Source organism: Lissotriton vulgaris, chromosome 1_1 (genome assembly GCF_964263255.1).
Source record: "Lissotriton vulgaris chromosome 1_1, aLisVul1.2, whole genome shotgun sequence".
Classification (NCBI taxonomy): Eukaryota; Metazoa; Chordata; class Amphibia; order Caudata; family Salamandridae; genus Lissotriton; species Lissotriton vulgaris.
This window is the reverse complement of record NC_141685.1, coordinates 565900700-566044878: the sequence shown is the minus strand read 5'-3', so window position 1 is coordinate 566044878 and position 144179 is coordinate 565900700.

The following is a 144179-nucleotide window of genomic DNA, read 5'->3' as shown; positions in this document are numbered from 1 at the left end:
CACCCTTTATCAGAAAAGGAGTACCATAAAATTGCTGCCCACTGATCCTCAGGGACCTGCTGTACCATGCAGGCCCTCTCAAGAGCAGTCATCCATTTGTGGATGTCATCCCCTTCCTTGTAGGGGGGCACAATTTTTGTCAGGTTTCTATTATCATAGGCCCTGTCTTTCTCTTTAGGAACTTTGCTGCCACCAGTGGCATCTAAGCCACACAATTTTCTTTCTCTTGCTAAAGCAAGTTTAGCTTGAGCCAAGGCTATCTCTTCCCTCTCTATCTGGAGTTGGACAGCCCTCATCCTGGCCCAATGCTCTTTCCTCTGGGGGGAAGTCATTCCCCTTTGAGATTCTCTTGAGACACTAGAAACATGAGAGTCCCCTGATCGAGATCTCATCCTCCTGTTGCCTGGGAGAATTAAGATATGGGATCTGGGGAGGTGCTGGCCCTCTCCACTCCCATGTAGGTCTAGATTGGCCTGGTTAAGCCTGCCAATCTGTACCTGGGTCACCCTCTGATCCTGATCTTCAGGCTCCTCTATCTCTGAACCTTCCTCTTCCTCTTCCTCTTCCTCTTCTTCTTCTGGAAGATCCTCATTCTCAGGGCAGTTCACCCCCTCACCTGAATCTAAGGGAGCCTGACTCACCTTATCTAAGTCATCCTTTTCCAGGATAGCTATCAGGGAAGGAATGGTAGGGCCTCTGCCCTTTTTTAGCCCCCTTGCTGTGCACAAGGCACCCAAGTCTTTGTGGCTAAGGTTGTCATATCTGGAGATTGCCTTGGTAGGGTCAACTGCTACAGGAGCAGAGCCTGAGGCTCCACCTGTATCAGACATGACTGCTAGTGAGGTGTAAGTGGTGCACTTACCTACACTAAGTGTTTTCCTACTGTACCTTGCTAGTGAGTTGTAGTCAGGGTGTGCTAATCCCTTTAATCTACAACTACTAAGTTTGTAGAACTTAATATGCCAAGCTTTTGATTGTATATGTACCTAAGGTACTTGGTGTGATCTTTCAATTTGATATAAAGATTGCAATGGTTAAACAAACAGCAAGCTCAAATCCGCACCGCTGCGCACCAATGTGAGAAGTTGGCCTGATATGTGGTGTTTCCAATTCTGGAACCACCTTGTATCAGTCCAGACAATCCCTTATGGTGTCTGGTTGTAAGTCAAACTTGTAGACAAGCTATCCTAGGGGTAGCATGGACTAAGCAGCCTTAAAGGCTTAACTTAAGAGGTCGTGTTAAGCGAGCTGTTTTACCACATACAATCCTGTAATACCAAATGAAAGGACAACACACAAGTATATATTATAAAAATATATGTGTTTATTTCTAAATTAATCCCCAGTACTCTTTACGAGCAAAGGGGCACAAGCGTTAAATCAAAAGCACAGTATAAAATATAAGGTTGCACAATTATGGATGAGGGCTGGTGGCCACTCAAACCATACACTAAAAAAGTGGTATAAGAGATACCAATCGAACAGTGGTTAGGCCTAGGGCCTAGAGAATCGCTGGGAGCAGTCAGGACTAGCAATGCTGAAGTCGGGAGAAGCCCGCGGGATTCGGGTGCAGCACGTAAAGTGCGGCTTGCACCAATGCAATGTCAATGGTGCATAAAAGTTACACAAAGTTAGTTTAAAGATACTTCCGCTGAACCTAGAGGAACAAAACTTAAGACACAGACCCTAGAGGTGTGTACCAGTGTAGGAACACCAGCGTTGCAATGTTACCTCACCCACAGGAAGTGGGTGCACAGGGTCGAAGTGGCGTCGGGTTTTGACACGCAGGCTCTTGGTGCTTGGAGCTGGAGAAGCTGCAGGCGATGGGAAGCAGAAGTGTCCAGTGTGATCCAAGGGTGGATCGAAGTCGAGATGAATCTGAAAGCAGAGGGGACAGAGTCTGGGTCACTCAGCAGTGACCAGGGATTGTAGATAGTTCACTGTGGCCTTTCATTTTGACTTTGAAAACAGATTTCAATAAGCTTAGCAGACTCAAAGCACTATTGTTTCAACAAGAAGTGGCTCTCACATCAGCTCGTGAGACCTTAAAATTGCAGGTGGCAAGAACCGCAAGATCCACTCGCTACTAAACACAAATCTCCCACTGCATTTTGGAGAATTGATACTGAGGGCCTTGCACACTTTTTAAACTTCTGGACTACGGACTTGTTACATCCTTTCAGATTATTTTTGGTGTTATCCCAGCTTTTATTCTTTAAAGTTTTTCCAGCGTCTTCGTAGGGTTTCCCCTGGTGTTCTTGCTGGTTTGCGGAGTGCTGGTTCTTCTTCTACTGCTACGTAATTGCTGCCCATTCTCTAGTCCAGCCCCACCGAGACCAATTGCGTCTGTACCCTGAACGGATGTACCCACATTTTGGTTTGGTGCCATTGGCAGGTCTTAGTATCAGATATAGGCTAACCTTCTGCTACACCTACTTCACCTGCATGCAACCTGTGTTCTACTTCCTCTGGTGTGGTTTCAAATGGGCCCTGGATGTCTGCCTCTCCAATACATCACACGCTGCCCTGGATTGTGGATAGATGATGGGTCAGTTGATGGCTCAAGGACAGGACTGTTCAGTGGTTAGTTGCTTGGTGCATGATCCAACATTTGGGGCAACGGCAGGCTTCGGTACCTGTGCTCGTGCACAGCGCCTCTTGCATCAGAGTTTCATCGAATTTCACGCAGGTTGCCCAGCAATGCTCATGGCTGCATCTGGATATGAGGAGCATGTCTGTTCATTCGACTTGCTTAATTGGATGGTTTACCTCTTTACTGTGGAAGGTTCCAAGGGCCCAATGGAGCTGAAGGCGTTTCACTGTGCACATGATATTTTTCATTCTGAGGAACCACTGTAGATGTTCTTTGGGAAACACAGTGAATGCGATTCATATTTTCTACTCTTTTTACTCTGCTTTGCGCAATATATATATCCAGGAGTTGGATCTTTGATCACTATTTGGCTTATAAACAACTCGCTTCGCCTCTGCTTACCTTGGATTTCTGTTCACCTTGGAGCTACAGACCTGGCCAAGGGAAGGGTGTCAAGAGGCCACTTAGGGCATTGTTGTTTCCACTAAGTTAGCATGAGCTCTGCAGACATTGCACAGCTTTGTGCACATTACTACAGAGATTTATTTTTGCAATGACTGTGCACTTTTCACATGAGAACAGTCTGCTGTGTGCATTCTCTGTTGTTCCCGGTATTTGGTCTGAACATTGTGAGCAAGCTCAATAAACAATTCCCCTTGTTATTCTGTTCTGGGCATGTCTTAGCACCTAGACAAAACATATCTATGCAGCTGGTATTTGGGACAACGTACTTTGGTCTTACGGGGATACCCGAATAGGTAACACATACTTGAAGAGGGACCTTTCTATGGAGAAGGGCAAAACAGCACCTATGATCTACCATCTATAGGTTAAGGTATGGGGTCTGCTGACAAAGCACAGAGATCTTCTGATATATAATAATACCTTTTCTTAGCAAAGGGAGGGAGGTTAGGCTCTTAAGTATTTTCTCTATTGTCTTCTCCTGATGACATTTCCCTTCATTATATATGGACTAGCTGCTATGCTGACTGTATTTGTACTATGCATTTTCCTGCTTGTTGTGGCACGTTTACTGTATAATAGTACACGTTAGTTAACATAATTAATTTAAGCTGTTTCGTGTCTTTGTCAGATCTTATGGTGGACAAGTACAAGAGTGCGAGTGTAAGGGTGTGTCTTGTTACCGCGATTCCTGATATCTCTAGGGGTGTTGTGTTCTGGGGTGTCTAATAACTTGTTTCTCATGAGTGAGTAGGATAGCCGCTTGTAGCGCAACCACGCGAAGTTACCCTCACGGTCGTACACGGGCGCGGCCATCTTGTTTGCGTGACGTATTTCCGTTTCCGGGTGCTATGTGTAATCTCGCAAAGTGTGCGGCTCGCTAGTACAAGTTCGCGTGTGATCGCAAGGGAAATCTCGTGTGAACTTACCCACGCGGTCATGAACGGGCGCGGCCATCTTGTTTCTCATTCATTGCTATGGTTCTGGGGATGCTTTCTGTATCCTCTGTCAATCTCTGCCATCCTTTGCTTGTTTGAAGTTTTTTTAAATCTAGTTTACTTATTAAATGTGAGAAGTTGGCCTGATATGTGGTGTTTCCAATTCCGGAACCACCTTGTATCAGTCCAAACAATCCCTTATGGTGTCTGGTTGTAAGTCAACCTTGTAGACAAGCTATCCTAGGGGTAGCATGGACTAAGCAGCCTTAAAGGCTTAACTTAAGAGGTCGTGTTAAGCAAAATGTTTTACCACATACAATCCTGTAATACCAAATGAAAGGACACCAGACAAGTATATATTATAAAAATATATGTGTTTATTTCTAAATTAATCCCCAGTACTCTTTATGAGCAAAGGGGCACAAGCGTTAAATCAAAAGCACAGTATAACATATAAAGTTGCACAATTATGGATGAGGGCGGGTGGCCACTCAAACCATATACTAAAAAAGTGGTATAAGAGATACCAATCGAACAGTGGTTAGGCCTAGGGCCTAGAGAATCGCTGGGCGCAGTCAGGACTAGCAATGCTGAAGTCGGGAGAAGCCCGCGGGATTCGGGTGCAGCACGTAAAGTGCGGCTTGCACCAGTGCAATGTCAATGGTGCGTAAAAGTTACACAAAGTTAGTTTAAAGATACTTCCGCTGAACCTAGAGGAAAAAAAATTAAGACACAGACCCTAGAGGTGTGTACCAGTGTAGGAACACCGGCGTTGCAATGTTACCTCACCCACAGGAAGTGGGTGCGCAGGGTCAAACTGGCGTCGGGTTTTGACACGCAGGCTCTTGGTGCTTGGAGCTGGAGAAGCTGCAGGCGATGGGAAGCAGAAGTGTACGGTGTGATCCAAGGGTGGATCGAAGTCGAGATGAATCTGAAAGCAGAGGGGACAGAGTCTGGGTCACTCAGCAGTGACCAGGGTGGAACCAGGACGGAACCAGGCAATGTCAGGCGCAATCAGATGGTTGTCAAGAGGCTTCTCTCCGCTGTCACGTGGGCTCTGGGGCATCTGCGATGTCCAGGAGCAGGTCTCGATCTGTCCCACGCAGGTTCTCGCCGTCAGCACCGTCGGCTTCAAGATTGCAGCAAACAGCACTTGGCAAAAGCAATACATGCGGAACCGGGGGATTGCTTCTCACTCGGACCAGGAGGGTCAGAGTCGGGGGCTCCTTTTCACAGGAGCTGGTGCCGATCTGGAGCAACCAGAAAAGCAAGTCGTTTTCAAGTTTTCGTCGGCACAGGGGCCACAAGCCAGCTGGCAAGTGACCGGGCCAACGCGTCAAGCCAACACAAGCAGAAGGGCCCCACGCAGCACTCGTCGAGTGTGGAGGGGGTAGCTTTGGTGCAAGTGTAGCTCAGGGTTGGGGCTTCTCAAACCCCGGTGTACAGCTTCGAGGGTCACTCGTTGGCTGCACGGTCAGCATCTCATGGCCTTTTCAAGATGGCGTGCCCCACGCTTCCGGTCGCCTCCACGGGTCTCAGCTCTGCAGGGACTGTGGATTGGGCTCCGCGAAGGCAGGCAAGCTTGATCTCGTCAATCTCTGTTGCTCGAGTTCCAGCGGGAACTGCAACAAAGCAAGGGTCAAGGGCTGGATGGTGCCTGTTTGCACAGGGTGGTCACTCCTTGACCACAAGGGAGATTCTTCAGTCTTCTACGTTGAGTAGGATGTCGAAGGGTCCAGAATTCGTTTCTTATGTTTCTTCAGGATGATCTGAGTTGCATTGGCACTGCTCCCACTCTTATTCGAATCTGGTGGGCTGGACATCCTTCTAGGTCCCCTCCTATGGGTGGGACCCAGGAAGGGGGTGGTTACACCCCTTTCCTTTGATCCAGGCCGCGCTGGGACTGGGGCTGGTGTGCCCCAGAACTGGTTTGGCCGGATTATGCAAGGGGCAGCCTTGTGCTCCCCAGGCAGTGTCTGGTTTCTTTGAAACCTCCCTGCTACAATCCACTATCTCCTGTCTGGGGTGGTTTGACACCGCCCTGCGACAGGAAACCCTTTGTCCAGGCCACCATTTGCTGAGTTTCGGTCAGCAGCAGGAGGCCAGACCCGTGTCTGTGTCAGAGGCATCCATTTTGTGGATCTGAGGCTCATTTTAAATCAACCGCGTTTCAGTAAAGTAACATGTCTTCTCCCTCTAGAAGGGTGGAATGCTACCCCCGTCGCCAGAACTGGCGAGGGGGTAGTATTCCAATTCGTATGACACCTTACACGACATGTTTTGATAAAGCCAAACCAAAGTTGCTATATAACCGCGATGATTATAAGGCACTTAGGAGTATATGGTATGGCATTATCCCTGATCAGCTTAGAGAGTTGTCCCCGACAGCTGCAGACAGGCTCAGCTCATGCCAGAGCTCCATCTCACATAAAACCACACACTCTGCCTCCAGGATTGATAAGGCCTTCCATAGGAGTGACTCACAGGTTTATATGTGTCCAGATATAGGTTTAGATATAGGTATACTATATCTAAGCAAGGGGTGATTACAACCACTTGCCCCAGCTGAGTGATCAGCCAGTTGTGTCAATTTAAGAACCAGCCAGGGGTGGCAAAAGCTATGCTTCAGCCCCTGGTAGGCCTTGGTTGCACCTATGCCCTGAGCACCTATAGTGCATGGTACAGGGGCTGACAAGGAGTCCATTTCCAATTGTGGTATGTACCTATAGCACATGTATTACAAATTTAGAGAGAGAACAGCAGGCTGGGGGTCTGATTAGCAGGCCCACAGCCTCAGTAAGTCGAAAACCAGTGAAGCAAAAAGCAAAAATTGGGGTGACCATAGGATAGCAGACCCTACTCTCCTACACAACCCCCCCAAACGCAGGGACATTAAACTTAACCTTGAACAGATAAGTCTTCATGTTCTAAGTGGAAGTACCTGGAGAGACCATCTGCATTACCATGGTCAGTCCCTGGGCGGTGCTCCACTGTAAAGTCCATCCCCTGTAGGGAAATGGACCACCTGAGCAGTTTGGGATTTTCACCCTTCATCTGATTTAGCCACAAGAGGGGCTTACGGTCTGTCTGAATTAGGAAGTGAGTACCAAACAAGTATGGCCTCAACTTCTTCAGGGCCCAAACCACAGCAAAGGCCTCCCTCTCAATAGCTGGCCAACGTTTCTCCCTGGGGGTCAGCCTTCTGCTAATAAAAGCAATGGGCTGGTCTTGACCATCTTGATTAAGTTGTGAAAGCACAGCTACCACCCCCAACTCAGAAGCATCTGTCTGTACAATGAACTGTTTGGAGTAGTCAGGACTCTTCAGGATAGGTGCAGAGCACATGGCCTTCTTCAGGTCATCAAATGCCTTTTGACAGCTAACTGTCCACTGAACCTTTTTGGGCATCTTCTTGGATGTCAACTCATTCAATGGTGTCACAATGGACCCATAGTTCTTTACAAATTTTCTGTAATACCCAGTCAGGCCCAAGAAGGCTCTGACTTGTGTCTGGGTAGTTGGAGGAGCCCAGTCTTGTATGATCTGGATCTTGCTCTCCAGTGGTTGAACCTGACCCCCACCTACTAGGTGGCCCAGGTACACAACCTTGCTCTGCCCTATCTGGCACTTGGTAGCCTTGATAGTCAGGCCTGCCTTTTGCAGGGCCTCCAGAACCTTCTTCAGGTGGATCAGGTGATCCTCCCAGGTGGAGCTAAAGACAGCAATATCATCTAGATATGCTGCGCAAAAGTCATCCAACCCAGCAAGGACTTGATTCACCAACCTTTGGAAGGTGGCAGGTGCATTCTTCAAACCAAAGGGCATTACCACAAATTGATAATGTCCACTAGGGGTAGAGAATGCTGTTTTGGCTTTTGACTCTTCAGCTAGTCTGATTTGCCAGTAGCCAGCTGTCAAATCAAATGTGCTCAGAAACTTGGCAGAAGCCAATTTATCAATGAGCTCATCTGCTCTTGGAATGGGATGTGCATCTGTCCTAGTGACAGCATTGAGACCTCCGTAGTCCACACAAAACCTCATTTCTCTCTTTCCATCTTTGGTATGAGGTTTTGGCACAAGGACCACTGGGCTAGCCCATGGGCTCTCTGATGGCTCAACCACTCCAAGCTCCAACATCTTTTGTACCTCAGCCTTTACACAATCCCTGACATGGTCAGGTTGCCTGTAGATCTTATTCTTCACAGGCAGACTGTCACCAGTGTCCACCTCATGGGTGCACCAATTAGTCTGGCTGGGTGTGAGTGAAAACATATGCCTGTGGGCCTGCAACACCTGTCTGCAGTCCACCTGTTGCTGCTCAGTAAGGCTGCCTGCCAAGGCTACTCCATCAACTGAACCATCATCAGGGTTCTGGGAAAGCAGGTCTGGGAGAGGGTCACTCTCTTCCTCCTGATCCCCATCTGTAGCCATGAGGAGACTCATGTCCTCCCTGTCAACAAATACTTTCAAACGGTTTACATGGAGCACCCTGTGGGGGCTCCTAGGGGTGCCAAAGTCAACCACATAGGTGACTTCTCCCTTTTTCTCAATGATAGGGTAGGGTCCAGTCCATTTGTTCTGGAGTGCTGCTGGGCCCACTGGGTCCAACACCCACACCTTCTGCCCTGGCTGGAACTCAACCAGAACAGCCTTTTGGTAATGCCAAGCTTTCTGTAATTCTTGACTGGCCTCAAGGTTTTTGGATGCTCTCTCCATGTATTCAGCCATCCTGGAGCGGAGACCAAGTACATAGTCCACAATATCTAGCTTAGGCTTTTTGAGAGGTAACTCCCATCCTTCCTTCACCAAACACAATGGACCCCTCACAGGGTGGCCAAACAAAAGTTCAAAAGGGCAGTAGCCAACCCCCTTCTGTGGGACCTCTATGTAAGCAAAGAGCAAGCAGGGTAAAAGGATGTCCCATTTCCGCCTAAGCTTCTCTGGTAAACCTTTTATCATTCCCCTTAGGTTATTGTTGAACCTTTCAACAAGCCCATTGCACTGTGGATGGTAGGGTGTGGTAAACTTATAGCTTACTCCACACTCTTTCCACATTGCTTTTAAGTATCCAGACATAAAGTTGGTACCTCTGTCTGAAAGAACCTCCTTTGGAAAGCCCACTCTTGAGAAAACTGCAATGAGGGCTTTTGCCACCACAGGTGCTGTGGTGGTCCTCAGGGGAATTGCCTCTGGGTACCTGGTGGCATGATCCACTACCATCAGTACAAATCTGTGCCCAGATGCTGTTTGAGGATCCATGGGACCCACAATATCTATTCCAACTCTTTCAAAGGGTACCCCCACCACAGGTAGTGGTATCAGGGGGGCCTTTGTTGTGCCACCTGACTTACCACTGGCTTGGCAAGTGACACAGGAGCGACAAAATTCCTTGACATTTTCTGACATGTGAGGCCAGTGAAAGTGTGGAACAAGCCTGTCCCAAGTCTTATTCTGGCCTAACTGTCCTGCAAGGGGAATATCATGGGCCAAGGTGAGAAGGAAACTCCTAAACTTCAAAGGTATAACCAACCTCCTGGTGGCACCAGGCTTGGGGTCTATAGCCTCTGAATAAAGGAGTCCTTCATCCCAATAAACTTTATGGGCACCTTGAGCATTCCATGCAGCCTCAGCAGCAGCTTGCTGTCTGAGGGGTTCAAGTGAAGGGCAAGCTAAATGGGCCTGCCCCAGGTCTGCCCTTGAGGGTCCCCCTGTCCCCAGAAACTCAACCTGGTCAGGTTCAAGCTCCTCAGAGACAGTCTCCTCTTGGACTGCAGAATCAGTTTCCTGTGAAACTTGTTCCTCAACCTGGGGCAAGTGGTAAGGCACAGCCTTGACCCTCTTGCTCCTTCTCTTGGGTTGTGGTTGGTCTAATGTTTCAAGATCCACCACTGGTTCAGGAAGGCACTTCTTAGCCTGAGACCTTGTCACTGCAAGGACATGAGCTGAAATCCCTAGCATTTCTGCATGAGTCCTGTACTCCACTTCTGACCAAACTGAGCTTTCAAGATCATTGCCTAACAGACAGTCTACTGGGAGGTCTGCACTCACAACAACTTTCTTTAGGCCATTTACCCCTCCCCAGGAGAAGTTCACAACAGCCACACTATGTGAAGTAGTGGAGTTGCTTGCATTGGTCACTAGGTAACTTTCACCTAGTACAATCTGACCAGGGTCCACAAAGTCTGGTGTCACCATAGTGACACTGGCACAAGTGTCCATGTAGGCCTGAGCCAGTTTCTCATTGATTAAGGGAGTCTGCCTATATTTGCCCAGGTTACTGGGGTTTACTGCAGTGGTCAAAGATAAGTCCACATCATATAGGAGAACTGCCTGTGTGGGGATTCTGACTAGGCCAGATTCCACCTCAGTACCCAGGGTTAACCCTACTATCCCCTTAGGTTGTGCACTACCACTGCTGACTGTACTAGGGGGTGCAGTTGCTTTAGGAGCTGCAGTGGCAGGAACTGGATTCTTCTTAGTGCATTCACTGCCCCAGTGTGAAACTGATTTGCAGGTATTACACCAAGGTTTCTTTGGGCCATCATTCTTCTTTTTCTTTTTGTCATTTTGGGAACCACCCTCCTTATTACTAGTTTGGGGGCCTGAAGACTTCTGGTCCTTTTCTTTATCTTTCTGATTCCCACCCTTCTGGTCTGTTTTCTTCTGGTCACCATGGTTCTGGGGTTTCTGCTTAATCCTTGCTCTGACCCATTTGTCTGCCTTCTTTCCCAATTCTTGGGGAGAGGTCAAATCAGAGTCAATAAGGTATTGATGCAACAGCTGGTTCTGACAGTTATTAAGGATCCGCTCTCTCATTATAAGATTGTACAATCCTGTATAGTCTGAGACTTTACTTCCCTGCAGCCAACCCTCCAGAGCCTTAGTGGCACAATCAACAAAATCAGTCCAGTCCTGAGTCTGTGCTTTTTGGGTGTCTCTGAACAACAACCTGTATTGCTCAGTGGTTAGGCCAAACCCTTCAATAAGAGCACTCTTCAGGACAGAGTAGTTTTGGCATCCTCAGGTCTAACTGTGAGGAGCCTATCCCACCCTTTATCAGAAAAGGAGTACCATAAAATTGCTGCCCACTGATCCTCAGGGACCTGCTGTACCATGCAGGCCCTCTCAAGAGCAGTCATCCATTTGTGGATGTCATCCCCTTCCTTGTAGGGGGGCACAATTTTTGTCAGGTTTCTATTATCATAGGCCCTGTCTTTCTCTTTAGGAACTTTGCAGCCACCAGTGGCATCTAAGCCACACAATTTTCTTTCTCTTGCTAAAGCAAGTTTAGCTTGAGCCAAGGCTATCTCTTCCCTCTCTATCTGGAGTTGGACAGCCCTCATCCTGGCCCAATGCTCTTTCCTCTGGGGGGAAGTCATTGCCCTTTGAGATTCTCTTGAGACACTAGAAACATGAGAGTCCCCTGATCGAGATCTCATCCTCCTGTTGCCTGGGAGAATTAAGATATGGGATCTGGGGAGGTGCTGGCCCTCTCCACTCCCATGTAGGTCTAGATTGGCCTGGTTAAGCCTGCCAATCTGTACCTGGGTCACCCTCTGATCCTGATCTTCAGGCTCCTCTATCTCTGAACCTTCCTCTTCCTCTTCCTCCTCCTCTTCTTCTTCTGGAAGATCCTCATTCTCAGGGCAGTTCACCCCCTCACCTGAATCTAAGGGAGCCTGACTCACCTTATCTAAGTCATCCTTTTCCAGGATAGCTATCAGGGAAGGAATGGTAGGGCCTCTGCCCTTTTTTAGCCCCCTTGCTGTGCACAAGGCACCCAAGTCTTTGTGGCTAAGGTTGTCATATCTGGAAGTTGCCTTGGTAGGGTCAACTGCTACAGGAGCAGAGCCTGAGGCTCCACCTGTATCAGACATGACTGCTAGTGAGGTGTAAGTGGTGCACTTACCTACACTAAGTGTTTTCCTACTGTACCTTGCTAGTGAGTTGTAGTCAGGTTGTGCTAATCCCTTTAAACTACAACTACTAAGTTTGTAGAACTTAATATGCTAAGCTTTTGATTGTATATGTACCTAAGGTACTTGGTGTGATCTTTCAATTTGATATAAAGATTGCAATGGTTAAACAAACAGCAAGCTCAAATCCGCACCGCTGCGCACCAATGTGAGAAGTTGGCCTGATATGTGGTGTTTCCAATTCTGGAACCACCTTGTATCAGTCCAGACAATCCCTTATGGTGTCTGGTTGTAAGTCAAACTTGTAGACAAGCTATCCTAGGGGTAGCATGGACTAAGCAGCCTTAAAGGCTTAACTTAAGAGGTCGTGTTAAGCGAGCTGTTTTACCACATACAATCCTGTAATACCAAATGAAAGGACAACACACAAGTATATATTATAAAAATATATGTGTTTATTTCTAAATTAATCCCCAGTACTCTTTACGAGCAAAGGGGCACAAGCGTTAAATCAAAAGCACAGTATAACATATAAGGTTGCACAATTATGGATGAGGGCTGGTGGCCACTCAAACCATATACTAAAAAAGTGGTATAAGAGATACCAATCGAACAGTGGTTAGGCCTAGGGCCTAGAGAATTACTGGGAGCAGTCAGGACTAGCAATGCTGAAGTCGGGAAAAGCCCGCGGGATTCGGGTGCAGCACGTAAAGTGCGGCTTGCACCAATGCAATGTCAATGGTGCATAAAAGTTACACAAAGTTAGTTTAAAGATACTTCCGCTGAACCTAGAGGAACAAAACTTAAGACACAGACCCTAGAGGTGTGTACCAGTGTAGGAACACCAGCGTTGCAATGTTACCTCACCCACAGGAAGTGGGTGCACAGGGTCGAAGTGGCGTCGGGTTTTGACACGCAGGCTCTTGGTGCTTGGAGCTGGAGAAGCTGCAGGCGATGGGAAGCAGAAGTGTCCAGTGTGATACAAGGGTGGATCGAAGTCGAGATAAATCTGAAAGCAGAGGGGACAGAGTCTGGGTCACTCAGCAGTGACCAGGGTGGAACCAGGACAGAACCAGGCAATGTCGGGCGCAATCAGATGGTTGTCGAGAGGCTTCTCTCCGCTGTCACATGGGTTCTGGGGATTCTGCGACGTCCAGGAGCAGGTCACGATCTGTCCCACGCAGGTTCTCGCCGTCAGCACCGTTGGCTCCAAGATTGCAGCAAACAGCACTTGGCAAAAGCAATCCACGCGGAACCGGGAGATTGCTTCTCACTCACACCAGGAGGGTCAGAGTGGGGGGTTCCTTTTCACAGGAGCTGGTGCAGATCTGGAGCAACCAGAAAAGCAAGTCGTTTTCAAGTTTTCGTCGGCACAGGGGCCACAAGCCAGCTGGCAAGTGACCGGGCCAACGCGTCGAGCCAACACAAGCAGAAGGGCCCTACGCAGCACTCGTCAAGTGTGGAGGGGGTAGCTTTGGTGCAAGTGTAGCTCAGGGTTGGGGCTTCTCAAACCCCGGTGTACAGCTTCAAGGGTCACTCGTAGGCTGCACGGTCAGCGTCTCGTCGCCTTTTCAAGATGGCGTGCCCCACACTTCCGGTCGCCTCCACGGGTCTCAGCTCTGCAGGGACTGTGAATCCGGCTGAGGGAAGGCAGGCAAGCTTGATCTCGTCGATCTCTGTCGCTCGAGTTCCGGCAGGAACTGCAACAAAGCAAGGGTCGAGGGCTGGATGGTGCCTGTTTGCACAGGGTGGTCACTCCTTGACCACAAGGGAGATTCTTCAGTCTTCTACGTTGAGTAGGATGTCGAAGGGTCCAGAATTCGTTTCTTATGTTTCTTCAGGATGATCTGAGTTGCATTGGCACTGCTCCCACTCTTATTCGAATCTGGTGGGCTGGACATCCTGCTAGGTCCCCTCCTATGGGTGGTACCCAGGAAGGGGGTGGTTACACCCCTTTCCTTTGATCCAGGCCGCGCTGGGACTGGGGCTGGTGTGCCCCAGAACCGGTTTGGCCGGATTATGCAAGGGGCAGCCTTGTGCTCCCCAGGCAGTGTCTGGTTTCTTTGAAACCTCCCTGCTACAATCCACTATCGCCTGTCTGGGGTGGTTTGACACCGCCCTGCGACAGGAAACCCTTTGTCCAGGCCACCATTTGCTGAGTTTCGGTCAGCAGCAGGAGGCCAGACCCGTGTCTGTGTCAGAGGCATCCATTTTGTGGATCTGAGGCTCATTTTAAATCAACCGCGTTTCAGTAAAGTAACATGTCTTCTCCCTCTAGAAGGGTGGAATGCTACCCCCGTCGCCAGAACTGGCGAGGGGGTAGTATTCCAATTCGTATGACACCTTACACGACATGTTTTGATAAAGCCAAACCAAAGATGCTATATAACCGCGATGATTATAAGGCACTTAAGAGTATATGGTATGGCATTATCCCGGATCAGCTTAGGGAGTTGTTCCCGACAGCTGCAGACATGCTCAGCTTATGCCAGAGCTCCATCTCACATAAAACCACGCACTCTGCCTCCAGGATTGATAAGGCCTTCCATAGGAGTGACTCACAGGTTTATATGTGTCCAGATATAGGTTTAGATATAGGTATACTATATCTAAGCAAGGGGTGATTACACCCACTTGCCCCAGCTGAGTGATCAGCCAGTTGTGTCAATTTAAGAACCAGATAGGGGTGGCAAAAGCTATGCTTCAGCCCCTGGTAGGCCTTGGTGGCACCTATGCCCTGAGCACCTATAGTGCATGGTACAGGGGCTGACAAGGAGTCCATTTCCAATTGTGGTATGTACCTATAGCACATGTATTACAAATTTAGGGAGAGAACAGCAGGCTAGGGGTCTGATTAGCAGGCCCACAGCCTCAGTAAGTCGAAAACCAGTGAAGCAAATAGCAAAAATTGGGGTGACCATAGGATAGCAGACCCTACTCTCCTACACTTATTATCTATTTCTCTATTTTTCTAGCTCTATATTTTTGTGTTTTCTGCTACTTTTGGTTAATTTTAAACTACTTTTTTTAAAATCTTTTCCTTTCTTCTTCCCTATTCTATTTCTAATTTATTATTTACCTTCTTTTCTGCCCAGACCATGGTAAAGGGAGCCGGGAAGCAGCCTGAGACGGTGAATAGTCCCGTACCCTGTGCCCGGCTCCCGTGCGGGCGTTTGAGGGGGGAGCAAGTCACAGCCTGGGAGATCTTTAGCGCGGAGGAGGTGGCCGCACTAGTGTTTTATGTCCAGCGCCGCCTCCCCAGGACCATCATGGCAGGCGGCAAGATCGCTAGCAGCTACAGGATCCGGGAGCACCGGAAGCGGTGGGAGAAGGTATGCCGGGCCATCTATCAACACTCTCGGGTCCGGCGCACCTACAACCAGGCCACCCACCGTTGGACGAATCTCCTGGACCGGGAACGCGACTTGGTCGACCTGCTCGGCCTCGAGATCCCCGGGCTTGGTGAGTAGAAGTAGCTATTTCATCACTACTCTGTTTTCTCCTGCTCTGTGTGTTATTATATTGCAAATTTTTGTTTTTTACCAAGAGCAATAATGCTGCCGATTACATTGTAGGTAAATTTAATTATATTGCAAAATCTCCTGGGTTTTACAGGTTCACTGCTCTCCTTCTCAGTAGCGTTGCTACTATGCTTATTTGTTTTCGATTTTGTGTTCATTTCATTGGCCTGGGAAATTATGTATGAGTGTAGTTTAAAGAACTGCGTAATGCTAGATACTAAGGGTCAGATTTTCAATTACCGGCGCATCCCTGCAAAGTAGCAGGGATGCACCAGTAATTGTAGCCACGCCACCACCACCCATGGTGCGCCGTATTTACAATGCGGCGCACCATGGGCCCAAAACGTCACTGAAGCGTTACGCATCCGTGCCGTGAAGGAGGCACATTGCTGGAGTTGCGTCGCAACGATGGTGCAGCTCCAGCAATGCTCTGGGGTGCCCTATCTCCCCAATGCTGCGTCAAGCCGTACGTCTGCTTCAAGCAGTTGCAGGGTTTGAGTCACGCATCATTGTCCTAAAAGTGACTGATTGAAATCTTGTAGATTTCCCTCAGCCACTTTTAGGATGCGTTCCTGCGCAGGATCTCCCATATGCGTCACGTTGTTAATATACGCCGCACCATGGCGCCTCTTTTGTTCTGCTGCTGCGTCAAAAAAGTCACGCAACAATGGAGCACAAGAGCCGCAAGGAGCTTGTAAAATCTGCCCCTACAGAATCAAGTCCAGTCCTTCCTATGTACACCTGGCAAAAAGAAGAAATAATAGTGGTGGATTGATAGTTTGAGTATTTTAATGACTGGTTAATGTAGTAGGAAACTTTTTAGTGTTGTCACTGATCTGCAATCACAAGGGAGTTTGTCTGTCACTCCGCAGGCTGCAGACTGCTGCCTGCCAGTCCTAGGCGAACCTTTTTAGTAGTTTGTTTAGTGAGTTACATAACTTTCCAAGTCGACGGTCCGCAAATCAAGCAATACTAATATCGTAGTAGACCACATGAGATAGGTCAATATATCCTGTGGAATAGTTGTCTATTTGCTATTTCGCCAAAATATTTTGTTATTGTTCTTTTGAAATGTTTGATTTGGTTGACAACAATCATCCATGTTTTCGGGTCTTTCTTTCTTTCATTTTGTACATCAGCTCCCCCCAGGGGCAAGAGGACAGAGGAGGAGGGGTTATCGGCTGCTGCTGCTGTTCAAGGCCAGGATCGGTCAGGCGAGGTCTCCTTTGCTGGCCCCGGTAAATTTTAATTTTAATATGGAGTACCTATTTTTTCCTAGCGTTCCTCATTCGATTTTTTCTAAATTGTCTTTGATCTTCTTGTAGACTGTATCTAAATTCTTATCCTGCCTTTACTATGACTCCCTGTGGTATTACTAGATTATTCTTATTAGTCTGTCTGTGTAGCTGACTAAGATTGCACATTTGGCAAAAGGTGTTAAACTAAACTCCCATTCTAGTCAGCAGTCCTCTGGGATTGTCCATAATGTCTTTTCAAGTCTTCTAAATGTTTATGCTTTGACAATTACAAACAATAAAAAGGTGAATGACCACCAAGAAAGAATAAGATACTACTTTACTTTTGGTTTGGATAGGAGGACAATCCATACTACTACTGTTGCAGGGACAAATCTGCACAAACAGAACTATGGACACTAAATAGTGCATTGTATATAAATTATAATGGGCGCAGGTAGACTTTCCACATACCTCAGTGATATCAGACTTTGAAGAACCCCCAATCTCCTTACTGACTAGATAGTGTGGCAGAGTCATTTAGCTCCCGAATTCATAGATGATTGATCCCCAATGATGATTATCCAACGCAGGACAAGAGTACGGAGTCAGAGTCCAGAAGTGTCAGAGGCACGGACTCATGCTTGCAAATTGCAAAACCTTTTGCTCATTCACTCTTGACCAAAAACCACAGAGTCTATTTAAGTTTTAAAGCTTTATTAAAAGTAAAAATATTTATTAAAATCAAGCTTGTCATAAAACATAAACGGTTGATTAAAAATGGAAAAGTGCTTAGTGATTTATTTAACACATTTATTGTGGGCGAGCCAAGCCCTCACCTGGTTTGAACTTTAATTTTTCTTTTTGGTGCTGAATTGTTGGTCACTCCGTCCTAGTGATGATGATTTGTTCTTAGAAGTGAAGCTTCTGTCTGTTATGAGAAAAATGGTCCGTGTTAAAAAGCAAGCATTCATCAGTTGTGCTAAAAAGTGCAGCAAGACAGCACCCTTCCCTGGAAAAGGGACATTTTTACTTTAGAGTAGACAGTCACAAATTATTAGATTGGTTTCTGTATTCACATTTCTTCATTCCTAGACAAAATACTAGTGAGTGGTGTATGTCTATGACATCTAACATTCTTAAATGTACTTTGTAGGTGGAACATCTGGTGCTGGGCCCAGCACGGAGGTGGAGGAGGAGACTTCTGGGGAGGAGGCGGTACAAGTGCCGGACAAAACTGAGGTGCGGGTTGCCACGGTAGTGGCGGGCAGTGGTAAGCTCTTATATTCCTTACTTATTGAGATTGCAGACTGCATAGTGTGCTCCCCATGAGAAAACATAAGGTTTGTCCAGATGAGAGACATGAAGAAAAATGATTGACATATAGTTTGAATGGATGGATGCCTGGATCATGGTACTATCTGACTCTTAGATAGCATATGTGTATCTAGAGAGAGTAGACGGTCACTGGATGAACTAAGTGTTACTTACAAGAGCATGTAACACCGCACCCGCACGTCCGTCCCAGTGTAGGAAAGGCAAGGAAAAGAAGTTGTAATTTTGTCCGAATACTACCATGAATAGTAGCAGTAGTTTGTATTGCAAGCACAGCATATATCCGGCTATTACGATGGCCACTCAATACCTCTGTTAATAAGTTTAGTAGAACGCGGTCATTCATGTGTGGATGTATCACTGTTCACTCAATAAAAAGCAAAGCACCTAAAGTCATCCCATATGTAAGCAAATGCATACCATGTGCAATGATAGATAATCAGATTATTTATCTTCTTCATTTTCCTTTTCTAGTATTCATTGGCACTGTAGGGTGAAAGTTAAATTAATTAAACAGTAGCCCTTTTAACAGAGTATTCTCAGTGCCACCCGTAATAGAAACGTAAGAACATCACCACCTGCATGTAATGGACTGGTACAGTAACGCAAGTCTGTCTCACTCATCATGGCGGGCGTCTGTTTTTCTCGGGTGCAAGTTGACAGCGCTGGCATTATGCCGGCTTGCAGAAGTTAACATACCAATTTTGCTAAACTAGAGGGAAGAAGAAGAATAAGACTGGTGTACTGTCATAGTCGACTCTAATGGAGTGAGTCCATAGTGCTTGTAGAATTGATTCCTTAAACTCCCACTAATGTTAGAGCAAGGATGAAGAAGTGGGAGGTTAGATAGATACTGGCCACAATAGTTATGTACTGTGCTTGCAAGTTGCTAGTTCTACTGTGACACAACTTTCTGCTGAATCATTTTGTGTTATTCTTAAAGAGCATTGGTTACAGACTATGTCTTTCTTTCTTCATATAGATGCTCCTTCCAAAACAACACGGAAGGAGCTGGCTAAAAGGGCCCGGCAACGGAGGCTGGAGGCCACTGTCGCCGAATATCGGCAGCTGGTGGCCCAGGAGGAGGAGGACACGCAGAGTACGTCAACAACATCCACGGCGACACATGCATCCTCCTGCGCGCTCCCTGGGTCAGCCAGTCAGCACAGCAGGTCTCCAGCGGTACGGAGCCGGAGTACCTCAGCCACCCGCCACCGCCGAGCAGCAAAGAAATCAGCTGCCCCCCACAGCAGTTGCAAAAAAAGGATGCACCGCCTTTCCCGCAGGGTGTCCTACCTCGAGCAGGAGCTCCTCAACACCAAAACCCTGCTCGAGACCCTCCTCAAGGAGCATGCCGACCTGGCCTGAAAAGTCAACAGCAGCCAGCAGTAGGAGGAGACTGTCCCTTGCCCCTTTTTTAAAGACTTCTGGGGGGTGGGAATTGGGAGTTGGGTTTTATACTTTTTTGGATTTAGTTTTCACGGACATTCGTTGGGGTTCGGTAGGGGGGGTGGGTTGGGTCTTGCGGGAAATTATTTATGTTAGGGATATATAAATATACTTTAAACTTTATCTTAGCATACATGTTTTTTACTGCTTTTGAGGCTGGTGGGTGGGGGTTTAACAGTCCTGAAACTTAAGTAGCATCTTGATTCAAGTTGTGTATGTACTAATGGCCCAAATGTTTTCAAAACTAAGTGCCTCTCACAGAGTAATTGAATTCAATAGTCCTAGGACCGTCAGTCTCTCGTCTCTCGTCTCTCCTAATGCTCCATTATACTACCTCCCCCAAACGCTTATCTTACCTGTAATTTGTGTTTGGAAATAGGGCTAGGCACAGGGCTGGCTGCACGCGAAATGGCTATTAAGGTTGGCAATCCTGGGCGGATGAAAAGTCATCATTGCGGTGGTACTTGTGGTGTTGCACAGTGGCAGTTGCAGCATTTGAAATAAAGAAAATGAAACCTTGTTTGTCCTTACCGTAGCATTAGAACGGTATGATAGAGAATATAGCAGGTGGCAGTACACTAGAACAGTGCCACAATGCAGCCTAACAAATGGTAAAGTATTGAAAGTATAACTAGTACTTGCGTTAAATTTCTTTGACATTGGCTACTACTACAAGAAATAGTACTGAAGGTGAAGGACACAGCAGCGTAATAATTTGCCACGTCTAGGAGGAGGATGCTCTTGATGACCAATCAAGTTGATGGCACACATGAAAATCTGCTTTCTATTGCCAATAGTGACTCAGTGTCAAGCTGAGTAAGAATATATCCTTGGATTCCTTCACCAGCCTGTTGCTATGACCTTATCCTCCCCAGCAAGTGTGTGGAGTTATTCCTGTCATTTAGTCACACATCAATCAAAACGACACAGCCCAGGGGAAGAGGGTTAGGGTTTGGAAAATGGATGGGAATGGGGTTTTTTGGGAAAGTTTTGTTGAGAGAAGAAGAAAAAAGCACAGCATAGACAAACAATAATTGAAGATAAACAAATCTTTGGGTACAAAGCTAACCATAAATCTTTTCAGTGACATAAAGGAAGTGCATGCACTACTGCATGCATGGTTACTGAAATGTAAGTAGTACTTTCGACAACCGTGAATGAAAGAATGCGACAGTACAGGGCTGCAGTAATAATTATTCCTTTTCACTTGCCTGTCTCTGCACTCAGAGAAACACTTCTTACATTAAATTAGGTTTAAAAAATAGTAGAAGTAAAACCTATAGAATGGCTGCAGGAATGAATTTAGAAGCAGAGATCAAAGAAATGCAGAGTCACACTCATAGAAGTTCACAGCAATAACATTACTTAAAAGATAATTAGAAAAGAACAGATACTGTATCTGTATGTTGTTGTAGTTGTCCTGTTGAATTTGGTAAGTTGCATGCATCCAACCATTCCTCTTATTAGCGGAACTCCTCCATTCCATCTGACGCTCCGTCCATCAATGTTGGTGACCAGAAGACACCCTGTCCACTGCCTGCCTGGCGGATGCTGAATTGCGGCATGCTAATTTGAAGCCTGACTTCATCCTTTTTTCCCATTGCACAGGCTGAAACCCTGCCTGAAATTATTGATGGAAAAACAGGAAGTGATATTAGAACACCACTGACAAATAAATATAAGGTATGTACGCGGTGTAGTGCAAAAAGTCACACTTTGAGTTTCCTAATAGACAGTACAATATTTTTGAAAGTGCGTACTCTGTCTGAGTCTCCTTTTGAAGGATAAATAAGTATGGGCGAATTAATTTAGCGGATCTTTCCCCTCAAGCTAGGTGTACTGTAAACTGTGTTTTAGAACAAAATTAGACCTTCCCAGCAGTGCTCCTAGACCCTTACTAAACCCAGTCGCAAAAATGTAGAAGACCCCAATCAGATCTCCAAAAACGAGGCCTAGTAGAAAATGGTGACAAAACATACTTTGAAAGTAAAGTAGGCCCAAATCCCCCCTTACCCACCATGGATTGTATTCAAACCACTTGCAAGCAAGCAAAAGTATCCATACCCAGCATCGCTCCAAGACTCGCAAACCCCCCCACAAACAGCCCCCCACCCAAACACATGCAATACAATACTGCTAACCCTAACAAGCCCTAAGTTAAGAATAGTGGCAAACGCTTTCTTTAACTAGGCCAAATCCCCCCTTTCCCACCATGGATTTTCTTCAAACCACTTGCAAACAAAATTACAAATTCCCACGAGTGCTCTAAGACCCCAGAACTCAGTTGCAAAAATCTAGAACACCCCGAAACACATGCAATCCTGCTGCTAGTGCTAACCCTAACGAGCCCTAAGTTAATGTGCCAAAACGCTGTTCAGCGTGGATTTTCTCCAAACCACTTTTATCCGGTATTAGACCTTCCCAGCAATGCCCCAAGACCTGCCAACCCACCCACAAAAAAGCGAAACACCCCCATACAGGCAAAAAGCAAAAATGAAATTCTGTCCAAACGTGCTCTGCAGCTTGGCCCTAACTCCCCTTTTCCACCATGGATTTCCTGAAAAACAAATGCAATCAACATTAGACTGTGCCAGCAGTGCTCCCAGACCCCAACCCCCCCCCCCCACAAACACCCGGAACCCCCCCAAACAGCACCTCAAAGACAAGCAAGTCAGCAAAAACGCAACAATATTTTCACCTCCAATTTTGTCCAAACCACTTTGATCCGGTATTAGACATTCCCAGAAATGGCCCCAGACCCCTGCAGCCACCTTCAAAAAAGCAGAACACCCCCAAACTGGCAAAAAGCAAAAATGGGCCTACTATCTGGAATTCAGTCCAAATACGCTGTGCAGCTAGGCCCTAACTCCCCTTTTCCACCATGGATTTCCTGAAAAACAAATGCAATCAACATTATACTGTGCCAGCCAGAAATGCTCCCAGACCCCAAAACCTACCCACAACAACCTAAAAGCCCACCAAACAGCACCCCAAAGACAGGCAAGTGATCAAAAGCGCAAAATCTTTTTCTGCTCCGATTTTCTCCAAACCATTTTTATCTGGTATTAGACCTTCACAGCAATGGACCCAGACCCGTCAACCCAGGCGGAAACAAGTAGACGACCCCAAACAGCGGAAAAGCAAAACTACAAAAATGGGGACTTTGACATTTTCAGGCAAATTTCCAAAATCACTCCGCGTGCTCTGCAGCTAGGCTCTAACTCCCCTTTGCCACCATGGATTTGCTTCAAACCTCTTGCAATCAAAAGTATCCACCCAGCAGTGCTCCCAGACCCCAAAACCCACCCACAAACACCCGGAACCCTCCCAAACAGCACCCCAAAGACAAGCAAGTCAGCAAAAACGCAAAATAATTTTCACCTCCGATTTTGTCCAAACCACTTTGATCCAGTATTAGACATTCCCAGCAATGGCCCCAGACCCCTGCAGCCACCCGCAAAAAAGCAGAACACCCCCAAACTGGCAAAAAGCAAAAATGGGCCACTACCTGGACTTTAGTCCAAATACGCTGTGCAGCTAGGCCCTAACTCCCCTTTTCCACCATGGATTTCCTGAAAAACAAATGCAATCAACATTAGACTGTGCCAGCAGTGCTCCCAGACCCCAAAACCCACCCACAACAACCTAAAAGCCAGCCAAAGAGCACCCCAAAGACAGGCAAGTGATCAAAAGCGCAAAATCCTTTTCTGCTCCGATTTTCTTCGAACCACTTTTATCCCGTATTATACCTTCCCAGCAATGGCCCCAGACCCGTCAACTCACCCACAAAGAAGTAGAACACCCCCACAAGTGCAGAGTCTTTCTTCATTGGGCGTAATCCAGCCATCTGCTTTGAGGGAAATAGGAGTCTGGAGGAGGAGGATAGAGGAACATGTTCTTGGGAACTTGTGAACCTGAGGAATGCAGACTGCAGCACCTTCAAATCAATAAGCAAATAAGTGAAGACAGTTCTGCTGATGGACTTGTTTTTGTGATTAGGTGATTAAAGTTTTTCATATAGATTTTGCAAAACAAAAAAGACAGACACACAGGAATAAAAGTGAATAAGGACGAAAAAGAAAGTTAGTGAGTCATTGACTCATTTTCAGGGCTCGGTGTCAGGGAAGAAGAGCTCGTCCTCATACTCTGCGAATTCAGGCGGGAGTAGGTCACCTAACAGAGAAGAACTTCCCGCATCTAAGTTGGTGTTGGTGTCCTCCTCGTCTTCTTCCTGCTTGTATTCTCGAATTTTGTAATCTCGTAGTATGAGGTGCTGATTCATCTTGATCATTGTTACCTCTCCACATTTTTGGGCGAGAGGCGGGTCCTTTTGCGAATTACAATGCCACAAGCAGCACTGAATACACGTTCAGAAGACACGCTTGCGAGTGGGCAAGACAATAATTTATAGCCAGGTTGGTGATCTCTGGCCACAATTCTCTTTTCCCATGCCAATACGCCAATGGGTCATCATGAACATAGACCTCTGTTGAGTCATTCAGATAGTCCTGTACCATCGACTCAAGGTTATCCACGGTTCCTCCACTTTGCTTACTTTATGCTGGGACCTTTTGAGAAGCAAACCCAAGCTGAGTTAGCCAATCCTCTTCTTCACACAATGTTACTGTTGTGTCTGGTGCAGATGATACGGTTGCTGGTGTCTTTATCGGCTGAGAGGGAAAATCACTCACTTCTGCCACAGCCACAGATGCAGAAGTGGATTCTTTTGACTCCGGATTGCCTGCTGATGCTGATGTATTGCCTTTTCCTTCAATTTCCTGCCGTTCTCTTTCAAACCTTTTGGCTGCCAAAGCTAGCCAATGTTTGTACTTTGTAACTTCTGCGCCATCAAGAGGAAAGAATACTCTGCCTGTCAGTGCCTTTTTGTACCGTGGATCCAGAATAGTAGCACAAATGTTATGCTGTTCTGTGTGGATCTTTTCAAGACGTTCATCGCAAACTAGGCGCTCTAATAACTTCTCCGCCAACTCTAATGCTTGTTCCTTTTCTTCATCTTTTTGAAATGTAGAACACACCGCCTTCAGTTGGTGCTCTAGTATGCGCACCAATGGGATAGCTTTTCCCAAATTACAGTCCTCCCTGCTGACTGCACGCGTGAAGACCTCAAAAGGATAAAGCATGTCTGTCAGGCTTTGAACTAGCTTCCCTTGCTCCACATGTATCCTCAGGTCCTTCATAGCCTCACCCTGTGTAAAGAAATACTGATCGACTACCGCACACTGCTCAAACAGACGCTCAAGCATGTAGAAGGTTGAGTTCCAATGTATTGCCACCTCCTGGATGAGTGTTTTCACTGGCAGTTTACGTTCATGTTGCAGGCACCTCAGCTGCTTCCGGGCCTTAAAAGAATGGTTAAAATGTGTGCACATTCTTCGGCAGGTGGTCAGTAACTCGCACACTGGACTTTCGTCACTCAAGAATTTTTTAACAACCAGGTTTATACAGTGCGCCAAACACGGCACTCTGAAATAGTTACCCTTATCCATGACCTTAACTACATTGGCGCCATTATCCGTGGAAATATAACCAATCATGCGTTTTCTTGGGGACAGCCATTGTAACACCTTTGTCTTAAACGCATGCAAAATGTTTTCTCCTGTATGACTTTTCTCCATTCCAAACATGGCTAGTGTTGCATGTTTCCGAGCAGCTTTAAAAACATTGTCCGGGTCAACACTTGTCCTTAGCTTTGCTATAACCCCTGAAAAAGGGACCCAGTGTGCAGTGATGCACATGTAATCAACCGCTTGGCAACTGGTCCACATGTTTTTTGTCAGATGTATAATGTGAACAGCACTCTTCTGCAAAGCTGTCCCAATCACCTCCAGCACATCTTCATGTAGTGCTGGGACCGCAACTCTGGCAAAATAGAACCGGCTAGGAACCTTCCATTTAGGGCAGAGCGTTGCCACTAATTCAAGAAAACCAACCCCTTCCACGAAGGAAAAAGGGAGAAGGTCCATCTGAAAACAACATGCTTCTAATGGTGGGCTGGACCATGATTTTACGGGATGATAATGACTTCTTCGACCCAGTTACGCTCGGTGATGATGAACTTTTTTGCATTGGTGTCTCACTCTCTCCCACACTCTTAGTGTGGCTCATATATCTTGCAGGGGGTGTGCTGCTGACAGGGGTACTGTGTGTAAGTGAAGAAATGTTTGACGCTTCTTCCTCCTCGTCATCATCAGATGAAACATCAACGGATACAGTTTGTTGACTTGCAATTCGGACTTCCTTGATCTCCTTTAGGTGCGCATGCCATTTGACAGTGTGCTGTCTCTCAAGATGACCTCTCTGGCCTCCCGTGCCATAGTTGGTACCAAGCTTACCACGACTAACTGCAAGCTTACAAAAGGTACAAATGGCTATGATTTCCCTTGTTGGGCTAACACTAAAGAAGTCCTAAATTGCGGACTTCAAATGTGTGTGGGGGGCGGAGGAGACGATACTGGGAATGCTAATGCCAGATGAAGTGGAGGATGTGTGTTGTCGAACTTTACTACGTTGTGCACTTGCAGCACCACTAATTGAGGAACTGGAGGTCGAGGTGGATGGAGGTCCCTTCTGGTGAGAAAATATGGAAGCGGTAGGTGGTGGTGTACTAGTTAACTGCATTGGTGGTGGTCCCATTGCCACGTCGACAACATCACGCTCAGCAGCATTTCGGGCTAGGGTAAAAATGTGTTTGCTGCATGCCCGCTGAGGCTGGAGTGGCGTGTATGATGACTGCGTCGTCGTAGTGAGAGTCTTCATCAGCAGGAGTATACTCCACTTCTTGTTCAGCGTCATCATCACACTCCATAAGTACGAGACTTTCAGGGAACTTTCTTATACGCTTAGCTACCTTTGTCAGATCATGGTGTGCCTGACTCTCAGACGGCTGTGATGGTTCCCAATTTGCATCCATATCATCAGAAGGAAGGGGGCTTGAAGAAGATGTAGACACTATCCTTGATCTTTTCCTTGCTAGGGATCTGGAAGACAATGAATGATCAGGAGGAGTGGCTTCCTCAAATGATACCTCAGCTTGAATGTCGATTTCCTGATGTGCCCCTACTTCGGGAGGAACAACTATTGTGGGCACTTGTGCCGCTCCATGCACCTCTGCTTGCGCATCTCCTTGCGCTGCCTCTCCTTCCACATGTACTTGGGCTTGTACTTGCACATGTGGTTGTTGTTACGGCTGTGGGGGTCAGATGAGTTACAACAACCTGTGTTGATTGAGGAATGCTACTACTTTCTTGCGATGAGCCAACATCACTGGTCGATGGTGATTGAACAACTAGACTGGCTGCCTCTGCAGCACTCAAGAGCTTGGACTTAAGTTGGCGTGGTGGTGGTGGCACTGAGCCCAAAGGAGTGGGGTGCTGCTTCCAGCTTGGTCCCCAGCAGACCCCGCTGCTGCTGAAGGCGTACTTTTTCTTTCCCTAAAAAATGCGGCGCTCGGCACACCAGTCTTCTTGGTAAGTGGCGCCACTTGCTTCTTCTACTCCTTACTGGCAACTTTCTTGCTAGAGGAGCTACGGGCAACTTTTTTTGGGGCCATCTTCAGATGTCAAAACAGCAGGCCGCAGTTGCACAAGTTGCAGAGTTGTCTGTGGCCACACGTGACGTTGTGCTGCACACACCGCAGCAGGACTTGTTCCTGGCACTGATGAGGAACGATGAGGCTGATGATTCGTATTTCTGCACCTAAAAGCAAACAAAGCCAGAGGAACATCAGTTAAATAAATGTTGCATATGTAGCGCAACAATTAATAGTTTGCAAGTAAGCATTTTTATTATACCCACCCCCCAAAATGGAAAAACCAATAAAATGCACCACTGACAGAGTACCCCTGGGCATAATGGATGAAAGCATGGCAGACTGGGTGCAGGCCTATGGCACAACAAAGCACACTGCCGGGCTTCAAAATGGCCCCTGGACCACCACCACATGGCCAGGCCCTGCCTGTACCAGTCCTCAAAATGGCCCCCACCCACATGAACAGGCCCCATCAACACCCCAAAAAATCGAAAAACACACAATAATCACCACAATCCAATGCCATCCATGCCCTCAATCATGTTCAAATTCAAGACACCCCACAGAAAGACTAGGCCCATGCACCACAGAGTACCCCTGGGCAAAAGGCCCCATCAACACCCCAAAAAATCGAACAACACACAAAGATCACCACAATCCAATGCCATCCATGCCCTCCATGATGTTTACATTAAAGAGACCCCACAGAAAGACTCAGTCCATGCACCACTGAGTACCCCTGGGCAAAAGGACCCAACAACAGCCCAAAAATTGAAAAACACACAAAAATCACCACAATCCAATGCCATCCATGCCCTCAATCGTGTTCAAATTCAAGACACCCCACAGAAAGACTAGGCCCATGCACCACAGAGTACCCCTGGGCAAAAGGCCCCAACAACAGCCAAAAAATCGAAAAACACACAACAATCACCACAATCCAATGCCATCCATGCCCTCCATGATGTTTACATTAAAGAGACCCCACAGAAAGACTCAGTTTATGCACCACTGAGTACCCCTGGGCAAAAGGCCCCAACAACAGCCCAAAAATCGAAAATTCCAGAATTGTAGTTGCAGCAACTGTAATGTCCCAAACAAACTTACTTGTGAAATTTCTAATCCAAAAGTGATCCAAAGAAAGTCAAAAAGGCCTCAAATCCAAATATCCAGCAGCATCCACAAAAAGTAATCCTTCCAGGTCAAGATCCAAATCAAAGTGACCAGGACATGAACAAAGCACTGGGAGGAGCCTGCTGGACAGGAAGAGGAAGTTGGAGACTGTGGGGCACTTTCTTCCTCCCACCCCCCCAAAATGGACTCCTTGCAAAAAAAAGTGCAGGCAAATGTCAATCTGAGGAGTTATTCTGATAAAAATCATCATTTTCAGAACGTTTATGCTGCTTGCTGGCCGATTTCTTGTGCAGAATTGCAAATTTTGCAATTTTGCGAGTGCGAGATTGTTGCTGCACGCCGCATCTACGTGTTCGCAATTGCGAACTCCCACAATGCGTGATCACGGCGTACTCGCGTTGACAAACTCTCGCTGTGCAAGGTGGCAAGCCGCGATGACGTAATCGCGGTCGCCAAACTCCCGCGGGATCCCGCAGCAAGATCCAAAATGGCGCAGCACACGCAAATCATGGAGAAAAACAACTCTGCAAACGCTGAATGACGGTAAGTGAATGCCGCGCACCACAATATTGTATCACCAAGCAAAAAAATCCGCTGCGTGCGAATTTTCGGCAAATTCGCGAGAGTTCGCGGATTGCGAATTTGCCGAAAATCCGCAAATTCCGCGAGCTGAACAGATTTTAGGCCCATGCTTACTCAGTACCTAGAAGCCCTAACTGACTAGCATCAGTGTCACATTAGCTCTTCATCCTATAGCAGAGGAACCAATGATTAGACAACCCAGAACATGTGACTTAGGTTATACTCAGGAATGGTGGGAAGCAAGAACACTCTTTCGTTTGTTATTCTCATACCTGTCCACAACAGGAGTAAAAAGAGACACCGGAAAGGTTAAAATATTTATTTTAACGACGTGCTCTAAGATGCAGTATCTTAGCTAACACAAGCAGACATATGATTAGAAATAATATGATCAGCACTGTTACAATTCCATAAAACACAAAAGGAGAAATCGTATTACAATGATGGTGAAAATAGGTCTTATAGCACCTAGGATATCCCCCTCCCTAGCTAGGAACTATGTCTTATAAAATATAGAAGGTCTCTCAGGCTTGTGTGGGGGACCCCATACCTCTAAGATCAGCAAGAGTGAATCACATCAGGATCTGCAAAAGCTCTCTGTCTCTCTGGAAACGGAATTCTTCCAAGTGCCTGAAATCATGTCTACAGGCAATATTAAAGGCGCCAGAATCTCCTTTGGCTGCAGCTGCATGTATGTTATGTCTAAAACGTGAGCCGATCAGCCAGAACAACAGCTACCTTGTTATAACCTTGGAGGATTTAGCACTCACTGTACAGACTAGGGTCACGATCTAAGTCCAGGGATGCCAAAAACAGGCCATTCTCATGTGAAGTAATTCACGCTGCCTAACTTACAACAACAGCTATATGCAGTGCGTTGTGCAAAAATCCGCAAAAGGTAAAATGTTGTTTAAACTTCTAATAAGCCAATGCTAACATAGCAATGTGTGCAACAAAGCCAAGCCCTCACTAAAATGTGTAATTCTTCCTCAGCATACTGGAATCTGCTGACACCAAACATATCATTATAACACTAACCGGTATCAAATTCAACTGCATTGAATGGACTTTGTCCACACAGCCAGAACAAATATCATCTGCCATGATCCACAGCACCTCAATCAGACCAACTACACAGCTTTTCCCTTTAATCAATTCAAAACCTGCCAATCAAGGAGAACGAAAACCACAGAAGTAATATATTTGCTCATTCAAGTATTTCCTTTCAACACTGAATGACACCCTAGTTGTCATGGCAGCTTCACATGCCTGTAACAAAATTCAGTTCCCAACTCTCTGACATCATAAACACCTTACAGATCAAAGCTGAAACACAATCCCTCCCCAACCCCCATTCCTCTAAAGTCAGACAGTAAATGCTGGTAAACACCAAAACTCACAGATAGCAGAAGCACAGTCTAGAAGCAAGAGAAGCACAGGCATCTAACGCAGAAATTCGAAGACCTTACTATACTATATAACATAGGAAGCTCATTAGAAGACAAGGCTACCTTCTGCAATAGGCTAATCAGTGAAACTTCAAATAAAACAAGGGACTCTTTAAAACAAGTAAGCACTTTGAGAATTCCACTTCTGACACATACCTCATACATTGGAAAAATGCACCAATCTTAAAGAGATGATAGACAAAGTCAGAGAACACATCGGACTATGCAAGAATTTATATATTTTCCTGTCTGATATCACAAAATAAAAAAGCAAAACCACCTGACAACAAAGTGGAGACACTAACCCTTTCTTTATTGAAGACCTCTTGTCTCGCACATCATATAGAGATAACATCATCCTAACATCAACAGTGAAGTGCTCTAGGACACAGCTTTCAGATCATTCAGGAACATTAATGCATTCCTCAACCCAGGTGCCTTCCCTAACTTCCCAAGACTGAGCAAATCCTACCACTGCAGAAGAAACAAAACCTAGACATTTGCAACTCTGCAAATTACAGTCCCGCCACCTATCTCGTCTTCCAGAGCAAGATCATCAAAATGGCTTAGTTCTTGAATGTATGAGACAAATTAAAAATGATCTCCTCTATGACTACATTTCCGAATTCAGATCTCGTTAAGCAATGAGAAAATCACCACTCAAGTGGTCAACTATGTGTTCATAATGATTGATATTTATGGTTTCCAATTCATTCAATTGAAATTCTCAGCAGCTTTTGACACAGGTGACTATTAAACGTTCAAATATGTCCTCTCCTCTAGAATGAGCTTTGATGTTACCACACTACATAGATTTTCATCCTAAATTAACAGATTCCAATATCTCTGAAACCAAGTCATTGACCTGCGTGGTCTAAAGCTTCTTGTCTGCTATATTCTTCAAGGTCTACTTGAAAACCTCTTGAAGGAGTCCTAACTGGCAAAGATGTCAAGCTTTCTTCATTTGTAGATGACACCAATGTTATTACTTCTCTTTTAATGTGGGTATGTAAATTTTTTATTGTATTGTGATAATGACTGCCCCACCCTAGGAGGTGTAAGAATTCGAGCTCTATTGTGTGCTGACAATGCCCTCTTAGTATCTAAAACACCAAAGAGAATTGAAACCCTCTTAGTTAGGTTTAAATTGTTTTGCACCAGCCATGGCCTGGTTATTAACATTAAAAGACCACATTTATGGCAATGCATCCACCTAGGTATTTTAGTGGGGTCATAAGTTTAGGGGCCGAGGATCTTGAGAAAGTCTCAGATTTGGATTATTTGGGAATTTGCCTCTCTAGGAGTATCTTCTAGCCAAGCCGGGTCTCGAAGAGTATGCTCCCATTAATTCAAGGCTGCCACCTTGAAATTTGCTAAAAAAACTTTTTTTCCGTTCTGTATTCCCCCTCCTAGAAATATGGAGAGTTCAAGATGTGGCCGCCGCAGATTATGGGGCGGAATTGTGGTTTCTTTGTAACATCAATGCTTTAGGGGAGGCCGAAAATATATTATTGAGGGTAGCTCTCAAACTTCCCTGAAAGCACCCCACTAGTTTTTAAACTCGATCTGGACATGCAGGCTATTATTCCTGAAGGGAGTCTTAAACCATTTTTATACTGGCTAAGGATTACTGAACTGGAACCCTGTAGTGCTGCTCTTAAAGACATGAAAGATGTTGTGTCACTCCTGTGGCTTAAACATGTGAAAAAGATGTTAGTTTCCCTGGTTTTGTCTAATCTTTGGACAAATCCAACTTCCATTACACCTTTGTCTGTTAAGGTGACGAATAATGTTTTTTAGGAGATGAAAGAGAGGTCTCCGAACAGTCACAAAATCTTAGCTTATTTACAAATAGATTCCTTGGGATAACACCAACTCCCAGTTTTGAGCCCTACATGGTTGAGATAGACCCACCTTTCATTAACCCCATTCGGGCTCATGATGCACGGTGCTTGTGTCGTCATGACCACACCCATTTCTATTATGGTCCAGCACAGCGGGGAAATATCTTAAGCAGCCAAGGTGTTAATGCCCTACACATAAGATTCAGGCTCAGTGTCCCCTCACTCACAACATTCACTACCAAATGCAAGGGCCCCTTTGGGGGTGTTAAACTAAACCTAACCTTTTTGAAACAGGAGGAACATCTTCTGTTCTTTTGCCTAATGTACGCCAGGCAGCATAAACGCTGGATTGTTCTATTAAGTCACACTTAGAGTATTCAAAATATTTGGGTTGCACTGAGAATACTTAAGACAGACATCACACCCTAAATTGTCTTTCCAATTGCAAAATATTTTGAACATTTTTGGCAGGCTCGTTCCAGAATCGTATCTCAGTGACTTGATTGTATTTTTGTTTGATAAGTGTGGTTATGGTTTAAACTTGTCTAATACCATGTATATTAAAACACCCTAACAATGCACTTTACCATTCTGAAATTAAACCCAAAGCACTTTGCTCTAGGGGGCTGGAAGTACATGAATTATGTGTCCCCTACGTGGAGAAATTGTCTTTAATTTGTATTTCTTTAAAATTGTGTGAATGTTTACAATTTGCAAAAAATAGCACTTTTCTTCCCATGCACAAAATGTGGCTTTTATTGAAAGTTTTATTGTTTGTGCATTTTTGTACTTGTTAAGCACTTTTAACTTCCACATTTGTACAAGTTGAATTGTATGAAATATGATTAGTAAAAATGTTTTTATTGTGTGTTATACCGTAAATGTAAATTTGTTGATCATGTTCTTTTTAAGGTCTTTGACCGAACTAAAGTGCTTACATTGAATTGAATTGAATGACACCCAGATTTACCTATAGACCACGTCTGGAAATTACATCACATGACTAAAGAATAGCTTCTTGGTAACTCAAGTTTGTATGTTGACCATCCAATAGAAACACAGGCTGGGCTGGCTTCGAGTTATGAACCTTCTCAGCTTCATCCCATGACTTGTAAATGGCACCAAATTTCAAGGATTACACATTGAAACAACCTGCAGCTTTAGAATACAGAAAGCAAAATAAATACAAGCTGCTAATATTGGCTTATACCCAATTGGCATATTTAATTTACTTATATGCCCTAATAAAGGGGTGCTGTATGTACCCAGGGCCTGTAAATTAAATGCTACTAGTGGCCCTTTAAACAGGCCTCAGGCCTGCCATTGCAAAGCTTGTGTGTGCAGTTTAAACTGCCAGTGTGACCTGGCAACATTAATCTTTTGTGAGGCCCAAACCTTCCTTTTTAATACATATAAATCACCCCTAGGGTAGGCCCTAGACAGCCCAGAGGGCAGGGTGCAATGTATTTAAAAAGTAGGACATGTACTTCTAAGTTTTACATGTCCTGGAAGTGAAAAACTCTCAAAGTAGTTTTTCAGTAATGCAAGGCCTAGCTCACTCATAGGATGACACAGATGCCAACTAATGAGGGGCAGGCCGCCCAGAATGCGGATGAGAAAATTATCAAGGGTCTTGCTGATCGGGCTATTGCCGCCACAAATGACTGCCCATTAGGGGGCGCAGACTTTCAGTGATGACCAGGGAGTCAAAAGGGTTTGCACAATCTGTTTTGCACAAAAATGGGCTCTTTAAAAACTTGAACTCTAATCAAGATCATAACAACTACTGGCATACAGAGTCCTTGCAGGTCCCAACTGACTGTATTCCTTACGTGATTGTGTTAGAAAATATTCCCACAATTGCCTGTGGGACAGAGGAGGACACATAGGCTCCTAAATGCAAGTTAGCTCATTAGCTACATTTTAAATATGTCCATCAGAAGGATTTGCACAATCAAATTATTTTCACCCATAGAAGCGGGTGGATTGGCTGGTCAAACAAAACATTGGACGGCGATTGCATGGCTAGAGACACAAAACTTGGAAATACTCTCCTCCATTTTTTTAAATTACTTGACAAAACATCAGAAGGGCATATGGGCCCTTACTCTAGGGCAGGGGTCTCCAAACCGGTCCTGGAGGGCCGGATCCATGCCAGATTTTTTAAAATAACTACATGTATCTCAATGAGGATATCACAAAAATCTGGCATGGATCCGGCCCTCCAGGACCGGTTTGGAGACCCCTGCTCTAGGGTTTTTCTACAGGCCTGTCTTCCCACCACCAATCAATCATGCCTCTGAACAGAGAGGCAATACCATGCACATTGCTATGCATGACCATTCTAATGGAATCTGCTATTCGAGAGGGGAGCTGCTTGCACTCAGGCCGGTCCCGGCCTGCCCTCCACGATCCGCTATGAACTTAGCCAAACCTTGCCATACTTGTCAGTTAATTTTTTCCGACACACTGGCCAATACTCCCACTTTTCAGCGAGAGGAGAAGCCAGCTAACGCGATCATTAGGGCAGGCTTAATCAATGCACCGTGCCTTATTAAACACATTTTTTTATTACAGAGACTTGGGCGGATGAAGCCTCGGATATTGATCTGTCATTAGCAATTCCAGACGGTTACTCAATTATCAGAGCAGAAAGGAAGGTGAAGCGAGGGGGCGGGCTGGCCATTTTAAAAGGGGTGAGCTAAGAACTAAGGGTACTAACCAGAGTAGCAGCCCAGATTGCGAGATTTTAGATTTTCAGATAAATATCTCCAATAATGATACCTTCAGAGGCCTTTTAATTTATAGACCCCCGAAGGCCAAGACCCCTCTGACTCAAATTTTGAGCCCTTTCTTAGAAAATAGCGTGAGGAACGATGACTTTACAATCCTAGGTGACTTTAATTTACACCTAGAGAACGGTGCAGACCCAAGAGTTATACAGTTGTCAGATTCCCTAATGAATCTAGATATGGAGCAATTAGTGAAGCAAACCACACACAAGGCAGGGCCCACACTTGATGGAATCTTTACGTCCAACAAGTGTTTCCGGACACCTGAGATTCTTCCAGTTCCTTGGTCCGACCACAAGGCAATAATATTTACACTAGAGGTAGGAAAAAACGAGAAGACACCAGCGTTTTGCCGCAATCAGTCCACATACCTTGATTGGTCCAAAGTTGATGTCTCAAAACTAAAAAATCAGCTAAGTCAATCTATCCCAGTCCTGGACAGGGACTGTAATACTGCTACTCACCAAATTTCAAACTGGATACTTTCAGCCACGGAAACAGCAGTCCCTTATAAAAACAAACCATCTAGGAGAAAGACGCCATCCCAACCTTGGTTCTCGCATGTACTAAAAAAACAAAAACAGAACTGCAGAAAGCTTGAGAAAAAATGGAGATCAGCTGACGAACAAGGACCAAAAGACGAATATAAAATCTCTTTAGCCACTTACAAAAAATTTATATTGACCGAGAAAAGCAAATATTTCACGCAAAAAATAGAAGAGGCAAAAAATTCTAGCAAAGAACTTTTTGCTAAAGTTAGAAAATTAACCAGCATAAATACCTCTATGCCCACGGAAATGAGCTCAGACTTCTGTAACATACTGGGTCAGTTCTCGGTAGACAAAGTATATGCAGTTTACGAATCCTTCAGGGGGTCAGAAGCGGTCACACACAAGCAGACTAATGGGTAGATGCATCAACGTTTGCATTTGCGATTCCTTATTTGCGAAAAATAAGGAATCGCAAATAAGGAATCGCAAATGGCAATTCATCATTATTTTCGCAATTTAATTGCGATTCGGTAAAAATCGCAATTTTTACCGAATCGCAAATATTTTGCGAATTCCAAATTGCGATTTCGCAATTCCCATTGATTCCTATGGGCCAAACGGCCCATAGGAATCAATGGGAATTGCGAATTCGCAAATTGGAATTCGCAAAATCTTAATGCATTCCATGGGTGCAGGGGGGGGTCCAAAGCAACCCACCCTGCACCCCTGAAATGTATTTTAAAGTGCATGTTACACACACACATGTCCTAAAGACATGTGTGTCTGTAACATGACAGTGTTTTAAAATGCATCTTTGGGCATTTTGACACATTTTTGCAAATTACCACGAGGTTCAATTTCGTGGTAATTTGCAATCCCTAATTGCGAAATCGCAATTTTAAAAATAATCATGCATTGCTTATAAGGAATCGCAAATTTGCGATTCCTTAAAAGCAATCGCATTTTTGGAATTCGCTAAAAATAGCGATTTTCCAAAAATGCTTGATGCATCCCAGAAACAAATTTAGGAAGTGCAAACGGCCGAATTTTGCGATTCGCACCGTTTACACTTCCTAAAAAGGTTGATTCATCTAGGCATTAATCACAGACACAAGAGGAAAGTTTACCCTGGCCACATGGCCACAGCTTTCACTTTCAGCCCCCGTCGATTGAACAGATCCTCCAGGTGGTTGGATCAACAAAATCTGGCAGTACATCTGATCCCTGCCCGCCGAAGGTGATGCACCTCTTCGATGACCTTCTGAGCGAGCAACTATGCCTACTTTTTGCCAATATAATCAACTCTAATCATTTCCCTACACCCTGGAAAACTGCTTCAGTACTAACTCTTCTCAAAAAATCCAATCTAGATCCCCAAGAACCAGGAAAGCTTCTGAATAGATAGCTGTCTCAATTTCTTACAGAAGCAAATATACTAGATTACTCGCAATTCGGCTTCCGGGAAGGGCACGGAACAGAGACTGCATTATTGATGGCAACCGAGGAGCTTAGGAGTGTTCTGGATGCCGGGGGGAAGGCAGCCTTGATTTTGTTAGATCTATCGGCGGCCTTCAACACGGTAAACCACAACACTCTCCTCGTCCGGCTCATGGAGGCTGGAGTGCACAGGACAGCTCAGGCTCTGCTAGCGTCTTTCCTATCCAACAGGACCTTTACGGTGGAACTGGGAGAAGCCAAATCTAAAGCCTTCAAGTCCCCTTTGTGGGGTGGCCCAGGGGTCGTCACTGAGCCCCACCATTTTCAATCTTTATGTGGCACCCCTGGTGGCTATAATCAGGAATTGTGGATTTCTCCCAGTTTTATACGCAGATGACACTCAAATAGTGGTCTCCATCTCTAACAATACCCGAGAGACAGCAACTAGATTCAAATACTGTATGGAACAGATCACTGGCTGGATGCAGATTAACTACCTCGAGCTAAACGGGGATAAAAGTGAAGTGATGCTGTTGGGCTCTGATTTGCAATCATGGTCCCAGGACTGGTGGCCAGATAATCTAGGTCAATGTCCATCTCCAGTACACAAGGTAAAAAATGTAGGCATACTCCTCGATAACAAACTGTCCTATGAAGCACAAACTAATAAGCTATCATCCTCAATCTGGTTTATCCTGAAGATGATCAGGAAGCTTTTACCCTTCATTCCTCTGACATCCTGCAAAACAGTAGTCACAATGCTGGCTTTATCGAGACTAGATTACGGTAATGCGCTTTATGCGGGGATCCAGACCCAACACCTCGCAAAACTCCAACGCCTACAAAATGCAGCAGCACGGTTGGTGCTAAATATACCCAAACATGAGCCCATAGCCCACGAATAGAGAGCTCTGCATTGGCTACCCATGAAAAACAGAATACAATTTAAATCCTTATGTCTGGCTTATAAAGCCCTCCAAGGGGTAGGCTCACATTTTCTAAAAACCCACCTGGTAAGGTACCCGCCTAATAGGTCCTTGAGATCCAGTAATCTAAAACTGATCCAGGTCCCAAGATAAAACAACTCAGATGGGGAGGGAGAAGCTTCTTGTTGTACGCAGCAAAGGCCTGGAACCTGCTTCCATTTTCAATTAGGAATAACCCATCTCTACTCTCCTTTCGGAAAGAGATAAAAACATGGTTATTCAGCCTGAGCTAGTTGTTCTCATGTTGAGCAGTTTGGTCATGACTCTGATTAGTGCCAAGACGCCCATTGGCATTCGTTGCACTTTACAACTCCACAAATCAAATCAAATCAGTGAGCAATCAATACGACATCATGGAAGAGTTAGAAGTGATCGTTTAACTTCCTTTGCAGGATGTCAATCTGCAGGGTATGTTGATGCTAAATCTCCAACTCTGAGGCCTTCCTGATCACCAGGTGTAGGAAAGCTGCTCCCAGCACAATACCTTGAGCTTACCCATCTCAAACCTAGCCCTAGTCAATGAAGGGATGTAGCAGAGCCGCCTGCAGCCGGTCCTTTTCCAGTACAAATGGTTTTAGCCTTATTTCTTGAAACATTGCATGAGTTCCCTCATAAATTACAAATCCGGGGGCGTGGCTTGGACGGCAATGAGGCATCCTGCCTAAATCCCAAGCTCCGCATCTCCCTGAGGGAAACCATACAAAATAACCGGTCAAGAGGTCCCAGAAAACCGTGAAAACGGCTAGAAACATGTCAGATGGTACTGAGCACTGAACGAGAGGGGTGAGAACACCAACCAACAAAACAGAGGGGTAAGAGGAGTCCCGACTAACAGCCCATCTGCGTCCCTAAGATGGCGACCACCATCCTCATCAAAGCCAGCGAAGCCTGAAAAGTAGCACCTGAAAAGGTATGACAAGCAAGTGAAACCGGCCAATTGCAAGCGGTTCCAACCCCACACAATACAACAGAGACAAACGCACATTTGCGGCGTGGAGGGTACCGAGCCCGGTAGCGATACCGAAACCGATACCATCGTGGGGGCCGCCATCTTGGAATAGGTGGGGCTGCAAGTAAACTGGACCATCTCTCCTTCAGGAAACAACTCATGACCTGGCTGTTCGAGCAGTAGCGACCCCCCCACCCCCCTTAGCGCCTTGAGACCCTTACGGGTGAGTAGCGCGCTATACAAATTTTGTTGATTGATTGATTGACAACTAGAACAGAAAACGGACACATAAAGAAAAGCACGGGGAAGCTGTGGGGAATGAGAATGCTCTGATACAGTGACCGGGACTCCTGTGAGATAGAAACCCCGGGATCGTCATCGAAGGCGGGCGTACAGAGACAGCAAAGCAACCACACGAGGAAGCGGTCCACGTGAAGAAGCGATCCACTCAACAACCCGCAGTCCGCACCCTACTCAAAACAAAGAAATAAACGAAACTAAGCGCAAGGGGGCCGCCATCTTAAAACCACTATTGCCACGTGATGGGGAAACAATAGAGGGCAAACGCTCACCACCGTGAGTGCACATGGGACACAACGATCTGTGCACCAACAGCGGGAACATCCGAAATGAAGCGAAAGCCGGCGGCAATATAAGGGAAGGGTGCTTGCGCAGGAGGTCACCAACGAAACCCCGGATAAAACACAAAGGAAGTCAACAAGGAAAGGTGATACAGACGAGTAACACCAGGACAAACCCGAGCAGAACCACCCTCCTGAGACAACGAACTCAGGGGAAGGGAATACATGGCACAGCTCTAGCCAAGAAGCGATCAGAGAAGAAAGAGACCAAGTACACACACCCGGGAGGAACACAGAAAACGCACACCCAAACCCCAGCAAGTCCAGCCGCTGCTGCCCGTAGAAGACGCCATCAGTAAAAGTAGACAACTACACAAGAACACTGACTAAGGGTGTCCCAGCATGGTAGAGACCCACCACCCTTCAGTAACCTAAGCTACAGCAGCCACGCAAAACCAGCCGACACATGCCCTCACGGTAAATACCAAGAGTGCAAGAGCTATCAACAAGACAGTGGTGAATGTAAGGGCACCAGGGCAAGCCCCCGAAAGGGAAAGTACAAAGAGAAGCAATCTACGGCCCCAGGACCAAGCCAGAAAAAGCAAAAAGAACCATTAACCTCATAACTACAGCCCCCGAACAAATCGCAGCGGAACCCAAAAGGACAAGAGCGACAAACAAAGACCTTCGAAATCTGAATACTGGTCAGAAAGGGGACAGAAGATTCCAACTAATCCAAACAAAAAGAGGCCTCCACACAATGGCAAGTCAACAATCAAAGAAAAACAGAGGAGACTCCCCCGTAAAACAAAGAGCTGATCTTAACGCCACGCTGGACATGATACTGAAAAAGCTAGCTGATGTGCATGACCTTGCCAAAACGACCAAGCAAACGACGGACGCAATCCAACTGGAGCTGGCAGCAGCCAGAGCAGACAATCATGCGGCAAACAACAGAATCACAGCGGTAGAACAGAGTCAGCGACATAGAAAACACGGACCTAAACATGAACAAAATCATTGATGCCTTGGCTAAGTCCACAGCGACGGTGCTAAAACTTACAACGGAGCTGGACGACCGCAACAGAAAGGGCCACATAAGGATCCTCGGGGTCCCTGAAGGGGAAGAAGACAAAGCCGACTCATGTAGGGCCCTCATCGAAGACCTGATCCCCAAATTCACCAATGTCAAACTAGACCAGCCCTTTGAGCCAGACAAGGCATACAGGGTCCCAGCGTTTAGATCAGCAAACAAATCAACACCGCGCCCGATCATATGCAAACCGCTTCGTGCGCACCACACTGAAGCCATCTTCGCGATAGCACAGAGAAACAAGGTAACGCAGTGGAACGGTCACAAAATAATCTTCACTCAAGATTATTTGAAAAGAACAGTAGACATAAGAAAAGGCTTCCTTGCCCAGCAAGAAAAACTAAAGAAAGAAAACATCACATTCTCATTGGTGGGACCAACCAGATTCAGAATAACAACAAGGGGAGAGCTCTAAACTTTGAGGAACCCAACGAACTGTACAGATACCTGCAAGACCTGATACATCAAGAAATGGAAACCCCAGGATCGAGCAAAAGAAGGGTATCACCTGAGCCAAGATTGGAGGATGCCGACGTCCGTAACAAAGAAAGGAAATAGGAACTGCAACATAGACAATCAACCATATCTACCTCAGAAGAACTACAAGTCCCAGAACTGTGCCATTACAACAAAGCTATCTTGACCAGTGCCTTCATATCCTTTGCACATAAAAAGAGTCTACCCAGCTGTCCACCTAGTCTAGTGGAACAGAGGGTAACATTGTAGTCTAATAGTTGTTCCTTTAATGGCCAACTCTGCTTAAAAGCTAAGACAACCAGCACGTACAGCGAAGACAAACTAACTTTGGGATAAAGGCTGGTCACACTCTCAGGGAGGCGGATCAGGGGATCTTGCCGTCGCACGCTCAACATACAAATTGTAGGGAGGGTGGGCGGGAGCGGGGGAGAAGGGGGGAGCTGGGAGGGGGGATGGGGGTGTTTGTCTTGTTCGTCTTTATTGTTGTCCAGTTAGTCCCGTTTGCCCAGTATGTCCATCAGAGAAAGCCTATGTATCTCGGCTACTCTACAACACCACTGCACTTTTTTCCTTTTCCTTTTCCTTCCTGGTGCCTACGCAGCACTGATCTACAAAATCCCAGGTACAAAGTGAGGGAGACCCAGAATGCGACACACCACAGTAGAAAGAGACATCACTATTCAAACACAAGAGGGCGGGATATTAACAACCTACACACACAGACCATTCCATGACGCACAATAACCTCCCCTCCCTAACATCTGACCTCAAGATAGTCTCCATAAACGTCAAGGGTCTCAACCACCCAGTCAAGAGAAAGAAAATCCTAGATTATTTAGCAAAAACTAAAGGTGATATCATACTGCTAAAAGAAACAAGGCTGTCCCTAGAAGACACGGCCAGAAGAAAAGGAAAGTGGATAGGGGCGGTCGCATGCTCACCAGCGACAAGAAAAAAGAAAGGAGTCATAACAATCATAAACAAGAAGGCCAGAATGACAATAACAGGGCAACAGCCAGACACCGAGGGCAGAATTCTAATAACACAACTGAAGAGAGACAGTGAGACAATCCAAATAATTAACCCTTTAAGCACCAAACACAGAACACACACCATACTGGGAGGATGTTGCCAGAAGATTGGAATCGGGTCCAACATGTGACATGACAGTGGTGGCAGGGGACTTCAACCTAGCACTTGACCATACCCTAGACAGACAATCACAGTCACATAGCAAACCCCGTCTTCTCACACCGCTCTGAAAAATATGTGCAATAGGTTCAAACTCAGTGACCCTTGGAGGCTCCAGCACCCAGACATCAGGGACTACACCTTTTATTCCACCCGACACAATTCCTATAGTAGGATTGACTACATACTCTCAGGCTCCCACACCCTCCTAATTAACCACACAGAGATAGCGGCTAGAACAATCTCAGACCACTCCTGCATCAGCTTGCAACTAACAGGCCGACATAACGAACAAATCAAACGCAAATGGAGGTTTAACAACACGTCGTTAGCCAAACAAGAGGACAGAGACAGAATAGAGCAAGCCTCCAACGAATAGGTTCAACACAATGATACGCCTGATATAGACCTAGTAACACTGTGGGACGCCCTAAAAGCCACAGTCACGGGCACCCTAATCAGCATCATGGCTAAGCATAACAAACTGGTGAAAGAGCAGCTAGACCACCTAGAAACAGACATCAAAGGACTAGAGCAAACACATAGTAAGGACACAAGCAACATAACCGCCCTAGTAGAACTGACAAAAAAAGTACGAGTACAACAGAATCCTGAGCAAAAGAGCGGGCCTATGGATCAATAAATACAAACAGATAAACCTATGTGAGGCCAACAAGGCAGGGAAATCCCTCGCAGCAAACCTGAAATACAAACAGAGACAGCACTGCATACCTTCCATCACAGACGTAAACAACATCACACACACGAAACATAAAGAGATCCTGCACACGTTCCGCGAGATTTACCAAAACCTCTATAAGAGTGACACCACACTGGACCAAGAGGTGGTATCCGAGTACTTAAATCGTTTAAACTTACCCAAGATAACTAATGAAGAAGCAGACGCGCTAGGGAGTGCTATGAGTGAGCCAGAAATCGAGATGGCGATTAAATCGCTTAAAGATAACAAAGCCCCAGAACCAAACGGCTACACAGCCTCCTTCTGCAAAACATTTAGATCTCAACTTCTCCCAACCATGAAAAAGGTCTTCAACCACTGCGAAGGGGCGGGTAGAGTTACAGACACTATGGCCGAAGCAAATGTCACAGTCCCCAAGGAGGGTAAAGACCCACTATGCCCGCAAACCTATAGACCAATCTCCCTTATCAACTTAGACTGTAAGATATACGCCAAAGTCATAGCCATGCGACTCAACGCAGTACTACCAAGACTTATAGGGCACACACAAGTAAGATACCTCAAAGCACGCATGTCGCACGACAACACAAGACTCCTATGCCACGTCCTAGAACAATCAGCCTCAAACACCAGACCTGCGGTAGCAATCACCCTAGACGCTGAGAAGGCCTTCAACAGAGTTCCTGGCACTTCCTAGAAAAGTGCCTAAGGTCGTACAACATGGGAGGTGACTTTACACGGAAAGTTATGGCACTATATGCAGACCCAAAGGCGCAAATAGCAATCAACAGGAGTGTTTCAGAACAGTTTAACTTACAGAGAGGGACAAGACAGGGGTGCCCCCTGTCCCCAGCGCTCTTCTTACTAGCTCTCTAACCTCTAATTAGAGACATCTTAGCCAACGAAGGCGTTAGGGGATCAACATAAATGGAACTGTTGCAAAACTAGCCGCATATGCAGACAACATACTCATCATCACAGAAGACCCCATAACATCCATACCAGCCTGCATGGACACCATAGATATATACTCGGCCCTCTCAGGGTACAAGCTCAACAAAGACAAATCTGACTGCATGCCACTTAACATCCACACCTCCAGAGAGGTGGCCAACAAATCAGGCCTCGCATGGCAACCAGGATACATCAAATATCTAGGGATACAATTTGGGAAAACCTCCAGTTCACACTCGAACAAAATGAGAAAATCACCCTTGAAAAGATAAAAAAGCTTCTAGAGGTTTGGTCTCCAACGTTAATACCATGGTGGGGGAGGATAGACACAATTAAGAAGATGATCACCCCATTGATCATCTACCTCACAGGGATGATCCCACTCACATTAACAGACGACTTCCACCACAAAACTGACAAACTAATAAACAAATTCCTCTGGCAAGATAAAAAACCTAGAATAAGTCTAAAAAAACTACGGTTAAACAAGAACCTAGGAGGTCTAAATCTGTCAGATTACAGAACGTTCCAGACTGCGGCTATAGCAAGACAAGGCATATACTGGGTCACACCCAACCCAATCTACACGCCAACGTGGCTCAAAATAGAGAAAGCCATACTTAACAACCGTGACCCATTATCACTTCTCACCACAAACAAACAAGCACAAAAGGCGAGCCTCATACTCAGGAACACCAAACTAGCCCTCCTTAAGGTGGACAGGCTACTAAAACACAATATCAAAAACTCGAAGTGGGAATCTTTATGGGAAAACCCCAGGATAAAATACAGAGGGAAACCCCAAAAAATAGAAATATGGGAAAAATTGGGTCTCTCTATCCCCGCCCAGCTGGAAGAGGGGGGCTCGCCCATTACTTTTAGCACTCTACAATCAAGACATAACCTCCCAAACATAGAACTGTAGAACTACCTCAAACTTAGAACGGCCATGACCAAAGCAAACCTAACCAAGCAAACCCCATCAATATTCTAATACCTGCTAAATCTGAACATTGTAGGCCACCAAATCTCCCACATATACAAACTTCCCTGGCCCAACACGTCCTCACTTAACAACAAAACAACTAAATTCTGGGAGACGAGCCTAGACGAAGCACTAACCGAACAACAAGTCAAAGACCTATGGTCAGCTCCCTCAAAGAATATGGTAACACCGATCCTTGCCCAAACAAAATTGTGGCTGCTACAGAAACTCTACTGGACCCCGGCCCGCCTGGCGTCCATGGGCCTGAAAGAACACGACCGCTGCTGGAACTGCGATTTAGAAAAAGGCGACCTGGCACACCTCATACTCCACTGCACAAAAGTCAAGAGATATTGGAACAAAGTCTTCTCCTTCATACAGAACATCCTACGGTGCACCCTTAAAAAGGAGCTCTCCACCCTCACCACCGCATTCATAACAGCAGATCTATATTTGCAATAAGACAGAGATCTGCTAGATCTCTTACTAACATCGGCAACAAAAATAGTCCTCACCAACTGGAAGGATACCTCCAAGGCAACATTTAAAGGCTCGCTGAACTGGGTGACGTTCTTAAGAGGGGCAGACACCACAACACTTCGTTACACACCAGGGAGGAAACCCAACACGGGACTATAGTCTGCGCTAGACAGATTCTTGAACCCATTCGACCCACCGTGATAGATAGCAACAAACCACTGGTTTTGTGTACATGACTCCCCTAACCAAGCAGGCAGCCCCACACCCCATCTCCCCCCTTACCCTCCCCCCTGCTTTACCTCTCAGTCAACCAATACGCACCACAGAGTAGACTAGAGGACAGGGGCCGACCACAACGCAGAACCCAACTCAACCAGCTGCGTTTGCCAGGCACCCCTCAACGTTTAAAGCCGCAGGATACATGTTCTATGTTACATGTTAAATGTTGTACAATGTCAAATACAGGGAAGCCAAGCCTCTGTAACTCAGGCTATCAATAACATACCTTGTACAGCCAGCGAGCCACGCGTTTCTGTATTGTACTGTATTATATGTTTGTTAAAGAAAACCAATAAAAAATGTAAACAAAAAAAATAAATTACAAATCCTGACTGGGTTAGGTTTATTAGTGCCTTTGAAATTATTTGCTGAATAGAATCATGGATGAAAGAAAGGTTCTATAATGATGGGTACCATACTTATTTCCAGCTAGCTCTGACCTCGAAGGCGGAAAGAGCAAAGGATGGCATTGCTACTTTTTTCTCTGCTCAAATTACTGCATTTCAAGTCTTGGCACTCTATCCTTCTCCTTTTTTTTGATAACTCTTTTATCTTTCTCTTTTGAACTTGATCTTCTGTTGATTATTTTTTAGTATAATATCTTTAACCAGAACTCTGAAGCAATAGACCACTTTGATGGGTTTTTACAATACTTCTTCCAGAAAACAAATCGCATTGTTTTTATAATATGGATCGCTGGTTTTACTATTATCTTCTGTCAACATTTTGGTAATACTGTGTGTGGTTTTACGACTCAAAGAATCATAAGGCTACACATTTTAAAAATACAGTTTATGGTGAGGCATTAAATACTCTTATTATGAAGTATAATTCAATATTTTCTTGCAACATGTTCTATGAGAATTAATGCTCGCATCCCAACCTTCTTGGGCAACCACTCAGGTAGTACTATTGCTTATATTGTGATATCGGCTGAGCTTTCCCACGTATTCTCAGATTTTAAAGTGTCTAATACATGTGCAAGTGATCATTATCATAATACTCTTATTATCACACTGAATTCCTATATCACACCAAAAGGGTAAAAAAAAAGGATGGGATAGCTTAAAATGACTTAAGATTGACCCTGTTGTATGCAATCGCAATATTGTGGTCGAAAATATGGCCTCTATTTTAAACTGCCTTAAGGAGTATATAGGGCCCAACACTATACAAAATGGGTTTAAGAACATTTGCAGATTCATATCAGACAAGTTAACCTCCATCAGGACCCCCAGTGTGTCTCTCCCACACTGATGGTTTAATTCAGCTTGTTCAGCTGCCCATAAACAGTTGACCGCGGCTCTTGAATGTTCCCCCCTCTAATACAGGAGGTTAAGGATGCAAGAAGGTTATATAAAAGCACTTTGAGGGGAAGAAATCTGCCATATGAAATTCAGCATAGGAAGATCTTCTAGTGACGAAGTGGGCTAGGGACAGTACGAAGTTCTGGGAAGTATTAAACGGGCCTTTCTTTTCAGAGGTAGAGGCCCCAAAGTGGAAACCTTAATCCCAGCTGATTCCTGGATCTCCCATTTTCCCCAAATGATCTATTGATTCCCCAATACCCACAAAGTGTACCGAACCCCGTTGGCACTTGGGAAATGATTCTAGCCATTGGGAAACGTGTTCCTGGGAAGGCACATGTCCCGGACAGTGCCTCAGTCGATATTTGTAAATAAAACATAAATCTGTGGGCACCAATACTAACTATTATTTTTTAGGACAGCTATAGTTGTTCCTTTTTTAAAGAGGGAGACAGATGTCTGCTATCCTGTTATAGGCCAATCTCATTATTGGACTCTAGTGTTAAAATTCTCTGTTGTGTACTTTTGTCCCGTTTGGAGAGCTGGGCTGGTAAAAATAACATCTTAACAGAAGTTCAATATGGGTTTAGACATGATATTGGTACTTGTGATCAGTACTTAAACATTTACCTTATAGTAGGTAAATATGTAAGGGCTATAGAGGAGTCACTATATCTGAACCTTGTTAATCTTTCAAGCGCATTTGATTTAGTGAACCACTTTAAGTTATGAGAGCTAATGGACGAAATGGGAGTTAAAAAAGAACTCCTTGTGTTTATATGGCATCTACATCAGGACCTTATGGTTAGGGGCTGTTTTTGCCCCTTGGGGGAATGTTCCCCCATATTAGCTCCACTAGAGGCATTAGACAGGGCTGCATTTTGACACCCTTTCTCTTCCTGCCCTATATAAATGGGATCAATAAACACTTAGTGGATAAAGATAACAACACACCTCGCATGGGCACTCAACCTATACACATCCTATTATATGCAGATGATGCAGTGCTTTTTGCTCGTACAGCAAACGGCCTACAGGACTTATTAGATATATTTTTTAGCTATATGGAAGACCTGGATCTGCAGGTAAACCATTCTAAGTCTCATATTATGACCAGTTGCCACCCAAGCGCTACATCATGGGTAGACACATCTAGAAAATGTTAAATCTTTTCATTATCTGAGAATTCTTTTTAGCTTATTGTTTAATAGGATCCCACAATTAACTTAAGATGCCAACATTTTAGCAGCAACATTGAGGCTACTTTTAAATTTTTACACAGACTAAGACATGAAGTAATCAAAGAGATGTTAAGCCTATAGAAAAGCAAATGCATCTCGGGACGATGAATGAATGAATAAGATACCTTTACTTGATTTGTTAAAATCATAAAAGGGTGGAACATACCACCATGAAATAAACCACATCATACAGGGTGAAACGTGGCACCATGAGGAAAGCAACAATACACAAATGTACGTAATAAAAAAATTAAAACAATGACAATATTAGAAAAGGAGGAATGGCCCTCGAGTAGTGCCTATGAACAGCAATTATAGGAAATTACTTTGACTATACTTCTTATTAGCTGTAATGTAAACATTGGTGTACTCTCTTTTCACTAAAAGTGCTTGTGCTTTTGATCTTTTATGTTTTTCACAAGATATATACGTCTTTGGGCTTTCTGTCAGTTTGGAATGTTCAGAGAGGTATAAAAGAGAAATGAGAATGCAGCACATGTGGGTCTTATACGTTTCCAGACAAAAGTACTTGCTGTAAAAGAAACAAGCATTTACAATGCAATGGTCTCGGCATTATTAAAGGTAGAGCTATTGGCATTGCTCATGACATTTTTTTTTGGGGTGTTTTTTTTAAAAAAATCATAAATAAATGGCATTGTCATTTACATTGCCAATAGCGTAATCGTTAAATAAATGGCATTGTCATTTACATTGCCAATAGCGTAATCCTTAAATAAATGGCATTGTCATCTACAATGCCAATAGCTTAATCGCTCGAAAATGCATGACCTATTGCATTTACACCCACACAGAGAATCTGCACTCTGCATCTGCACTCTGCATCTGCACTCTGAATCTGCACTCTGAATCTGCACTCTGAATCTGCACTCTGCACTCTAAATCTGTACTCTGCACTCTAAATCTGCACTCTGCACTCTGAATCTGCACTCTAAATCTGCACTCTGCACTCTGAATCTGCACTCTAAATATGCATTCTGCACTCTGAATCTGCACTCTAAATCTGCACTCTGCACTCTGAATCTGCACTAAATCTGCACTCTGAATCTGCACTCTAAATCTGCACTCTAAATCTGCACTCTGCACTCTGAATCTGCACTCTAAATCTGCACTCTGCACTCTGAATCTGCACTCTGAATCTGCACTCTAAATCTGCACTCTAAATCTGCACTCTGCCCTCTGAATCTGCCCTCTGAATCTGCCCTCTGAATCTGCACTCAGAATCTGCACTCTAAATCTGCACTCTAAATCTGCACTCTGCATCTGCACTCTGAACTCTGAATCTGCACTCAGGATCTGCACTCTGCACTCTGAATCTGCACTCTGAATCTGCACTCTGAATCTGCACTCTAAATCTGCACTCTAAATCTGCACTCTGCATCTGCACTCTGAACTCTGAATCTGCACTCAGGATCTGCACTCTGCACTCTGAATCTGCACTCTGAATCTGCACTCTGAATCTGCACTCTGCACTCTGAATCTGCAATCTGAATCTGCTCTCTGAATCTGCAGTCTGAATCTGCACTCTGAATCTGCACCCTGAAACTGCACTCTGAAGCTGCACTCTGAATCTGCACTCTACACTCTGAATCTGCACTCTGAATCTGCACTCTGAATCTGCACTCTGCACTCTGCACTCTAAATCTGCACTCTAAATCTGCACTCTGAATCATCTGCACTCTAAATCTGCACTCTGCATCTGCACTCTGCATATGCACTCTGCACTCTGAATCTGCACTCTGAATCTGCACTCTGAATCTGCGCTCTGCACTCTGAATCTGCACTCTGAATCTGCACTCTGCACTCTGAATCTGCACTCTGAATCTGCACTCTGAATCTGCACTCTAAATCTGCACTCTAAATCTGCACTCTGCATCCGCACTCTGCATATGCACTCTGCACTCTGAATCTGCACTCTGAATCTGCACTCTGAATCTGCACTCTGCACTCTGAATCTGCACTCTGAATCTGCACTCTGAATCTGCACTCTGCACTCTGAATCTGCACTCTGAATCTTCACTCTGAATCTGCACTTTGCACTCTGAATCTGCACTCTGAATCTGCACTCTGCACTCTGAATCTGCACTCTGCACTCTGAATCTGCCCTCTGCACTCTGCACTCTGAATCTGAACGCTGCACTCTCAATCTGCACTCTCAATCTGCACTCTCAATCTTAAATCTGCACTCTGAATCTGCACTCTGCACTCTGCACACTGAATCTGCACTCTGCACTCCGCACTCTGAATCTGCACGCTGCACTCTCAATCTGCATGCTGCACTCTCAACCTGCACTCTCAATCTGCACTCTCAATCTCCACTCTCAATCTTGAATCTGCACTCTGAATCTGCACTCTGAATCTGCACTCTGAATCTGCACGCTGAATCTGCACTCTGAATCTGCACTCTGAATCTGCACTCTGCACTCTGAATCTGCACTCTGCACTCCGAATCTGCACTCTGCACTCTGAATCTGCACTCTGCACTCTGAATCTGCACTCTGCACTCTGAATCTGCACTCTGAATCTGCACTCTGAATCTGCATCTGCACTCTGCACTATGAATCTGCAATCTGAATCTGCACTCTGCACTCTGAATCTGCACTCTGCACTCTGAATCTGCACTCTGCACTCTGAATCTGCACTCTGAATTTGTACTCTGCATCTGCACTCTGCATCTGCACTCTGAATATGCACTCTGAATCTGCATCTGCACTCTGCATCTGCACTCTGCACTCTGAACCTGCACTCTGAATCTGCACTCTGCACTCTGAATCTGCACTCTGCACTCTGAATCTGCACTCTGAATCTGCACTCTGAATCTATACTCTGCATCTGCACTCTGCATCTGCACTCTGCATCTGCACTCTGAATCAGAACTCTGAATCTGCACTCTGAATCTGCACTCTGAATCTGCACTCTGAATCTGCATCAAGAGTATATCCGAATAATGAGATCAGAGAAACAGTCAACAGCACAGTTAAAGTGAACAGGAAAGATGCAAGAAGTAGCACTTAACCCGATAGAAGGCATGAGGCAAAGAGGAGTGAGATGCATGAGTGAACTAAATATCCAAGGGCACGAACGTACCTGGCCTTACACGCAATGGAAGGACCTCTCTCCTAAAGACACAAGAAAGGTCCAGCTTGGTGGAATGGGGAGAAACCCTCATAAATATCGGAAAGCCAAACATGGCATACAGGATATACCCCTCCATGAGAAAGGTGTGTGTCTGTCGCAAAAAAATTAAAACAGTTGCTTCGAACTTGTAGGAGTTGCACTATGTACACAAATACAAGAAGGGACAGGGCGGAACCCTACAATAAGGATTTCAAAGGACTAAAGGCTCAGATAGTAGAAGCTAGGGGAAGAAGAAAAAAAAGAAGTCAAGGCAAACCACTGTTTACCTGGTAAAAAGTTATTTATAATGTTTTAAAATGGCGTGTTTGTTAAAAAGCGCTAGTTGTGTAAAAAGCCTTAGCCTGCTTTGCGTGTCACCTCAACCCTGCTAGCCCCCCCCTCCCTGCTGTTCTAGTACACATTGTCACATTGTGCTCCCAGTGGGTGGTGGCCCCAGACTGTCCCTCCCCAACGCTCCTGTGTCTTAACACCCTTTGAGGTCTCACACTCACCCCCTAACCAAACCATTAGCAGTCTTAATTTGAAAGGGGAGGGGGCATAGATTTGCTGCTAGTGTGATAATGAAGGCTGCACCAATTTGCTGTAGACTAAAGTTTTAATTCAGGGTAAACCAGAGTGCAAACTAACTTCGGACTGGTTATCTTTAAAAAAAAACACATACATAGGCATTGTCTCCACTTAAAAGCATGCGTGCACTCACTGAATAGAACTAGTAATGGCCATATCGCTCAGTGTTATCAGAAATTACCACAGAAGACACCAATTGCATGCCTGAAGCAATACGTACTTCGCTCTCCAAACTACGTTTTCGGAACTGATAAGTTGGCTTTGTTCTTCTGTCCGTAAATGACTCTATTGACCATGTGTTTTTTTCCGTTTTGTGTCATTTTTGCAGAGCCGGTGGCCACTAGCCACTGGCTTTTAGATGTTGCAGAATACGTGTATGTCAGTGTTGTTCTATTGCAGGGTTAACTGGCTAAATGATTGCAGAGCCCATCATGCTACCACCGGTATCTAGTCAAGCTACATTTGCCCACTTCTCTCGTGAATCGTTAATTTCATCAGCACACCTGTTAGGGGTGGAACTGATGCCGAGTTACACTTAGATGATGAACAACTCAGCTTCTCCAACTTCAATGCAAGCCCCGTATGCATGTTTACATAGCGCTTCCAAGCACCCGCTGGAATGCAGGACCCCGCTAACGCAACGATACTAAATCAAAACAGAAAATACTAGGAGGCGAGACTTGGTGTAAACATAAAAGTTGGGACAGGGGAGGGAAGGATGAGTGGGTCGGCGGCTCCTTTCTTTCATACAGGAAACAAGGGATTGGTGGAGTGGCCGGGTTACAGAGGCGCGGGCAGGGAGAGTGAGTGTGAAAGGGGGGTTGTGGAGAGGGGGGAGGACGACAGAACAGAAGGGCGCGAGACGGCGAGCAAGGGTAAAGAGAGGAAGAGCGCCCGAAAGTAAGATAGCAGGTGTGAGAGCCATATAAAGAGACCACGATATATATATATATATATATATAAATATATATAAATTGAGAGAGAGAGACTATGATTGTGTGTGGGACGGAAACCTTGCGAAATTCTATTTATAATATATATATAGAGAGAGAGAGCGCACACAGTCGATGAGGGGAAACGAGGGAGATGCAAAAGAGGGGGGAACGCGCGAAATACAGTAGAAAATGGAGATTGAGTGTGACAGGGAACGAGAGGGAGGAGAGAGAGTGAAAGTGCGAGAGTGAGGAGGCAGAAGAATACGAGGGTGGGAATGGAGAAGGATGTGGAGAAATAAAGTGAAGAAATGGAAAAGACAGACGAAACGGAGATAACGAGAGTGTGAGGGGAAAGACTCAATGTGAACCGGTGTGGAACCAGGTGATGCCCCTAGCTATCAAAAGGCAAACCACTTTATGCAAGCGCTACAAGCAAGGGCTAAGCATGAAGCCTGCACCCACACCATTCAAAAGTGTTTTTATTTTATAATGGACCTGTGAGTTTCAGGTGCTTGTCCCTCCTTCGCGCTCCACCTCATCCTTTCCACCAGACCACGATTCGGCGACTGGCCTCGGCTTCACGCCACTTTACCCGCCTCTGCCGTGTTTCACCTCTCGCTTCTACAATCGTGATCCCCACTAGCTCTCTCGGCAGGGGCCTCCTCTAATGTCGCCATACACGACGGGATGGTGATGCTGACAAATCGGACGGGACAAACAGAACACATCGGACGGGACAAACAGCTCACAGGACCCAGGGAAATACAGAAAGCAAACACCAAAAAATCGGACGGGACAAACAGGACACATCGGACAGGACAAACAGCTCACAGGACACAGAGAAACACAGAAAGCAAACACAAAAAAAGAGAGAATGTAAGCTAAAAAAACAATATGGCTTACCTGCCGGTCCTTGCATCATGGAGAAAGCGAGACGATCCTCATGGGAACACAAAACAAATAATGGCGGACACAACGTTCGAAATTTTTCGGATTTGGGGCGTGTTCAGTGTTTTCAGAATGGGCCTGGCCTAAAAGTGGAAAGAAGAACACCGAACACACCTCCAAATCCGAAAAGGACGGAGCATATTCGGAGGGACAGCTCTCTCCTCCAATGGCTGGCCTCCGTTTAGGAAGCCAGCCAATGGGAGAGAGGCAAAAACAGATGCGGGACAAATAGTCCACACTAAGAAACATTAAATCTCGGTACTTCCGTTTCTGCCTTTGGCAAACCGGATATTACCTCGACCTAAAAAGGAAAAGGGAGGACGGGAAACTGCAAAAAGCCTCAATCAAGGTCTATTTTCAGCTAATATATGTCCATCTTTCCCAGATTCTATTTAGCTGAATCCTTCTCCTCTCGGGAGGGGTATATGGCACTGCGCTATGGGGTTACTGTAGCGTGGGGATCCTTCAGCATGTCGAACAATTATTTACCCGTAGACTACTGTCAGCTCCTAGTGGCACTGCCACTTTTATATGCCCAGAGGAATTCGGGTTTTCATATCTTGCTATCATATCAATTGGGCTTGCCCCCTTATTACTTTGGATTAAGAGTTGGGGATACCCGGAGGCGGCCCTTGTTGGAACTTGTATTTCCAATTGCCTGTTTCCTAATAGAGTAGACCAGATTTCTTGGATTTCCTATGTGAGTAAAACCTTTGAGATTCTAGGCCTCCTAGAATTATACAGAAATGTGATCAGACTTACACATGAAGAAGTAGTCAAACAGCGTTAATTAAACCACTGTATGAATAAGAGCGTGTGGAGGGACTAGTGCATGCGTTCAATTGAAAGATACTTGTTAGTATCAACAACAAGGAATTTGGAACCTTACTTAGACTGGATCACGAACCCTACCCATTGTTTTTTATCTTATTCTTTTCAGATTGTGCACTTTGCATTTTAAGTTTGTCTTTCCCCTTCAAGGGCCTTGGAAACATGATTTATATCCTTGTCGTTGTGATAATGTCTCCAATCAAAGCACAAGCCACTTTGTTCTGTTTGGCACTTTGTATTCTGCCCCTCGGTCTGCCTTCTTGGTTCCTATTTTGCGTAAAACAAATTTGAGACAGCATGATGAGGAGTTTGTGTTCTTGTAGTGCGTTGTTTCTATAGAGATTTGTTAGGCAATTTTAAATTTCATAAGAGTGGCTTTTATTATCAGGAAATAGTTTGCATTTTTATGCCTGTGACGTTTTTTTGTGTGCACTGATTATGAAGATTCTGTTTGCTGTCACTAGTTTTTATTCTGATGGCTTTTATATTTTATGTCTCTTTCCATGTACTGTATATTTATGTGCTTGCTTTTATGGCTTTTGCCGAATAAAGACTATATTGATTGACTACCAACATATTGTCAAGTTAAGTAGATGTGGAATTCGAAATAGTAAATCTAAATTTCCTTATGTATGCTTTTCGAAATTGTGGTGTTGATATATTTTACAGGTCAATATTTTTGGCATTAATTTTGTGGTACACAGTCAAGGTGGAGTGTGCAGACGTCGTGTACAAAGAGAAAGCTATGACCGTATTTTTAATTTGTGTGTTCTACGATGTACGTCCTTTGTGCATGTATTGTGGAAAACCCACATTGTTCTAATTTGGACCATTATTATCTGCACGTCCCTTCTCAGGCAGTTACCCTTTGCATTCATTGTTGGGTACTGTATTTAGCTTATACTCTTGCCTTAAAGAAAAAACATATTTCTTTACAACTTTCTGAAGGCTGTGCTTGTTCAATTTTGAAATAGGTGGGCCGACACCTAAGTGCACCTGTCTAAAGTACCCTGGCTGCACATGTAGTAGGTATCGTTAAAACACCAAAGATGAACACATTTTAAGAAGGTATGGTTGGTGACGTGTTTTAAAGAAACTGGGACATTTTCAGTAGCCTTTCATTTATGAGATCCTATTGATCATACAGTCATTTACCTTGGCTGTTTATTGCATGCCAGCAGGTACATTGTGTTGCATGGTGGCTTGCTATTTGTGAAGTGTAGCACATGGTGGCCAGCTCGTGGTGTCAAAGGTGCAAGGTACAGTAATTGATATGTAGGATCTATCTACTGGGATTCCCAAGGCTTTACTAAAAGCTTAGGGCCAGATGTTTGAAACGCGTTTCCAGGTTCGCGAATGGGCCTGTTTGTGAATGGGAAAAAGCCTTTCGGGATGTACCATCCCAAAAGACATTCACAAAATAGCGAATTGCAAAAATTAGGATTCCTTATTTTGCGAATGCAATTCCTTAAATGAAATGCTGGAAGCCAAAAAGATTTGCGACCTGCCTTAAGGAATCGCAAATTACCACCAACTTCAAGTTGGTGGTAATATGTGATTTCCATGAAAAATGCACATTTGTGCATTCATTTTCAAGGTGCCATGTGGCGTTGGCGTGTATGTGCGCCACATGTGCACACTTACCTTTTAGGGGGTGCAACAGGGTGGCCTTTTGGCACCCCTCTCACCCTGGGAATTGCATTCGCAATTTGCGAGTTCCTAGAGGCCCATAGAAATTAATGGGAAGGTATTCCTTAACACCTTGCCTGCGACGCCGATTCTTCCCCGGTGCTGAACATTCCATTCGCGGGTGTGGTCATGACGGAACGGTTCCGTCATGAGCACAGCGCGACCGATGCTCATGACGGAACCGTTCCGTCATGAGCATCGAAGGGGTTAATAGTGAATCCCAATTTGCGATTCGCTATTAAGGAATATGTAGGATTTGCAATTTTGTTTGCAAATCCTACATGCATTGCATATTGCTTTTCTTAAATAGCGAATCAGTAAAATTCGCTATTTAAGATTTGCAAATGCAATTTTTGATACGTCTGGCCCTTACTGTTTTGCCTGCGAGAGACCACAGCACATGCCTAGCACCCAGCAGCATCTCAAGCTTTCAACTAGCTTTTTGTTTTATCTGGGCGTGCGTATAGCCATTCCTTTTGGGTGTGGATCCAACACCTTCCTGTATCATATGTAGTGAAATGCGATTTCTACTGACACATTTCGGGTCCCTTCAGGACCTGAGGGTGGCAATATCAAGACCTCACATGAATATCTTGATGGAGCAACTTAGGGTACCAGTGTGTTGTGGAATCTGCGACCTGCATATCATAAAGGGGATCAGGATTTTTTTAGACTAAGGGCCCGATGTAAGTGTCAAAATACCGGTCGAAAATGGCCGAAAATACCGATTTTTGGCCATTTCCGACCGGTATTTTGACATTGGTATGTAGGGCATTGAAAATCCTACAGATTCGGTAATTTTACCGAATCGGTAATTTTATCGATTTGGTAAAATTACTGATTCTGTAAAATTACAGAATCGGTACATTTTACCGATTCTGTAAATTTACAGATCGGTAAAATTACCGAATCTGTATTTTCCTATGTAGGTATCACTTCTAACAATGCTACAGGGCCTTTAGAATTCGTTATTTACCATGTAATACAATTGCATGGTAAATAACGAATTCTTGTGTACATGCACACCTGTGCATGTACACCTGTGCCATGTGACACATACATGCCCTTAGGGCATGTATGTGTGCCACTTAGCATACAAGCCAGAAACAGGGGTGTAACAGGGTGTCAAAGTGACACCCTGTCCCCCTTGGCAATTCGGTATTTTTACCGATTCGGTAAATACCAAATCAGTATTTGCTATTGAATCCTATGGGCTTCATGGCCCATAGGATTCAATAGCAAATACCGATTTGGTATTTACCGAATTGGTAAATACCAAATCGTAACGATTCGGTAAAAAATATTACACACATCAGATTTACCGATTCTAAAATATCGAATCGGTAAAATTCGGTATTTTAGAATCGATAAATCTAATTTACCTACTTCTAGCCCTTGTTCTGGAAAAGTCATCTGCCAGATTCATGAAGTGAAATTGCGCCAGCAATCGCTGCAAAAATGCAATTGCGGGCGCAATTTACGTAATCGGCATTCAACATCAAAATAGCGAATTCGCTAACACATAATAGAGAATTCGCAATAAAAATCGCAGAATCTGGGTAGGCGACCATTAGCGAAACGGAAAATGCGACAAACCACGGATTCTGCGAAATAAATTGTGAATTCGCTATATAATCGCAATCGGCATTCATAAAAAATCGCTAATAGCGAAAAACCCAAAAATCGCTGTTTGCGCCGCGCAAATTAAGGACAACTCAAAGCAGGTGGTAACCATAAAAGCCATGAAAAAATTCCATTTGAAAAACCGTTGGCTAATCAGCAACAGGTTCAGGCCTGACCAATCACACATAAGGACTTTCAGCATCAGCATTTGGAGTGCCACAATGCCAGGAATGTACATGGTGGTGAGGCGTCGAAGGCTACAGCGAGCAGCACAGAGGGGACGCAGGATCCAGGACAGAATTTTCCTCCAGCGGGTCACCTTGCTGGGCCAAACCAGAGAGCAGATATATGCAAAATATAGGCTGAATGGGGAAATGATAATGCAGCTAATACAGGACCTTGACCCCCTGATGCAGCACCCAACAAGCCGTACCAATGCGGTGCCTACACATGTGCAGGTATTGTGTAGCCTGCACCTCCTGGCCTCCGGGAGTTTCCAGGGGATAGTAGCGGCTGCTGGGGGGATATCACAGCCCACCATGTCACGCTGCCTCCACACTTTCGTTGACGCCATGCTCACCCAGCTACACCGTCATATCAAATTTCCCACCAGCCAACAGGAATTGGACTTGACCAAGCTACAATTCTACAATGTAGCCCATTTTCCACATGTACTCGGATGCATAGACTGTACCCACGTCGCCATCTGCCCACCAGCTGCCACGGAGTATATGTTCCGCAATAGAAAGTCCTACCACTCCCTCAACATACAGATGGTCTGCAATGCTAAGACATACATCACTGACATTGTCGCCCAGTACCCAGGGAGTACCCATGACTTCTTCATATTCCGGCACAGCGGCCTCCACTCACGACTGGTCAGGGGAGAGTTTGGGGAAGGACACCTACTTGGTAAGTGCACTTTTTCGACAATGTCACATTGCTATGAAGTAACTGCGCAGCACAGCCAATCACCATCTGCTCCTCTCATTCAGGTGACAGTGGCTTAGCCCTCCGTGAATACCTCCTGACCCCTTACTTCAACCCTGCCACACCCCAGCAACGGCGTTACAATGCTGCCTACATACGGACAAGGAATTGCATAGAAAGGACATTTGGCCTGCTCAAGAGCAGGTTCCGCATACTGCACAAGACAGGTGGGGCCATGTATTACAGTCCAGCAGTGTGTTGCCGCATTGTGGCTGTCTGCGCAATACTACGTAACATGGCAACCAAGCGCCGGATACATGTCGACATCTCTGGCAGTGAATCTGAAGGGGACGACTGGCCACCTCCACATGTACGTCATGCCCGCGGAGAAGATCCTGCGGAAGGACACAGGCGCCGCAACCACATCACTACAAACTGTTTCTAGTGCACACATACCACTATCACAACACTGCACCCATGCATGACAAATGAAATAATGACATGAGTGTGTATGAAGTTTGACCTTTCTTCTTTAATGTTACATCACAATAAATAGGCCTTCAAGTAACAAATTGTGTGATGGGGAGTGTATTGCTCCATACCTCCCCATGCTGGGGTAGGGGCTTTGCAGGGGTCGACTGAATGGCCTCCCTCATAGTTTTACAGTCCTCAGCGATGTTGACGACGAGACGCCCCAAGTCGTCTCTCCGCATCCTGAGGGACGGTGTTGGCCCTACTGCCTGATGTTGGCCTGCTGCTGCGGCGAGGTGCAGGCAACGGTGGTAAGGAGGCACTGCTATTGGTCGACGCAGCCTCACTTGCGTCTTCACCCCCCTCTGCTTCTTCCTGGCCAGTGGCCTGTCTGCCAAGCACAGCTGCTGTGAGTAGGTCGAGTGACCTGGCCACATCTTGGCAACACTGCACCATTTGGGCCTGCATAGCAAGTGATCGTCGTGCCAGCTGAGATGCGGTGTGGCCAACAACATGATTAGACCTAGTGTAGGCCGATAGGCAGGCCAGTAGTTGGCGGTGGCGTCGACGGGTCATGTCCTGCTGGGATACAAACAGCTGGTTGTTCTGTCTCACAGCTGCTGTCATCTGGGCAATATGTTGTCCGTTTGCCTGCATCTGTACAAGCATTGCTGCCATGTGGCGTGCCTGCGTGCGATGCACCGCCAGCATGCGGCGTTCAATGACCAGGCCTGGGTCCGGTGTATCTAGTGCCCTGCCGGTGCCTGCTGGGCCCTGGCACTGCTGGCGCCTCTGTGTGCTGGTCTGTGACCTGCCAGCAGGTGTGTGCCTCGTCTGCCTCCGAGGCGCTGGTGGTGGAGCCTGTAGCACTGCTGTGGCGGCACGGGGTGGTGGTTGTGTTGGTGGTGGTGGCTGCACTGCAGTGGCTGCAGGGGTGGCCCTGTTGGCACGGGGTGTTGGTGCTGTAGGTGGTGCTGACTGCACTGCAGTGGCTGCAGGGGTGGCCCTGTCGGCACGGGGTGTTGGTGCTGTGTGTGGTGCTGGCTGCACTGCTGGTTCCTGTGATGTGCCAGGTTGTTGGGAGGACTGTCCCTCACCCTCAGTGTCCTCCGGGCTCTCAGCGATGTGTAGCGCATCGCTGTCCGTGCTGGCTTGATCACCTGCACCTGTAATGTGAAAGGGTGCATGATTAATGTGATGTGTCTTGCGCAGGAAATGTTATCACATGCACGCAGCCTTGCTTACCCTGACTGGGTTTTGGTTAGACTTAGCAATGAGTGGTCTGGCACTGTTGGGCTGACTGCGGGCTCATGATTACACTACAAGTACCACAATGCAATGGGGCTTTTTTGGTGAGCTTGGTCTGCATATTTGGGGATGTCATGTTGCTAGTTCAGTACGTAAGGGCATTGTTAGGGGACTGGGTCGCAGTTGCATTGCACTTACCTTGACTTTGTTGTTGGCTGGGTCGAGAGGAGTCCAGCTGAATGACCCCCACGCAGGCTGCTGGCGCTATGGTCTCCTCGATCATGTTCTCCAATGGGGTGTTAGGTATGGCTAATGCATCCCCTCCAACGGTGCCCAGTTGGTCCCCAAGCCTCAAAGCAATCCGCTCCTTGGAACGTCCTCTCAGGTCGTACCAGCGCTTTTTGATGTCATCTATGGAGCGCTGGGTGACACCGACAGAATTGACCTTGACGCGGATGCGCTGCCAGATCCTGCGCTTCTCGGGCTCAGGCACCTTCCGAGAGTCTTTCCCAAACAGCTTGCCATAGTCATTGCACACCCCCTCAATTACATACTCCAATTCTGCTTCAGAAAATTTCATTTTCCTCTTCCTCTCCTGCCCACTGCTCCCTGCTGCATCCTGGGATATCTTTCTAAACTTTCCTTCAGGCTGGGGTGCTGCATGGTCTTGCTTTTGGAGCTCCTCACTTTCCTGTTGCCACTCCCTGGCTCTGTGTTCGGTTTGTGAGTGTGGTGAGCCTACTTCCTGGTTGTGATGTCATCAGTGGGATCGAAATGCAACTTCCCGTTTTTGCGATCTCGCAGTTAGCGAGATCGCAAATTGCGATACCGCTATTTGCGATATCGCAATTTCGGCATGGGAAATTGCCGAAACTGCGATTATTTAGCAATTGCGGCTAGATCGCAATTGCCAATTGCGATCGATTGCAAATCGCAATTTTTCCTCGCATTTTATCATGAATGCCATTTTGCGACTCTCAAATAGCGATACGCTATTTTTCGCTATTTGCTAATCGCAAAATGGTAGCTTCATGAATCTGGCTGTAAGTGTGTTGATAACACTTTGTCAATGCGTCAATGAATTCCACACACTTCTTCTAGATAACCGCTGTATGCAAGACAGTAGAAAGGGAGATTAGTTTGCGAGGTAACTAGCAGATTGTGTTATTTGCTAACTTTCCCCCACTTTGAAGCAAATCAATCACGAATTTCAAAGAGTTCAGAATCATGCTGCACATCTTCTTGTGATGAATTGCTATGATCATATAACACTAACATAACACACCACACAAGAACGAACTTAATTTCCTCTTCACCTGCTTTTACTTAGCTAAATTGGTTGACCCTTACTGCTCATCCAGATTATTAAGACCTGCAAGTCCCAAATTACTTCCTATTCTTATATTTTGCCCCAAAAAAGTGTGGGAAGAATCCTCCAAGTGGAAGGATCATCTATGTGGAACTCACCCCCGTGCACCTCATATTGGGAAAAAAAACGTTCTCAAAGCCAGCAAGTTGGTAAGAACCCACTTAATTAGGCAGACAAATGGTCATCCTGCTACCAAAAGCTTACTGCTGTTGCCTCCTTCTCCATTTCATCGCTGCTTTCTAGACCAAAAAGAACCTGGGTCAATGCATATTTTCAAACTGCATTCCCTCTTCTAAGTCTTCCCACCTTGTATTCAGAATGCAGGCCAGTTCGTTCTAGCTGCATTTTGTCTGCATTGTTTTTCACCTATTGCCACACTTTTGTATCTTACCCAAGAGCTCAGATACTACCACTTGTTCTTGTAGCACTTTAAAAAGCACTAAGTAAAAGAACAAATATATATGGCTCTGCATTTCTTACCTACAATGCAACATTTCTATCCCTGGTTGGGAATGAAGTACGCAATGTAAGGTAGGACATTTCAGCAGTGTTTCCAGAGGTATAAAAAGGCTGGAGAATCTTATGGTCGTGAATGGCCACATGGGTAAATTGGAGCAAGAGTTGACGGCCTTGGTGCTAGTAGTTATAGATAACGCAGGAGTGATCAACAAAGGTGTTGTTGTGTGTGAGGATCATTATGTATGGGTGATGGTGGATGGTAAAACATTTAAACTTTGGTGGAGTCAGTTTGAAAATAAACATTGTTTCTGATGAAAAGCATAAAGGTGTGTGGGATGAAAAGAACGTATTGCTGCCTAATATTGGCATTAGTGCATAGAAGAGACTGCTCTCTTTGCATCGAGGCAGAATAGCAAGAAAGATGTATACATTCAATGCACTACACAGCTCAGGCCCCATCTACCTGAACAGTCACATCTCCTTCCACCAGCTACCCAGAACTCCTACTCACCGCAGGACTCCTACTCACAAATATTGCACACATACACAGAACCAGATCAGGAGGATGAGCGTTCCCGTACATCGCTACTAAAGAATGAAATGACTTCCCTATGCACATCAAAGCCTCCTCTTCTCTTCTTGAATTCCACAAGAAGCTGAAGACCTGGCGTTTCAATTAACCACACTACCATAGGTAGGGCTAGATGAACACACCTGCTCAGCACCAGGATACCCTTGCAGGTGGTTGTGCACTTTACGTAAAATAAACTTATGCTATGTTTTGTTGTGTTGTGTTATGCTATGTGTATTGTAAAGGAGTTTGTTTTCAGAAAATAAAAACTTTAGAGACTGGGTGCATCAAACATGGTGACGGCTCACAAAGGTCATTGCTCTCAATGGAGCCATCACCCCAGACATTCCACACAAGGCAAAGAGATCCCCATTTGCAGGGAGATGATCTCCAAATATGGTGGGTGGTTCCCACCCAGGAGAGCGAGCCAGCTGTGTGCACACTAGGATCTGAATGAGTCCCTCAGTCTAAAAACCAAAGCAGTTCAGTTGTGGACGGTTACCATGCCCCATGGGAACTCTAGAGACAGAGCAACACTGGTCACATTGGTCATGGGCTCAATAGCGGCAAGATATGGAAGTGCTATAATAACGTTTGGTGTCATGTCTTGGCCCTAGAGTGGGCTTGTTCCTTCAGGTTTCTTCTAAGTTTACTCCTTTGTCTATGTATTTGGTAAATAAAGACATTCACATTTCTACACCAGACCTCTAACTAAACATTGATCATTAGCTATTTCATCAAGCCACACTATGCCCAGTTCCTAACCCAAATTCACCTCCTAAAGATAGATGCTCATTGAAGATCCATAAGTGCCAGACATGTGCAAGACTTTCAAATAACCACTGACTGTGTAAATGCATTCTACTTACACGTATCGTCTGTGACTGTATCTTGTGCAGGTATCCTAAGCATATGGCCTGGTACCGGTCTTCTAGGCCAATGATGGACTCCCTGCCTACATAAAGTCTATATATATAAGGAGGATGAAGAAGGATGCAGTATATTGTGGCAGGTGGCACTGGTGCTTATATCCCAGGGTGACCTAGGGCTGTTTCCCGTGTTCTTTCTAATCTCAAGTCATACAAATGCTGTGCGCACTTGCACAGTATGCAAGTGAGGATTCAGGAGCGAGGACAGACCGTTTACATGTTCGAGATGACTGCAAGGACCAGTGCGCCAAGCAGGGAATCTCGCCCCTTTCCACACTCTGCCTCTAGCGAACACTTTTATTACAAAAATAAACGTATACAATTGCATTCCCTTCATTTTATATAGATCACATTTGCAGTGTCGGCCCTGTAAATGTAAAGCCACGTAAAAAGAACCTTATTGTACAGATTGAGGGGGGTGGAATCTGTGCAAACATTTCACCTCCTTGTTAGCGTACTTAGACCCTGACCTGTGACACCTCCGCGGCTGAGGCCTCTGCTAAGCAGAGATAATCAATCAAGATGATCTGTAGACTGGTTAAGGTGATGTGTGCACACACTCCTCGGGGACCGGGTCTAGCCCGCCAAGGTCATTTCATTTGTGGTTTAAACCAAGCCTGAACCCTGGTCACCAGACGTGAAAAGCTAGCGCGTCCGGGCTCGCTGGCTGGTCCCAGGGGGTGCTGTCAAGTCGCAAGTGCCTGCCTCTCATTATAACAAATGCTTCCCACACTTCAGACCCAGAATTGCAATCTTTTGGCATCCTGCGGTACTACACGTTGATAGCACCAGAAAGGCATATTTGCAAAATTAGACTTTTATAACATAATATCCGTTTTGTAGAAATACCATGAAGTTCAACCTCATTTTCACATTCTTTCTAGTTGCGCCGCCTCATCAGATGTTTGAAACATCGGTTTTATCTCGCATTCCTTATGGCTTTTGATAAATGAATTAGTGATAAAGCAAATAATTTTTATTTTATTGCTCTTCAAATAAAATAAACGACATCAAAGTAATTAAAGTTGTAGCTATTGGCTCTCTAATTTACCAATCGATGCACAAAGATGTGCTCTCTGTGAAATGCACAAACATTTCTTGGCATTCACAAGCCGTCAGCGTCGAGAGCTCAGAAGCAGCTGAACTGCCACCATACTGTAAATGACAGAGAATCAATGCATGCAGTCAATGCCAGAGGAACGGCTGACCAAAGGACCAGGCCTTCCTTGTCTCCCTGTCATGTAAATACTGAACACTGTTCCAATAAAAGAATGCTAACGTGAAGGCTGGTCGTCTTGCCAGCATCTGTGAGCCGGGACGGTCCAAACCTGAAGTACAAAGACATTTCGGATTTAGTGGTTCCCACAGAATTCTTAGTTACTGGCACATGTGAGGACATTTAGCAAAATTTAGTCTAGGACCTACTAAAAAATAAAGGTAAGTCCTCGAATGCAAACACATCTTAGTGCACATTCAAAATAATTCACCCCTATAACAAACACACGGCCGACATTCCCCCCTCCCTGGCCATGCAGTGTGCCGAACATGTGGAGCATGTATGTCCACTTGTACAAAACATTACAGTGGGCCGCTGTCCTTTCCTTAAAAAACCAGAACACCGAGTTTCTCACGACTATAGGCATATGCTACATTTTAAAATACAGGTATATTTTGTGCTCTGAACCTAGCACAATCCTGATTATCTGCTGTTCTCCCTGATCATGGTTGTTGCTGCGAGATTTAAACACTATCAAAGGTGAGAGTTGTAGTGTTTCCTACGGACCAGAACAGAGGACACTCATTTTCCTTGATGTTCTCAAACCTCCTTGTCTCTCCAGGTAGTCATGGATAAGCAATTAAGGCCAAGCTCACAGGAGATGGTGTGGGGTAGAGTCTGGATACAGAACAGCTAATTATTACTGTTGCAATACACATTTGAATGTCCAGCCAGGGTTTGAAAAACATACAAAGCACTTTAATATATTGAATTATAGTAAAAATGTAGGTCAGATAATACAATCGCACAAATCAAAACAGACGAAATTGGCAATGCAATACAAGACAGTGATAAACGTTAGGGCTATAGCGCTAAACACTATGCACCATTATAGTCAATAAATGTTTAAAATACTAAAACATTCAAAGTCCAATAAGATATCAGTGCCGTTACAGTAGCAATTGAGTGGAACAAATATATAGCGATTGTGCTCTTTACCCAATAGCAAATGATACACTGAAAAATGGAAAATCTCAATCCTCCTGCCAAAAGTGAGTTCTTTTGTTTTGGGTTTGCAAAACGTACTGTTTGTGATGCTACTGATCACAGACAGTGAAACCAGGCTTAAATTAAGAGAAACACAGTAGAAAACAAAATAGAGAGCAACAGTAACCTGCAGATGGGGAGAGTTTCAGAGTTCGAATGTGGCAGGAAAGGTTGCAATCAAATTAACCTGGTTTCCAGTTTAGGGTTATATAGAGTCAATTAATCAGTCAGCCAAAGAGTAAGTTAATTCGGACCACCTTCCATTACACTATGCCAATCATAAAACATGGGCATATCGAACATTATTACGACTTCATCTCAGTATTTTATCACACCCAAACACAACAAGCATTGGCATAGCCAATAGGTCTCGCCTTTGGAACCTTAAAAATATTTAGTTATGCAGTACAATATCCTTGGTGCAACAACATCAACTGTTGCATGGCTAAACACTTATAAGGTACCAAAGGCGAGACCTATTGGCATGTCATAAAAACAACGCTGAGTACAGACGGAGAAGATTCCTATTGGTCTTGCTTTTCTAATAAGTAGAAAACAAATAGAGCACATTGTGAGGTGGAACAAAGCGCAGAACACAGGTCTGAAGAGGTGGACAGAAGGGTTAGCTGCTTTACTTTAAAAGTAATTAAAAAACCAGCAGACAATGCATAAAATGAAACCAGTTTTGCGCAAAAGTGTTAGAAGCAATGTGTACATTTTTCAGACCACAGGCCTAACTAAAGAACATTCAGCTAAACGAGACTAGATAGCAGAAGTTTACTTGCTCGAAGGCTGGTGCAGTCTGGACAGTACATTTTGGAGCGGAGTAGTGCGAAGAGTGGAAGTAAACATGGGGCGGTGGCCAGCCTAGGATAGTCAAGCAGCAGCTTTGGTCATTGTACAACTCTCATGGACTCCGATGTGCATACAATGCGTGAGAGACTGAAGATGTGGCAAGACTCGCCCCTTGTGCAAACTGCTGTGGGATAAGTCTTTGGCTCGGCATGCTAAACATGTCGTTGTTGAGGCAGTTTTGCCGACCCCTTGTCTGTGATTGAGAATATGTGAGAAGGAGGCAATAAATAGAGCATTTAAAAATGTGTTGCCGCAGCACTGGTGCAGTTGGCTAGATCCACTTTGGTTGGTGCCATCAGGACAAATTAGAAAGTTTTGATGTTTGGTAGTGATGGGCTCAAGCTGGCAATTGCTGCCTGGCAGCAGGTGTGCAATCCTAGCCGGACAAAGTCGTCATGGAGAAAAGTTCTCCTGTGCTGCAGTAAATGGGGGCAAAAACAAAAAACACAAACTAAGGTTTCGTTTCCTTGTCAGAATATGTCATAAGTAGCTGAGCAGTGCAGGATGGAAAGTGAGTGCGTAAATTTCACTTGCCCCGTCTTAGAGCATCAAGCTGCTTTGATCCATGTAGTATAAGTGCAGGTGTTGTAATTCTGCTGCTTGGTTGAGACTATTAGTTTATGATTTACCACGCATGGGGGTGCTTGCATAAGGCTACCAGACTATACACAAGTCACCAACGAAAGCTATAGAATCAGTAACCAGGCAACCAATGAAAAGATGTGGCCATGTAGTTGGTATGTTTAAAGCCCACAGACGAATACAACATGCCTCGCAGCACATGTGCACTGTTTCCAGGCTCAACGTAAAAACCCCTTATGTAAGTATAAACGTGTTTTGGACAACCTGTGCAAAGTTTTGGATGATGCTGACCTTGAGGCCCCGTCCGGCTGCCACACATCAAATAACACTTCTTCTGTGCCCTGGCAGCTGCCGCAGCCCAAGCTACGGCATACAACAGGAGAAGTGGGGGGATGGGGCGGCTTCAAAGGGCCATTTAGCCCAGCGGATGCTGCACCTCTGTGTATGGTTGCCATTCAGAATGTCACTTGCATGGGAGCCATGGGAAACATGACCAACCTACTCAGTGCAACTTCTAAAGTTTGATGTGCTGTCATGGAGCAAAGTAGCAGCATGGTGCGAATCGCACCAGTGTCCCACAAAATACGGGTGCAGCCGCTCCAATGCCAGTAAATGTTAGACATACTAGGCTTGCCTACACAACTACCGTCCGGTATAGTACCGGTCTAACCGCACCACGTACCTCTGTCACGCCCAGCCTGAGCCCAAGAAAGAATCATAGCTCACTCACACACAGCACAAGACCCTACACTTAGCACAGCCGTTCCCTTCACTCCTCCATCCTTCCTATCCAAGACAGCCGCAGCCCAACATGGCCTGCTCACCAAAAAATGCTGTCATAATGGCGATTCTGAAACTCAAATAGTTTCCCTCAGATTGAGCTCCAGCTAAACCCCACTCATGGCAAGCAAGAGAATGCCTCGGACAAAGGTTTAGCGGTCAATCAGCACTTCAGAATTCTCTATGGCACACTAGGATTGCCTAGGGTGGCCTCATATTCTCCAATTGTAGTTCACTTTACACATTAGCATTACCGACCACTCCCAGATACCGCCTATAATTATGTTCGCTGAAAGATTGGTTGTTGTGCGACCCGGAATTGATAAAAGTATGTACAAATGATATCTGTTGAAAGATACAATTTTTGACGACGGACTTCAGGCTGAATTCGTGGACAATCCGCGTAAGTAGCGGACTAGTAGAGCCTTATTACACGTGTTTATGAGTCATAGTTTTTTCCCTCTGCAGCGTAATAATGCTGTAAAGTTCCGGTTGTAGAGGCTGTAGTAACCGTAATTTATGCACTGATCCTGTAGTGCTAGATCTAGTAGCTGACTTCTCTCACGACACCTGAACATCCATATTCACAGTTTACCAGAGGTTCCAACTTTCAAGCACGCGAGTGGTGGGCGCGCGCCACAGCGAGAGATCTGTTTTCAATTATCTTGCCAGTGTCTGGCCACAATAATTGAAATCAGATGTGGCCTGTGCAGGTAACAGCAAGCAATAGGCCGTGGGTGGAGGAAAGGTGGGACATGCACCCACCTTTGCCCAATTGCGTTCTGTATTTCCTAGAAAGACGCATGCAAAGCTCAATAGCCTGGGAGAAAAACATCACCACAGGCACAAGTGTGTGGTGAGCTTTGTGAAGCCCATCACTGAAAGTCTCGCAAGCAGCTCATGCGCGCTGCGTAGGCTTGACCTAAAAACGACCATAAATATGCTAAAATGTGAACGATATTCACCTCCAAATGAGTTAATATTCATAATTTTTCCTTTTAATCATTTGTAAAATGTTCCGACTACCAATATAAGGTACTAGACCTGCCAGTCTTAAGGTGGTCTTCCTTACAACGTTTTTCCTCTTTCCCTCTCATTTTTTGCAAAAATTAGTGTTTATTGGCCATAGAACTATATTGCCAGATTCGCCTTGCAGTAAGGTCGTTGACCTTAATCTATAGTGCTTGCCAAATGCCTCATCCTCTATGGAGGGCTTGTCAGTTAGGCGCCAGTTACCAATATCCTTGTACTCTCCTGGTGCAACCCCTGGGCCCCCAGATGCAGCCTTACCCTCAATCCACTGCTTCTCCGCTTCCATAAGCTTTACTCCTACTTCATTAATCATCCATTTACCCCTTTCTTTGCTCCTCAAGGCTCCTCCACTGATTGTGTTGTGCACTGCCTCACCGTGCCAAATCCCCCTGTATCAGCCAGGATAGCGCAGCCTGTGCTGACTCTGCCACGCTATCTGCGCCAAAACTGCTTCTGTGTCGGGGAAAGATGAGCTGAGCCCCTCTGATGCTATAGAGTGCACTCGCCGGGGAGAACCACTGCAGCTCAGTTTGCATACACATCAGCCCCTGAAAAAAAAACAGCTAAAAGAACTTTGCTGCCCAGAGCGGACACTTAACCAAGAAAGAGACATGTAACACTACCACTCCGTGCAGCTCTGTGATTCCTAGAGATGGAGCTCCCCAATCGCTACGCTAGCTGGCCGCCATGTTCCTCCCACATTAACTGTGCACTAATCTAAGTAGCCTATGTAAAGTCACTAGAATTGGTGCTTGTTCCTGCTGAGGCAACATTAGAAGAATAACACCTTTGATACTGGACACATTTACCAAGGTGCAACATTACCTTACTCTCAGTAGTAACATGTTCCATGTTACACCTCTCAACTGGCAAGTGGGTAGATTGGGTTTTTGGTTGGGGGGGGGGTTAAGACCCTTCTCAAGCATCAGCCACAATCCCTGTCATGATGTTGCAAAGTCATCCTGTGCCCTTGGCAACCCCCAACTTTTTGCTGACTGGAACTGGTGGTAACTGACTGACCCTGAGCCCTGTTTAACCAGGCCCAGGGCCAGTGCCAAACTAAAAGGAACACATTAGAATACAGTTAAGACACCCAATATACAGTAGGGTACACTATGGTGTGGTGGGGTACCCCTGTAATTGGCATGACCTACTCCATAAGCCCTTAGTATGTAATAGGGAAGATTATTGAAACTACCTAGAAGTCTCCAGTATCCTGGGGCATGACAGTTTAGAGGCCAGCAGATTTTCTGCACTAGCATGTGTGCAGTGCTGAAGCCTGAGGTCAGTTTAAAAGCAGCACTTGTGGCCAGGACAGCTTTTAAACCTTAAATTGTGCCCACACTCGACTTTGGGGGTAGGGGCCCTTAAAAATGAAAAACCTACCATGTTTTTGCATATTAGGCACCCTCAGGGTCACCCCTAGGTATCCCAGGGGTGGGGGGGGGGGTCACTTATCTATAAGGAGCACCCTTATAAAATGAGTTTTTATATGCCTGGGTAAAGTGAAATTTTACATTTCACTCCCCACATTGTGTTAAAGAGCTGCTCAAATTCGACTTTGATGCTAGAAGAATTGGGTAAGGATGATCTGCAATATTTCTGAAGATTCAGAATCCCTGACATCTCCCCTAGTTGCACAGGGGGCGGGGATCCTGTAGAAATTAGGGAAACACTTATAAAATATTTTCTTATAAGCCCTGGTGCTAGAAAACTGGCCCAAGTAATTTTCCCCATTGCAAACCCCATGGCCCATAGGTTAACATGGTAGGAAGTTATTGATTAATAAGTTTTGATAGGAGAGGACTAGCTGGACCATTCAAAGGCTTCCCAGAATGGTAGTAGTAAACTCAACAATATTATATTGTTGAATTTCTCCTAAAGTGTACATACAAGAAGTTATAAGACTTTCTTGTTTGTAAGTCCAAATTCAGCCTTTCAGTGGTCTGCCCTGATTGGTCAGAGTTAAGTGAAGTAGCCAGGCTGCTTTGAAGAGTTGATAAGGAACCCCTCGGGTTAATCACTCTGCTGGGAGGGCAGTGTGCTGGTTTATAGGAATGCCAGGCCAGGGGGTGGAGTCGTAAACCATCCTCTTCAAAGGCAGAGGGGAGGCCTGGGTTCCAGTTTCACTCTGACAATATTGACCCAGAGACAGGGCTAGGCTTAAGGAAGGTATGTGCAAATGGTAGGGGGAGAGTCCATGGAAATAAGCCATCCCAGGGGATGTGTTCAGCCAGCTCTTACCTCCTTGCTGGAAAATCAGCCATAATGGATTTGGAAGAGTGATGCACTCTGGGACAAACTAATGCCACACTCTACAGGATGTAGTCATAACTATGAGGAGTTGCCCTGCTCTCATTGGTCAGCAGTGACCTGGTGCTTGACCCAGAGAATTTTGAATACGTATCTAGGAGGGGCACAGCCCTCCAGATCTGCTGCTTGAAACTTACTGAAGCAAGAAGTGCCCTGCTGAAAAGATTTTGCTGTGCAAGGAACTCTAAGGCCTGACCTCTGAAGACTGCACCAAGTGAAACTGCACCCCTGTGTATTACCTTGCTGCCAAAGAACTCAAGAGTTGAAATCCCTGCAATCTACAGGTTAACAGAGCTCACGTGGACAGCCCCACATAGAATTCAAAGCCTGGAGTACCAGTGGATTTGTAGGGGTTTTGTTCAACTCGATTGCGGAATTGAAGTTTCACACTTTCAAGGTTCCTCTTGGAGATTCCAGAACCTTGGATTGTGTGTTGGATACTTTGGGACCCGCAAGCAGAACTCCAGGAAGGTGTTCTAACTGGACCCCGCTTGCTGAAGAAGGCGACCCACCGCAGTGGTGAGAAAATTCTTCAGAACAATTTATGAAGGTGTGTCCCTGACAGAGAAAACAAAATTACTAAAAAGGGCACTGTTGGTTTCTAAGCACTAGAAAGTGACTAATTGTTAAAAATTCATATAGTTGGTTCCCTACAGTGGATTTTTTTCTTTTGGTGTTATTTAATGATAAAAATATTACCTATTTTTATAAATTGATGTGGGATTTTTATTTTGTGTTGCGTCTTAATTATTAACTGAAATGGTGCTTTTAAATGCTTTACATACCTGTTTTTGAAGTTAAGCCTGCCTGCTCGCAGGCACTTTACCAAGGGTTGAGCATGGGAATAATTTTCTAAGACCTATGTTGAGTCCTATCATGTGTTAGTGGCCTTATTGCCAGTGGCAGACCTACATTTGCCCCTACCAATAACCCACTTTCCAACACACGGTGAACCACACAAGTCACTAAATTAGCCTGTGCTTAACCATTGAGTAGCTTGACACAAAAGCTGTCCGGCTCAACCTGTGCCAAGTATTTATGCAGCACACAAACACTAATAAAGTGAAAACACAACACAAAAAAATCCCACACCAATTTCGAAAAACAGAGAACATTTTATTACATAAAATGACAGCAAAGCAAATAAATCCAATCAGTAGATCTGTACTTATGAATGTTTAATGATTTTAGTGAACAGTGGCTCCTAAAAGATAAAAATGCCAACTGCGGACATCTAGATAGTCTAGAATCGAGCAAGTTCGAAAGTTATAGCCGGTCATGATGGAGTGCGGTCAGATACACAGAGTTAAAAGGGCCCCACCTCAGCATGCATTTGGATATGTTTCTGCTTCTGGCTGTTTTGACAGCTTTAGCACAACTACAAGGGTCCAAGACTGAGTGGGCACCACTTGGAGGGTAAGGCTCACTTCAGGAAGAGTACAGTAGCAGGATTCAAGTTAGTGGAGCTTTTGTGTCCCTGTACCTCAGAAAAGGAGGCCTGCCGACTGCCCCTTGGAGTCACTCTAGTAGTCCTGGGATCAAACAGCAAGGCAGTCCTCTGACGGTACAACGCAGGCTTCAAGCAGCAAGGCAGTCCTCTGGTAGCTGCAGGGCAGTCCTCTGAATACAAAGCAGGCCTCAAACAGCAGGGCAGTGCCCTGAAGTACAAGGCAGTCCTTCTGGGGGACCTCCACAGATACAGGAGTGAACTCAAGAGTTTATCTGAGGGTCCAAAATTAATATCGAGGGCCGATCTTAGAAGTGGGAGAAACTTCTATACTCCCCCCCACATCTGGAATGTTCCTTCCTCCTTGCTCTGGCTCCTAGAGGTCAAGGGTGACAAAGGACTGGCACCGAGCTCTTTGCAAGTGTGCTAAGGGAACCCCTTTGAAGTGTATGTGGTGCAGGGAACAGCTCTGCCTCTCTCATTGGGGCAGGATGTCTAATCCTGCCAACATCTAGTCCCACTTTGTCTTACTGGCTAGGAGGAATGCACACACACCAACTGCCACTCTATTCACAGCTGTGACTTAGGATACAGGCTGCAGACACCAAATGGTAAGGACAAGAAAATGCCAAATTTGTCAAAGTGGCATTTTCAAAGTTTACCTTTAAAGAGGATTTTAAATGACAATTCCTTTGAGACCAAACATGACATTTCTACCTGTTCCCAAACCTAAAAGCAATCAGATGTAGCAGTAGAGCTTTCCTGTTTTAAATAAAATATTATACAAATGGGGTTTGCTGCTACAATGCACATTGATAACAGACTCACAAGTAAAATTGAGCATGGTAATGACATTTTCCCTCGTACACTATATTTAGTAGTTGACATTGATGCTATCTGTACAGTTTGTGCAAACCTGCAGAAAAGTTAATTGTGCCAATTCATTCAGTCAACTGGTTGCCCTAGTTTAGGGAAAGGCAAATAGAATGAGGCCAGAGGGTAGAAAGACAAGCAATCCAGGTCCATGAAAAATGAAAAAAGGAGAGCAAATATGAAAAAGGTGAATTTCCCTCAGTAATTCAGTGGTTTTAATCCGATTCTCATTCTTTCCAGGTTTGTCAAAATCATATTTGTTTCCCAAAGAAAAGATTCAAGGGTCTTAATATATCCAGACAAAACACTATTGTGTACATTACTGAGATGTACTGAGATGTAATCAGTGATGTCATAAATGATGTCCTAGAACATGTCTTGAGAGAGGTAATATATGAGGGTATAAGCAGTACATTGCTGGGGTGCAAGTTAAAGTTAGCTATGAAAACTATAACTGGTGAATTTTTGTGTTTGTTTTAGATCAAAACGTTGCATTGTCACTGACATTTTCACCTAACTATAATGTCACTTTAACCTATGTATTTTTCTGTGAACTTCTAGGGGGTTTTTAAAATATAAAATGAAATGTAATAACATTTTATAACTATAATGTCACGTTACCCTTCGCTTTTTTTCAGTGAATTTCAAGTTTGTTTTTAATGTAAAATAATATTTTATCACCATACCTAAAGACTTTACCTCTCTCCACACGGTCTTTGCCCATGCACGGCGGGAGGTTGGCTGTAGCCATTCCCTCAGCCAAGCAAATCCCTGCTGTGAATGGCCTTCACGAGCACACAGCATGGGGTTGACCACGGGCCCTGTATGTAATCATATACCTACTGTCTGCCACCCCTGCTTTGCATTACCGTCAGCCTGCAGTCAGGCCCTGTGATGAACCCACATACAGGCAGCCAACACCTCACTGGGGGTGGGGATTGTGCAGCCCCCTTCACAAGCTACCATTGGCCTTGGGGACTCCATCCCATGGAGCCTCTAGAGGTCCTAGGGACTACATACCCTGAAGCCTTCTCTTTTAATAAAGGTTAGGCACATAACTCTCTCCCCCAAGCAACTATTGGCCCCAGGTGACATTCAAAGGTTTTAAAAAGGCATTTTTTAAAATTGACACTATCACCTAACTATATACATAATGTTTTAAATGAATGTACACCCAATTTGGGATCTTCATAGCAGTTCTGTGAAGATCTGTAGAGGGAGTGCCAAGAAAAAGGGAGAGGTCCAGAAGTGCCATTTCCCATTTTAACTCCCATAGGTTTCTTTGCTCTTCTACACAGAAAAAGCAGCTGAGTGGAATTGAACTAAATTTTGCACAAAGGCAAAAATGTACTCAAGGTTGGTTGAATGGGTTTGGTGTAAATCTGTTCAGTAGTTTTGGAGGAAATAGCAGTAAGGTGCTGGGGTTTATGCATGAGGACGTTAAATTGTGGATTGTTAATTCATGGATCCTCCATGGATTCATGATCCAACAGAGGATTCATGGCTCCATTTAAAATAAATAAATAAAGGCACCCCATTGGACTACTGAGCCTTTTCTCCCTTCATGCATTGAGTATTTGCAAATTCACCTCTGGATTCACTAATCCAGTTCCAGGTTGCAGTGAAAACCATGTTGGGGAAATGCAACCACGTAAAAGAGGGCAAAGTAAACCTACCCTGATCCCTCAGGCCATGTTGGGGGAGCCCAAAGGGACTCCACATGATTTAAAAAAAAAAATAAAAAAATAAAAAAATATGGGATTCATAAATCCTGTGATGGATCTAAAGATCCCAAACCTTCCTTGGGTCCTTCGGGCCCTCCTAGGCCATAGGATTCACAAATTCAGCAAAAGATCCAGGAACACAGGAACATATGAGTATTTAGAGCACTAATACTTTACTTTGCCAATTGTCAAACATGGGAGTTGGTCTCACTCAGCTGGGTGGGATCAGGGCCTGGCCACAGTCCAGGCCTTTGTCAAAGGCAGTGAGTATGACTTCTCAATACTTATACTAATAAATAACAATACCTAGAAATAAAATGTAATTAAATAACAACATAATCAAACCAATTAATGCTTATAAACTCCCAGGACCTGATTTACAAAGGGCCTAAGGACCTCCACACTTGTAGGACTGGCCCCACAGTTGTGGGTGAGTCTCCCCATCAGGGTGGAATCTCCACAATGAGAATTATCATTGCGGAGATTCCTCCCCCTGTGCCTAGACTCCTCTATGACTGTGCAGCCTCCGCCAGGAGTGTGGAGGCCCTTTGTAAGTCAGTTCCACAGTATTTATACTAATAGGTAACAATACCTAAAAGCACAACAACATTAAATACCAACACATACTCAAATAAAAAAGTACCAGATTCATTCTTATCTCTTTAATAGGGCAATTTGAGATGTAATTTCATCTGAGAGATTATTTATGACATTTGTGACACATGAGCATGTCGCTCATTCTCTCCAAATGTAAACTGAGACTACTAAGGTTGAGTGAACCTGGGTGACTTTATTTCATTGTAGATAAAAAGAAGAGATCCCAGACAAATTAGCCTAAACTCATCCTACTTCATTTTCTGAACTTATGGTTATGCTCTTATTATTAGATTCTGGACTTCGGGAGAAATGAAATGAAAGAAAATTTCTCAAGTGAGGTTTTATGGTTCACCAAGATTTCATCTCCTACACATATCCAGAAATAACATGGATCCGCCTTCATCCGAAGAAAAAACTCTGCATATAGTGACAACCGGAGAAAATAAAAAGGAACATGGCAAAAGCCTTTATTGTGGCTTAGTTTATTGATTCTGGACGTATGATCTGTGATCAAGCCCTAAATATACCCAGGCGCTGTTGGATTGTGGAACCTGTGGAATATTTATTGATCAGTCATGTTTGAGCTCCTAGGAACAATGGGCCAGATGCATAAAAGCTTTTAGATGTCTTAAACCCTACGATTCACACCATAGAAGTATTTGCCCCAACTAAAACGTTGTTTTGAATGTACTAAACCTAAAATGTGTTTACAAAAGGATACACATGGTTAACATTGATAAGTTATCAACTCCTATTATATGTGGTAATTTACCACAAAAGGAAAGGGGTCCCCATTGTACCTTGCTCCTTTGAAAATTGGGGTGGCAGCCAGTGGATGACTCTCCTGGACGTTTTTCAAAAATTAAATCCTTTTTGTTTTAAAAACAGCCTGCTTCCCTTTAAGGACACTTTACTGATTTACAAAGAAAGCTTTTATTTTTCAAAAGAACTTACAGGGATTGGGGTCTGCTAATCCTTTCAAGCCACACGCTCTGTGATTATAGCCAGTCAAAGTGGGTTTCGAGTTGCAACCAGCCTAATTCATTAGGCAGGTCAGTCTAAAGCATATTAACATTTTTAATTTTGAGAACTGATCTCTTGATATATTGGTAAGGGAGCACAATGAGTGCATCAGTTGGGCTAGCAGAACAACAACAAAATATCTTCATAGTTTTGCACTGACCATTATAGGTCTCATGATGTTACTGGTCAAATATGAGAGATTTCACAGCAATTGCAAACCTAATCTTCGTTAAGCTTTCCTCTGCGCTTTCTGAGTATTGTGCACACACTAGGGGTTTTGCTATACCAGAGATCTGCCCACTTTCCCCTTACTGTGAACATGACTGTGCCATACTAATTGAACCAGAAGCAGTCACACCATTTGGGCACATCTATTCTTTGTTGGAGAATGTGAAATAGATATTGAAGACCTAATTACAAAATACCTTACACGCTGATTTGATTATGTGTTCTTCACCCTCAGCTGGAGCACCTTTGGTTTTTCTTCTGAAGAAAGATCAAGTTCCTTTATCAACTATAGAAGGTAAAATCAAATCATGATATCGGATCAGTATTCTTTACCTTTCATCAAAGACAATGTAGAATCTGCATGAGGATGACAAATATTCACCCAATTTGATGTACAAGGTGCTTACCAACACCTGTGTATAAAATACAGTGACAAGTTAATAGCAGCTTTCCCTACTCATCATTTCAAGTATCATATAATGCCATTTGGGTGATGGATGCGTGACATTTTTCATTGTTTCATGTATTTAGTTTTTCTGATGTCTTTAATCAGTTTGTACTGATCTATGTGCATGATATTTGTTTTTTCTAAAATGTTTTACAAAACATCAGAAGCATGCACCAGCTACATGAATTCACTTGCAAGCCTGAGAAACATGAATTCGAGAAAGTGGAGAGTGATTATCTTACATGCAGTTAGAATGCATCTGGTTTGTATATGATCCTAAAGAAATATCAGCCATTCTTGAATTGCCTTCTCTCACTACTGTCAAAGAAACTCAAAGAATACTAGGATTTTCAATTTGGTTTTTATCAAGGATTTTGACATTTTAGCTGGTGAGGTTGACCCTGTGTTAATCACCCCAGAGGTAAGGTTTCCTCACATTTCTGTGAGGGAAATTTCTAGAATCTGCAGGGACCCACAAAGTTCCTCCCGCCTAGCATTCTCTTACTTCTCTCGAAAAGGGAATGAGGGTCAGAAATACTATTGAGCCCACTATTGGTTGGGAAATGGCCCAATGCTTGCAGGTTTTCTGCTGCCTGGGAATCAGATTGGGGTATAAACCACAATCTGCCCCCAAGGGTATAGAAAGATTGGTGGGGCCATTTTGAGGAGGGACATCGCTCGATTCCTGTGTGGGCCACCCCTTCATTTTTTCAAATCCTTTTTCTCTGCTAAAATACTTTTGGGTGTGTTATGGGGTGGAGGCAAGTCCCGAAACCAGGGTTGTCCACCCCCCTTCTTTTTTTGAAAATAATATACCAGTGTTCACTGGGCTTTCTGCGCTTGGAGGGGTTTTAAGATTGAGATAAATCCCCCAATCTGCCCTCTGCTGTGGCAGAAAAACTGCAGGGCCTGGTATGGGGTTATTGGGGTATGTGCGCAGTGTGTTGTCTGGCGGGCCATCTCTATCCCCTTTTTGTGTCTTTTAATTATTTTCTCTGGCGTCTAGTGTACTTTCTGCTGTGACAGGTTGTGGAAAGACAGTTAGTGCTGTTTTAGGGTCGATGCATGATGCCGGTGTGGGCTATCTCACCCATCTCTTTTATATCTATTCCTTGGTGTCTAGTGGTGTCTACCACTCTGGGGATAGGTGCATGGGGGTAAACACTCTGATCGTCTCCATGGTGGGGGCAAATATACTATTCCTTTTTATTGTGGGTAGAGGAATTGCCCATGCCTGTGAGGTCTCTCCTTCTCTATGGCGTCTAGAGGGTGGATCCCTGCTAAAACCACTCACTTTCCTCACATTTCTTAAATGAACATTTCTGGAATCTGCCGGGATCTGCAAAGTTCCTACCCCCTAGCGTTCTCTTCTATCGTTAAGGGGGTGAGATTCAGAAAGACTACTGGGCCAAATTGTGGTTGGGGGCATGGCCTGATGCCTGCTGGCTTTCCACTTCTCAGGGGGAGGCCCACTGGCTTACTGTTTCTCACGAGGCGGGTAGATTGGGTTAAGGCAACCAATCTTCACCACGGGCACGGGGTATCGAAAGTCTTCTGAGGACATTATGAGGAGGGGCATCACTCGATTCCTGAGTGGGCTTCCTCTACTTTTCTGTACTATTTTTCCAAGGGGAAAAATTGCTGGGTGGCAGATGGGCTATAATAGGGAGAGGGCATGGCCCGAAGCCTGGCTGGTGCACCCCTTCTTTTAAAAAAAAATAATATACCTGATGTTTACTGGCCTTTCCGCCCCAGGGGTGAAGGTCCCCACTCTATGATGTGTACAGGGTGGATCTCTACTTGGGATCTCAGCCCTTCTGCGATTCTCAAGCATGGATACATTATGGAGAGATACTGTTGGAAAACAAACATTGTCCTCTTTTCAGAGGTACCCCTCCTGCTTGCATCGCGGTTCTGGGGGGCTTGGATATGCTCCCGAGCACCAATCCAAATGAAACTACCTCATGCTAATGGTGCCGACTTGTTTCACTTTCAGTCAATGTGATGTAATGCTGCTTGCCACAATGATTATAAAATAGTCTTGAGCCACAGAGGGAGTTTTACCTTTGTTAAGGTAACAAATCTGTAAAATAAACATACAAATTTGCAGTGCTCTAAATATTTAAAAGAAATACATTGTGTGTAGGGTGTGATTTCCTATTCTACCTTTACTCTAGTGTGAACAAGGAAAAGTACTAAAATAATTAAAAGGGGCTTATATTCACTATTTTAACTCCAATGCTACTTACATTGTGCAAAGTTCAAACATTGAAGTCAAGGTTATATTTGCTATTCGCAATCTAGGCCCAGATCACTGGGGAAAATGCATGTTTTTGAGAGGGTTAGATTTAATATTCTAAGGACAGCCCAGGTTGCATTTGAAGTACCGGGTTTTTAAGAACCCAGTGGTGCCAGGGAGATCACCCAAAGACTTCGAGTCCTTCCTGTTTCAGACTACAGAAACACAGAGTCTTCTAGGTGAAGTCAAAGATCGTATTTATTGGCTGCAGCCAGTAACAGGTATCCTAGAAGCACAACAGCATGTATGTTCTCAGGAGACTGCTCAAAAAAACAAAGCCAGCCTTCTCTTTTTATACAAAATAATATGCTTCCGGCAAACATTCCTTATTTTACAGTTTACCATACACATATTTTCACTACAAAGAAAAAGCAGAGTCATGATGGCAAGCCCACATTTCAGTTTGTCCAGTCCATAATAAATTACCCGGCAAGGCCCAGAACTTTCATCAGATATCGACAGACCCCCAATAAAAACGGGCACCTCCTCCTCGTAAAGCAGGTCATAAAAAAGAAACAGGGACAGGTGTGTGTAAGATTAGGCATGGTTTGTGTGCGATGAACGGTTTATGACATGCTGTGCCTTGATACTAATCTCATTCGGCCACTGGGAAAAGAACTGGTCGAACAGGTTTGGCTTCAGGCAGTGGACTCAGCTCGCCCAGGTCACAGAGGAGTCAGCGAAGGTATACGTGTCCTTCAGATCGAATTTTAGCCTTAGTCATTTGGCTAAGTGAGGGCAATCCCAAAATGGCTGCCGCTCACAAAATGGAACCCGAGGGTTCAGGGCGAAAACTTCGATTTCAGGGTGATTTCGTCACTCGAGCGTGACGAAAATGCTTATGTATAGTATTTAAGTCATTACCGGTCTGCTAGTACCAAAATCGTCATGATACGACGATGTTTATGACACGAGTCCAGAATTTTCAGTACCACACATTGTGGACTGTACATATATTGGGTAGAGCAGATCTACTATTCTAACTCCAGTTCCACTTCCGGTCCACCTTACATTGCAGGAAGTATATATATTCGGGGGCATGTTTACTATTGTAACTTCTTTCCTTATTATATTAGAGAAAGGGCCTACACTAAGTGGAAGGCCATATTTTAATATTCTAACTCCAAACCAACAAACATTCTGGAAAGTGCATATACATTGGAGGAGAAGCAGGTTTACTATTTTCACTCCAGGGCATAATCTTTGGTGACCCTGTATATTTGTGTGGGGGAGGGGGTGGAAAGGGGAGGACTGATTTACTATTCTATCTCCACACCCACTTGCATTGGGAAATTGCATAAATTATGGAAGGGTCAGATTAACTCAACAGCAACACACATTGATTTCTGATTTACTATTGTAACTTCAGTCCAACTGCAATTGATGAAAGTGCATAAATTGGAGAGGGTCATATTTACTATTCTAAATTCAGGTGAAGTAACATAGAAGAAAATGCTTTTTGAAGAAGTTGGGGGTCAAATGTATTATATCAAAATATTCTATCTGCTGCGCCGCTTACAGTTTGAAAAGTGTGTATATTGGGGTGAGAGGGTTACAATACTATTCTAACACCAAGTCCACAAACATTTAGGTAAGACTAGTTTGTCTGGGAGGAAGGAATACATCTCCATATCCTAATGTTAAATGTAATTTTTTTATAAAATAAATATAAGATGCATAAAAACAAATACCTTCTTCTCAAGCATATACAGTTCTTTAGTATAGAATATAAATTTTATTTTTAATTACATTGAAATTCTTTCATTTTCTAAATGACTTAAATGTGCTTAAAAAACTTCAATAGGTAGAGGAATAAATAAAATAAGTAAAATTTAAAAATAAAGTTAAATGACAATTTTGTATCAAATGGAGATATTAATTTAAACGATGTACCCCAATATATTATTAAAATAGAAATCTTGACACTTTAAATCATATACATAAAAAAATACTATCACTATTATTTCTCAAAATGTATCTGAATATAAATCACTAATAAAAATAAAGTAAACAACCAACACCCCATAAAAATGAGAAACAATTTTTTCTTTTTTGTAAAGTAAATGAACCCCACCCCTATTTTTTCACTTATAGAACTGTATTTTCAATGTTTAAATGAACAGGTAAAATCTAAAATGTATTAATATAAGCAGCATGTCTCGTAAAACATCTTCTCACTTAACATGCGATGAAAATAAATGCACAATAAACCACCCAATCCCCCAAAAATAATTTTAAAGTTTTATTTTTAAAAGACATTAAATAATATATTAATTAAAGCAACATTTTGAAATATTTTATCAATATAATAACAGTAGCATGTATACATATTTCTATATATTTTTTCAATTTAATATTACCACCTAATCTAAACAAAAAATCCCCAAACCCATAAAAAGGTAAAATAAATAACAATAATTTAACAAATATTTCAAAACAACATTTAAGATAAACTAAACACATACCATGATGCATTAAAGCACAACTAAATACCAGAATATTTAGTATAACATTTTTTAAACAATCTGTAGTAATCAGGTTCACAAATGTTGATTTTCCAAAGGATCTTCTTTATTAAGTATACATCTTCATAGCTTCATAACCTCCAGTATAATAAAATACCAACAACATTTCTAGAACATAAGCAAACCTACCATTCCAATGACATCACAATGCCTAGGTGCAGTCCTACTTTACAGTGCATTTCCACACTTCTCTCCCGCAGAAAACAAGTAAAGTTACCAGTGCATGAAAATAATATTGAATTGGAAAAAATTGAAATAATAGCATAACCATAACAACACTGAGGCATAAACTAGAAAGGTAAAGGAAACATTAAATAGATTTGACCTGATCCAAATTTCCCACACTCTATTCCCTTCCATCATCCAATTTGGCCACAGAATTCGACACCTTGACCGCTTTTTGTGACTTGGAAAACTAACTTTCACCTTTCATCACATGCCTCGGCTTCTTCACTACCATCCAATCTCCACATTTCAAGTAGACGATTTTCACCCCTTTTCTGTTGTCTTAGTTTGCATTACTATGACCTTGAGGCTCTGGTGTTCTAGCAGACGTATCCTCACGATCAACGCATACCTGGTCTTTCCCAAGCAACCACATAGGAGATTCCTTTAAGAGTAACGAAAGGAGATAACCCCATCACAGAGTGTGGAGTAACTCTATGGGCCCACATAATGTTATGCAATTCTTATTTCCATGCCAATCCATTGGCTAAAGAAAGCTGAATATTATCAATGATAGTGGGGTTGACTCGCTCCACCAATCCATTGGCCTGCGGTCGATAGAGTGAACCTTTTTTTTGCAGTTATAATTAAGATAGGGTGCACCTTTGTCATACCTGATACCCAAATCTGCCAGGAACTCTGAAATGGCTGAAGACACTAGCTGCACACCATTATCCGTAACCAATACCGTGGGTATTCCCTCCTCAAAAAATACTTTCTCCAAGAATTCTATCACGTTTCTCGTTGTGATACTCTCCGTGGTCTAGACCACAAACCACTTGCTGTGATAGTCCATGAGAACCAAAAGAAACCCATCTCTTTGACCCAACTTTTCCACAGGACCTAAGAAATCCACCGCCAATTTCTCTCAAGACCTAATAGGAAGTTCCATATACTCTAATGGTGGTTGTCTGACCACTCTATTCTTGTCGCTGTTCCTACATGCCACAAAATCACTGACTAAAGCCTCTACCTCCTTATCCATGTCAGGCTATCAAAAAGATTGCCTCAACCTCCTTTTTGTCAAACTCCTCCCCAAATGTCCTTCATGCACAATTTTAACTAAGCTCCCTCTCAAGGCTCTGGGAGGAACAATTCAATTACACTTCAAAACCTTGTCCGCTTAAATGCTCAATTCTTCCCTCACAACCAAGTACTTCTTTAAGCCCTCACTCAAAGCAATATTTGGACACCATTCATTGCTTATTAGATTTTTTTAATTCTTGTATTCTCTATCACCAAGTATAGCACTCCTCCACTCTTCTTTACTCAAAGCAAGCTGCCCATCAACAGATGCATTTACCGCCTCTATAGAATCTGTAAATAAAGTATCTTCATCCTCCACCACAGGCATGCGTGGTAGGCAAACAGCAACCACATTTTCTTTTCTTCTAATGAATTCTACCATGAAATTAATGTCCATTACAGTCATTAACCACCTAGAAATATGAGGGGTTACACTACCCTTGAGTCCCTCTAAAAATATGGAGTAAAGGCTTATGGCCAGTCTTAAGCAAAAAGGGCAACCCCCACAAATAATACCTGAAGTGGTTCATACCCCTGAAACAGGCCAATGATTCCTTCTCTATAGCTGAATCTCACCGCTCAGCCCCTTGCAACCGCGGTGACGCAAATCCTATAATTCTCTCCTCACCATCCACCTTTTGATTTTAATTTTAATTTGTTAATTTTTTTTATTCATCATAAGGAGTAAACAAAAAAAACAGAGGAAAAACCGAGCTTCTAAGAAAATCATACTACATTGAACAAATAGAAAATGAGAAATAGTTGGACGGGGAACGAAAAAAGAAAGTATAATATTTTTGCTAGGACGATTACAGTACTATTTTATTTTGAGACAGAACTGCCCCAAGCCCCACTTTGCTGGCATCAGTAGATACAATGGTTTTCCAATTGACATCGAAATATCCCATTATAGGTGCATGCGCAAGTGACCACTTGATGTTATCAAATGCAGTTGTACAGGCTGTCCACCATTCAAACGCTACCCCCTTTTTCAACAAGGCTCTCATAGGCCCCACCGCATCAGAAAAATTGGAGACAAATTTGAAACAAGATTCCACTAGTCCCAAAAAGGATTTCAACTCCTCCTTGTCCCCAGGTTGAGGGGCATTCATTATATTATTCCTTGGTCTTATACCTTTTTCAGATATCTCATGGCTCAAGTAACTCAGTTACTGTCTTCTCAACTGACACTTTTCCCTTTTCAGAGTTACACCATGATCACCAATCCTTTTTAGCACCTCATTCAACAGCATATCATGATCTTCCCTTGACTGCCCCACCATCATACTGTCCTCCTGGAAGCACAAGACGTTTTGCATACCGAAGAAAATATTGTGCATTATCCTCTGAAAGACTGCTGAGGCTGGCGCCAAGCTGAACTGCATCCGACAATAGAAATAAGCGCCCAGGGGGTCACAAATGATATGAGTGATGTGGATTTGGGATGCAAATTTATCTGGTGGTATGCCGCTGACATGTCCAACACACTGAATCTATTCCCCCTCCCATTTCACTCAACATCTCTGCGATATTGGGCAATGGTTTGCTGTCAACCCATATATTTGTATTTAAATTGCGTAGGTCAATGCAAAGGCACATTTTGTTCCTCTCCTTACGAGCAACTACAGTAGGAGAAAGCCATTCGGACGACTCTATTGGTTCAATAATTTTGTCACTCAATAACTTATCCAATTCTAGTTAAAGTTGCTCTCTCATAAGAAGGGGTACAGGTCTCAACCTATGTACAGTAGGAATGACATTTTTCTTTAAGATTTTCTGATGGGTACATTTTTTCAGTAGACCCAACTTTTCTGAAAACACAGGTGGAAATGCCATTAATAACTTCTTACCCCATTCCAGCTCAGTATCAAGTTTAAGCAAGTTGTTCTCATTCACTGGTTCAACACACATTACCTGCTCCACAGCAATGGGGTCCAGAATGACGTTCAATTCTTTTGGTGGTGCCACCCCAAAAGATTTGAACCCTCCTCCGTAATGCATACCCTTCCATGAACACCCTTTTGTTTAAAATGAATATCTATCCACTTCATACCGATGATATTAATCTTCCTACCACCATATCCCACTGCTTTAACATCTGCCAGCAGCAAGTTGTTAAACTAGCCCTTAACATCATCTATTTAGTTGTCCCTTGAAATCAAAGTGAACAGCCTTCCACAAAAGATTCTGATAATTTAGACTTAATTATGGCCACCACCTGTTGACTCTGATCAGCATTGTGGCCATCCTAGATATTCTGCGTTAGCTCCATCTCTGTTACCCGTAACTCCTCAACACGCCCCTTGATCTGCTCCTGTACAATCTTCCAACGATAGACTGCAAAACTCTTAGTCTCCCTCCGCACTGCAGCTTTGAATGTGTCCCACACTATACAGTCAGAAGCGGTCTTTCCATTAATACTTAAAAATTCCACTATCCATTTAGTCATGTGATTATGATAGGATTGGTCCGACAATAATTTTCTTTCAAATGTCCACTGTTTAGGAGCTCTATCCAGGCGCCCACAGGGAAAATCCACTATCAGTGAATTATGGTGAGATATAATTCTTGGGGGAACTTCGACAGAGGTCTCCCCTACCAACTGATCGGACATAAAAGGATAGTTCAAACGGGCCATTTTATTATGGGGGATGGAGTAGTACGTAAAACCATTGTTATCTTTTTTATGCCTGTACCAGACGTCAACCAATCTGTGCTCAGAGACTAAAGTCTGAAGAGCCTTAAAGGATCTAGGTTTCCTACCCCAATACTTTTGATCACTTAGAAGATTGAAGTTACCTGCCAAATGAATATGGAAGTCCCCGCACACAATCATTGGATGCAGCCACACTGCTAATTCAACATTTAAACATTTCATAACTTCTGGATCATCCAAGTTTGAGCCATATATCTTATAGATATAAATAGGTCTATTATTGATAATAATTTCAGCTACTGTCCATCTGCCTACTCTATCCTCTTTCACTCTTTTACAGATTCCGGTTGTAATCTCCCCAGAGCTGGTGATAATGGGATGTGAGGATATCGGGATGGGTGAAAGATCTAGGCACACTGCCGCCTTCCTGTTTGCAGAGATGGCAATGATTCGGTTGTGCATCACATCTCAATGGTTAAGTCCGGAAGCCCCTACATTCTTTAACTGGAGAGCCAGGATGTTGGCAATGTATAATTTGGAGTCTTCTGTTTATCTTTTAAGGGGGAAAAGGAGGCGGGAGATGGCCACCAGAATATGGACCCCGCTTAAGGAGTGGTCTAAGTGATGATGGATGTAAAGGAGCTGGACTAAATGCAGTTTGTGTGGCCGTATTGATTTTTGCCCCATCATGTCTGTTTCATTGTTGGTGTCTTGCCCATCAAGCCTTACAATTGATTTATAAGTGCATATTTTGTTTGTTTATCCTGCATAAGTCTCTGTGTTATCGCTCTTTTGTATTTTCTTTTCTTTTTCTATATTTCTGTATATTGTGCTTGTCATGACGTGTTAACAATCAAATAAAGAATTATTTAAAAAAAAAAAAGAAATCAAAGTGAACAAACTTCCTGTGTCCCGCCCATTTCCTGGCACATTAAAGGAAGCGCGCCGAGTGGACTCACAGCCTACCAGCTCCACAGAAGGACCAGACAGGTCAGACCTGTTCTCAAAAACAGCATCTTAAAATGTTACCTTGTTTTAATCGCGCTGCGCCGCTCACTTTTAATTTCACGGTGCTGCTCTGGTCTGCCTTGGCTTGCCGTTTGGGCAGAGGGCACGCACACCACTTACACCCTTCACTGAACCTCAGAGAAATTGAGGTCATCGCCTCACTCACAGCCTACCAGCTCAACAGAAGGACCAGACAGGTCAGACCTGTTCTCAAAAACAGCATTTTAAAATTGTACCTTGTTTTAATTGCGCCGCGTTGCTCACTTTTGAGCCTCAGAGAAACCGAGGTCAGCGCCCCACTCACCCCTTCATTGCTGCAGTCCCGCCCACTTCCTGGCACATTAAAGGAAGTGTGCTGAGTGGACTCACAGCCTACCAGCTCCACAGAAGGACCAGACAGGTCAGACCTGTTCTCAAAAGCAGCATCTTAAAATTGTACCTTGTTTTAATCGCGCTGCGCCGCTCACTTTTAATTTCGCGGTGCTGCTCTGGTTTGCTGTAGCTTGCCACTTGTGCAGAGGGCACGCACACCACTTTCACCCTTCACTGGGCCTCAGAGAAACTGAGATCAGCGCCCCACTCACCCCCTCGCTGCTGCAGTCACGCCCACTTCCTGGCACATTAAAGGAAGTGCACTGAGCGGATGCACGCAGCGGTGCACCGGCGGCTCGCACGCTGCACAAATTAAAGTACCTATTCCACCACCAGGTCCATGCCCAGGAGAACCAACTCATAATAACTGGACAGGCTTATATTGTAACACCCGCTTACTCCCAAAACATGCTCTCGAAATCTGGTCCTTACTAGATTCTGAAAAAATAGACTTATTTTTTATCACAGAGACCTGGCTCCACGAGGCCTCCCAACCCGATACCTCCTTAGCCCTCCCTCCTGATTATCAGCTGACCAGAGTGGACAGGAAAGGTAAAAAAGGAGGGGGCATAGCAATTGCTTTTTGGGCCAACTTTGATATACATATCATCGACTCCGTTAAAGCATCTTGGGGAGAAATCTGCATTTTTAAAATAAACGGTACTAGGAAAGGAACATGGAGAGGAGCCTTACTCTAGCACCCCCCCGGCAACAAAAATCTTTTTACCAGCCATTTAACTGAGGTAATTGCACCACACGTCCTCGCTGCTGACAACTTTCTCCTTCTGGGAGATTTTAATTACACGCAGAAATACCACTTGACCCCCACTCAGACGATCTTGTCACAAATCTTAACACTCTCAGCCTTGACCAACTGGTAAATGGCCCTACCCATACAGCAGGGCACACCTTAGATCTCCTATTTACTAACTCTCCCCTAGTAAAGGTCGAAAAACCAGTCCCTGTCTTGTGGTCGGACCAACAAGTCCTTAAGTTTCAAATATTGGGTATAGCGGCCCAAACTAATCCATCAATAGAAACACGTCCTAGCAGGCCGTGGAACAATATAAATGTACACTCTTTCTTTACTCGTCTTGCTGTCCTTCCTCCACCCGAACATTAACTCCCAAATGAGGTGCCCAAATCGCTCGAGCAAGCCATCTCATCCACCCTCGACAAAATCGCCCCGGTAAAGCAAACTAAATGCCCACACAAACTATCCACCTGGTTCCCACCTTACCTGAAAAATGACAAACTAGCAGCCAGAAAGGCAGAATGTAAATGGAGACATACATAAAGTACCCCAGACAAGCAGGACTACAAAACAAGACACCGTCACTACATGGACCATATAGCTGCAGCCAAAAATACTTACTTAGGGGACAGAATTAACTGAGCATCCAACTCACAAAAAGAGTTCTATAAGATCCTGAAAGAATTCACCAATCCCCCCTCTTGTCAACCAACTCAGACCTCCTCACAAGAGTGGGTCCACTCTCTCGCAGACCTTTCCATAAATAAAATCAATATAATTCATAGCTTTTTCCCACAACCTGAAGGAACACTCCCTTTAGAAAGGACTCAGAGTTCCTCCAGACCCCATCTCAACCCCCTCAGAGAATTCCACCCCACTAACGAGGAAGAAGTCCTATCAACTCTCGCAAGGATCAAATCTGGCTCCCACGGACCCAGCTTTCGCCCAGATTATATGCAAAATCGGACCAGCCCTTACACCTAGACTGACCAAGCTATTTAATAACCCACTATCCCTGTCCATTGTGCTATCCATCTGGAAAGAGGCCATAGTGAAACCCATCCTAAAAAAAACCAACTCTGATCCCAAAGATCACAATAATTACGGACCCATCTCCCTTCTACCTCTCTTTGGAAAAGTCCTGGAAGCGATAGTAAACAAGCAACTGTCTGAACACCTCGAGAATAACAACCTGCTGGACCCCTCTCAGTCCGGGTTCCTGGCCTTCCATAGCACCAAAATGGTTCTACTGGAGATGGTTGATAACATCAGATCGTCTTTGACTCCAGACAATCCGCCATCCTGGTGCTACTGGACCTGTCTGCAGCCTTCGACACCATCTCCATAGCATCCTCCTGGATTGCCTGTGGGAGTTTGGTGTCGAAGGCACTATGCTGAACTGGTTCAGGAGCCACCTAACCAACCGTAAATCCAAAGTCCAAATAGGAGCCTTCCCCTCCAGTAGCCAGTCTATAGATAAGGATGTTTCCCCAGGTTCCATACTGAGTCCCCCTCTCTTCAACCTGTACCTATCCCCTCTGGCTAAAGTAATCAAAGCATATGGATTTGATACAGTGTTGTATGCTGACAACACCCAACTACTGATCACCCTTGGACCAGATCCCACCTCTACAAAACTCAAATTTAAACAATGTTTGACAGACATTAAGGAATGGATGACTATCAACCACCTCCAACTTAGTGCCGGAAAAACAGAGATCTTACTCTTCGGAAAGGCACAACAACTGTGGACCGACGACTGGTGGCCTACCACATTAGGGCCCAGCCCCTCACCTATAAAAGCAGCACGTAATCTTGGCATGATAATAGACACCAACCTTTCAATGTCTGACCATGTTAATCAGGTAGTACGCACTTGCTATGGACTAATGCGTAGCCTGAGAAAAATCATTAAATGGATACCACTCTCCTCACGAATGCCATAAGCACAGGGATTAATTATCAGCCACCTGGACTACGGCAATGCCTTGTTATCATCCATTAATGAAACACACTTAACAAAACTCCAGGTTCTACAGAACACTGTGGTCAGACTGGTTCTTAAACTCCCCCCCGTTCGCCCTCTGCCCCAAGTCTGAAGTCCCTCCATTGACTCCCCATTTTATAAATGACTCACCTTTAAAATATGTTCTCTGGTACACAACACCCTAAACAGAAAGGGACCCCACTATCTAGCGCAGAAACTAATCACGTACCAACCCTCAAGAACCCTTCGCTCAGCCAGCAAACATCTCCTAACCATACCTAAGACCCGCACCGTCAGATATGGTGGCAGATCATTCTCCAAAATTGCCCCTACGATCTGGAACAAGCTGCCCACAAACCACAGAACAGAAACCAACCGCTTGTATCAGCGCTATGAGACCTAAGGGTGATATATACGCTTAACAAATGTCAAATAAAAATAACAATAGGTCATCGTAAATACTTTTTCCCTCAGTACCTAAATGATGCAGCAATATTTCTTGCCTCCTTACTGGTCCATACTTATCCCCATCTATGGCCAACATATAAGTAAAAATATGTTTTTGCATTGTTTCCACGGTATAAGAGGTTCTCCAGGTGAAAGTAAAAAACTAGGCAGAGCAGCCACTCCTTATTCTGCAATCCCTAAAAAGGGAAAAGTTAAAATAACAGGCTTCCACAATAATAAAAAATAAGAAGCTATAACAATGAATTAAAACAACAATCTAAAATAACTATCCAAAATAATAAATGAAGAAGACTTATGTAGAGTCTTTTTTCATAACAAGCTCAGTTGGATAATGTTTCTAGCAGAGTGCAGAGCTGCAGTCCTATCTCTGTGCAGACTGCTCGTATCCCTTCATGAAGCCGGTGACGCCAGAAGAAGCCAGTGAGAGGAACCTTGGATCAAAGTGAAACAGAAAAGGTATTTTCAAACTAGATAATTGATTGCCATATGGAAGTGCGGACTTGCAACTTGTTTGCCTACATTTGCCATTGTGCGAAGCGAAACGCTAATGATGGTGTAGTAATCACACTTAAAAGCTGTTTAGTTAATCTTTTATTGAAATTCACAGGTAATAAGATGCATGCAGCATAGTAAAAGGGCGACCTCAGAATGAGGCAAAACTTTCAAGATCCCTAAAGATATACCATTCTGATGACATGCAATAATTCTATATTCCAACCCCACAACATTAATAAAGAAACCATGGGCCTCATTTATGAAAAGTGACGCATCGCTGCGTGAAAACAGCGATGCGTCACTTTTCACTGCGCACTCCTTGCGACACCAATGATGCGTCATATTTAATGTATGACGCATCATGTCGCAAGGACTTACAGATACGTCAGTATTTCTGACGCATCTGTAAGCGCAAAAGTGACGAATTGCTGGAGTGCGTCACAAAAGTGACGCAACTCCAGCAATGCGTCCTTTCACATGGGGAAAGCCCCATGTGCAAGGGCTTGCGTCAGTCTTACGCCTGCTGTGAGGCAGGCACAAGATTTTGACGCAACAGCATCCTAAAAGTGACGCAGTGAAATCTCATAGATTTCACTGCGTCACTATTACGAGGCTTTTTGCGGGGGAACGCCCCCTCTGCATACATTATACCTGACGCAGGTATAATGTGGCACAGGGGTTTAAAAAGTGACGCATCTACCTAGATGCGTCACTTTTTAAATATGGCGCGACAAGGCACATTTTGTACGCCGCTGGTGCGTCACAAAAAGTGACGCAACGGCGGCGCAAAACTGACGCAAGGCCTCATAAATAAGGGCCCATGTTACTACACATCCCCTTTCTTTATACAAAACAAACATAGGATAAGAAAAAATATATATATTTAATAACAGACAAACTCCACTAGAGTTTTTGGAGTTTTGATACGTCTGCCAAGTTTACTGGATCTCTCATTAGAACTGGTCTCAACACAAGAGTCAGATTCACCATCAAGAGGTCCAGCGCCATCCAGACGATCTTCATACTCAATTCCAGGTTCACAACAGTCTCAAAAGAATGAAAATCCTTATCCAAGTCTTTCCCCTTTCTAGCAATTGGTAAAGCATCCATCCACCAATAATTGGTACCTTTAATCTTCGTATGACTTTCATTCACAGAAACAGGCCCACTAGAAATAGAAATACGACTCATATGATGAACACTGCCATTATCTAATTCAACAGTGTCACACATGATTTTAGTCACACTTTTAGGTTCAGAAAACCGAGAGTGTTTTTTTCCCACTTTCTTACAACACTTAACTCTGACAAGTTCTCCAACCTTAATGCACACTTCTTTTGTGCCATGCTTGCAAATTCATTTTTGTTCTTAATTTGAGAATTGGCAATACACTCCCTTATCTGATTACAGTCCCATTCATAATTTTTACTTCTGCCCATCCATCCAGGATTAATTCTGCAATACGGGAATCTGCCACGCATCAATCAAAAAGGAGTTTTCCCCACAGTGCCATAAACCATCACCATGTAAGATCAAATCAATTTATCCAGTTCATCTTTCCAATTTTTATTTCCTTTGCTAGCCAATTGTAAAACACCCTTTAATACTCTGTTCACTCTCTCCACAACAGAGTTACCTTTGGGATGATATCATTCTGTAAATCTTTGTTCAATACCAGTAAAATCTATAAATTGTTTCATCATGTCAGACTTAAATTGGACACCATTATCCGTTAAAATTGATGCAGGAAAGCCCTCACTTAAGAGGCACTTTCCCCCAAAAATTATAACAGCTTCAGTGTCTACTTTCTTGACCACTTCCACTTCAATCCACCTAGAAAAAAGGTCAACCAACACCAAAACATATTTTGTGACACCATTTTGCCACAAAATAGGTCCCATAATATCTAAAGCAACCTCTTACCAAGGTAGTTTAGGACAACCAAGAGAAGACATAGGAGGATTGAGTTTTTTTTAGTCTTGTCCACACATTCACAATTAACACAAGAATGAACAAGTCTTACAACTTCCAAATCTACTCTGGGCCACCAGTACAATGCCTTAATATTTCTTTTAGTGCGCAAGACGCCAGGATGTCCTTTATGACCAACAGATACAATCTTATGCCTGATACCTACAGGAGAAATAATTCTTCCACCTCTACGGACAAACTCACCATCCACACTCAATTCATCCCGCACTTCCCAAAAAGCTCATAACTCCGGTTTACACTTGCAGTCACTAGACCAGCCATCTATAATCTTATTTTTCACGGTAAGTAAAATTTCATCTTTTTTATACTCATCTTCCCATTCACTTTTACTCACCCCAGAAGTGTCAGACAACACACTAGCCACGCAAAACTTGCTCCAGGGGACATGGTCAATTTCCTTTAGAGGTAAAGAAAGTATACTAAGACAATCAGCAATCACATTTTTGACCCCTGAAATATATTGTACCTCATACACAAAATCTTGGAGTCTCATTGATAATCTAGCGATTCTTGCCGAGTAATTTGGTCAACGGTTTATGGTCAGAGTGCAAAATAAATTTCTTCCCCCAATGAATTTCATGAAATGTTCCATGGCTCATATGCATGCCAACGTTTCTTGCTCTATTACAGAGTATTTTTCCTCTGTAGGAGACAATGAACATGACTCAAAGGCCACCACAACTTCCTTACCATGCTCTGACATCTGTGATAAAACACCCCCTAATCCAGTTCCACTCGCCTCAGTGGTGACAAATTTATCAGCAAAAGGATCAAATCCTTGTAACCTAGAAGCATTAGAAATGGCCTTTTTGATATCCCTAAAGGACTTTTGACATGCATCACTCCATGAAAAAGTAGCTTTGTTCTTCATTAGTAACCACATTTCATACGTTTTCTGAGTAAAGTGATAAACACATTTTTAATTATATTCGGCTAAACCAAGAAAAGATCTAGGTTCATCTTTTGATTTAGGTGCTGGAGCATTTATAATAGCTTCAACAAATTTGTTCTTAGGCTTGATACCAGTGCCACAAATTTCGTGTCCTAGGTAAGTAACAGACTTTTCCGCAAACTTACACTTACTACCCTCAGCCGCCAAACCATTGTCCCTGAGGATGGGAAGAACCTCCCTGAGAATGGCATCATGATGAGTTTTATTCTTCCCCATCACTAAGATGTCGTCCTGAAAGAACACTACTTCAGGAATATGACCAAAAATGTTTGAAATTAACCTCTGAAAAACTACAGCGGCTGATGCCAACCCAAAAGGCATGCGTTTGAATTTATAACACCCAAAACGTGTGCAAAAAGTAGTCAAATGTCTGCTTTTGGTATCCAACACAATTTGGTGGTAAGCAGCGGAAAGGTCCAATGTGGAGAACCATTTAGCATTTCGTGTTAAAGACAACATTTCATCAATTCTTGGAAGGGGAAATTGATCCACCAGCATATTGTTATTGAGATACCTTAAGTCCACACACAAACAAGCCTTTCCATTGGATTTTCGGGCAACGACCAATGGAGAAACCCATTTGGATGCTCCCACTGGTTTAATAACATTTGACTTTAATAATTTCTCTAGCTCAGACTTCGCTTCATCTCTCACTATGAAAGGAATATTTAGAGCTTTGTGTACCTTAGGGATAGCACCATGCGTTAATAGAATTTGGTGTGTAAAACCTTTAAGTTTGCCCATACCACCCGCAAAAACCTCAGAGAAATCTTGTAGAACTTTCTGGTGTCCTCTCCATCACATGAAACCAAAACATGCTTCTTATTGTTAGGGCCAAGAATTATGTTCAAATTTTTCTGGTCCTTCCACCCTAGAACTGAAGGCACCTCTTTAGCAATATACAACTTTCCAGTAGCATGTCTTTCTTTGAAGCAAAACACCAATGTTCTGTACCCCAAGACATCAATATTTTCTCTCGTAAAACTCTCTGGAGAAATATCATTAGGTTCCAACCATACACCCATACTCCTAATGTAATGCTTTTTCCCAAATGTTTTGAGAAACAATGGTGAATGGAGACCCTGAAAAACACACAAGATAATGGACGGAATGTTGCACAATTGCAAAACATTCACCCCAGTCACAGATCTGGGTTTAATCCATTGTTATTTTGCTCACCAAGCCACCCCAGTTCAGACATGGCCATATGCAAATCAGTCTTGCACCTAGGGCCGGTTTCTGGCTATCAGCCGTCTTCAGCCAGGATAGCTGGACTCCAGTGGCGTAGTGAGCACGGGACCCACGTCTGGGCATACCCTTCCCACATAGGGTGAACAGCAAAACACACAAGATGATGGACAGAATGTTGCACAATGGCAAAACATTCACCCCCAGTCACAGATCTGGGTTTAATCCATAGTTATTTTGCTCACCAAGCCACCCCAGTTCAGACATGGCCATATGCAAATTAGTCTTGACCCTGTGCCTCATGGGAACAGTCCAGCCCGAACTGCCAAGCCATGACTTCCCTGGACCGGAATCAAGCATCCTAGGACCGGTTTCTGGCTATCAGCCGTCTTCAGACAGGATAGCTTGACTCCAGTGGCGTAGTGAGCACGGGATCTACGTCTGGGCATACCCTTCCCACATAGGGTGAACAACAAAACAAACAAGATGATGAACGGAATGTTGCACAATGGCAAAACATTCATCCCCAGTCAAGAGATCTGGGTTAAATCCATCATTCTTTTGCTCACCATACAACCCCAGTTTAGACCTGGCCATATGCGAATCAGTCTAGACCCTGTGCCTCTTGGGAACAGTCCAGCCAGAACTGCAACGCCAGGTCCTCCCTGGACCAGAAACAAGCATCCTATGACCGGTTTCGGGGTTTCACCCCTCTTCTGCTAGGATAGCTTGATTCCAGTGGCACAGTTAAAGATGTCCGTTGGTAAGTTGTAACAGAATAAGGTTACACTTACTTGGATTAAGTTGAAGTAGGTCCAGTTGCAAAACCGTTGCTTCACACGATCTTCAATTACAGCACACGATCGCAGAAAGTGGAATTTCCTCCGAGGATATCACTCGCAAGTTCCTTTTTTTCTAGCGACAAAATCAGTGTAGCCAGAATTGCTTGTAGAAGAGGTTCTTTTCAATGGGTTCTTAGATATCCCATCCTCGTCACCAAAAATAGGTGTAGTAATCACACTTATAAGCTGTTTAGTTAATCTTCTCTTATTGAAGTTCACAGGTAAAAAGGTGCATGCAGCATAGTAGCAGGGGGACCTCAGAATGAGGCAAAACATTCCAGATCCCTAAAGATATAATAATTCTACATTCCAACCCCACAACATTAATAAAGAAACCATATTACTACAGTTGGCTTCAGCGAGGCCTCATAGAGCTTAGCAATGCTGAATGAAAGCGATTACACAACAAGGCTGCTTCTGCGTCAATGCCGGTGCCAACAGAGCTCAAGTTACCCTAGCAAAACACTCGCTTGGAGCACTTGAGCAAGATGGTCTGAAGCGTCAATGCCTGTGTTCATGGGGCTCATGATATCCCAGCAACACATGCGCTCAGTGCGCTCGAGCAAGGTGGTAGTAATTATTACGGTTTTATCCTTCATGACGAGTCAAACATGGACAAAAATGAAAAAAAACGTTGCACAATCCTACTATAACATAAAAACAGAAGGGTACAACTGCTTTATCACAAAGAAATGGAAAGCTTGAACTGTACGTCTTTCCTCACGGGACACAAAGCTGTAATCATGCCACGAAACTGTCAAGTCAAGTCAAGTTAAAATTTGTATAGTGCACTACTCACCCAGAGGGTCTCAAGGCGCTTGAGGGAGGGGGTTCGCTATTTATCAAACAGCCATGTTTTGAGTTGTTTTCTGAAGGAGAGGTGGTTCTGTGTAAGGCGGAGGTGGGTGGGAAGAGATTTCCAGGTTTTGGCTGCTAAGTAGGAGAATGATCTTCCTCCCATGGTGGCTCTTCGGATGCGTGGCATCGCGGCGAGGGCTTGATTGGACGATCATAGATGACGGGTGGGGGTGTAGAAGGTCAGGCGCGTGTTGAGGTAGCTGGGTCCTAGGTCGTAGAGGGCCTTGTGTGCGTGGGTGAGGAGACGGAACTTGATTCTCTTGTTGACGGGGAGCCAGTGAAGGTCTCTCAGGTGACCGGAAATGTGGTTGTGGCGTGGTATGTCTAGGATGAGTCGGGCGGAGGCGTTCTGAATGCGTTCGAGTTTTTTCTGTAATTTGGCTGTGTTTCCGGCGTAGAGGGTGTTTTCGTAGTCCAGTCGGCTTGTGACAAGTGCTTGGGTGACCGTCTTTCTTGTTTCGGTGGGGATCCATCGGAAGATCTTTCGGAGCATGCGTACGATGTTAAAGCAAGATGACGAGACGGCGTTGACTTGTCTGGTCATTGAGAGGGAGGAGTCTAGTATGAAACCTAGGTTGTGAGCATGGTCCGTAGGTTTGGGCGCACTGCCTAGGGCCGGAGGCCACCATGAGTCGTCCCATGCGGAGGGGGATGATCCAAGGATGAGGACTTCCGTCTTGTCTGAATTCAGTTTTAGGCGGCTGTTCTTCATCCACTCAGCTACGTATTTCATCCCTTTGTGTAGGTTGGTTTTGGCTGTGTTTGGGTCTTTGGTGAGGGAGAGGATCAGCTGTGTGTCGTCAGCGTAGGAAATGATGTTAAGGTTGTGCTGGCGTGCGATGGATGCGAGTCACAGCACGTTTTTATAGAAAGCAGACAGAATTACTCCTCGAAGTACTGTCCAACACCATGTAACAGTACTTCTCCAGGGGTGGAGGTTACTCAATAGTCTCTGCCCCCTGCGCAGAGTTGCCAGAGGCTTGTCTCCAAAATCTGTAGCATTCAGGTATGCAAACGTTGATTTCCTCAAGGATCTTCTTCATTAAGTATACATCTTCATATCTTCATAACCTCCGGCATAATAAAATACCAACAACATTTTCTAGAACATAAGCAAACCTATCATTCCAGTGACATCACAATGCCTAGACACAGTTCTACTTTACAGTGCATTCCTACACAATCATTTTGTAAACAAGGACAAAAAAATAAATGCTTACCCTAGAAATTCTGTTTCATGATCATGTGTCACACATTCGAACTACAATTGTATGGTCAAACCTATTTTGGAGCTGGTGCCACATCTACCCTCAACTGAGAATTGTAGCTTCCTCACTTCCCACTGATTCTAAATTTCCAGAGATACTGATCACATTGACTGTCTACAGAAACAAAGACAAGTAGTTTTGGATCTAAGGCATGCCAAGGTTAAGATGAACATTTTTTTGACAAGTCAAGATCAATTTCTTCTTTTGCTCCTGGTACTTTGACTAAGGTTTGGTTATGTTCCTGTTTTTTCCATAAAAGCCTAACCAGGCACATTTTAGAAACAATATTTGGGTCATTCTTCATGACTCATTAGGGTAATTGTATGAATATTGGTTGAGGGGAGTGAAACCCTATTCAAACAGAAACCACAATCTCAGTCAGGGTGAAACACAAGCAAACCCCAAATTAACATGTGCTTAACACTTTGGTAGCTTGGCACACAGCAGTCAGGCTTAACTTAGAGACGATGTGTAAAATATTTATACTGCAATTCAAACAGTCATAAAGTAAAAACACAACAGGAGAAAAATTCCACATCAATTTGAGACCAACACTAACAAATATCCAGTCAGTAGAAGCAAATTGAACATTTTAAGTGGAAATAGTGTCTAGAAGTGCCAACTGTAGTTATCTGGTCACGCCGGACTGGGAAAAAGTCACAAGTTCAGTCTTACTGCAGTACAGTGCAGGTCGGATACAGGGACCAAGTTAGGGCCGCTGAAGAAACTACTTTATATTCTGGGTGAGCTTTTTGGTGGGAGATTACTCATTGAAGATGTGTTGCGCAGTGTCAGATCTGAGGAGCTGCGAGGTGGTGATGTGAAGTCCGGTGTTGTTGTGGAGGATGCCATTGACGACGGGCTTGTGATGTGAAGACTGCTTTGAGGGTGCATCTCACAGCAGCGGTTCCATGGAGACTGTGGGCTGCCCTGCGAGATTCGGTGTTGGGAATGTGTTGCGCAATGGCGACTCAGAAGCAGAGCTGTGAGGAGATGTAATTGGAGTGGCACAGCTTGTGGGTAGGTCTCTTAGAAGACAGAGCTCAGGTGCAGTGTTCAAGATGGTAGGAGCCTTTTCTGTCCCTGAGTTTCTGATCAGGTGCCCAGTCATCTAGCCTCTCGGGTCATTCTGGTGTTCTGGGGCCTAAAATACAGGTCCTTTCATTCAGGCAGCAGTGCATGAGAGTAGAAGTCCTTCTTGTAGAGCAGCACAGTGGTTCCTCTGAGTCTTCCATAGGTCCAGAAGAGTACAGAAGAGTTGAGTCTGAGGGTCTACAATTTATGTCTAACAAAGGGAGCGACTCAGAGCGCATCAAGGTCCAGCATGCATGCTCAAAATAATCTAATAAATGTACATGAGTTATGCAGTTCCTAAAGAAGAATGAGTGTCTATGTGGGTCAACGACTATTGTGTAGGGTATGCAGTGGGCATGAACCTGCAAGAATCAAATGCCCTCACACACCTGGATAGGTGTCATACTTCATCATAGTATGTTTGCTCCTCATCGTGCTGGCGCTGCAATGCCCAACGGGCCGCCTCAATGGGGGCTCTTTGCCAGAGATCTTCTTGTCAGCCGTTTAGTGAAGTGTGGGGGCTTAAAGAGTAGATTAGTGTTGAAGTGTGTGAAAATGTAAAGTTAAAAATAGGGACAGAGGTACTTCTCAGAAAAAACTTTAATTAACTAATTCTCTTACTTATATTACAAATGTGTGGTGCTATCTATTAGACTTTATTTATCTTAGATATCTGTAGGTCAACATGTTTCTAGCTTCCATGTAGCCATAACAATGATCTAGTAGCTATTCATCAGGACCAATATCAACCTAATCTACCTAGTGATTGGTGTTGTAATGTATGGGTTCATATATTTTCTCCCAATCACACATACCTTGGTTTTGGTATTGATTTGTGATTTATTTAGCGATGACCCAATTGGGTAAAAATTCAAGACTCCTCGAGTTGTGCACAATAGCACACCGTTTGCGTGAGTTTGGTTAGGACCGTCTCTCTGAACGACCTACTCTCGTGTGCTGACTTGGAGGTCTACAATTTACACCTGGTTCTGGAGGTTTTCACCCCAGAAGTGCTCGGAATTTCCTGCCTCGCAGTCCTTTGTTCTGCTTGTCTGCGGTCACAAAAAAAGTAGTGTCAAACACTTTGTGAGAGTGCTCAGGCAGAGCCTTTGTAATGTGCATGTGAGGTAGATGACAACTCCTTCCCCTCATCAAGTTAGAGATGGCCCCTCCTGGCAAAAACTCTTTCCCTTTGTCTCACTGTCTGGGTGCAACACACAAAGACGGTTTGTCAGCTACACCTAGTCATGTGACCCAGGGTATAGGTTGCAAGCACCAAATGGATGGGACAAGAAAACTCCAACTTTCTAAAAGTGGTAGTTTCAGAATTGTTATTCACAAATAGAGGGACAAAGGGCTTTAATACATAAGATCCAGCACAGTTGCCCAAATGCAGTATGAAAATTAAAGTTGTGCTGTTCCTGAATGATCTAGAATGTAGCAATATGCAGAGGTCAGTAGGCTACAGAGTCAAAGAGATGGGATTTCATTTCTTTGGAATGTAATGCCCTCACACACCCAGTTGGGTGTCATGCTTCATCATCGGGCTGCTCCTCATCTGGCGCTGCAATGTCTGACGGGCTCCCAATGAGGGGCACTTTGACGGAGATCTTTTTCCAAATAGCCGTTTGGTGCCGTGGGGGTGAGAGATTTAGTGAGTGTAGATGAATAAGTGTTGTGTGATGTAAATGTGCGTTAAAACAGGGTTGGGAGTACTAGCAAAAATAACTTTAATTGCAGGGTCTTCTACCCTGAATAAAATAAAGAGGAAAGGCGCAATGCTAAGTTAATGTCTTAGGTGTGGCGCTCTTCCGTGTGGTTGGTCAACATGTTTCATCGCAATTCTACAAGTCTAGAGGGGATTAGTCAGGACCTAAAGCACAACAATATATATATTAATATGTGATTTTCTCTCCATAATAGGTAGAACCTGTACTACCAGCCATTAGACAGAGTAAGTCATGGTGGCTTAAATCCCAAACATTAATTCATTATTGTTTTCCAGTCCACCTTAGTGTAGATAGTTTTTTAACTTTAGGTCCTGACGAACCACCTTCTAGACTTGTATAATTGCACCGGGACATGTAAAGCGTAAAAGTACATGTCCAACCTTTTCAATAAACTGCACCCTTCACTATGGGATGTTTACGGACTACCCTAAGGGTGATTTATGTATATTAAAAAGCAGGTTTAGGACTGGTAAAATATTTCTTTTCCCAGGTCTAAATGTCAGTTTAAAACTACACACGCAGTCAGCAAAGGCAGTCCTGAGACATGTTTAAAAGCCTACTTACGTGAAGTACACAATCAGTGCTGCAGGCCCTTTAGCAGCATTTAATTTACAGGTCCTGGGAACATATACTGCCGCTGCACTAGGGACTTAAAAGTAAATGAAGTGTTCCAATTGGGTGTTAGACAGTGTTACCATGTTTAAATGAGGTGGCACAAGCACTTTAGCACAGGCTAGTAGTTGTAAAGCAAGCATAGTCCTAAAGTCAGCAAAAACGAAGTCAGCAAAAAAAGTTGGTGGGAGAACCACACCAAGGATGTCAGATCCAACAGTAATACTGTTGCATTTTATATGAAGTTGCCTCACACTCGCATGATTCATCTTGTTTCTCATGCTGCACATACGTAACTGAAGCAAGTATAACTTTACAGACAGCATTGGATACCAACCAACCAGTTCAAGATCCAGTAGTAGACATTTTCACAAGTCAGCAAGATTTTCCATAGGGAAGCCTTAAATCCAAAGTCCGCTTTGGCAAAATCTACATTGTCATTTGTAACCTTGCAGAGCACATCAATGTATGTACCTTGCGTGCAATATCACAAAACAAATATGCAAACTTACTTGCCTTCAATATGTACACTTGCTTTCTTTATCTGCAAGCATTCTATGAACGGTAAAAATACTTTTAAAATAGAGTGTGTCTCTTGGGTTAAGAGGGCTGTTGATTGCTTCTTTCAAATGTCATCTAAAACTCAAAAAGTAGCTTGAAATATATTATTAGGTGAGGTACTCACAAACATGTTGCTGCCAATACATTTGTAGTTCTCACTATATAGCAGTTTGCACTTCAACCAAAAGAGGGCAGCAATGTCACAGATTTAAGATAATAAGGTCATTTTTGTGAGCCTTCGTAGTCCATCCGGAGCGCAGTTTCCTCCTAGTACACTGAATTTGTCAAAATGTTTTTTACTAGCCACTGTAAAATCTTTTTACTTTAATTGGTGGAAAGAGTTAAAACATTGCAGGTTCAATCGAAAGATTTCCTTTTTTTCTTTCCTACTATGTTCCATATAAAGTGTGTTCACACAATTATTTTGGATCTCCGATGGTCGAAATACTGTTCAACTTTTACTTTCTTGCCATTTTTGGGAAAGTATTTTTTAAAACAATTATCCTATACATTTTCTAAAAACGTCTCTGGGGTTCAAATCATAAAATACTTTGCGCTTTTATTTATAACACCAAACAGGGAATGACAATCTCTTGCTTTTCATTAATGCAGCATTAATATGCTGTTTCATATCCAGGGGGCTTCTTTAAGAGAGCTTTCTTATTTACATTTTTACACATTAAATTATTAAACATGTTGCCCCTGCGACCTCTCTTTTTTAGATACAGGTTTGATTTGTGTTCATATTTTAATAATGCGAGCAATATTGCACTTGCCATTGTCTGGCTTTGTTCTGCAGGGCTGCTGGCAGGCAGTAGATTGACATTTGGTCATTATTTCTTATAAAGGGTGTTTTACTTCTAATGCAATTTGACAGCTATATTCTGGGTTTGACAGCATTGAACCAGCTTAATTCCCACTGAACTGCTCTAAATACATGGTATTGCAATCAGTTTAACAACCCCTGGAGGCAATAAAATCTTGCCTTTGAACAAACACTCAGGGGGAAGCAATGTAAGATTTATAAAGGGCAGCCAGGACTCAAAAAGGGGGCAAAGTTTATAGCGAGCCTGTAATTGATGTCTTCTTTGTTAAAAAAGAGAGCTGAAAATGCTTTAAGAATTAATCTTTAACCAGTTCTAAACTGCGCTAACAAGAGCTCTTCAAGATAAGTAATATGTGATGCTGGTAGTTTCTCAGTTCTTTTCTACAAAGGATTTTCAAAGTGTCAAGACAGGATGTCATGCCAGGACAGAAACAAAGTGCGGCCATTTTAGCTGACTCTTTGCATAGCCACACGCACGTCGCCCACAAGGCTAAGGTTTGAAAAACGGAGAGCTGCTTGGCTATCTTTGTCGAAATCGGTACAAACTGCAGATGTCAGACGGATTTTCAGCAATATTTCGGGCCATATTTATCATTATTTCACGCATTGCAATGCAGCAAACACCTTGGTGTGCCGCTTGAAAGTGAGAGGGCAGAAATGCATCCTATCTATTAAAATATGCTGCATTCCTACTCTCTGCCTGGTGCACAAACAATGCAAGGGTGCCTGCGTCACTGGCAGCTTTATTTTTTGTGCAGGAAGTGACACCTTCTTGCACAAAACAATCCTCAAAGTCTTTCCCCCTTTCACGTGTGCTGCAGCACCGTAGAAAGAGGAGAAACCAAGAAGGAACACGTATACTTCTCTTCCTTATGCCTCCCCAGGGAAGGCGTAGCATTCTGACATAGTCCCAGGACTACCAGTATTCGTAAATCTGAGAATGCTTTAGAAACCATGGGCGGATGAGTAGGAACACCTACGCTCCACCCATGGAACACCTCCCTGGGGCAGAAAAAAAGCTGCCTTGCTGTACTCCAGATTTGCCAAGCCACGCAGGGCCATGCACGCAAGGTGGCCTGCTTGGCTTTGAAGATGTCAATATAGGTTTTGTGTCACCTACGCTCTCTTGTTTAGAGCAAGGATGGAGCAAAACCCTTGATAAATATGCCACTTCATTTATACAAGGATGTAATTAAGATTTATTGGCATGGGGGCGTGGCTTGGCGCCCGGCGAGGACGGCAGCTCTGATGTGAGCGCTCCGGGTCGGCAGGGGTCTTCGCTGCCTTTCTCAACGTACCTCCGCCTGCAAAGTTGATTTTCCCAGACCGGAGCTCACAGGCACCAACACGCTCCTGAATGAGGCAGCGCTCGAGCGGCGGAATGCTTACTTTCACCAGTTTTGAGGCGGACGCGGCTCTCTGACGGTCGCGACCGCCATTTTGGTTCCTCTCAGCGCGATTCACGGCGCACCCGCTCGCAGGTCATGCGCACCTGCCACGGAGCTCTATCTTCCACCAACTGCTCATGGTGAGCTATTTCCTTCATTTTTGCACTACCGCCGCATGTATTTGATACACGCTGCTCTTAAGCGAGTTTCACTCGTGATTATATGAATTCGGTGGCCATTTTGTATCATTGGACTTCTTCTTCCCTCAAGCAACCTGCCTGTACACGCAGTTTCAGTCTATTCTCTGTTAACAGCGCTGCAATTCCCCACGCTTTCCTGTAAATGGTTACTTGCAATTTGTGGCACTTTTTTGTACTGTTTTTGCGCATTCACCTCTAGTTGCTCTTCTCACATCCATAATGCGCCTTCCCTGATGGACTTCTTTTGCTCCATGATATGCCACTTCTCTGCATTTCATCGCCATGGTGATTTTTTGCTTCATTATCCAATGTGTTAACTTCTCCAATTAACCATATGAACGCTGTTCCACATATCTTTTTACCTCCCTGGCGTTCTTGAATTTCGAGCAGATAGCCTTCTTTTCCTTCCCTTTTTTTTGGAGTCTGTGTGCCTTTTCTCATTCAGGTGTTCCTGCGCACACTTCTAGGTGTCTGTGGGCACGCAGCAAATACTACTGGGCTTCATTTCTCCCTAACAGTGACTCTTTTTTTATGGAAAGAAGGGCTATTCCTCGTACCCCCAAGACTCCACGTCGTGTTTTCATTAAAAACTCAAAAGTCTTCTCTGCATTGGCGCACCTCGAGGCTTCTCAGGCGCTCGTTGATCAAATGTCGCAATCCAACACAGAGCGGCCTGTCCAGCCTTCAGGGAAAGTCATGACGAAACGCCTTAAAAAAGATCCTCCATCACCGACAGGATCCACATCGGCTGTCTCCATGGAGATGTTACTGGAAGAGATTCGGGCCCTCAGACCCTTCATGGAGGAAACTAATTCTAAATTGCAGGTTCTTACTGATAACTGGTCTCAGATGGATGCTAGAGTGACTACAGTGGAACGCTCTCTAACTTCTCTCCAAGAGTCATCCTCCAAGGTGTCACACATGCAGTCACAGATTTCCTCTCTCCAAAAGCAAGTTGAAGAATTGGAGAACCGAAACAGACGCAATAACCTTCGACTCAACGGCCTGGCGGAGAATTGTGAGGGGACTGACCCCATCGCCTTTTTCAAATCATTTTTACCCAAGCTTCTTCATCTGCCTGAAGGTACTACGCTTAACATCCAGCGAGCACATAGGCTAGGCCGCCTATCTTCTACTTCTTCTCCTTCTTCACGGCCAAGAGGTGTCATCATGTACTTCTTAGAATACACTGACCTTCTCAAAGTCATCTCAGCGGCTCGTGCCTCACCTCGTCTTCAATGGTCAGGTTCCAATCTCTTTTTTGCGCAAGATTACGCCAAAACCACAGCCAACCGTCGCAAAGCCTTTTTTGATATGCGACCAGAGCTTTGCTCTATTGGAGCCAGATATGGCCTTTTTCATCCTTGCCTGTTCAGGGTCACTCACAACAACAAGACAACGACTTACGAGGATCCTGTTCGCCTCCGAAGCTTTTTGAACTCTGCACAGGCGTCTGATATGGACTTATCTGGTTCTTCATCAGCTTTTCCTCCATGACTCTTGCATGACGTTGCTTTGTTGTCCCAATTAACCTGCATGTTTGATGTTTGATGCTGGCTGTTTTCCTGTTCGCCCTTATTGGGTTTTCCAGCGTCTTCCGTTTCTACTTTTCTCTTTTGATTCTCGTTAATTTTCTTCCATCCCAGATCTATGGATATGTACTGTTCACTAGTGTATCTGGTATCCTTTTTTACCACTCACCTTTTTTACGTTTCCCTTTCTTTTTCCTAATGTTATTTCCTTTTTTTTCTCTTCCTTGCAGGTTATACAATTTGTATTGCGTTTTCCCCTCGACTTGCTGGTTCGCTTACGTTGGATGTTCTGCCTCCTCTAGTTGGCGCTCCCCCCTCACTCACTCCTCTCTCCTCGTCCCCTCTCCCCGGTGATCATCCCTCCTCATCTCTGCCCTCCGTAAGTATGTTCTCCATTTTCTCCCTGGTGTTCGCTTCCCTTTTTGTCTCTTTTTTCCTCTCATCTTTACTAATTTCCCTTGTTCCACAGGTGTCTTCCTCTCCTGTCTCTCAACAATTCTTCTGCTATAAATTCCTTCCTATTACTTTTTCTTTTACTTGTACTATCTTCTATTATTTTTTAATTCAACAGATCGTCAATCCTACTTTTTTACTCTTTTTCCCTATTCCTCACCGTCCTTTTCAATCTTATATTGTACTGCCTTTTATAGACTTTCTTACTCTTTTTGATTTTTCTCTCCCTCTGGGTTCTTCTTACATCTTTTTTCTTCATTTTGATATTTTCCTCTTTTCTTATGTGATATGTCTTTGAACGTAATTACATGGAATGTTAAGGGCATTAATTCCCCCATCAAGCGACAGAGAATTTTATCTCACCTTGCACGTTTAAATGTTGATATTGCTTTTTTACAAGAAACCCATTTATCTGCTGAAGAATCTGTTAAATTGAAGAGGATTTGGGTGGGTGATGTTAACTATTCTCCTGGGGATGGCAAACGTAATGGTGTGGCCATTCTCTGTCACAAAGCTCTTTCTCACTCTCTGCTCGCTCAGGAATCGGATGGTGATGGTCGTTGGACGTATGCTAAGCTCTCTATCAAGAATTTTCCAATTTCTCTTTTGAATGTTTATGCCCCTACTACTGGTGATCCTACTTGTTGGCATTCTTTTCCCCAGCACATTACCAGATTTATCGATGACAATTTTATTTTAGCAGGAGACTGCAACCAGCCCCTGGACCCCTTTTTGGATAGAAATTCCAAGGCACACTTCATTCCTAATAAGTCTCATAAATCCTTTTCTCAAACTATCTCCCAGCACAAACTTACTGATGCTTGGCGTTTATGTAACCCACAACTTCAAGAGTTTACTTTTTATTCTCCTTGTCATCACTCCCAATCCCGGATTGACTACATTTTTGTTACCCATAACATTGTTCAAACTCTCACCCATGCTGAAATTGGTCCGATTTTGCTCTCCGATCATGCCCCCACTTTAGTTCAATTGGATATTTTACCCAAATCAGTTGGCCCTAAACGCTGGCGTTTTAACAATTCTCTTCTCTTAGACCCTAAATTCACCACCTCCTTCACTGCCTTTTCAGATTAATTTTTCTCCTTTAATGATAATCCCTCCGTCCCCAAGCACACCATTTGGGACCCCTTTAAAGCTGCAGCAAGAGACTTCATAATTGGCTTTGTTGCAAAAAACGAAAAGCTGCTCGCAACTTTACAAAGGCTATCCTTCTGGATATTAAGAAATTGGAGCATTCTTATTTTACTTCTCGTTCACAGGAAAGTCTAACTGCCTTGGTTAATGCTAAAATGAAATTTAACAAAAAATCCACGGATGATGCATCCTTGTATCTATTGAAATCAAGTGCCAAGTTTTATGGGGGCAAAAATAAGGCTGGTAAGATATTAGCTAATTATATAAAAGTTAAGCAAAATAAGTTGAATATTGAATCGATTTACGCCACTAACTCCAATCTCAAACACACAGACGCAGATATTCTTACTGAATTTTCTACCTTTTACAAGACCCTATACTCTTCTGAAACCCAGCCCTCTTCTCAATCCCTAGACCATTTTTTCTCTACTATTCAAAAACCAGCCCACTTTCCACTTGACCTTTCTCACTTAGAGCTTGACATATCCCAACAAGAACTGCTCAAGGCACTTCAAACTCTCCGAAAGGATAAGGCTCCCGGGCCAGATGGCTTTACTGTAGAATTTTTTCTTCACTTTTCAAAGCTTCTCATCCCAAAACTCCATTCCCTCATTGGCGCTTTCCTCACCTCGGGTTCCTCCTCAGGTTCTTTTTCAGATGCGCATATCTGCCTTATACCCAAGGAGGGGAAGGATCCTCAACACTGTAAAAATTACAGGCCAATCTCTTTGGTTAATATTGATTATAAAATATTTGCGAAGTCTCTTGCGGCACGTCTTGACCTTCTTCTCCCAGATCTTCTGGGTGAGGAACAGTCGGGCTTTGTCAAGAGTCGCTTTATTACTGATAACACTAGGCTTCTCTTCAATATTCTCTCTAAATCTCGCCTTTTACCCCACTCCCTTGCGGGCATTGCCTTGGACGCTGAAAAAGCGTTTGATAGGGTCGAATGGACCTATCTCTATCACACCCTCCGTTGGTTTGGTTTTGGTCCCAATTTCATTTCCCTAATTTCATTACTTTATTCCAACCCGCGTGCGGCTGTTTGTGCCAATGGCCAAATATCCTCATTTTTTGATTTGAAAAGAGGTGTTCGTCAAGGATGCCCCTTGTCTCCCTTTCTCTTTAATTTGGCCTTAGAACCTTTCCTTTCTAAACTTCGTCAAAATCCCTCCATCCAAGGTTTCCAACTATCAGACTCTCACATCAAATTAGCCGCCTATGCGGATGACATCCTTCTCTTTGTTTCCAATCCCACTGTTTCGATTCCCGCCTTCTTGACCGAAGTGCGCGCCTACTCCTAAATATCTGGATACAAGCTTAACAACGATAAATGTGAGATCCTGCCCTTGACAAAATTTACATTCAAACCTGATTTTGCCGCATCTAACTTCACATGGAAGCCCTCTAATATTAAATACCTTGGGCTGCACATCACTCCTACCATTCCAGGTACTGTTTCCCTCTGTATGTCCAAATGCATCCAAAAGTTAACGGATTTAACGTCCAAATGGCACCCTCTTTACCTATCCTGGTGGGGTCGCCTTGACACTATTAAAATGATGCTGTCTCCCATTGTTCTTTATACTCTCTCTAATATTCCAGTCCCCATTCCTTCTAAATTTTTCAAAAAGATTAATTCCACTTTAACGTCCTTCCTTTGGAATAAAAAGAAGCCCCGAATGTCTTTGGCTCGACTGATTCGTCCTAAATCAGAGGGCGGGGTTAACTTCCCCGACTTTCCTGCTTACCATAAAGCTTTTCAATTGCGACAAGCCTCCTTTTGGCTGCAGGACCCTAGCTCTCCCTGTCCTTTATGGACTAAATTTGAACGTCTTCTCCTTTCTCCTTTTTCCTTTGCCGAATATCTTTCCTTCTCTCGTAAACCTGCTTCTATTTCTACTCCTATTCATAAATTCACTACTAAATTACTCCTATCTTCTTCCCATTCCCCCCCCCACAACCATTGCTGATTTTCTATCCTCCCCCATCTGGCATAACACTGCTCTGCTCATTCGTAACAGACCCTTCTTTTGGAAAACATGGCATTGCAGAGGTCTGTTGTGGATTTCCCAACTCTTTTCTCATTCCTCTTTCTTATCTTTCACTACTCTTTGCTCCCTCTATGACTTACCTACCTCCTTTGCTCGCAACTATCAGTTGCTCAAGGACACAGTCCTAACAAACTATAATCGGCTTTCTCAGTCCTGTCCTCCCCCGGCTTCATCCACTCTCCCCTTTTCACTTCACTCCTTTTTACGCTCTACACCAAAAGCTGCCGCTATCTACAAATACCTTCACGCTGGTGACTCTGTCAGACCTAAATCCAAGGTGGAGGAATGTTGGGAACACGACTTGTCTGTATCCTGGCCAGTTTTATTTTGGGACAAAATTTGGATCAAGATCCGTAAATCCTCGAGAGCAGCAACCCTTACACAGACTTTGTTTTTTATTTACAACAGGCTTCTTTTTGCACCCTTTGACCTTCACAAACGCTTCCCAAACACTCCCCACACATGTTGGTCTTGTTCATCACCACAAGCTACTTTATTTCACATGTTATTTTTATGCACTCCTGTTTGCGGTTTTTGGTTACAGGTATGGGCTCAAATTAATCTGATTTTTCATACTTGTGTCCCTTTTTCTCACACACATGTCTTCCTGGGCAGCCTTTCCCCTTGCTGGGACAATGTTGATCTAAAGCCTCAGATTGTTGACTTACTACTGGCCGCTGCCTTCCAACAAATAACGGTCAATTGGAAAGACTTCTCCAATATTTCCTTCAAGGCATGGTGGTTTAATGTCTGCCATAACCATAGACTTGACACTGCTTATGTTTTTCCGGCATGCATGGCTGCAAAACGCATGGACTTATGGCTCCCTGTCACGCTCTATTTGGACTCATGTTCTAAACGTTTGTTTCATCCACCACCTTCGCAGCAGGAAGTCCTCAAACCTCCTTAAGTGCTCGATACATTCCACTTTTTCTTCATTGTACCATTTTCTTCATTGTACCACTTTCTTATTCCTTTTGAATATTTTCATGCTTAATATGCTTGCTGTTTAATATACCTTTCATTTATCTTTTCCTCCTTCTTTTTTCCAATACCCAGATTTACCTTTTCATAATTTTTGCACCTGTATGCTTGTTTTATTCTCCTCATTGTCTTTAAGTTTATATTCCATTGTACTTTGTTTTGACACCTGGTTTTTCTCTTGTCATTATCAAATAAAATTTTCTTGAACTTAAAAGATTTATTGGCATGCATGCACTTGGAAAATTGCTCTGCACAAGAACACAGTCTTGCGTGTGCGCTTAGCCAGGTCTTTCCATGCTCTGGCTCTCACCTTACGGCGGTGATCTTTGCTGTTTCTCGGCTTCATACATACCTTTCTCATCATCATAATTTTAAAAAGCAATAAACTAGTGGCCATTTAAAACCATCAGTTGTAAATTGTGCACTGAACAGCACAGTTACCTCGGATGTAATAAGTCTTGTGCACATTTGTAATCCTGCTTGTGTAGGTGTAGATGCGGAGTAGGTGTAGAAGAGTGGCACAAAACTAGTATAAAAGGAAAAAGACTGGACACTGGACAAGAAAAGTGCAGATGTGCGTACGTGATATGAGATGTCATGCCAAATTATAGCGCAGTTTTGCTTTACAGTACTTACCTTGTTTATTCTTGTATTTGGTTCCATGTTCTGGATCTTCAAACAATATGGCTTGATGCTCTGGATAGCAGTCCGATGCCACTTGTGGTCTGCCACTTGAGCTGGATGGTCTTTTTTGGTTGTGGGCTCCTTTCAACTAATATTATTTATTATTTATTTATTATTTAGAAGTTTTCTATAGCGCTAACAAGACCCGAAGGTAGCAGAGCGCTTTACAGTAAAGGCATGAAAAGGTGGACAAAAAGACAAGTAACAAATAAAGGTGATCATCAAATGACAGTTAGGGGAGAGGAGAAGTTCGTACAGTAGGACTTCTTGGCAATAGGATACAGAGTTCTCACATAGTTCTGGGGATGGATGTTGATCCTAGTTACCCAGGACCTAGGGAACGGATGAGGAACAAGGATTTGAGTTGGCTCTTGAATTCCGCATAGGACGGTATGGTTCTGATATGCGGGGGGATAGAGTTCCATATTTTGGGGGCATTTCCTGAGAAGGAGCAGTCCGCAGTTTTCTTCTTTCTGGTTTTTGGTAGGATGAGCAGCAGGGAGTTAGAGCTTCTCAAGATTCTACTTTGGCCAGCTTTTGTGAGTTTGTTTGCCAGGTATTCTGGTTTTCCGGTGTGGAGGGCCTTGTGGGTTAGACAGGCCGTTCTGAAGGTGCTACGCATATCCACCGGGAGCCATTCAAGTTCTTTGAGTGCAGGGGAGATGTGGTTGGATTTTTTGCATCCTGTGATCATTCTTGCTGCCGCATGCAATGTTGTTTTTAATGGAGCCAGGTGTGATTTGGGGATGCCTGTTAGGATTGAGTTCCCATAGTCCAGTCTAGATAAAACTAGAGATTGCGTGGCTAGTTTGAGGTCCTTGTTGGGAATGAAAGGTTTGATTTTGTTCAGCAGTCTGAGGTTAAAGAATGCGCTTTTTGCCGAGTTCTTAATGTGGTTTGTCAAGGTTAGTTTGGGGTCTAAGGTGAAGCCCAGAGATTTTACGGAATCAGCTAGCGTGAGAGAACCTTTAAGAGCATCGATCGACTTCAGCCACTCGATGATTTGAGGGTTGTCTTCTTTGTTTGAGATGAGAAGAGTTTCGGTCTTGTCGGGATTGAGTTTCAGGTGATTCTTTGTCAGCCATTCTTGAACATCATTTAAGACGGCATTTACTCGGTGGATGTCGTTAATTGAAGAGGTTTCCAGGTAGATCTGTGTGTCATCCGCGTAGAGGTGGAAGTGGATATTGGCATTCCTGAGTAGTTTGGCGAGCGGTTCCATATAGATGTTGAAGAGCTGAGGAGAAAGTACTAATCCTTATGAATTAATCTGTCTGTTGCAGATTTGTAATGTATGCAACGTTTGGTGGTAAGGGGATTTGTGATTCGAGTCCACCAGCCTGGTCTTCAATAAGAGAGTGAATATTTCAAAAGACACAAAAAAAGAAAAAGAGAAGTTCAGGCGGCCAGTGTTGTTTCTGTTCACTGGACACTACTTTTGTTTGGCTTCATTTCAGGGGTAACCATGAGAGATTCCATAAGCCAAATTATAATATTACATTACCACTTAAGTGTCTTAGCTGTTCCTGTGCTCCTCCTGCCAAGTGATGCCATCCACAAGTGAGCAGCATCAAATGACGCGCACCAGGGTAGCATGCACTTGAAGCGTGGTGCGTCATCAAGAAGCGTGGTGCGTCATCAGCATGATATCATCACACAAATCAAACACAAGGAGACAATGGACGGAGCACTGAAACGTTTCAGACACTCACCCCCAGTCACAAATCTGGGTTGAATCCATCATCATTCTTTAGCTCACTTCATCACCTCAGTTCAGACACAGCTATATGCAAATCAGTCTTGACCCTGTGCCTCATGCGAACAATCCAGCCTGAACTGCCAAGGCAGGTCTTCCCTAAACCAGAAACAAGCATCCTAGGACCAGATTCTGGATAACACCCTTTATTAGCCAGGCTCACTTGAATCCAGTGGCAAAGTGAGCAAGGGACCTATGTCTGGGCATACCCTGCCAACTTAGGGCGAACCAAGCAAAAACAAGGAGATGATGGATGGAGCGCTGAAACTTTTCAGACACTCACCCCGAGTCAGAGATCTGGATTGAATCCATCATCATTCTTTAGCTCACTTCGCCACATCAGTTCAGACCAAGCTATATGTAAATCAGTCTTGACCCGGTGCCTCATGGGAACAGTCCAGCCCAAACTGCCAAGCCAGGTCTTCCCTGAACTGGAAACAAGCATCCTGGGACCGGTTTCTGTGTAACACCCTTCATCATCCAGGCCAGCTTGAAGACAGTGGCAACTTTACATCATCACACAAATAACACCTGTGGCTATCTTTATCAATTTCGCATAAATATGGATACCTGAGAGAACTCACAGCCCCCTTCCCCCAACAGCACCCTGAGACACTTGTGGGTGAGTAGTAGGTGCTCTACAAAACCCTGATTGATTGATTGACTCTCACTGATGAAGAGCACTGTGGTTCGTGCATTGTGAAGGCTGCCAGGCTTCAAATGAAGCACTGTCAACAAAAATGTAGGTACATAATTTCAAGAAGTGAGAAACTCTACTTCGACATGGCAACTGCTAAGTAAGCTGTTCAGCCACCTCCATTCTTTCAAAATCTGGGAAACCACTTCCATATTTGAAACACTGGTTGTGCATTTCTGGAGTGGGGATTCTTGTATCGCAATTGCCAAATATAACCATCAAATAACTCCTGTCATTAGTTATATGGACCTTTGCTACTTAACAAGGAGAGGTAATAAAAAGCTATCATTTACATAAATTACTATGAATAGTGAAGTACAATTTTGGCTTCACAGGGACCAACAAAGAAAATTAGGGCCATATATACAGAATTTGGGATTGTGATTTCCTAATTGCGAATCTTTGCGAATCGAATTTAGGAAATTGCAATTCCTAATGTACAAAAATGTACAAGTTTGAAATAGTGATTTCTAATTGGGCTGCAATAGATCTACATCATTAATATTAATGAGGTAGGCCTCAATTTGGGACCCCCTAGGAATTGCAGTCATCACAGGGATGGCGGCCTTCTGGGGTCAACAGACCACAATGACTGTGATTCCTTTTTAGGTTTCGCCTGCCGAAGGCTGCGCTCTGCGCAGCTTTTCAGCGCAGGCGAAATCTATTGTTTACAATATGGGCTTCAGGAACGTCCCCCGGCTCCCATTGGCTAGCTCCATAAATGGAGGCTAGCCATTGGGAGCCGGATTTGTCCGTCAAGGCCGGACCAGATTCGGGTGTGTTCTCGTGATTTTTTCACTCTCCGCCTCTGCTATGTCGCCATCGCGGCGGTGGGCGGAGTTTCGTTTCTTTTTTTAAATTCGTTTGTATTCGTCATTTCATGCCGACCACGGCCGGCGGAAGAAGTCCAGGTGAGTGTTTTTTTAAATTCTTTTCTTCCCGCCCCCTCCCGCTGTCCATTTGTCCATTCTGCCCCCCTCCCCGTGTGCCCGTTCCCGCCCCCCTCCTCCCCCCTCCCCTTTCATTCTCCACAACTCGATATTCGTTCACGGAGAGCAGTCTAGCACTGGTTTAAAAAGAGATCGCTTTCGGTTTTGCGATGGCTGTACAGGCTCATTGTATTCCACACGCATGCACATACCACAGCCTCTGACGACAGCTGTGCTCCCCAAAATGCAGCCCGTACACCTTCCTTCGACTGCCGCTCGTCCTGCGCCAGACGCTGCACTGGGCGACAAAAGGCGCGTTTTTGGCAGCGCAGCTTGAAAGCCAGCCGGCCCGCACCTCTATGCCACACCCGCCACCTTTTGAATAAGTCAGAGCAAAGCATGAAATTGAGGTGAAGGCACTCCCGGGTGTGTTTCCTACTCCCTGGCTCTTTTCGTTCCTTCTCAGCCCGTTCCCTTTGTAGTCGGGATTCCTCTCCCTTTCCTCTGCCTTCCCGGCACTCTCTGCTGTTCCTTTGCCCCCGTGCCCACACTTACCATCTGCGAGAAGAGCGCCAGCTTGGTGGTGTAAGGCAGGAAGGCGCTGTAGTTGGGGGCGGCCCTGTAGGGCACGTGAGCGTTGTACATGCCCAGCACCGAGGCGGTGAGGGCAGCCGGGCTGCTGGCTCCCAGCTCGCTGCCTCCACCCGCCCGGGCTCCCGATGCTGCAGTGGCGGCTGCAGCCAGGAGTCCCTGGCACTCCCCTGTCGCGTAGACTGCTCCTGGGCAGGCGCTCAGGTACTGCGGTTAGCCCAACTGCGGGAAGGATATGCTGCCCTCATTCCCTGGTGGGGCGGCAGGCAGGCTGCACCCCTCTCCTCCTAAGTCCTCTAGCCCGAGAGCGTGATCTGTGGGAGGGGTGCGCAGAGCACAAGGTGCGCAACTGACACTGCTGGAGCGTGTGTGTCTGAAGGAACAGAGGCTGGCCATGTGCGTGAGAGATAGATTGTGAGAGAGACAGAAAAAGAGACAGCAAGAATGTGAGAGTGACCAGCAGTCTATTCTTGATAGAGAGAGTGGAAGAAGCAATGTGTCTGTCTGACAGAAAAACTAAGTTATAACTGTGTGTGTAAGGGAGGGATTTACTGTGTGGAATAGTTTGTAAAATGTGAAGTGTGTGTGAAACCGATAGTTTCTTTGAGAGAGAAATGTTGGCTTGGGGTTGGGAGAGCATGTGTGTGTTAAACAGAGAGAGTGTCTGCTTGTGATAGTGTCTATATGCCAGAATGGAAGTGTGTGGTGAAGAGAGGTAATGAGAGTGGGTGAGAGACAGCCTGTGGATTGTCTGTGGAAAGAGACGGAGAGCGAGTTGCCTAGTAAGTGCTCATTCTACACATGAATAATCTACCTAACACGACCATGTCCTGTGTAGACGTCCATATCTTCCCTACGTTCTGTCTGTTTACCTCACCCCAACCCTGTGTGAGTGTAGCCCTGTCCCCTCCACGCACCACTCCCGCCTCTGAGTGGTCGCCTTCGCTGCTCTGTGTATTTATTATGAACGCCTCAACCCCTCCCCCTCCTCTCCCAGAAGTTCTATGACGACTTGTCAACACGATTTTACAGCTGTCCAACATGGAGGTTTCGCTGTTCTGAAAGCCTTCTAGTGTCCTTTTTAATGGGGACTAAAATCTGCTTCCCTGCTTCTTCCCTCTCGTCCAGCAGCGGCAGGGACTCAACCCTGGCCAAGTAGAGGCCCCAGCGCCTCGCCACCTCCACAGGCCCCTCAAGGAGCTAAAGGCACCAGTGAAGGATGGGCACGCTTCTCTGTTGGGTTTGGATGGAGATCCGAGGAGGTGCTGGTTCCTCAGCCTGTAATTAGCGATCATCTCTTCATTAACGTCGCCATCAGTAGCACTAATGCATGGGTCAAGGAACACGGCGACCCCCGCCTGAGAGAGCGTGTTTGAATGGCCACATTTGCATATGAGCGTGTTAACAGGGTCTGTCTCCAACCGCACAAACCACATGAGTGGGGGCTGCATGATTTTGCACAAACCTGCTTGGGCGCCGGGACTCGGGCGGAAGGAGAGGCAGAGACTGCAGAATGCTAGGGAGTGCAGAATGACTGCAGAGTGCTAGGGAATGCAGAGTGACTAGGGAGTGCAGAGTGACTGCAGAATGTTAGGGAGTTCAGAATGCCTAGGGAGTGTAGAGTGACTAGGGAGTGCAGAGTGACTGCAGAGTGACTGCAGAGATTAAGCTAATGGCAATGTAAATTACAATGCCATTTATTTATCTGTTTTCAAAACCAAAACATAAATACAAATTTTGTCATTTACAATGCCAATAGCTCTAACTTTTCCAAAGGCGAAGCCATTGCATTGTAAATGCTTGTTCATAAAGTAAACCTTTTTTTTTGTGAAACCCACTTTCCCTAAAGGAAAACAGGATGCTTTTAAAAAAATAAAATGAAACGTTTAGGTTTCATTTTTGAAGAGCAGGCAGTGGTCTTTTGGACCACTGCCTGCTGTTCTAAAAGATTTGTTTCGACAGTCACAAAGGGAAAGGAGTTCTGGAGGGAATCTTTCTCATTTGCAAATCCTTTCCGCCACTTTTGGGGTGTTGGTAAAAAAGTATGTTTTGCAACCAAAATTCGGTCGCAAATCATTCATACATATCACTTTGGTATTTGAAAGGGATGCCCTAAACACTCTTCTTCCAAATACCAAATTGCTAAACACAAATTGTAATTCGGTAGCATGTTACGGAATCTCAATTTGTGCTCTGTACATATGGAAAAGCATTTTTGCATTTGGTAATGGCCCAATTCTGCAAATCAAGTTGTTCCCCGACACAAAAATTCTTTTGTACATGTAGCACTAGGAGGCTCATTATGATATCGCTTGTAAAACCTCCGCCTGACAGTCAGAATCTTCACAACCACGTCGGAGCCCTTTTGACTGACTTGGACGGTTTATAGTCAGATCGCCTGATTATGATGGACGACATTTCCGCTGTTGGGATTACGATGTCACTTTCCCACAGCCTTTCCGCGTTGGCCTGTCTGACATGGAAAGGCTGCCGGAAAGTGACTTTGAGGGCCCCTAGCCCCCGTGGCCTATAGTTGGTTGCCAAGGGGGTACCTACGGTACACCCCTGTGAAATCCTGCACTGTGTGGGAGGCACCATGGGGTGCCTTCGACGGGTTGCAGAGTTTTCTTCACATACCTCATTTCCCCATAGGAGCCTGTTTTATGGCCTTTTCTCTGGCGTAACACGAGCTCCATTAGGAAATAATGGGAATCGTACCAAACAGTGTTTGGTCGCATCATAATCTGGCAGAAGGAACCAATGACTGCAAGTCGTCGGTTCCAAATCCGAGACGGTGTCAGGCGGAGACTTTCCACCCGGCATCGTAATGAGCCCCTAAGTCTGAGTTTAAATGGGTTTATTAACACATTAATTCAAATCAATCATTAGTTCAGTAAGTATTTAAATATCAGCCATCATTAATGGAGATCCAAATAATCTGAAAGTCAATATTTCAAAATAAGATAAAATAGTACATTGGTAAGAATTACAACAAGAATACAGAGTCTTCCGCAAGTGTGTTCCATAATAGAAAAATCCCAAATCTAAATGAACAAAATATGGGAGTGAAGGGCATTTATTTAAAGCAAAATTTTGACACCTGAGCATTCAAGCAGTGGAAATTACCAGAGGCTGGAAAGGTCTTCTCAGCCTAAAGTCAGCAAGCGTCTCTAATATCTACCCTCTAAGTTTTGTAGCAAGCTCTCCTCCCTAGTCTGAGTGACACACATTAATATAATTCTACAAAATATTATGTGCAACATTTCGCACATTCCCCACTCCCATGAACCAAACAGTCTTCAGCAAACTCTGGGAGCAGGTAAACTCCCTAGTTTTTCACATCTTAACAATGGATTACAAAGCCATGTCCTAGGTTTGTTACTTTTACAGGTCTTGTGACTCAGGCAGTTTCATGAGTCCTACTTCCTGCCATCTCCTCTACTCCGTGTGAGAACCTCACTATCAGTTGTCTCATTCATAACAAATGCCTATTCACTAACTAATAGTATACTTTTGGTAAATGTCAGCATCTGCAGTTGAAAGAGAAAAACTTCTCTTAAAACAACAACAGTTTTAATGCAAAACCAGGCATGTTAGCCGTAACGTCTAGAGTCACCATTCAATATGGCATTAGCAGGTAGGCTTACTTAATTCATTACAATATGCTAACTCAAGTTTTTGCTTATAATGTCTGTATGTGTATAACTTCTGCAAATTTTTCATTAAATGTGTGTATGTTATTCAACAGATAAGTTGTCACATTACAGTTATATGCATTTAATTTGCAAAAAAGAGGAGAGGTGCTCTATAAATCCCCCCCCTGACGGCTAGAATAGCCATCACATTTTAACACAAATGAATTGTCAAGGTGCACCCCCTTCCGTTGCTGAGCCGTCCATCTTGCTATTAAAGTTTTGCATCACCTTTGTTTCTTTATAAACCTTACTCTTTCTCTCATCCATTTCTATTTCTTCTTTGTTTGCACTTTTTCTTTCTTTCTTTTTTCTTCTTCCCAAATAACATCTAACTTCCCATGTAAAGCAAATAGGCATATCAAGCAATCAAAATCCACTACCAATGTTTTCAAGTCAACTACCAATAACAGAAGCTTCTTTACCAAAGGTTCTTAAAATACTAGTTGTTTCTAAGTTTTCTAATTCTGGTTTTAAGTCAGAAATGTTATTTGCAAATTCTTCTATCATCTTACTTTTGTCTGGTATGTACGAACAGCAATGGTGTGCCTTCACATTTTAAAAACTCTGCTTTTGTCTACCCACAATAGGTCCAAAGCTAATCGATCCTGCAAAATAATTGTTCTAACAGTAATAATAATAGTAATAATTATGTATTGTACTGATAGCAAAGCACCAGATGTACTAGTGGCTAATTTATCTACTTCTCTAGAAAACTTTCAGATTTTTTCTCATCGGTTAGAACTAATCCTACTGGAGGAATATAAGCACCAACAACATCTCCAACTAATTATGTACCATCATTAGTACTATGTCTATATCTGTGAGATCAATTAATTGTCAAAGCTTCTATGCTATTCAAATGATACAACTTATGAAACCATAAAGGTAAGTAACAAACACATTCTCAATCATCAAGCAATTTAAAAAATGACTCAAAATAAACTCCAGGGATGACTGGTTCTTCTCCAGATAAAATCTGGACAGGCCCTCCAAGAACTTTCAATGTGTGTTCACAACTACTTCTTCCCATGTGTCTAGTTCTGATATGATTTCTTGTAAAAGAATAGTTTCTCTTTTTGCCTTCGGTCTAAGTTTAATCTAGGATATACATTTTTCTCGTTATACTCATCTTCCTCCTTTTTCCACACATTCTTCAAACATCTTCTTGTTTTGCTGTATTATGAAGCATGTGAGCTCTCCTTTCCCATAAAGCTTGTATACATCTCTTTTCCAATGGACTCATTGAGCAAGTCAATTTTCATTCATATGCCTTAACAGCGTCTATTTTTTTAGGGGACATGAAGAAAAAACTAAAACACAAGCTGTTTCCATCTCCTTAGCCTGTGGAGGAGATTCATTTGTTTGTGAAGAGGGACTTCAGAAAGGATAAAATCAGACCTAGAAACATAATATTTGAAATGATTCTGCCTGTAAAACAAACTAAACAATGTACTATATGTGACTGCATTTGAAAGTGGACTATGATGATAGATCACATACTCAGTAGCTGAAGCAGCTAAGTCTGCACAATTAAGAGGACAATAAATACTTACACAATACCTGTTAAGGTTACAGCAATTATTTTCCTACATTTAGCTTTAGTAGGGAAATATAGGTTTGTCTACTCTCAGACCTTAAGTAGAATATAGCAGCAGACAGACTTTATATTCTGTATTTGTTTCTACTTGTTTTGCAGTTATTTCATTCATGATATATGCAGCAGTCTTCCTGAGGCATACCAAGCCCTACTTTGTCTTCTTCCAAGAATGTCATCCATGATATTCTACTGCAGCCATGGCCCTAAGGAATTCTTCTTAATTATATTTATTTTGTTTTACTTTCCTAGAGAACCTCAGGGTTATTGCCGAATAGATTTGCAAATGTGTGGTCCAGGAGTTGAAATCTTGTGGCACAAAAATTGCAATATTGAAGCATTATTGCAGCACTTTATTTAACTCGTAATCATTCATTTTCAGACTTAATTCTACGCTAACCCTTTTCCTCAGCTGCCCTCGGATCACAGTGGGTGGGGGTGCATTGCCAGGACTCATATAAGCATGTTACATATTCCTGTATTATAACATACAGCTATCCTTAGCATGCTGGTTGCATACCTTATATAATCAGTGGAAATTCGTTGCATACAAAGGGCGCTCTTTCATGCAGCCTTCCCTCATTCCATACCCTTCCCCAGATTTTTATTCCTGTACACCCTTCCATTCTCTTCCACAACTGGGTTCCTTCATACTCACGGTTCCCTACTGCATCTCCATTTTCCTATTCTGCTTCAATCTCCCATTTCTCTTATTCACTCATTGTAACCCTCACTTTCTTTTCTTGCCTCTATTCCTCTCTAATCTTTCTTTTTCATATTCACTACTCCCCCTCAAAACTGTATCCTAAGAGTGGATTAGGGCCAGCATTGCACCATGGTGCTTTTGTACTGCTCTCCATTCGTCAGCAGTTTTTACTGACACCCACTGAAAGAGAGGCCAAGGAAATGATGTGAGTAACTGTATTTCCTTGCATTCTTGAGACCCTCACCCAGGCTGCACCATTTAATCAACACATAGGTGAGATGAGATGCGCAGCACACCACCTTAAACTGAATTACTTCTAGCATGCTTAAGGTCTTTGTGTAATTTAACATAGAGAGATCATATACTATCAACTCATCTACATTTGGCCGAAAGGCAGCTGAACAGTAACACATGCAGAAGATTGACCAGGATCACATGGTTTTGTGGAGCTGGGACTCAACCCCAGGATTCCGTACTCCAAGGTTATCATCATTGTTTCGCTCTATATATTTCATTTACCTAGTTTACACACAAGCGCATTGTTACAAAAGACACCTCAACAATGTATGCCAACAAAGAGGTGTCGTTATAAGATGCCTCTGTGAGCTTTGCAATAAACAGTCACTAATGTCAAGTGGCTCTTTTTAAAGGAATTCTGGCCTGAATTTGTTATTTCACATGAGTTTACTTTTGTGAAGCATTGGTCATAAATGACAGTCCATTTGGTAGTCCTAAACAGTGTATACTTAAAATGCACATATCTCTTGTACACCAAAAGATGTGTGCGTGGATCCAGATTTTGGAATTTTAATAGTGCAATCTATCAACATCCATTCAGCTAACACTAACATTTTGAAGACTGATGTAGCTTTAGGTGTTGCTGACAGCAAAGTATTCAAACAGAGTTTTCTGAGGTGCTTACTACAATACAGAATTGACACACAAATCTCCCCATGCAGTATTCAGAGGATACCTTCCAATATTTCCAGTTTGTTTTTGACTCTTCTGAGATTTATGACTTACTCGAAATGCCTATACTAGAGGTAACTAATAAATAACTCAGTCCAACTAAAAAAGGGACATGCTTTTCTTACACACTACCAAAAGTGCAAAGAAGGGATTAAGGTGTGTCGAGGTGTGCGCGGTAGACGCTTTTATAGGTGAGACAGTGTGTGCAGAAGCAGCTTGCTTGATCTTTGCTGCTATTGACGTGTTGTTCGACGATAAAGCTCGTTTAGGCTCCACAAGAGACTCAATGACTGTAAATAGGGCGGAAGAACTGGAAGATATGTGCATTCTGGCAATTCCCACAAATGCCGCTAGGTGCTTTTTTCTGCTCTGCAAAGGTAACGGAGTTAGTGGTGCAAACAAGGTTTTTCTACTGGCTATCCAGCTAATTACCTGGCCAGCAATAGTATTGCAGTGTGTGTGCAGAGGGCTTTAGTTTGGAATCAACAACACAGGCGCATGTGTCAGTCAGTCATACAACTTTTATTCGGTTACCATAATTTTTTGTAGCCATAAAAAGTACATATAACATATAAATATAGCGATACAGAACAATAAAAAACGACAGCGGGCAAAATAGTTACATCAAAAGATTAAAAAAAATTGTTCTGGATCTTCAAACAATATGGCTTGATGCTCTGGATAGCAGTCCGATGCCACTTGTGGTCTGCCACTTGAGCTGGATGGTCTTTTCTGGTTGTGGGCTCCTTTCAACTAATACAATCCTTTTGAATTAATCTGTCTGGTGCTGATTTGTACTGTATGCAATGTTTGGTGGTAAGAGGATTTGTGATTCGAGTCCACCAGCCTGGTCTGAGAGTGAATATTTCAAAAGACACAAAAAAAGAAAAAGAGAAGTTCAGGTGGCCGGACTTGGAGTGTTTTTTCTGTTCACTGGACATTACGTTTGTTTGGCTTCATTTCAGGGGTAACCATGAGAGATTCCATAAGCCAAATTATAATATTACATTTCCACTTAAGTGTCCTAGCTGTTCCTGTGCTTCTCCTGCCAAGTGATGCCATCCACAAGTGAGCAGCATCAAATGACGCGCACCAGGGCAGCATGCACTTGAAGCGTGGTGCGTCATCAGCATGATATCATCACACAAATCAAACACAAGGAGACAATGGACGGAGCACTGAAACGTTTCAGACACTCACCCCCAGTCACAAATCTGGGTTGAATCCATCATCATTTTTTAGCGCACTTCGTCACCTCAGTTCAGACACAGCTCTATGCAAATCAGCCTTGACTATGTGCCTCATGGGAACAATCCAGCCTGAACTGCCAAGGCAGGTCTTCCCTAAACTGGAAACAAGCATCCTGGGACCAGATTCTGGGTAACACCCTTCATCAGCCAGGCTCACTTGAATCCAGTGGCAACGTGAGCAAGGGACCCATGTCTGGGCATACCCTGCCAACTTAGGGCGAACAAAGCAAAAACAAGGAGAGGATGGATGGAGCGCTGAAACTTTTCAGACACTCACCCCGAGTCACAGATCTGGGTTGAATCCATCATCATTCTTTAGCTCACTTCGCCACCCCAGTCCAGACCCAGCTATATGTAAATCAGTCTTGACCCGGTGCCTCACGGGAACAGTCCAGCCCAAACTGCCAAGCCAGGTATTCCCTGAACTGGAAACAAGCATCCTGGGACCGGTTTCTGTGTAACACCCTTCATCAGCCAGGCTAGCTTGAAGACAGTGGCAACTTTTCATCATCACACAAATAACACTAAACCTGTGGCTATCTTTATCAATATTGCATAAACATGGATACCTGAGAGAACTCACAGCCCCTACCCCCACAGCACCCTGAGACCTTTGTGGGTGAGTAGTAGGCGCTCTACAAAACCCTGATTGATTGATTGACTCTCACTGAGGTAGAGCACTGTGGTACGTGCATTGTGAAGGCTGCCAGGCTTCAAATGAAGCACTGTCAACAAAAATGTAGGTACATAATTTCAAGAAGTGAGAAACTCTACTTCAACATGGCAACTGCTAAGTAAGCTGTTCAGCCACCTCCATTCTTACAAAATCTGGGAAACCACTTCCATATTTGAAACACTGGTTGTGCATTTCTGGAGTGGGGATTCTTGTATCGCAATTGCCAAATATAACCATCAAATAACTCCTGTCATTAGTTACATGGACCTTTGCTACTTAACAAGGAGAGGTAATAAAAAGCTATCATTTACATAAATTACTATGAATAGTGAAGTACAATTTTGGCTTCACAGGGACCAACAAAGAAAATTAGGGCCATATATACAGAATTTGGGATTGTGATTTCCTAATTGCGAATCTTTGCGAATCGAATTTAGGAAATTGCAATTCCTAATGTACAAAAATGTACAAGTTTGAAATAGTGATTTCTAATTGGGCTGCAATAGATCTACATCATTAATATTAATGAGGTAGGCCTCAATTTGGGACCCCCTAGGAATTGCAGTCATCACAGGGATGGCGGCCTTCTGGGGTCAACAGACCACAATGACTGTGATTCCTTTTTAGGTTTCGCCTGCCGAAGGCTGCGCTCTGCGCAGCTTTTCGGCGCAGGCGAAATCTATTGTTTACAATATGGGCTTCAGGAACGTCCCCCGGCTCCCATTGGCTAGCTCCATAAATGGAGGCTAGCCATTGGGAGCCGGATTTGTCCGTCAAGGCCGGACCAGATTCGGGTGTGTTCTCGTGATTTTTTCACTCTCCGCCTCTGCTATGTCGCCATCGCGGCGGTGGGCGGAGTTTCGTTTCTGTTTTTTAAATTCGTTTGTATTCGTCATTTCATGCCGACCACGGCCGGCGGAAGAAGTCCAGGTGAGTGTTTTTTTTAATTCTTTTCTTCCCGCCCCCTCCCGCTGTCCATTTGTCCATTCTGCCCCCCTCCCCGTGTGCCCGTTCCCGCCCCCCTCCTCCCCCCTCCCCTTTCACTCTCCACAACTCGATATTCGTTCACGGAGAGCAGTCTAGCACTGGTTTAAAAAGAGATCGCTTTCGGTTTTGCGATGGCTGTACAGGCTCATTGTATTCCACACGCATGCACACACCACAGCCTCTGACGACAGCTGTGCTCCCCAAAATGCAGCCCGTACACCTTCCTTCGACTGCCGCTCGTCCTGCGCCAGACGCTGCACTGGGCGACAAAAGGCGCGTTTTTGGCAGCGCAGCTTGAAAGCCAGCCGGCCCGCACCTCTATGCCACACCCGCCACCTTTTGAATAAGTCAGAGCAAAGCATGAAATTGAGGTGAAGGCACTCCCGGGTGTGTTTCCTACTCCCTGGCTCTTTTCGTTCCTTCTCAGCCCGTTCCCTTTGTAGTCGGGATTCCTCTCCCTTTCCTCTGCCTTCCCGGCACTCTCTGCTGTTCCTTTGCCCCCGTGCCCACACTTACCATCTGCGAGAAGAGCGCCAGCTTGGTGGTGTAAGGCAGGAAGGCGCTGTAGTTGGGGGCGGCCCTGTAGGGCACGTGAGCGTTGTACATGCCCAGCACCGAGGCGGTGAGGGCAGCCGGGCTGCTGGCTCCCAGCTCGCTGCCTCCACCCGCCCGGGCTCCCGATGCTGCGGTGGCGGCTGCAGCCAGGAGTCCCTGGCACTCCCCTGTCGCGTAGACTGCTCCTGGGCAGGCGCTCAGGTACTGCGGTTAGCCCAACTGCGGGAAGGATATGCTGCCCTCATTCCCTGGTGGGGCGGCAGGCAGGCTGCACCCCTCTCCTCCTAAGTCCTCTAGCCCGAGAGCGTGATCTGTGGGAGGGGTGCGCAGAGCACAAGGTGCGCAACTGACACTGCTGGAGCGTGTGTGTCTGAAGGAACAGAGGCTGGCCATGTGCGTGAGAGATAGATTGTGAGAGAGACAGAAAAAGAGACAGCAAGAATGTGAGAGTGACCAGCAGTCTATTCTTGATAGAGAGAGTGGAAGAAGCAATGTGTCTGTCTGACAGAAAAACTAAGTTATAACTGTGTGTGTAAGGGAGGGATTTACTGTGTGGAATAGTTTGTAAATTGTGAAGTGTGTGTGAAACCGATAGTTTCTTTGAGAAAGAAATGTTGGCTTGGGGTTGGGAGAGCATGTGTGTGTTAAACAGAGAGGGTGTCTGCTTGTGATAGTGTCTATATGCCAGAATGGAAGTGTGTGGTGAAGAGAGGTAATGAGAGTGGGTGAGAGACAGCCTGTGGATTGTCTGTGGAAAGAGACGGAGAGCGAGTTGCCTAGTAAGTGCTCATTCTACACATGAATAATCTACCTAACACGACCATGTCCTGTGTAGACGTCCATATCTTCCCTACGTTCTGTCTGTTTACCTCACCCCAACCCTGTGTGAGTGTAGCCCTGTCCCCTCCACGCACCACTCCCGCCTCTGAGTGGTCGCCTTCGCTGCTCTGTGTATTTATTACGAACGCCTCAACCCCTCCCCCTCCTCTCCCAGAAGTTCTATGACGACTTGTCAACACGATTTTACAGCTGTCCAACATGGAGGTTTCGCTGTTCTGAAAGCCTTCTAGTGTCCTTTTTAATGGGGACTAAAATCTGCTTCCCTGCTTCTTCCCTCTCGTCCAGCAGCGGCAGGGACTCAACCCTGGCCAAGTAGAGGCCCCAGCGCCTCGCCACCTCCACAGGCCCCTCAAGGAGCTAAAGGCACCAGTGAAGGATGGGCACGCTTCTCTGTTGGGTTTGGATGGAGATCCGAGGAGGTGCTGGTTCCTCAGCCTGTAATTAGCGATCATCTCTTCATTAACGTCGCCATCAGTAGCACTAATGCATGGGTCAAGGAACACGGCGACCCCCGCCTGAGAGAGCGTGTTTGAATGGCCACATTTGCATATGAGCGTGTTAACAGGGTCTGTCTCCAACCGCACAAACCACATGAGTGGGGGCTGCATGATTTTGCACAAACCTGCTTGGGCGCCGGGACTCGGGCGGAAGGAGAGGCAGAGACTGCAGAATGCTAGGGAGTGCAGAATGACTGCAGAGTGCTAGGGAATGCAGAGTGACTAGGGAGTGCAGAGTGACTGCAGAATGCTAGGGAGTTCAGAATGCCTAGGGAGTGTAGAGTGACTAGGGAGTGCAGAGTGACTGCAGAGTGACTGCAGAGATTAAGCTAATGGCAATGTAAATTACAATGCCATTTATTTATCTGTTTTCAAAACCAAAACATAAATACAAATTTTGTCATTTACAATGCCAATAGCTCTAACTTTTCCAAAGGCGAAGCCATTGCATTGTAAATGCTTGTTCATAAAGTAAACCTTTTTTTTTGTGAAACCCACTTTCCCTAAAGGAAAACAGGATGCATTTAAAAAAATAAAATGAAACGTTTAGGTTTCATTTTTGAAGAGCAGGCAGTGGTCTTTTGGACCACTGCCTGCTGTTCTAAAAGATTTGTTTCAACAGTCACAAAGGGAAAGGAGTTCTGGAGGGAATCTTTCTCATTTGCAAATCCTTTCCGCCACTTTTGGGGTGTTGGTAAAAAAGTATGTTTTGCAACCAAAATTCGGTCGCAAATCATTCATACATATCACTTTGGTATTTGAAAGGGATGCCCTAAACACTCTTCTTCCAAATACCAAATTGCTAAACACAAATTGTAATTCGGTAGCATGTTACGGAATCTCAATTTGTGCTCTGTACATATGGAAAAGCATTTTTGCATTTGGTAATGGCCCAATTCTGCAAATCAAGTTGTTCCCCGACACAAAAATTCTTTTGTACATGTAGCACTAGGAGGCTCATTATGATATCGCTTGTAAAACCTCCGCCTGACAGTCAGAATCTTCACAACCACGTCGGAGCCCTTTTGACTGACTTGGACGGTTTATAGTCCGATCGCCTGATTATGATGGACGACATTTCCGCTGTTGGGATTACGATGTCACTTTCCCACATCCTTTCCGCGTTGGCCTGTCTGACATGGAAAGGCTGCCGGAAAGTGACTTTGAGGGCCCCTAGCCCCCGTGGCCTATAGTTGGTTGCCAAGGGGGTACCTACGGTACACCCCTGTGAAATCCTGCACTGTGTGGGAGGCACCATGGGGTGCCTTCGACGGGTTGCAGAGTTTTCTTCACATACCTCATTTCCCCATAGGAGCCTGTTTTATGGCCTTTTCTCGGGCGTAACACGAGCTCCATTAGGAAATAATGGGAATCGTACCAAACAGTGTTTGGTCGCATCATAATCTGGCAGAAGGAACCAATGACTGCAAGTCGTCGGTTCCAAATCCGAGACGGTGTCAGGCGGAGACTTTCCACCCGGCATCGTAATGAGCCCCTAAGTCTGAGTTTAAATGGGTTTATTAACACATTAATTCAAATCAATCATTAGTTCAGTAAGTATTTAAATATCAGCCATCATTAATGGAGATCCAAATAATCTGAAAGTCAATATTTCAAAATAAGATAAAATAGTACATTGGTAAGAATTACAACAAGAATACAGAGTCTTCCGCAAGTGTGTTCCATAATAGAAAAATCCCAAATCTAAATGAACAAAATATGGGAGTGAAGGGCATTTATTTAAAGCAAAATTTTGACACCTGAGCATTCAAGCAGTGGAAATTACCAGAGGCTGGAAAGGTCTTCTCAGCCTAAAGTCAGCAAGCGTCTCTAATATCTACCCTCTAAGTTTTGTAGCAAGCTCTCCTCCCTAGTCTGAGTGACACACATTAATATAATTCTACAAAATATTATGTGCAACATTTCGCACATTCCCCACTCCCATGAACCAAACAGTCTTCAGCAAACTCTGGGAGCAGGTAAACTCCCTAGTTTCTCACATCTTAACAATGGATTACAAAGCCATGTCCTAGGTTTGTTACTTTTACAGGTCTTGTGACTCAGGCAGTTTCATGAGTCCTACTTCCTGCCATCTCCTCTACTCCGTGTGAGAACCTCACTATCAGTTGTCTCATTCATAACAAATGCCTATTCACTAACTAATAGTATACTTTTGGTAAATGTCAGCATCTGCAGTAGAAAGAGAAAAACTTCTCTTAAAACAACAACAGTTTTAATGCAAAACCAGGCATGTTAGCCGTAACGTCTAGAGTCACCATTCAATATGGCATTAGCAGGTAGGCTTACTTAATTCATTACAATATGCTAACTCAAGTGTTTGCTTATAATGTCTGTATGTGTATAACTTCTGCAAATTTTTCATTAAATGTGTGTATGTTATTCAACAGATAAGTTGTCACATTACAGTTATATGCATTTAATTTGCAAAAAAGAGGAGAGGTGCTCTATAAATCCCCCCTCTGACGGCTAGAATAGCCATCACATTTTAACACAAATGAATTGTCAAGGTGCACCCCCTTCCGTTGCTGAGCCATCCATCTTGCTATTAAAGTTTTGCATCACCTTTGTTTCTTTATAAACCTTACTCTTTCTCTCATCCATTTCTATTTCTTCTTTGTTTGCACTTTTTCTTTCTTTCTTTTTTCTTCTTCCCAAATAACATCTAACTTCCCATGTAAAGCAAATAGGCATATCAAGCAATCAAAATCCACTACCAATGTTTTCAAGTCAACTACCAATAACAGAAGCTTCTTTACCAAAGGTTCTTAAAATACTAGTTGTTTCTAAGTTTTCTAATTCTGGTTTTAAGTCAGAAATGTTATTTGCAAATTCTTCTATCATCTTACTTTTGTCTGGTATGTACGAACAGCAATGGTGTGCCTTCACATTTTAAAAACTCTGCTTTTGTCTACCCACAATAGGTCCAAAGCTAATCGATCCTGCAAAATAATTGTTCTAACAGTAATAATAATAGTAATAATTATGTATTGTACTGATAGTAAAGCACCAGATGTACTAGTGGCTAATTTATCTACTTCTCTAGAAAACTTTCAGATTTTTTCTCATCGGTTAGAACTAATCCTACTGGAGGAATATAAGCACCAACAACATCTCCAACTAATTATGTACCATCATTAGTACTATGTCTATATCTGTGAGATCAATTATTTGTCAAAGCTTCTATGCTATTCAAATGATACAACTTATGAAACCATAAAGGTAAGTAACAAACACATTCTCAATCATCAAGCAATTTATAAAATGACTCAAAATAAACTCCAGGGATGACTGGTTCTTCTCCAGATAAAATCTGGACAGGCCCTCCAAGAACTTTCAATGTGTGTTCACAACTACTTCTTCCCATGTGTCTAGTTCTGATATGATTTCTTGTAAAAGAATAGTTTCTCTTTTTGCCTTCGGTCTAAGTTTAATCTAGGATATACATTTTTCTCGTTATACTCATCTTCCTCCTTTTTCCACACATTCTTCAAACATCTTCTTGTTTTGCTGTATTATGAAGCATGTGAGCTCTCCTTTCCCATAAAGCTTGTATACATCTCTTTTCCAATGGAGCAAGTCCAATGGAGCAAGTCAATTTTCATTCATATGCCTTAACAGCGTCTATTTTTTTAGGGGACATGAAGAAAAAACTAAAACACAAGCTGTTTCCATCTCCTTAGCCTGTGGAGGAGATTCATTTGTTTGTGAAGAGGGACTTCAGAAAGGATAAAATCAGACCTAGAAACATAATATTTGAAATGATTCTGCCTGTAAAACAAACTAAACAATGTACTATATGTGACTGCATTTGAAAGTGGACTATGATGATAGGTCACATACTCAGTAGCTGAAGCAGCTAAGTGTGCACAATTAAGAGGACAATAAATACTTACACAATACCTGTTAAGGTTACAGCAATTATTTTCCTACATCTAGCTTTAGTAGGGAAATATAGGTTTGTCTACTCTCAGACCTTAAGTAGAATATAGCAGCAGACAGACTTTATATTCTGTATTTGTTTCTACTTGTTTTGCAGTTATTTCATTCATGATATATGCAGCAGTCTTCCTGAGGCATACCAAGCCCTACTTTGTCTTCTTCCAAGAATGTCATCCATGATATTCTACTGCAGCCATGGCCCTAAGGAATTCTTCTTAATTATTTTTATTTTGTTTTACTTTCCTAGAGAACCTCAGGGTTATTGCCGAATAGATTTGCAAATGTTGTGGTCCAGAAGTTGAAATCTTGTGGTACAAAAATTGCAATATTGAAGCATTATTGCAGCACTTTATTTAACTCGTAATCATTCATTTTCAGACTTAATTCTACGCTAACCCTTTTCCTCAGCTGCCCTCGGATCACAGTGGGTGGGGGTGCATTGCCAGGACTCATATAAGCATGTTACATATTCCTGTATTATAACATACAGCTATCCTTAGCATGCTGGTTGCATACCTTATATAATCAGTGGAAATTCGTTGCATACAAAGGGCGCTCTTTCATGCAGCCTTCCCTCATTCCATACCCTTCCCCAGATTTTTATTCCTGTACACCCTTCCATTCTCTTCCACAACTGGGTTCCTTCATACTCACGGTTTCCTACTGCATCTCCATTTTCCTATTCTGCTTCAATCTCCCATTTCTCTTATTCACTCATTGTAACCCTCACTTTCTTTTCTTGTCTCTATTCCTCTCTAATCTTTCTTTTTCATATTCACTACTCCCCCTCAAAACTGCATTCTAAGAGTGGATTAGGCCCAGCAGAGCACCATGGTGCTTTTGTACTGCTCTCCATTTGTCAGCAGTTTTTACTGACACCCACTGAAAGAGAGGCCAAGGAAATGATGTGAGTAACTGTATTTCCTTGCATTCTTGAGACCCTCACCCAGGCTGCATCATTTAATCAACACATAGGTGAGATGAGATGCGCAGCACACCACCTTAAACTGAATTACTTCTAGCATGCTTAAGGTCTCTGTTTAATTTTATACAGAGAGATAATATACTATCAACTCATATACATTTTGCAGAAAGGCAGCTGAACAGTAACACATGCTACATTGTGTGTTTTTGGTGAAAGGACAGGCCCCGTCCCAAGGAGCGATATACCCGCTTAATACATACATGCAGATGGTATTGTCAGACTTTTCTCTTTTTAAATTACGGACAAAAAGCCTCAGGCAAAGCTCATTTATGCAGATCAGATAACTGGTCTGGGACCACAGGCTTCTAATCCATCACTCAGCGAGAACCACAAGGGACATAATACTTAAATATGACTGCAAAATAAGAGTCTTTGGAAGTTCAAAAATTAATAGAGAGGTGAAGTTGGTCTCTCACTTGCAGTGCCAGATGTCATGCAAGGCGGACACACTGTGGGTCAAAGGTTACACAGGAGGATGAGTATGCCATGATTATTCTCACTGAGTAATTGTTATGGATGATTTCAGCTCCAAAGGTGGACAGTGCTATCACTGACTCTCTGTGCAACTAATATGCTTAACTAGACTTAGTGGGCAGGCATCAAGCAGATACTTAGAGCTCTATAGTTGCCTCACACATGTGCGTTCTGGAACCTGTAGTTTTACTTCCCTTCTGCGGCGCTCGGAGTGCCAGAAGGAAACACGCATTCACAATGCAATAGGTCTCCCATTTGCGCGAATTTAGGCGCTCGGAGTGCCCGAAGGAAACAAGCATTCACAATGTAATAGGTCTCCCATTTGCGCGAATTTAAGCTATTAGCATTGTAAATGTGTGGTGCAAGCTGTAGTGACCGCCTGATGAGAGCCCTTGCACTTATGTTGTTACAAATTAAGCACTCACTGCTCTGCTCTTTGAAATTATTCTACCAGCTATAAATAAACTACTGCAGACCACTGCTGGCTGGGTGTGTTTATTTTTGTCTCTTTTATTGAAAGGCTGCATGCTACATTGTGTGTTTTTGGTGAAAGGACAGGCCCCGTCCCAAGGAGCGATATACCCGCTTAATACATACATGCAGATGGTATTGTCAGACTTTTCTCTTTTTAAATTACGGACAAAAAGCCTCAGTGGAGTGGAGAAGTGTGGCTCACTGGTTAGAGCAGGCAGACCCTGAAGCAGAGGTCAGACCCGGGACCAGGGTTCAATTCCCGACGCGGCAGGGTCTTGACCTCAAATGTCCATGGACTCGATAATTCTCGCTTCGGTGCCTGACCTAATCATGGGTTCACACTCTGCAACTCTGGGCATTAGGCTTGCTTAATCTCCACAACAGCCCCCCCCGCGGCGGGATGCCTGGCTTTCACCTTGGGGATGCCCTGTAGGGGCTATCTCACAGGGAAAAGCCAGGACGGGTTCCCAAGGCAAGCGCGGAGATACCCCTTCGGGGGTCGATTCTGCGCTATATAAGAAACATAATAATAATAATAATAATAATAATAAATGACTATGCCTTTTATTTATGTTTAAAAAACCAAAATATAAATAAAAAGGCATTGTCATTTACAATGTCAATAGCTCAAACGCGCTTAAATGCGAGACCTATTGCATTGCAAATGCTTGCTTTACATGGAGCACCAAGATTGAACATTTAATATTAAATCAATCCCAAAAACCATTCAGTTCTTTTGCTGTTCAAGGGCAAATCGAAAAACGAATTATTTATATGAAAATGGGCAGTGGAAGAAGCTGCTGAGGCCTGTCGAGTTCACAGCAGCAGAGCAAGCCTCAACATAAATGAGGAAAAAAAACGACCCACTTAAGCCTCAGGAACTGGGCCTCGCGCACCAGCCGAATAACTCCCTTCCCAATCCAACCCTGGCACTGCATAATTACTACAAGGCCCAGGGAAGGGGGCTTCCACACCTGAACCTTGCAGCTTGATCCAGTGCTTCAAGGCCCAGGGAGGGCAGTTTATACACAAAGAAAGGTCAAAAACAAGTTGATCTGGCTGCCCCCTCCACCCATCACCCACCTCCTCTTACCTGTGTCCGCCTTCCCCTGGAAACAAAGGTCCTAGAATGGCTGATACTTAACTGAGGCGCTGCCTCCCTCTGACACTAAGCCGAGATAATTGCTGGCCCAGCTGGTGTGCTGTCCCCCATTCAGTTTGTACCTTCCCCCAGGAATGTCACCACGCCAGCAAGTTCATGATGTAATATGATCAGCTGGGGCAGTGGGCCTCGCAAGAATAGGTTGGCTAATGTGAAAGTGTGGCCTTTCACACTGATGGGGGGGGGGCCCTTAATTTTTGGCAGAGCGCGAGGCCCTGGGCCGCTGCCCACACTGCGCATGCCTAGCGCCGGCCCTGGCAGAGGGTTTTAGTTTGGAATCAACAACACAAGGGCATGTGTTGTGCAGGCTTGGCCTGAATGAAAGCAGCCAAGACCTTTAGAAGTATTCAGGGAGCACTGCCTACTGCAGCCAAGAAGGGTTCAGCATCTGTGCAGCAATGGTAACGGAGACTGAGGGGCATTCACAGTGACAGAGTAGCAGAAAATGGCTGGACTGTGTGTATATTTATCATAGAATGCAATGGTCTCATGCAGTCGTAAAGATCACATTTTGCGGGCCCTTTTGTAAAAAGTGAGGCCTTTTTACAAAACGGCTTACTTTTGGATGATTTTCAAATCACGAAATTGCTAAATCCTGAAGGGTCTGATTATGCAAAGTTGTTAAGTTCATATATCAGGTGTCACCATCTATTCAATAGCCCTGCTCAGACACAGTTCATAGTTCAAAGACTCAATAATTGTTGAATTATTGTTGCTGGGAGGTTAAAAAACAATCAAGAAGGAACAAGTCCATGTTTCGAAATTTAAAACAAGCTCTTTCAAAGTTAAAGCTCGAGGAACCTGGCACACACCAATGCCATACTCAGCATTTAAATAAATCACCAATAAAGCAATCAAACAACTGTCGCTACAAACAGATAAAGCCTTACTGGTCGGCCAAATTCATGCATGGATGGTAATGCAACCTACAAACTGCTGAAACCGCAACCATATCTACAAGAGGGCTTCACAGATCACTACAAGTGGAAATTGACCCTATTGAGTCGGGTCCTTCACTACAAAAGACCTTACTCCGAAATGGCTACGGACCTGGTCGACCACGGATTGCCACCTCGGTGGAAATGGAGTTGGGTCTCTATTACACCTACTATGCATCTGTCAAGCTCTACACAATATGAGGAACATCCTTTTACAGTCAATCTTGAGAGAAGAACAAATAAGGGCTTGCAGAGCAGCAGTTATAACATGTCTCAGTGGTTCCTCTGTTGAACTGTCTTGTAAAACAATCAATTTTTGAACATAGCAGCAAAAGAACTTGAAAGGAAGGACTCAGCGATCAAAGAACTTGATAAGAAGGACAAATGACCAGTATTCCACCATGCAGTCAGGTTGAGTCCTACCCAGAACTTTTTATCTGTTTTTTCGTTTTTTCTCTCACCTTTCCCTTTCCAGCACAAGAACTTTACCTATAGCAGGAGGCATAGACACTTTTATACTTAATTTTAAAGACCTCTGGTTGAGGTATTTTATCACAAATTCTTGACCTTGGAATTAATTATATTACTATTTAAAAAAAAATATATTTGCTGTAATTTTAATCTAGTTTACTACATTACATTGTACATTCCATGGTAGTATTTTCCACCCTTTTATGATTTCAAGAAATCAAATAAAAATATATCTTCATCTTTATTGTTGAATAGAATCATTCTGATAGCAAATGAGTCAAGCTTAATTATAGAATTGTTTCATGGATTTGAATCATGTACTGTGATAATGTGACATATCATGGAGGGTCAAGTGGTCCTACTCTCAGTTCATTCGGATCATAGGATGTTTGATTAGGCACACTGTCTCTAGAATAAGCCCAGTCAGGTGTTGAAAACATGCAATACGGTACCCATGCGCACTTATAACTCCTAGTTTTCTATTAATCTTCAGTATCACTTATACCACTAGACTTGCTTTCTTCAACAGTGGTGTGTATTATGCGTTCGACTGACACACTAGATTGTAATTGCTTTCTGTTCTTTAGTTTTCCTCTCCTCACACTTGTTCCTTCTTTGGAGTCACTCGTTTGCACCTGTGATGGTTCTGCTGTGTCCCCCATTTCAGGTCTCAGATCTTTGTCTTCACAAGATGCTTCCACATCACTTAGCAAAATTTCTGAAACTTGGATGGGTGAGAAACTCTGATGGGCAACATCCCCCTGTCACAGGAGGTCAAGGGCTTGGCTCAAATGTCACTATCTCATCGAGTTGTGCATCTCACTCTCTGGGTATAGGAGGAATTAATACAGTTAGGTAACTTACTACACTGAACAGCAGTGTTGAATATCACGATCACCTGTTAGGGACCCATCTACCTTGACTCCAAAACAACATTTTCAGATGTGCTTTTTTATTAGGACTCAGTCACCAGGTCTAAAATCATTGAATTCCTCTTGATTTGGGATGGCCGTGACAGCCCAACCGGGAGAGAAACAGTGCATACCACACCAGCAAATCCTTTGCAGTAGTCAAGAATCATGCCAACTGTGTTATTTACAAGCGCATTTGCTGGCACAGCAGGAATTTGCATAGCACGTCCCATGAGTGTTTCATGTTGAGTCTGTTGGACATGGCCCTTTCTGCAAGGTCATCCCTAAACTTTGTGCCTTTTTGCTCCTATTTTATTGGCCTTAGCACTCTCTGCTAAAGTGCGTGTGCGCTGTCCTTAAAACATGTTAGGTTGGTTTACATATTGAGTACAATCTTCTTTTAGGAGGAATCCACACTAAGAATCCTCCCCCAAGCCAATACTTAGGGCCTCATTAGGACGCAAGTCCGTCCGCGACCCCAGAGGATGAGGGAACGTCCGCATGGGCTGCGGCGTTCCCTCATGTGCGATTAGGATGTGACCGCCACCCTGGCGGTCACATCCTGGAAATTTAACATTGCGGCGGGTGCTGCTTCAAGCAGCACCCGCCGCAATGTTAAAAGTGCATGTTTAACATTTACATGCACAAAGTATGCATGCATGTAAATGCTGGGGGGTACCATAGGTACCCCCCATGTGCACCCCCCACCCGCCAACACCCTGGGGGCCCGCAACGGGCCCCCAAAATCAAAAGTACACATGCTTTTCCACGGCGGAAAAACCGCCGCGGAAAAGCATGTTTACAAATGCTTCCTAATTTGTCTGGCGGTGTCTGATAGACACTGCCAGTCAAATGAGAGCTTTTCCACCGCGGTTGTAATCCGACCGCGGCGGAAAAGCAGTGGACAGAAACCAAGACCCACCAGCCATCGTAATGCGGCGGTGGGTCTTTGGTGAGTCTGCAGAGGATTCTCCGTCTCCTCCGGGCCGGAGGTGGCTTCCGCCGGCCCGGAGGAGGCGGAAAATCCTCCATCATAATGAGGCCCTAAGTGCGGACTAAATGAGTCCAAATGCCGAACAGACATGTAAGAGGCGTTTTTTTTCTCAGTGTTTGTATAGTTTCTTTTGTGTACATAAGACAGTCTTGTGATGATTTCACATTTTCTGTTAGTTTGTGACGAGTCGTATTAATTTTCGACAAGGTCGTGGTACATATTAGAAAATAGACACGTTTCATCTTAGGAGCACTGATTTTAACTTTAATTATGCAAAAAAACTCGATCTGTAGCTTGTTGACTTTCCAATTTCCTTTCTTTATAAAGTAGTCCTTTAACAATGCATGCTCCACTGTTGAAGCAAAACACCCTACAATTAATCAAGCTCAGAGTACACGTGAAAGCTTCAGAAAGTTATTTTGAGTTAGAGACGATGACAGACTCGATTTGCCACCCCGAAATACCTTACTTACTGTTAAATAGAAAGACTTGCCATCCATTCTTCCTGTGACGAATTGGAAGAGCAAAACACAAATTTACCACTTGGCTTAAAGTAAATAGTTGAACTAACAGTCATTGTAAGGTCGACCCTATACACACAGTAATGAGATATTAAAGGCATCATGTTTTTCTTTGTACAGTACACATGTGTTCTGAGTCCTGAGGAGAACCCCCCCATTTTTAAGAGTTTGTAATGCGTGGATGACAAGGGCATAACCCAGAGAGCGTTGTTAATAAGTGACCTTGGGCTTACAGGGTTAATGATGTAAATGGAGTAAAGAAAATATCCATGCTGTGTGCCACTGTTTGAATTTATTTCACCGCTTCTGGTATAGGCCCTGCAGGGATGAGCTATGAAATAGTGGGAATTGGTTACGTTCTTTTCTGAAAGATTAATTCAGACCCGGGATATAAACATCAGTATATGTTTACACATAGGTGAAATAGCATTGTATCATGGTTTTTGTTACATGTCATGCATTGGGAAATGTTTTGTGGGTTGTAAGTTCCTGCAAAATGATTGTTTTCTAATGTCTTTCCGTCCACTGTGTCTGATTTTGATGTACATAAATGAACTGTTAAGTTTTTCTGAATATCTTAAAAATAGTAAATGGCGGCCACATTAATTGAGTTGCGCACCCAAGAAATTCAAAACCTTTGTCAGTGTTAAATGATCTTTAGCACTGCAGTTTTGTTTTGTATACAGTTTTTGGGGGCCAGCCTTGCTGACTGACACGGGTTAAACTTTTAGAAAGTTGACATTATCTTGCCTTAGCCTTTTGGTGCCGACAGCCTGTCTCTGGGTCACATGTCTGAGGGTGGGTGACAGTTGTACTTTGTGTATTTCTCATAGATAACCACACAAAATGGAGAGCTTAGGGTTCACTGGATGGGCTATCACTGGCAGGATGGGAGGGTGGTGCTGGGCCCAGCACTTCTTCCACTTGAATAAATTGTGTCCTGTCCACACACAAAGGGCTGCATACCCCCTGTATTTAGCCTGGAGCCAGGGCCAGGAAGGCAAGGCACCTGTGCACTTGAAAGGCATGCCTCTAGAAGCGTCTTCCCACTTTAAAGACACAACTGGGCATATATACTGGACCTTAGACACAACCACTTCTGTGAAAGTCCATAGGTCGCACACTGCTCCATTCACCAGCGGGTATACCCCTGAGCATCATGGTAAATGCAGTTCTTTGAAGCGTGTGCGCTTTTCAAAGAATCTCAAGTGTAAATGCAAATTTCAGGCAAACTTTGGATACCGGTGTTTCAGGATTGTTACCTTTCATCAGCAGAGTTTAGGCAGTTCTTCGGGGTTTGCTGTGCAGGCTGCCACGTTTTATCGGGTCTGGTACCTCTCACGGTGCGCAGGTGCGTAACCTGAGCTCGTCAGCTCATGTGGCTCGAGGGAGCCATATTAAGTTAAAGTCCATAGGTCGCACACTGCTCCACCCATATTGCGGGCCCTTTTGTAAAAAGTGAGGCCTTTTTACAAAACGGCTTACTTTTGGATGATTTTCAAATCACGAAATTGCTAAATCCTGAAGGGTCTGATTATGCAAAGTTGTTAAGTTCATATATCAGGTGTCACCATCTATTCAATAGCACTGCTCAGACACAGTTCATAGTTCAAAGACTCAATAATTGTTGAATTATTGTTGCTGGGAGGTTGAAAAAAAATCAAGAAGGAACAAGTCCATGTTTCGAAATTTAAAACAAGGTCTTTCAATGTTAAAGCTCGAGGAACCTGGCACACACCAATGCCATACTCAGCATTTAAATAAATCACCAATAAAGCAATCAAACAACTGTCGCTACAAACAGATAAAGCCTTACTGGTCGGCCAAATTCATGCATGGATGGTAATGCAACCTACAAACTGCTGAAACCGCAACCATATCTACAAGAGGGCTTCACAGATCACTACAAGTGGAAATTGACCCTATTGAGTCGGGTCCTTCACTACAAAAGACCTTACTCCGAAATGGCTACGGACCTGGTCGACCACGGATTGCCACCTCGGTGGAAATGGAGTTGGGTCTCTATTACACCTACTATGCATCTGTCAAGCTCTACACAATATGAGGAACATCCTTTTACAGTCAATCTTGAGAGAAGAACAAATAAGGGCTTGCAGAGCAGCAGTTATAACATGTCTCAGTGGTTCCTCTGTTGAACTGTCTTGTAAAACAATCAATTTTTTAACATAGCAGCAAAAGAACTTGAAAGGAAGGACTCAGCGATCAAAGAACTTGATAAGAAGGACAAATGAAGAGTATTCCACCATGCAGTCAGGTTGAGTCCTACCCAGAACTTTTTACCTGTTTTTTCTCTCACCTTTCCCTTTCCAGCACAAGAACTTTACCTATAGCAGGAGGCATAGACACTTTTATAACTTAATTTTAAAGACCTCTGGTTGAGGTATTTTATCACAAATTCTTGACCTTGGAATTAATTACATTACTATTTTAAAAAAAAATGATTTGCTGTAATTTTAATCAAGTTTACTACATTACATTGTACATTCCATGGTGGTATTTTCCACCCTTTGATGATTTTAAGAAATCAAATAAAAGTATATCTTCATCGTTATTGTTGAATCGAATCAATCTGATAGCAAATGAGTCAAGCTTAATTATAGAATTGTTTCATGGATTTGAATCATGTACTGTGATGATGTGACATATCATGAAGGGTCAAGCGGTCCTACTCTCAGTTCATTCGGATCATAGGATGTTTGATTAGGCATACTGTCTCTAGAATAAGCCCAGTCAGGTGTTGAAAACATGCAATAAGGTACCCATGCGCTCCTATAACTCCTAGTTTTCTGTTAATCTTCAGTATCATTTATACCACTAGAATTGCTCTCTTCAACAGTGGTGTGTATTATGCGTTCGACTGACACACTAGATTTTAATTGCTTTTTGTTTTTTAGTTTTCCTCTCCTCACACTTGTTCCTTCTTTGGAGTCACTCGTTTACACCTGTGATGGTTCTGCTGTGTCCCCCATTTCAGGTCTCAGATCTTTGTCTTCACAAGATGCTTCCACATCACTTAGCAAAATTTCAGAAACTTGGATGGGTGAGAAACTCTGATGGGCAACATCCCCCTGTCACAGGAGGTCAAGGGCTTGGCTCAAATGTCACTATCTCATCGAGTTGTGCATCTCACTCTCTGTGTATGGGAGGAATGAATACAGTTAGGTAACTTACTACACTGAAAAGCAGTGTTGAATATCACGATCACCTGGTAGGGACCTATCTACCTTGACTCCAAAACAAGATTTTCAGATGTGCTTTTTTATTAGGACTCAGTCAGCAGGTCTAAAATCATTGAATTCCTCTTGATTTGGGATGGCCGTGACAGCCCAACCGGGCGAGAAACAGTGCATACCACATCAGCAAATCCTTTGCAGTAGTCAAGAATCATGCCAACAGTGTTATTTACAAGCGCATTTGCTGGCACAGCAGGAATTTGCATAGCAGGTCCCATGAGTGTTTCATGTTGAGACTGTTGGACTTGGCCCTTTCTGCAAGGTCATCCCTAAACGTTGTGCCTTTTTGCTCCTATTTTGTTGGCTTAAGCACTCTGTGCTAAAGTGCGTGTGCGCTCTCCTTAAAATATGTCAGGTTAGTTTACATATTGAGTTCAATCTTGTTTTAGGAGGAATCCACACTAAGAATCCTCCCCCAAGCCAATACTTAGTGCGGACTAAATGAGCCCAAATGCCGAATAGACATGTAAGAGGCGTTTTTTTCTCGGTTTTTCCATAGTTTCTTTTGTGTCCATATGACAGTCTTGTGATGATTTAAAATTTTCTGTTAGTTTGTGACCAGTCGTGTTAATTTTCGACAAGGTCGTGGTACATATTAGAAAATAGACACATTTCATTTAAGTAGCACCCATTTTAACTTTAATTATGCAGAAAAACTCGGGGGCATATTACCAAGCAATAGCGATAATTATCGCTATTGCTTGGTTAGAGACAAAAATGTATCGCCGACTTGCGGCGATTTTTACCGCAAATAAACCTTGGATTACCAAGGTTTATCGCAAATGCAATAAAAATCACTGCAATGCATGAATATCGCTGAAAAGTCTGCAATATTCATGCATTAGCGAGCTAATGCTCTTAGCCATGTTATCCACCTCCCATTGGATAACATGGCTAAGAACTGCTCAGGGCAGGTGTTAGCTTTTGGAGATATTCGCGCTTAGCGCGAATATCTCCAAAAGTTGGTAACAGGAGATAGCGATGTTAGCAACTGTTTTCAGTCGCTAACATCTTGGCACGCCCACTTTGCATGTCATTAGTGATAAATATCACTGACATGCAAAGTGGGGCCCAAGATGGTCGCTATCTCCTACTAGCTGTCGCTAACTGGTGTTAGCGACAGCTGGGTAATAGGGAGATCATTTTATCTCAGCTTTCTTGGCTTTTAAAGCCAAAAAAGTGGAGATAAACCCCCTTGATAATATGCCCCTCGATCTTTAGCTTGCTGACTTTCCAATTTCCTTTCTTTATAAAATAGGCATTTAACAATGCATGCTCCACTGTTGAAGCAAAACACCCTACAATTAATCAAGCTCAGAGTACACGTGAAAGCTTCGGAAAGTTATTTTGAGTTAGAGACGATGACAGACTCGATTTGCCACCCCGAAATACCTTACTTACTGTTAAATAGAAAGACTTGCCATCCATTCTTCCTGTGACGACTTGGAAGACCAAAACACAAATTTACCACTTGGCTTAAAGTAAATAGGTGAACAAACAGTCATTGTAAGGTCGACCCTATACACACAGTTATGAGATATTAAAGGCATCATGTTTTTGTTTGTACAGTACACATGTGTTCTGAGTGCTGAGGAGAACCCCAACATTTTTAAGAGTTCGTAATGTGTTGACGACAAGGGCATAACCCAGAGAGCGTTGTTAATAAGTGACCTTGGGCTTACAGGGTTAATGATGTAAATGGAGTAAAGAAAATATCCATGCTGTATGCCACTGGTTGAATTTATTTCACCGCTTCTGGTATAGGCCCTGCAGGGATGAGCTATGAAATAGTGGGAATTGGTTACGTTCTTTTCTGAAAGATTAATTCAGACCCTAGATATAAACATCAGTATATGTTTACACATAGGTGAAATAGCATTGTATCATGGTTTTTGTTACTTGTCATGCATTGGGAAATGTTTTGTGGGTTGTAAGTTCCTGCTAAATGATTGTTTTCTAATGTGTTTCCGTCCACTGTGTCTGATTTTGATGTACATAAATGAACTGTTAAGTTTTTCTGAATATCTTAAAAATAGTAAATGGTGGCCGCATTAATTAAGTTGCCCACCCAAGAAATTCAAAGCCTTTGTCAGTGTTAAATGATCTTTAGGACTGCAGTTTTGTTTTGTATACAGTTTTTGGGGGCCAGCCTTGCTGACTGATACAGGTTAAACTTTTAGAAAGGTGACATTATCTTGCCTTAGCCTTTTGGTGCCGACAGCCTGTCTCTGGGTCACATGTCTGAGGGTGGGTGACAGTTGTACTTTGTGTATTTCTCCTAGATA